The 142,022-nt window shown below is 41.4% G+C and overlaps 13 protein-coding genes across 14 annotated transcripts in view; 5 read left to right on the forward strand and 8 right to left on the reverse strand.

Moving 5' to 3' along the window:
• Window positions 1–257: 257 nt before the first annotated feature.
• Window positions 258–29,774, reverse strand: LOC306791142 (ras/Rap GTPase-activating protein SynGAP-like; the record flags this gene model as incomplete). Its single annotated transcript, XM_079287768.1, has 21 exons — window positions 258–317; window positions 5,397–5,469; window positions 7,798–8,009; window positions 9,491–9,652; window positions 9,775–9,984; window positions 10,051–10,095; window positions 10,168–10,416; window positions 12,341–12,919; window positions 13,573–13,777; window positions 14,862–15,052; window positions 15,692–15,893; window positions 17,030–17,266; window positions 17,598–17,742; window positions 18,430–18,574; window positions 18,670–19,005; window positions 19,099–19,338; window positions 19,474–19,572; window positions 19,962–20,115; window positions 23,734–23,855; window positions 24,133–24,221; window positions 29,675–29,774. 21 exons carry the CDS (start codon window positions 29,772–29,774, stop codon window positions 258–260), a joined length of 3,855 nt encoding a protein of 1,284 aa, XP_079143894.1.
• An 8,670-nt stretch (window positions 29,775–38,444) lies between these two features.
• vps72a (vacuolar protein sorting 72 homolog a) lies at window positions 38,445–43,361 on the reverse strand. Its single transcript, XM_079287441.1, has 6 exons — window positions 43,004–43,361; window positions 41,383–41,535; window positions 41,025–41,145; window positions 40,645–40,821; window positions 40,299–40,443; window positions 38,445–40,128 (listed from the first exon to the last, which is right to left on the reverse strand). Exons 1-6 carry the CDS (start codon window positions 43,118–43,120, stop codon window positions 39,738–39,740), a joined length of 1,104 nt encoding a protein of 367 aa, XP_079143567.1. The 5' UTR covers window positions 43,121–43,361; the 3' UTR covers window positions 38,445–39,737.
• A 1,314-nt stretch (window positions 43,362–44,675) lies between these two features.
• LOC306791429 (leucine-rich repeat and immunoglobulin-like domain-containing nogo receptor-interacting protein 1) lies at window positions 44,676–46,499 on the reverse strand (the record flags this gene model as incomplete). Its single annotated transcript, XM_079288147.1, has 1 exon — window positions 44,676–46,499. The coding sequence occupies one exon, from the start codon at window positions 46,497–46,499 to the stop codon at window positions 44,676–44,678; it is 1,824 nt and encodes a 607-aa protein (XP_079144273.1).
• Window positions 46,500–51,874: 5,375 nt separating this feature from the next.
• Window positions 51,875–58,034, forward strand: ctss1 (cathepsin S, ortholog 1). The gene is made up of 8 exons (XM_079287539.1): window positions 51,875–51,939; window positions 53,028–53,148; window positions 53,289–53,411; window positions 55,606–55,758; window positions 55,855–56,079; window positions 56,648–56,813; window positions 57,467–57,572; window positions 57,680–58,034. The coding sequence occupies exons 2-8, from the start codon at window positions 53,029–53,031 to the stop codon at window positions 57,777–57,779; spliced, it is 993 nt and encodes a 330-aa protein (XP_079143665.1). The 5' UTR covers window positions 51,875–51,939; window position 53,028; the 3' UTR covers window positions 57,780–58,034.
• A 1,462-nt stretch (window positions 58,035–59,496) lies between these two features.
• LOC306791586 (cathepsin S-like) lies at window positions 59,497–61,269 on the forward strand (the record flags this gene model as incomplete). The annotated part of the gene is made up of 7 exons (XM_079288382.1): window positions 59,497–59,622; window positions 59,864–59,986; window positions 60,101–60,250; window positions 60,347–60,571; window positions 60,673–60,838; window positions 60,962–61,064; window positions 61,170–61,269. The coding sequence occupies 7 exons, from the start codon at window positions 59,497–59,499 to the stop codon at window positions 61,267–61,269; spliced, it is 993 nt and encodes a 330-aa protein (XP_079144508.1).
• Window positions 61,270–65,928: 4,659 nt separating this feature from the next.
• On the forward strand, window positions 65,929–67,652 carry LOC306791306 (cathepsin S-like; the record flags this gene model as incomplete). The annotated part of the gene is made up of 7 exons (XM_079287958.1): window positions 65,929–66,054; window positions 66,259–66,381; window positions 66,495–66,644; window positions 66,741–66,965; window positions 67,058–67,223; window positions 67,345–67,447; window positions 67,553–67,652. The coding sequence occupies 7 exons, from the start codon at window positions 65,929–65,931 to the stop codon at window positions 67,650–67,652; spliced, it is 993 nt and encodes a 330-aa protein (XP_079144084.1).
• Window positions 67,653–68,161: 509 nt separating this feature from the next.
• On the reverse strand, window positions 68,162–80,973 carry LOC306791711 (synaptic vesicle glycoprotein 2A-like; the record flags this gene model as incomplete). The annotated part of the gene is made up of 12 exons (XM_079288574.1): window positions 68,162–72,536; window positions 73,294–73,453; window positions 73,570–73,776; window positions 75,944–76,077; window positions 76,173–76,337; window positions 76,435–76,523; window positions 77,215–77,322; window positions 78,186–78,275; window positions 78,440–78,573; window positions 79,075–79,226; window positions 79,916–80,096; window positions 80,361–80,973. The coding sequence occupies 12 exons, from the start codon at window positions 80,971–80,973 to the stop codon at window positions 72,353–72,355; spliced, it is 2,217 nt and encodes a 738-aa protein (XP_079144700.1). The 3' UTR covers window positions 68,162–72,352.
• A 4,948-nt stretch (window positions 80,974–85,921) lies between these two features.
• Window positions 85,922–89,380, reverse strand: sf3b4 (splicing factor 3b, subunit 4). The gene is made up of 6 exons (XM_079288515.1): window positions 89,301–89,380; window positions 88,194–88,322; window positions 87,519–88,058; window positions 86,716–86,859; window positions 86,433–86,594; window positions 85,922–86,235 (listed from the first exon to the last, which is right to left on the reverse strand). Exons 1-6 carry the CDS (start codon window positions 89,332–89,334, stop codon window positions 86,084–86,086), a joined length of 1,161 nt encoding a protein of 386 aa, XP_079144641.1. The 5' UTR covers window positions 89,335–89,380; the 3' UTR covers window positions 85,922–86,083.
• A 728-nt stretch (window positions 89,381–90,108) lies between these two features.
• lix1l (limb and CNS expressed 1 like) lies at window positions 90,109–97,908 on the reverse strand. Its single transcript, XM_079287900.1, has 6 exons — window positions 97,397–97,908; window positions 95,169–95,332; window positions 94,733–94,873; window positions 94,290–94,385; window positions 93,794–93,871; window positions 90,109–93,157 (listed from the first exon to the last, which is right to left on the reverse strand). The coding sequence occupies exons 1-6, from the start codon at window positions 97,728–97,730 to the stop codon at window positions 92,906–92,908; spliced, it is 1,065 nt and encodes a 354-aa protein (XP_079144026.1). The 5' UTR covers window positions 97,731–97,908; the 3' UTR covers window positions 90,109–92,905.
• Window positions 97,909–104,977: 7,069 nt separating this feature from the next.
• LOC306791868 (type-4 ice-structuring protein-like) lies at window positions 104,978–107,225 on the forward strand. The gene is made up of 4 exons (XM_079288776.1): window positions 104,978–104,987; window positions 106,362–106,430; window positions 106,549–106,672; window positions 106,999–107,225. Exons 2-4 carry the CDS (start codon window positions 106,382–106,384, stop codon window positions 107,189–107,191), a joined length of 366 nt encoding a protein of 121 aa, XP_079144902.1. The 5' UTR covers window positions 104,978–104,987; window positions 106,362–106,381; the 3' UTR covers window positions 107,192–107,225.
• Window positions 107,226–107,533: 308 nt separating this feature from the next.
• Window positions 107,534–113,401, reverse strand: LOC306791392 (polyadenylate-binding protein 1A-like). The gene is made up of 14 exons (XM_079288081.1): window positions 112,661–113,401; window positions 111,818–112,011; window positions 111,221–111,336; window positions 110,819–110,958; window positions 110,585–110,679; window positions 110,369–110,506; window positions 109,903–109,998; window positions 109,424–109,790; window positions 109,198–109,308; window positions 108,941–109,083; window positions 108,757–108,841; window positions 108,435–108,565; window positions 108,145–108,244; window positions 107,534–107,912 (listed from the first exon to the last, which is right to left on the reverse strand). Exons 1-13 carry the CDS (start codon window positions 112,851–112,853, stop codon window positions 108,152–108,154), a joined length of 1,902 nt encoding a protein of 633 aa, XP_079144207.1. The 5' UTR covers window positions 112,854–113,401; the 3' UTR covers window positions 107,534–107,912; window positions 108,145–108,151.
• A 1,153-nt stretch (window positions 113,402–114,554) lies between these two features.
• LOC306791638 (14-3-3 protein zeta/delta-like) lies at window positions 114,555–123,050 on the reverse strand. Of its 2 annotated transcripts, none has more exons than XM_079288455.1 (6): window positions 122,911–123,050; window positions 120,448–120,740; window positions 120,158–120,281; window positions 118,930–119,093; window positions 116,387–116,482; window positions 114,555–116,085 (listed from the first exon to the last, which is right to left on the reverse strand). In XM_079288455.1, exons 2-6 carry the CDS (start codon window positions 120,733–120,735, stop codon window positions 115,930–115,932), a joined length of 828 nt encoding a protein of 275 aa, XP_079144581.1. In that variant the 5' UTR covers window positions 120,736–120,740; window positions 122,911–123,050; the 3' UTR covers window positions 114,555–115,929. The 2 variants fall into 2 exon arrangements, with proteins under 2 accessions (XP_079144581.1, XP_079144582.1); XM_079288456.1 differs by lacking the exon at window positions 122,911–123,050 and adding an exon at window positions 122,171–122,278.
• Window positions 123,051–136,314: 13,264 nt separating this feature from the next.
• Window positions 136,315–142,022, forward strand: part of grhl2b (grainyhead-like transcription factor 2b) — a 17,072-nt gene continuing 11,364 nt past the window's right edge. Inside the window, exons 1-4 of the mRNA XM_079287945.1 lie at window positions 136,315–136,404; window positions 138,100–138,289; window positions 138,872–138,939; window positions 141,068–141,434. Coding sequence (XP_079144071.1) covers window positions 136,385–136,404; window positions 138,100–138,289; window positions 138,872–138,939; window positions 141,068–141,434 — 645 coding nt within the window. The 5' untranslated portion in view covers window positions 136,315–136,384. The remainder of the gene's footprint in view (window positions 136,405–138,099; window positions 138,290–138,871; window positions 138,940–141,067; window positions 141,435–142,022) is intronic.

The raw sequence follows: 142,022 nt of genomic DNA on the forward strand, positions 1-142,022 counted from the left end.
TTCATTTGGGCCGAGAATCTAAACGCATCTTTCCCTTTTAATGTAACAAATAATACAAGAGAAAGCGTAAATGAAACCATTTATATGGATGAGAAGTGGGCCAAGAACCAACCAAAATATAAGCGGTGTAGTTGCATTAGCACAGACGCCGCATACGGTGGTCTTCTTTAATTGTATTTGGCTTTACTGGCCAATTGGCAAAGATTGTGTTTCAAAATGTTTGTGCATTTGGCATTGAAGATATCAAAAGTTCTTGCTCACAAAACCTCTGTGTTCCTGAGAGTCTGACGAATACCTGGAACACAATCAATCTCATCCTGTAATTAAAAGGAGATGTGCATGAATACGATGGTAATGGAACTTAATTGCAATAGTAAACAGGACAAACTTTAGAAATGGCAAAAAGTTATACATAGGAAATTCTAAAATAGTAATGAACCAGCAACCAGAAAAAAACATTAAAATGATAACACTTTTGTTAGCATTGTCTCTGAAACAAAGGGAGGCTTTCTAGCCACATGAAAAAAAATATCCTCAAGTTGTGGTATAAAGATTTCAGAGGTAGCAAACTGTACCACTGCAGCTAACACAATGAAAGTTTCAAGAATAAATGGGCATATCAGCAATTTTTGTCTTATAAACATCTGCCAGTTTATGGGTTGCAGCTTCTCATAAAATGAAAACAGATGTGCAGTATAACATTTCAAAATGCTGTATTGCTATGCAGCCAAATAAATAAAACACATTTCAAAAGGTAACTTAAAACTGCAATCCAGTATTGTTGAAAGCACCACTGCTATTTTGGTGACACAAACATAGGCGAGGTACTTTAAGAACGTCTCGTATTTTTCCACAGGACAGAAATGTGCTATGCTGGGAATTTCTTCAGCTCTCATCCCATGAATGCAGACTCACCATAGCACTATAGCTCTGGATTGCAGCATTAAGAGTTCATAATATAATTATCCATTTTTACCACAAGTTAAACATGCCTGAAGGCCTACCCTTGATTTGAATACATTTTACATATAAGAATAGATATACAATAAGCTATTTTATACATTTCTGGTAACATAAACATAAACCTTTGTATATTTTTAAAGGCAAGAGGTTAAGCTAAATTATATCAACCATGAATTTTTGTAATATAAATGATTCTGACTGCCATACACCTGTTGACCAACACACTGCTTATTAATTCATCACCAGACTACAAAATAGGACATTTAATATACAAAGTTTACAAGGTTTTTTTTTTGTATTGGCATTGTTATTTTGGGCCCTGTGGCACAGACTGTAAGGTAGTCAAATTGTATGCACATATACTACATATCCCTGCTTGGAAACTCTTTTCTTTTTGTCTTCGCCGTCGCTCCCGTTTTTGTTTTCTGGTCATTTCTCTCAGTACTTTGATGTTGTATATGCAAAAGGCTGAACGCCACTCTCTTTTGGGAAAAACAAATGGAAGAGTCAGCAGGTTGGATATAAAAAGATGCGTTCCAATAAGAAAGCCATGTCAAAGGTTTTCTTTTTTTGTACATTAGAATAATATCTGACAACAAATCAACTTACTCTTCCTCGCATTTAAAAAGCACATGCAGAACTGTTGCACATCTATGCTTCAGAAACATTTAACACAACAGATGAGTAATTCACTACTTGCTATAACATGATTTGTTTTCAGTTGCACATAATGTATATAATCATAGTTATTAAAAAAAATGAGTCAAACAGCACTTTTCAAGCCAATGTTACAAAGTGCTGTGCAACAAAACGTGAAAAGGCAAAAAAGATAATTAGTGAAAATGGCAGACATGAAAGCCACGATTGTTTTCTCTGATCAGCTGGAGCCTTGCTGTTGCTGCTTGAGAAACTGTATCATCTTTCAGATTTTTCTGATAACATAACTTTTCTCTGAAGACGATGTTCAATAGATATAGTATCGTTTGTTTTTCCTAAAAAGGGGGAGGGGCAACTCCAGTGAAGTAGTAGTGCACTTCCATTAACTTAAAATACCCTGCATTTCCCATAATGCAACCAACAGCATCTTTTTATTGCCTGGTTAATGCACACGCCTGTCAAACTCCACTGGCCCAGTTTGTGATGCAGACATTGTGTTATACATTTGGAGCCTCCAAGCCCAAGCTGAGATGTTATTGTCTCAGACTTGACAGGCTCCTCCAGAGCCACAGAAGACATTATAAAACGGTTTTCAAAATCGGTCGAGTGCCCCTTAAAATCAATGTTTTCTTACATTTTCAGTAAATTTTTCTTTCATGTCAGGTCATTTATGAAGCACTTTGTATCACTGTTTTGAAATGTCATATATAGTCGTTATGATTAATACTATTATTACAAAATAACACATTATTTCAGATTATTTATGGAAAGTATTTCCATTTTTTTTAAAAAGGTTTAGTAGCTTTAAGAAATACTTCCTCTATACACTGAAAGATAGACTAGTTCTGGCTTTACACTGTGTGCCGAAGGAAAATGTTACCGACGAGAAGGTTTAGATTGTATTTAAAGCAGTTAGTTGATTGTAAGATACATTTGGCATCTATTCAGATTGATGGCTGTACTAGAAAGGATGCAAAAAACGATAACCACCTTTTGTCAGTGAAAAGAGTTTTGCAGTGAGAATATGTTACTAAATGATTTATTCAGAATCAAATAGTAATATAGGTCTTTGCTTGGGCCCTTCTTCTGAGGACCATAGACTGATCAATTGATTTAACAACATGCGTGTTGCTTGTCACAGGTCACCATGAGGGGATATTGTGCTTTTTCTAAATTTTGTCTGCAGCCACTGAAGTGAGAAGCAAGTGTGCCGCTTGTAGCGGGTAGAATCATGAATCCATCTTCATCCCCAGTGCTTTACGCATCTCTTCTCATTTGTCCTGTTAAATAAAGAAACTCATTGGGTACAGTATTGGCATTGTTGTGGCACTGGCTTATATATTTCAGTCATTATGTGCAGACAATTCACTGCACACGTTGGTCCTCACGCTAAACTGATTGTCAAGTTCTGGTACAGGCAAAGTTTGAATATGTGCGAAGTTGTTGTTTTTTTTAAGAACGCTGGGAGATGAAGCCTCCAGTGGTCCTGCTGGATCCACTGCAGAGCTTCTCTTCAGGGTTTTTTTTGTAGGATCTGAATCTTCTTACACTTGAGTGACCTTCAGGAGCTCTGGTCACTTTGGTATTCGCAGTCAGGATCCTGGATGGCCATACCCCTGGTTGATAGACGGAAGGGAGAGAAAACAGATGAAATAACTACTTACTCTGTTTACAGCTTAATTAAGTTTAAAGGAATAGTTTGACATTTTGAAAAAATTAGTTTATTTTCTTTCTTTACGAGAGCTCGATGAGAAGATCACCCTCCAAAATGCTACTCATGTCTGTAACAGCTTCGCAGAATGACTGGAAACGGGTAGAAAAATGGCCAGTGGCACCACCTGGCCATTCTGCTCTGAAGATTTGTTGTTCTTTAACCCTGAATAATTCTCCACTTTGAGTGCTTAATTGTCACCAAAGAAGACAGCAGTGTTGTAATTTTGTATCTTCAATAAACAGAATGGAGGCAAGACGAGACAATTTAGTGATGGTTTACAGGAAAATATGCGGAAATACGTATTGGGTGACAGGTCTGTCAATCACAAGCTAGTGCATCTTACACAGTCAGTCGTTGATATGAAGATTGTTTTACTGGTTAAAAGAAGGGAAGCAGTGGCATAAACTCATGCTGAGCCAGGACAAGGAAGTGTGTAAATGTCTGTAGAGTTCCAAGTTACGTGAACATATAAGCATGAGTTATATAAGTTACAGCTAACTACTAGACACACCAGGACTAACTGACTTTTGACTTTTTTTGTTTCCATTAAGACAAGAAGAACTCAATGCATTACATTAGCCGAATTTACAGGAGGGGACAAATAATTAAGAGTTTGTTGTAAACAGCGTTTTATAAAGTTTCCCATAAACTCAACAAAACTCCGCATTATTTTAAGGGAGTTTGGTACTTTCTCTCTGGGTGTATTGTTGTTACTGCACTCTTTAGAATGTGCCCCACACACATCGAATCAACTGCATAGCAATAATGATGATAAAAATATGAATAATAAAGTAAAGTACCAATTAAACACTGGTGCCATCAGTTTGAGAATTCTCAGCTGACCTGCAGCTCTCCATTTCGCCCAGAGCAGTTGTCTTAACATCACTATTAAATTAAATGTAATGGCTGCAGTAGTCATATAATTGAATTGAATTGAATTTAGGTAGTAGTGTCCAGGCAGAACAGCAGAGACCACCGAAAGAAAATGTGGACCTCAGCCCCAGATGGTCTGGGCTTAGTCAATCAGTGGAAACCTCAGGAAATTACTGCTCCTGTGTCCAGTCTTTGTGCTAAGCTAACCGGCCGCAAGGTTCCAACTCCATATTTAACATACAGACACGAGACTTGTATTGATCTTCTCATTCAAGTCTTGGCAAGAGAGCAAATTATACGTATTTCCTAAAATGCTGAATTGTTCCTTTAAATCTTAATCTGGTTTTCTGTCCATGGGAAAGAACTGTTCACACTCACTTAAGAGTAATAAACAAAACTCTTAATCCTAAGGACAAGCATTTCTCAACACTTACTTTCACTGTGAAGCCATTAACTGAAACACTCAAGACCATGAGTGTTGCTTTTACAGCTGTGACTGGAGTTTCAGCCAAAGAGGACGGCTTGCAGACTAATCCTGCTTTACTACACTCTAAATTGGGCTGCAGAGCTGGGCTCTATTCTCATCACGCATTCCTATTTGTTCAAGAAGTCTGTTGTAAAAACAATTACAATCTCACAGCAGGCCCAGTGGAGTACATTCCTTTTTTTTTTCTTTCTTCTGACGACAGCAAATGTTTATTTCGGCGTAAAAGCGACACACACACACATACAGCTTCTTCACCTGCGTCACATTCCAGCCCACATGGTGCATTCACGACACTGAGCCCTGCAGAATTACTATGACGCGCTGGTGAGTCACAGTCAAGGTTTTCTGACGATGGATGCGTTCTGTGGTAAATGATCAGGTTCAGTGCTGAAGACTTGGTATTCCTTCAGACCTTGAGTAACCTCTGCACATACATTTAAGCTCCATCAAGCACTTTGAGGATGAGCACTGTATTTTCCCCCTCCGCGTGCAGAATAAATGGTGAAATGTTTTTTTTTCCCAGATGTGACAAACATACTTTTGAAAGATGGGAATAGGTGAAGTGTATGACAGCTGCAAACTTTTCCCCTGCACTGGCTTTGGCAAATGCGCTGAATGTGATGTAAAAATGATGCAAGCTGTTTGAGGACATGACTGGTTTAGCAAATCGGAACGATAAAAGATGTAGACACAGGCACAAACCTGGTCTGTGAGGATTCGAGGCTTAATATCAGGAATGGCACCCACTCTCAGCTCATCTTCCACAGCCATGAGTCTGACAACAGGGAAATAGAAACAAACATACCGGTTGATAAAAATAGAGTTATGAATCCGGTGTTCTTCAAATTTACTGAAGGACTATGTGGCCATATGATGATATTAAGGTCTTGACATTTTTCTGGGTGCATTCAGCCAATCCTCGGAGCTTCCTGAAGCTGAATCGGAACTGTGGTCAGAATGATTTTGGCAGTTCAAATTCAGCTGTTCAGATACACATCTTGTGAAATGAGTGCGTGCAGGATAGAACTGGTTCTCAATTGACTTAAATAAAAAGGTAAAAAATTAAATGAAATAGTTCAGAGTGCACCCATCTGCTGTATCTGTAGTCAGAGGAAACTGTTTAATTCAACTCAAGGAGGTTTTTCTACCAAATGAGATGAGATGCGAGCGCTGTATACTCAAATTATACAAAACTTTCAGAAATAAACTGGATGTTGTGCACTAAGCATTTCATTGGATAGGAATCCGACTTTGTTCCATCAAACATTTCCTACAAGTGCATGTAGCTACAGTCAGAATTTGCCTGTTTCTTTCTTCTGTCCTTGTAATCAAGTTGTTGAAATAAAATGAAAACCAACCTCGTGAAGTGTTTCATAGTAAAGTATGAGCCTAATGGGTATGATTTTCGGTGTCAGTTGTGATATTTAAATGAGCTACATTTAAAGGAATGGTTCTACATTTTGGGAAATACACAGATTTGCTTTCTCTCTGAGAGCAGGATGAGACGATCGATACCACTTTTGCCTGTGCGTTAAAGGTACCCTGTGGAGCTTTTGACCAGTACTACCAGTGCTAGGGAAAAATGAGTCCTTTGTGTGTCTCAATTCAGAGCTCTACAGGGTTAGTTAGCAATGTGGTGAAAAGTTTCAGAAAATGCAAATCAAAGTGTGTTTCCATTCTCTACTGCAATGCGGGCGCCAGTCAAACCTCAAACAATAGAAAACAATGTAGAAAATATGGTATTTATGTTTGTTTCATGTATTCATTTGAGGAACGTTACTTTCTCGTCATAGCGCCACACATGTTTTGGTCTGGCGCCATTTTTCATCTCTTCAGTGGAGCGGAATCTTCAGTGGACTCCTAAAGTCATGTGCATCATGATTTATGTGCCAAGTCTGTTTCCATTGCACTATGTTGCACTTTGCAACGACAGGCCAAATATTCCTCAGCAAAGTGTAAGACGTTGGTTTTTTTGCGGTGTTTACATTTTTTTCAAAATGTTCTGCGTTTCCAAAGATGCGCATAAAAACGGCTGTCTATAAATGCACATAAATGCCCCTAAATGCATGGACTTAGATAACACGATGCAAGGTGTTATGTGAATATATACTTCATTTGTTGACGAACACAAACTCCATGACGTACCTTTATGTCTGGAGCTAAAGTCAGAGGAAGATATCAGAGCGGTATCGTCTCACCCAACATGCAGCAAGTAAGAAAACAAGCGTATTGCCCAAAATGTTGAACTATTTCTTTAAATATGGATACGTATGACATCATGAAAGTTCTATTTGACTGGCAATTTTTACTTTAAAGGCAAAATGAGTAGGATTTTCTTAAAAGACAATATATAGACTCCTACAAAGGTAAACACTCTCAATCACTTATGACCCACTAGTCTGCAGAGACCGTGCCCCTCTGCATGCATTCTCTCCGTTCTTTTAGTTCTGCTGTGTTCCGGACATTTCTTGGCGTCAGCCTTTTGGTAACTGTGTGTGTGCGTAGCCTCCAGCCACACAGCGCAGGGAATGACAGCTGGACTCCATAAGGACATAGCGACCAGGTGTCCGATTGGAAGCTGCCAAAATGATGGACGCAGCACCAAAGAAAACGCACATATAGCAAGTCCAAAACACCAAGCAGGCAAAGCTCAAAGTCAGGTACACTGCTCTCGAATTGCTGCTAAATGTGATACACCCGGCTGTGTCCTAGGCAACAGCGGTCAGGGGAAGATGGGCCAACTTTGAATGTTGTGTTTATAAACTGCAACAAACAAATCCTACTCATTCTGCCATTAATCATATTTTGTGAAGCTCTTAAAGTTAAGAAGAAATTCTTAAAAAGATTTGATACATCTTCCCTCACTAAGCACAGTGTTTGTCTGAGTACTTATACAGCAGACCAATAAAGCCAGTCGCCACATTATTGTTGTAGCCCTCAAACATCCACAACTTGCTACACTTCAATCTTTTAACTTTCCTGAAATATATATCGTTTACTGGATTTATGACCTTGGTAGAAATGTGTGTCACTAGAGAAAGCCAGGCAGTAATTGGCGCCGCCTTATTTCTGCCAGCTCTAGTTCAAGCTGAACACTAATCACCTGTTGATGATGCCTTTGATTTGAGAGTCCTTCTCCACTTGTTGCTGCTGTAGACGGCGCTCACTGTCGTCCAGGCGGTTCTGATACTGCATTAGGATCTTGCTCGTCTGCTGTTCCTGCGACACGAGTCTGTGCTCATATTCTTCAAGCTTGCGATGGGACATCTTCAGCCGCTCCTTCAAGGCATATATCTCGTCTTCGTACTCTTTGACCTAGAATAAAAATAAAGTCACTTCACCTGTGTCGTCACTCGTATTCAGGAGTCCTCCTGAATGACGAGGGATGTTATCAATATAGACACGGCTCTGTGGCGCGCCTCTCTTTATGTTAAGCTGCAAGTGGGAAAGACCAGACAAACCTGCAGCGGAACTGTGGTTGGCTTAAATATGTAAATTTACATTTGCATGTCTAATAAAGGCAAGAGTGTGGGAGTTGTTCATCACAAAACATGCACAACAGCCACCATTATGCAACTCATGTGTGATTTAGTTACAGCTCTGATTTATACTTGCAATATGGCAGAAAAGGTTGAAACAGTGTCAACCCCGGTGCAGGGGATGTACATGTAGAAATTGCTATTAGAAAAAGCTAATGTTTTTCTCTCAAGGGTTTGAATGATGAGCTACTTCTCAATGTAATGTTATGAGATCTTGTCTGTGATTTTTCTGATGTACTGTTTGTTTTGTACTCATCCCAAATGAATTACACTTGTATATTATTATTAGGGGTGTAACGGTACGCATATTCGTATTGAACCGTTCGGTACGAGGCTCACGGTTCGGTACGCATGACGAACCGAATACGTTTGAATTTAAAAAAAAATAAAAATTTAAAAAAGATTATTTTAAAAACCTTTATTTAACCAGGTAGTCCCATTGAGATTAAAAATCTCCTTTGCAAGATGTAAGTAACAATACAAGATGTAAGCAAGATGTAAGTAACAATACTACATAACATTAAGGAGCAGTTTTTGTTTTTTATGCTTATGTGTTGCTAAGAAGACACCCCAGAAGATGAGTCAAAGAATAACTTTATGATGTTAGCTGTAATGAATAAATATATTTTAAAATCAAGTACATTTCTCTGCATTTATAGTTTTCTACTGTACCGAAACGTAGCGAACCGTGGCTCCACTGTATCGTACCGAACCCAACCGTGAGTTTTGTGAACCGTTATACCCCTAATAATTATGTAATCTTTTTATGAAGGATTTCGTCTTTATGAGCTTCTTTCCTAATTATATATACACACAGACTCTAGAAGACATATTTGTCAAGCTCCAACCAATCCTGAACTACATAATATAAACATTTATCTCGGTATGGCATTATGTCTCTGTGCATTTAAAAAAATGTTCAAGCCACTCGTTCTACATTAAATTATGTATATGTTTTCATGCTGATCCTCTCGGTCTTTGGTGGCATGTTTATGATTCTTGACTGATTCAGAGATGTTATCATGTAGTGTGACCTGATTGGTCTACGTGGGCCTATTAAGACATTCTCTCCCAATGTTTTGTAAAGTAACCTGATGAAGGTTTCCATGGACTGAAACGTTGTCATTAAATATCTCTGAATACAAGTGAAGGAGTTTTTTGTTATATACTGTCATTTATATTTTCAAAACTAATATTTAGTATTCATAGGAAGCGAGTGAGTCATTAAAAAAAGGGAGTAAAATAAATAGTGCTGACCCTCTCCAGTCGTGACTCATCCATGCTCTTGGAGTACTCTTTCAGCTGACCCTCACGGTCTGGCCGCAGGCTCTCGATGTCAGCAGAGAGATGTGGCATGTTGGACACCCAAGCGACTGTCCGTTCATTGAGGGCCGGGGTGGTCAAGGTCGACTGAGAACCCTGAAACAACAACACACGTCATGCTTTAAACCTTCATCTTAGAAATGCCTTGAACACATGTCAATATAATCATAGAATAATGTAAAGTGAGACACTGTGGTTGAGACGGTCGTTAGATTGACCTGTTTATTGCCTGGTTTGAGCAGATGCTGCTGTGGCGGCTGCAGTTGTGTCTGTTGAGACTTCTTGGTGCTTTTCGTGGGCGTGTCTGTTGACTCCTCTGCAGCTGCTTGAGGGCCCTGGTTCTCTTTGGCGGAGCTCGTCTGGTATGGGAGTCCGGGAGCTGGACTGTCTGTCACCGACAGCTGCGCTTCTTGTTGATGCGGTTGATGCTGCGGATGTTGTTGCTGTAGTTGTTGTTGCTGTAGTTGTTGCTGTAGTTGTTGCTGTAGTTGTTGCTGTAGTTGTTGCTGTTGCTGCTGTTGCTGTTGCTGTTGCTGCTGTTGCTGTTGCTGCTGTTGCTGTTGTTGCTGATGCTGATGTTGCTGTGGCTGCTGAGAATGGCGTGATTTCGGATGACTGCCGCTGAAGTTTGTGTCAGAAGAGTCAAGGAGGAGGTTCCGGCTCTGTGGGCGAACTTTTGGAGGTGTGGCGGTGGCTGGAGTGTTAATAGACCGCTGCGACTTGAGGTGTTGTGGCGGAGCCATGGACGAGTGGCGTATAGGGTGAACTGTAGTAGGTGGTGTGGCTAAGGAGGCGGGGGTGCCCGTCCCAGTGCCTGACTGAGATACAACTCCCATCAGGTGTTGTTGCTGAAGAGACTCCTGTGAAGAGACAATAGGGTGACGGAAAAAAAATGTCAGAAATGTCTAGGAAGGTGGGTGGCTGGATGGATGGACAGGTAACGCATTGTTCCCACACACCATCTGTATTGATAAACAGGAGACCTGTGATGTTTGTTCCATTAAGGCCCACACAGCAGGACAGAAATAGCGCAGGACTACATGACAATATCACTAAACATTATCATTTGCACACATCATCAAATCACAGCCAGAAAGGTCAGTTTATATTAATTAAAAGCTGTTCCAAAAAACAGAGGAATCCTACTGAACATGTGACATTTCATTTTTTGGTTAGAATTTGGGCTTCCATGTGTTTTTAAACAAATTATTCATATAATTATTATATGTATAAAATTATTTTTCTCAAAAGTTAATCAGCTTTGCTGGAAATGTTCAAACTCCAGTATGGACTCTCAAGCTATAAGATCTAAGTCTGATCTACAGTACACAGAGGGTTAAAATATGTATAATGCAGACTATTATGAGAAGTATCAACAGTTATGATCTGCCCTGAGTTCAGCAGAGCAGCCCAGTGAATGATCCTGCTTCAGTGTGTTGTCTGTAGCATATGAAGTGACCCTCAAAAGACCTTACATGACTGTTAGATTAGCATATTCTGCTGCTCACGAGAGAGACATTCCTACTGTTTGGATTCGAGCTTTGTTCTGCAACCTGTCGATAAAGTCTGAACACGGTGAAAACAAAAGTTCCAGCAGGATCCAATGAACTGCAGGGCTGAATCTGAATCACTCAGACAGTTTCGTTGCTCAATAAAAAGGTGTTAAAATCACACGAAGAATAATTGACAAGACTAAGTATGTTGGGCAATTTGGCTTGAAATAAAAAAACTGAGAAAATGAATTCCTGGCTGTGACTGTCATCACATTTGTAGATCCAGTAGTGATAACGATAATACTGCATGTGTATTGAAAGATTGCTAAAATGGACATAAACCAGAAGATCCACTGATTTACGAGACTAGAGGTTCAAGCTTTAAAACCATCAAGTTTTAGCAATTGATTCGATGGAAGTGCCTTGTGGTTTTAACGCCTTGAAACTTTATTCTAGTCTTATATGAGGGATATAAAGTTTAATAAAATCAGGCACGCCATTTTATGAACCTTATTTGTCCACTCAAAATGATAGTAGCAAGCCAGGAGTTTCGAGCGGCTTTAATATACAGAGGTGTTTCCATTAGTTAGCCTACCCTTATTGAAATAAATGTGGGACAATATAACAGAACCCGTCAGTATAATAACTCCAATTAAGTGGCAAATGAGTGTAGACTGTGACAGGTCTGACAGGCAGGAAAGCACCATAGCACCATCCAGTGTCAAGCAACGAACACATGTAACAGGTGGTCAAGTTTGAAGATTTTAAATATGAGCAGACTTATTTTAAACATCACGATCGAGAGGTCACACTGAAACGGATACAAGTGAACAATGGAAATGACTATCAGTGAGCATTGGGAGTTAAGAAAAAGAGCGAAAACATGCCTTGAAAACACAACACCATTCTGGATGTTCAGCTACAGGCGAGCGACAAATTTAACTTCACAATGTACGATGACTGTTTCAGTCACCTCTTTGCCTATAAAATGAGGAGTTATGCAAGATGTGTTTGCATAATTAATAACAGCCTTCATTATAGGTGGTTACAGGTCACATCCATACATATAATTGTAGACACCAAACAGTTAAGATTTCTGCACGCTATGGGAGTCATCTGTACAGACAAAATGGTAAAGTTATATTTATTATTATTTTCTATATTTATTGCTTAAGATTTGCAGATTTGTGAAAAATAAGAAGTGAACCGTGTTTAAACAATACAACATGTGCATATCATTACAAACTGTCTGAGTGTAAAATGTGTGTGAAGATAAGGGAGCGATTCCTACCTGCACCTGCAGTGACAGTTGGTGCCAGGCGAAGTCATTGCCCTGATTCTGCCGGGTGAAATCATCGCTGTAACTGTGCGAGTGGACAATGCTGGGCTGCACCAGACTGCTTTGTGACCGCAGGGCGGACAAGTCCTCACTGCGGGAGAAAGCACTGTTGCCAAAGGCCGGTGCATAGTCGTGGTGGCCATTCTCTGGCTCTGGGGCGAGGAGGAGAGGAGGGGGGTGAGGCTGAGACTGAGCCGGGGAGTTCTGGGCGGCCAGATGGAATAGCGGGTTCTGGAAAGACAGGGGGAAGTGCATGGCCGCTGCCGCCTGCTGCTGCTGTTGAGAGATGGATTCGGTGGGCCCCCCGATGTGGCCCATCTGGCTCAGCCTCAAACCAGACCCTGCAGAGCCCGCTGGCATATGCCCTCCCATACGAGGAGGACCACAGAGGTTCCCGAAGCTGTGGCCCAGGCCGGCAATCGAGGCTTGAGAGGAGGTGAGCATGTCTCCCACAGAGTTGAGGTTGGAAATGCTGTTCATGCGGGAATCCTGAAGGTCCATCATGGACACACTTTTATTCACACTATGGACCTGAGAAAAACAACACAAATGTTTTTTTGTAGCTGGACTTTGGACTGGATTCTCACAGCAAGGAAACTACTGTACTCTTATTTTAAAATGTGTATATTTTCTGTTTTAACTTTGATTTGAAACACATTTCGCGGTCATATATGGTTACATTGATGCTTTTCGACTGCTAACTGTGTTTGTGCCACACAAACGTTTTACTCTCCTGTTTTATTTTTATGTTTTTGAAATAAAAAAGTCTTGGCTTGTTTTTCTTTTCTTTTTTTGTTGTGCAGTTGAAAAAGGCTTTGCCAATAACCTGCCTTTCCAAATCTTTTACTTAAAAACGAATTAATTTGTCTTACATTTGTAAAAACCGGAATGATTAACGTAATGTTTGGCCTTTAAATGTTAGATTTTTGGGAAAATCTTACATTGCAACCAAATTCTATGTTATTAAATCAAAAGTCTTGAGATTTGAAAACGGCTTTAATGATTAACACAACACTAAAAACCTGTTATTAACATCTGAAGTTCAAGTATAATCCACTCTTAAAAGAAAAAGTTATTAAAATACCCCAAAACTGTCATCATTACTGACAAACAAAGAAAGCAATCAAGCCTAAGCGCTCGCCTCATTTTTAATAACAGTGTGATACCTGCCCTTGACATTGTACCTTTGGATCAGGTTCGGTGATGTCCGAGCTGCTTGTGCAGTATGCGGGGCTGGATCGAGCCAGCGGCGGGCGGGTCACGTAGAACACTTCCCTCGACGAGCGGAGGTCTCGTTCCGCATGGCGCCTCATGTTCAGGTTAGACGAGAGGGATTCTACAGCTGAGACTCCGGTCGTAGGGGATGGCAGGCGAGAGATGTCTATTGAACTGCAGATACACAACAGAGACACATGTTGCAAATGGCTCCGATGGGTTTATTAACAGCGTCTCTCATAGATATTTTATACTTGATTCTATTTAGCATTATCCCATTAAATGTGAAACAGCATGGGCCGTTTGTGGGCAGTTTAATCAAAGAGTGGCTTTTGTAGAATAATCTTCAGAGACCTGAAAGGATAAAGTAGTATTTCACAAGAAAAATCTGAAATATAAACACATTATTCTGTATTAGAATGTGTTTTTTTCTCATTTAAAAAATGATCATAATCCATTATATTAATCTGGCTACACTTTGTAAGGGTCTGACCCTGTTTTACATAAACATTACACGGTCAGAAAATGCACTCATTAGCTGTAGATTGTTAATTGTTTGAAGCTGTAAATGTTCAAATAAAATAAAAAACGAATTGGTTAGTTTGGTAGCTAAGGATGAACAGGGGTAAATATATAGATAAATGAATAATGAAACGTGAAGAAACCAAAGAATTCTGTCGAGTATTTGGTCCTCTGCACCTGTCTTTAAGATTTTCTCGTTGTGCAAGAACTAAAGTTGTGTAATTGTTGCATGTTGGATGGTGTTGAAAGCCAGCGAGGAGAAGGCACTCTTAAAAACAGTCATGCTGTAACGAGAGCAACCGTCTCGACAATAGTAGAGTGCCGACATGAATTCAAACGCAGAGGAAACAGGTTTGGGTAAGAGAGTCTGGGAACAGATGGTGCTGGCAACTACTGATTGATAAACTACTTAAAAAGCCTGAAGAGGTGCATTAGCATTACAGGCGTTTAGAAATATGCTAGTGTTTTGTTTTTAGCTACTGAATCCTCATTTATTATGTTTTCTTGTCCTTTATATGTGCTACTGATAATTATACCCATAAACTGTAATGATTCTGTTTATGTCCATTCACACTGTCTGGATAAAGTCACAGCAGGGATCAATGCTCTGTTCAAATGTAAAACCATTAGCATTGCCCATCTTGGGTCAGTCCTCTTTGAGGACATGCAAATCTAGTTCCATGTGTAGAAGTGATAAAACCAACAACACATGAGGAAGGAAGCCGTGAGAGAATACCTGTTTAAGTCACGCATCATAAGGCTTTGGAAGTCAGAGGACATTAGACGATTGAAAGATGGGCGCGAGAAGAGTCTGTCCTTCGGTCTGTCCGGCTGGTGATTTGTAGGCATGTGGAGCTGCGGGTTCCTCAGGGCGACGCTGATGTCATTCAGCAGCCTCGGTAGGGGTCCGAGTTTGAGAATGGCATCCTTCAACATGGAAAATCAAGAAAATCCAATGCTCACATGCCTTCTACCAGGTGTTCCCACCCATCATGATGTAGGTGAAACTGATTACCTCATGTACTGATGACCAACTTTATTTCAAAGTCATTATAAATATTTAATTTTGGGGTAAAGAAAGCGTGGTACTCATTAACGGCATCTAAATAAGTATCGGGAGAGAGACTAGATTATTCAGCATTTTATGCAGCTCAGTAGAAAACTGGCACAGTACTTGCCCCAGGTGTTGGAAGCCTCTGCTTCATACAGTATGATTCACTTGTTCATTCATAAAATTAAAATGTCATCCAGCAAACATAGAGATTATCTTTCAAGGAACACAGAATACTGATATTAAAAAGCACATACTTTTAAGACAATTTAGGGCTGAGCATAACATATGTACCGTATTCCTTTCATTATGTTTCAACTACAGTACAATTCCAATAAATTAACAGTGCAAGCACTGTAGTTAAATATTAAAGTACTAATTCCACCACAGTTTTAATGGAGTTCAAATAATATTGATCCTGTCGGACAGATAGAGAACCGCAGAGCTTCTCCAGTTAAAGAAAGAAATCACATTGAAATGTTTCATTTAATGTTCCGGCGGGTTATTCCACCTACCTTGCTAAGCTGACCCATGACTTCCCACAGTAAGCTGTGGAGCATGGACAGTTCTCTTCCGAGGTCAATGTAGCCCTCAAACCCTCCAGCGTTTCCTCCGCCCTCCATGTTGGAAATCTCATAGAGAAACTGCTGCATGGAGCCCCACTCCATCTCCAGAAACTCGTTCATGAAATACAAGTATTCCTCCTTGGGTCCAAATCTGCAGAGACAATAAGGACAGGATACATGAAGACAGGGCCCAAGATGGAAACGTACTCCAAATTGCACCGCGGAAGGATCTAACATTTACAATTAAGGGGCGTGTAGAAGTTCAGTTGAATAACATCTTGTATATTGTGTCATATATATTATGACTTAAAAAAAGACATGTGGACAGTTAACAGTCAGTATGTTTACATCGGCATTTTGAGGCATTGGTTTTGGTTATAGTTGAGAACATAGACCAACATTACATTGTTTATAATCTTTCTCTCTCAACCGCAACTGCTGTACCTCACCGAAACTCAGCCGCCGCTACGCAGGCAGGCAGATTGGCGATTGCACCCTTGTTTTTGGCACGATTGTACGTGGTGTCTAATACGATGACTTCAAGATGATTATCTGCATTCAATGCCACTTGTTTTTGACTTTGAATGAAGTGTGTTTTACGTTTCCTTACAGGCTCTTGGAGTCTTGAAAGTGGGACATGCCAATTATGGGTTGTATTCATTCAATCACACAATACAACAGTAGCTGTGCAGACACACTCGGCAGAGATCTGCGCTCTACGCAGTGCACCTTTATAGTGGTTTCTCTTTGGTTGTTGTAAAGCTTAAGCCTTGTGAATGACTTGATTGTATGCTAAGTAAAAAGGGAAATTATTTTATTTTTTTCTTTATTTTTCATTTAATTTGATACCTTTTTGTTATTCATCCTTTATCATGTGCATTCTATTTGGGAAATTGTTAAGGACATAAATAAACTACTACTACAACTACATCAGTTATATTATTTGAGGATGTCTGATCATTTGTATCCAATGCTCCTGAAATGTAGAGTCTGTTCAATTATTACTAAACTTTTGACATCTTAATTGTACAGTAAGTGCACCTGCATATTTAAAGGCAGAAGAGTTGTTTTAATATTCAAAGAACTGAAGGTAGGAACAAATGTGTTGCCGCTAAAAGCCTTGGAGCTCAGTGTGGGTGAGTAATAGTTTGTACCCTCGCAAAAGTCAAAACTGCGAGCCTGTATTTCCATAATGGGACTCTGTGTCCGTGTCATGTAACCCATCTCGCACAAGCGCCAGCGTCTAGAAATCCAAGTGAACTGAATCGAATGAATGTCGGGACTCACTTGCTGAAGCTGGCCAGGTTCTGCATCACCTTGGCAATAAGCGTGAGCGTGCGGGACGTGCGCTCAGCGGGGTACTCCTGCATTAGGTTGAACAGGGAGGGGGACATGATGGCTGGGCACATGAAGCGAAGAAATAGGGAGGAGCTGATGAGGCTGTCGGCAAGATCCTCTCTTCCACGCTCAGCACATCTGGCTCTCCACGACGCAAACACTTCCTTCAGCTCTCGGGGAAATATGCTGAAAGAAGATTATTTTATTCCCCCATTGTCAGGGTGAATGGCATTGATAATATTACTGATTATAGCACTGAAAAAAACCTTCAAATTGTAAATAATCATGTTCAATTTCAGTTATTACCGCTTAAATATGCATAAAGATAGTTTTCATATTGTTCTCACTATGGAGGCCATGAGTTTTGTGGCTGGTTAGCAAAAATTGTAAATGTAAAGTTTTGAAACAGAAAGCTAGATCTTAAACGCTGTAACTATACTATAAATGTTTTTCAATTTCATCTCTGGAATGATTACATCATTATATATACAGAAGAGATAACTGTGGGGAAGCCAACCAGAGGGAGTTGATGATCTTGCAGAGTAACAGCTCACAACACATTCGAAGGTTAGCTTGATGGTCAGCGAGGACTGACGGCGGGACACGCATGGGATCCACCTCACAGTTCTCCTCAGACTCGTATAAGGCCCGAATGAAGTCACCTGTAGGTTGTAGATCACACTCTCGTTATCTTTCCCCAGAAGGCAAACATTTTGCACCGGAACATTTCTGCCATAAACTACTGTGACAGATGGATGAATGCTGTACCTCTCAAAGAGAATAAAGATGATGATGAGAGTATATGAGAAGATGAGTTCATATGTGAATTACCAATGTGTTAAACAAGGCTGTGTGGAGGAAATTAATATTTGAACTTAGAAAGATAAAATATACATTTGTAATAATTGGGATGAAACATGAAAAATGACTGGTACATCTCTTCCTTTGTATTATGTACAGTATACTGCATTCAAGAAAAACCTTTAACAGTGAATCCAACTATTCTTACTACTTTTCTTTCATTGTATGAGAGAATAAAAGAAGAAATTAGCAATTATGTTGTGCCACTAAAATGTTATTGAAGCACAATTCCTATTTGTTGATGTGACATTTAGACGGGACTTCATAAGACGACAAAACATAACAGCAATTTGGAAAATGTCACAAATGAATCACGAATGTAGATCAAACGAGCGCAACATTAAACAATGTCATGGTCATTTTCTGCTAAATGACAGATGTTTATGATGGAATTAAGTGTTGTCTGGCACACTTTGAGCTTAAAATACTCCTTTCATCCGATTACATACACAGTGATATGGAGTTGGGTTAATCGACAGCAGCCTCACCTATAGCATCCTTGAGGTATCTGTGACCTATCAGTTTGAGGTACTCTTCCACAGCCTTCGTAGCAAGCGTGTTCTCACGAAAGATCAAGTGCTCACGGTCCATGAACCGATCCACCTCACACATCGCCATGTCCGACAGGAACTCCTGAGAAGACCGACAGATCATACAGATAACAGCAACGGTTTATGCAAAAGAACAAGCTGCACATGGATTCAGGTTACATTTGACCCCTTGTATACCTTTGTCTTCCCTGTGCTTTGCAGGATGTGCACCAGAGCGAACGCCACCTCCTCCTTGCTTTTCACGCTCAACAGCGGCTCCAGAACTGCGCACAGTGTTCTGTAGTTGTTGGTAATGTACTCCGCAAACTCCTTGTACAGCTCCATAGGAAGGATGTTCATAGTCTGGTAACGAGACTTGACACGCAGTGAGGCGTTGATCACTTTGGTACTTCCAACACCACCGCTTTTGTTCAAGACACTGGACTGTATCACCGGGTACCACTGCTCCACAAACTGCCGGCCCGTGATGCTGGAGATGGGGATGCTGACAAGGCCAAGATATGTGCTTTTCTCCTAGATTACCAAGAAAAACAACATTTATTCTAGATATTTGGAGCACAATCAAATGTTTTTTTGACTCTGTTAAATCAATACAGAAGACATTACCTTCCGTCTTTTTTTGTCAGTTTCCTTGTAGAGGTGCAATCGAAGGCTACGAATGGTAGGCAAATTGTTGAATTCAAAATGCTCGCCCCAGAACACGGTGTCGGTCCGGGGTTTGCTGGTGGTGCGTGCGTACAGCATGTCATCCAGACACAGTTCACAATAGTAGCGTTTCTTAGCCGGAAGGTCTCGAGCTTCAATGATCCACAACTTGAGCACATTCTCAACCCGTCTGCTGTTGTCCTGGGAGGGAAACGAGGAGTTCTGTTACTGCATTACAACAGTCCTTATTAACATCTGTCCTTAATATTACACTTTGGATCTGGTCATTTTGACATTTCAAGGCAATATAAAATGACACAAATCTATTGTATCTACCTTGTTAGGTTTGACAGCTCGTTGCAGATTTTCAATCCACTTGTCTCTTTCAGAAGCAGAACGGCAGGCAAAACATTTTGTCCCTGAATTGGTGGTCACCTTCAGACAAAAATAACGTCTTATTATATTCATGATTGTAAAATATCTCATTATGGCTTCAATGGATAATAACTTTCCCTATCGATGAATCTGATGATTGTTTTCCCCCCATTAATTAGTTGGTTTAAAGCTAACGTAGCTAACGTCTTTAAATTGTCCATAACTCTAGAATTATTCATTTACAGTCAATAAAACACTATTTGTCAAATTTCGTAGAGAGCTGAGAAGTGGCTTTATAGTTTAACCCGATTTGACATCTTTACATGCTAAGAACATTTTTCAACTCAGTTGGTTGGTTGGTTATTAAATAAGTCTACAATTAGTTTTAAAAAACAAGTCCATTAGAAAGCAGGTAAAGCCAGGAAGAAGGAAATGGTTATACAACACACCTCAAAGCAGTACTCTTGTCCTAAAATGCTCGAGTGGACAGGTTTGATTATGGCATCTTCATCCAAAACTAGGTCCAAAGCCTCCGCAGCACTGCTAGGAGAAAGTAGGGATTCGTGGGAGTGGGATTCTTTGAAGCTCTGCATCAAGCGTGTCCTGGTGAGAGAAGAATTCTGATTTGATTCTATATCATCATATCATGTGTTATGGTCTTTAGATTAACAATCCAGAAAGGGTTTTATACAACAAAAATGAGTCACTGCAGCTCAGAGGTCGTCCTTCCTGCAATTTCAATATCATTTTTGAGTTTTGATCCTTTTAAAATGAGTTTATGGAAAAGCTAAGACGACCAGGTTTTCAGTTCTGGCGTTTGTTTTCTATTGACTCAACTCAAGTGACTCATACTGCATGTTTGGGAAATTGGCGCACAGCATCTCAGTTTGTGGTGTCGTCTGGAAATACAAATCTTTAATTTTCTACAACAGCACGAGAATTAAAAAATGCTAAAAGTCATGTTGGTATTGACTACTGTGTAAATGGAAATGAATGGAAGCTGTTCCGTGGGGCTAAGTCTGCAGAAATACTGTAAGGCAGTTATAAAAAGGTGCAGTTGATTAGACCTGATCGCTGGGTAACCTTTAGAAGAGGGCAGCTCTATCAGGAAAAAGAAAAGCGGTAGTGGAAGCAAAAAGGTGAGTAAACTGTCTCTCAGGCGAAGCAATGTCAGTGGGGCCAATTCAAAAAAAGAAATAAAAAAATGTAGTGAGGAAAGCACTTTATTCTGAGCGTAAAATGAAAAGATGATTTTGCTAGTGGCAGCTGTGAAGCTAGAGCCGGCAGGTGATTGGCTTAGCTTAGCATAAAGGCTGGGAACAGGGGCAGCTAACCTGGTTTGTCCAAAAATGATTCCTTGAACACTTTCTGAAACTAGCTTTAAATGAGAATGAGCTGAAAACGTGGAGTTTATCTACACTGAAACGCTGGAGAGCTTGGGAAAGTTAAAGCAATAGCGCAACATTTTAGGATGATTTTTTTTTAGGGTTGATTTTCAAAGAGAGTTGGACGAGAAGATCGATACCACTCTCATATTCGCCGCCATTTAGCATAGCTTAGCATAAAGACTGGAAACAGGGAAACTATGGTAACAAAAAATGCCCACCAACACCTAATGTTAACATACAAAAACCTGTGTGTAAAAACAAGCTGTTGTTTTACTAGTTTTTAAACTTAAGAGATGTTGGTAGGCAGATTTTATTCCCTTTGAACAAAACCAGGTTAGCGGTTTATGTTTACCGTGTTTCCAGTCTTTATGCTAAGCTAAGCTAAGCTGATTGTTTTTTCATACATTCATGAGAGCGTTATCAATATTCTCATTTTAGCAAAAAAGTGAAGAAGTGTATCTCCCTTTTCACTGGACAGAGCCAGTCTTAGCAGTTTCTCCCCGTACTCCAATGTGGAGTGTATCTGTACTGAGAAGCTGCAGCTAGTATGCTGCATTATTAACACTGGCTTCGAACATGGAGCGAAACGGAAGGAAAAGAAAAAGCAGAGGCTTCGAAGAAACACCTGATAATTATGCAGCAAATGAGGAGCACTAATTTAAGCCCAGATTTAATGTTAGTCAGAGGTGCAGTGAATCGTCTCGTTGGAGGAGCAGTGCCATCGCAGAATGCAGTATATGAGAAAGGCTTTCTTAAACCAACTTGGCAGCAGAGGTAGAGCAGCTGCGTTGGAAAGCTAGTGTGTGAAGTTGGACGCCGAGAATATATAGCAAAGTCTACTTCACACCGTGAGTGGATTAAGAGTGTGGGCAGAAGTGAAACCGGGCTGTGAAGGCAGCCGTCTGAGGCAGTGGTCGGAGCTGGTTAACGGCCGTGGTTCGAGGGAGAAAGTGCCTTTATCCCCACCACCTTCTTAAGTGCTGCCTCCACAGAATACATTTATAATAGGGAGATTCATTTTATCATTTGAACTGGGCTTCTGCATTGGAAACTCACCTTGCATTTTACGAAAAGATATTTTTACATCCTGTGCTAAACAAGACATTTCACATCTCTGAGTATGGACATCCAGACCTGCCCTGAAAATGCCAATTATGCATCTCCTGTGGCAGGAGGAAAGTGCACTGTCAGCATTACATTTTGACTTTCTGCCTCTCCCGCTCGCCATCTTTACATTTCCCATATGTGCGTCGTGACTGGATTGTGTGTACTGCATAAAATCTTTGGTCACAGTGCAGGCCCGAACCCTCCGGGATGTGACCTCAAGTCAGAGGTCAAGACAGAGCTGTCACGTCAGCCTCCGGAGTTACAAGCTACTGCATCCCGATGATTGGAAAACAGAAGTCAAACTGATTAATGCAGGCCTGATGTACTTCTAACAATGTTACTTGAATGTCCAACAGATCTTGAGAATAAGATATTTTTCAAATAACAGTTTTTATGTTTTTTCCCTTTTATGCACTGATGAAAAGAGTAACACCTGCATAAAGCGCAAATACATTTAATTAAGACAAGGTTTGTATATCGATATATACTAAAAGCCGATAGGCTTCATGATGACAGATGTAACCCTCCAACCTACCCAGGGTAGCCGACAGCTCTAGAAAAAGCTCAGACAATCTGTCAATGTATAACTACATGCAATGTCCTTCATTCTGCAGGGTTTTGCTTTTGTTCGAGTGGTTCATAAGAAGCCACACTTCAAGTTATGAGTGCCGGGCAGCATGGTAAAAAACATATGATGCGAACATAATTTTCATAAACAGTTCCTTTCGTAACAATGGCCACATTCTACTTCAATGCAGTGCACTGTAATTAATTACACGCACTATAGTACAGCACTATGATAATATCACACAATCAGCTAAAGTGAGAGGTTTCCATTTAGAAGCAATTCTAGTAGGGAGTCACACCTAACCCACTAAAGTAACACTCAATACACAAAGCGGCACGTCAAACATCCAAGAAAGAAAAGCTTTGATTGTTAAGTAGCCCCCAAAGCTTAAAGCAACTATTGATCTCAGTGCATAAAAACACTTCTTTAAGTTATACATACTGTGTATATCGTCTTTGTGACGGTTGTGGGGCAGAATTGTGGCTCACAGTAAAAAAGGGACATCCTCGTGGTTAAAACACATACAGCCACAGTATTCCTCTGTGTCACACCCTTCTTTTTCTCCTCATGTTCCATGTGAGGCTCTACACTATCAACTATCACATGAAGGCAAAAATAGGAAAATGTCTGCGGTTCTCTCTGCATGGAGTTACAGTACGCTCCTTGGCTTTGTGCGGGTTTTCACCGGGTGCTCCAGCTTCCTCCCACAGTGCAAGAATATGATCCCGAGGAACACAGTATCCATGCTGCAATCACTTTTTATCTTTCTTTTTTTGCACGATCACGTCGTTGTGGCATGATCCTGACTCAACACAGAAGGTAACATACATGTAACAGTCGTGCATGAAGTCTGCTGGTTATAGATTATTGCTTTATCAGAAATCGACATATTTTAACAGCTCTTGCTAATGACATGACGTTTTGGTGGAGAGGATAATTAATTTGCAATAACAAGGCAACACTTGCTAACATGACAGCACATCTATGTCAAATTAATTGTGAAGAGTAAATGACTTATCAGACCTGTGATAAACTGGGAGACCTGGCCACTGTATCATCCTGACTTTCGCATGCTACGACCCCCATGTGACACTGAATTAGACAACAGTTGGTTTTACCTTGAATGGTACCATGCTCCATACAGTAAAGGTAACTTGCCTCTCTTGGTCAGCACTTCGAAAGCGGGGCAAAATCATTTGTCTGAAGCTGCTGGTCCGGTCCAGTTTGGGCTGACTTTTGGCCCTCTTGATGGAGCCCTTCAGCTTTCGATTGAGAAAACTCTGAAGTTTCAATAGGGTAAAATAGAAAATAATATAGTGTAAAAACACTGACCCAATAAAAAAATATCCAAAGTGTAATAGCAGGATTAGCTAGAAACGTAATGTATGGAAAGCACCTATAAAAGTGTAGACTCTCCCCTCAAGCATCCCATTCGCTTTACTTCCCCAGAGGGAATTTACAAAAACAGACTGCGCCCAAAAAAAGCTTGCGTGTACGTGTTTCCCATGTGAGCAGAAAGCTTCTATAGCATCAGGAGAGTGTGATTGCTGTACTCACCGGCTGTCTGAAGGGCTGTGGGGTGGCATTGGGAGGGGTCTCCATGCTTGACTGTCTTACAGAGGCAAAACTTGCCCTGCGGGATTGGTCTTTGAGAGAAAAAAAAGAGATAAATAAATCAGAACATAGACGTGAAATATTTATACTTATTCAACAAATGCAGGTGTTCAACATAAAAGCACAAGTTCCTAAACGTGGGCTATTATTCTAATGAATATGAAATGTTTTTTTTTGTTTTGCTACTGGGACTGAACATCAGGCAGAACATCAAAATGCATTACGCGACATTAAAGAGGATTAGGATATTAGGATTTTGATGATGAACTGTGCAAACCCCGTCTGTGAGTCAGACTACTGACTGCCGAGTTGAGGCCATCTAAATGCATCATGTTGCTGTAGGGCTGTTGCTGAGTCAATTTCCATCAATTTTTGCTGGAAATTTATACTAACTTGAATTGTTATATTCTTTTCCCCGTAAACTATCGATATTTATTGATGGTACAGTTACATTAACACTTTTAAGAGGTCGTAACCCACTTAACTCAATTTCCAATCATTTAAAAAGGGACATTTTATTACACGTTGAAAAGTTATTACACTATCTTATTCATAGCGTGTGTCTTTACCTTGCAGCTTCTTTGGTCACATACAGAAAGAGAAACAGCAAAACTGCCAAACTCACAAATAAGCTATCAACACACCAAAAATGCAGGATAGGAGGTGTGAATGAAGCTCACCAACAAGGACAGACAGCTACAGCCTCCAGAAGAAACACAAAGAACAACACCGTGACAGTTATAGAGGCTTTTCATCACTCCTCCATTGGAAAGCTTCCTGTATCCAAAGCCAGTGCAAAAACACGAACGTGATGTGAGAACAACATTGGACCCCTAGTGGGAAAAATTAACAATGAGTCATCTTGAACTTTATAGTCTTCGTCTGACTTCGGACTTGCGCAAACTCGAACATGATGATGGATCTATAAAAGTATAGACAGCTGACTGTAGGGAATAAGATCCGATGCTTTCTCTATTGCAGTGTGTTGGTTAAGAAAGATGAGGCCACTGCACAGAAGCATCCTTAGGACTCCAAAATCCTCTTCTCTCCATATGAACAGATGAAACTGAGCTTTCTATTTTTATGGGACATTTTGTGTAAAATTCTTCTTTCTCTTGAACATTTTACCATTTCCTAGCCTGGTTCTGGACCTCTGATTAGCCACCCATATATAATTAAAATAGGTTCTATACCCAGTGATGGGTGTTGGATAAAACAATCAACCAATCACTGTTTGGAAGGCAAAATAAAAAAGGGGGATGTCTTCTTCCAATATCGCTGGCATTGAAAAATAGTGCACAAAGATGCAATAAAGGCACACTCGGCCGGCCCGGCTAGGTCAACAAAGCGAGGAGATGCTCGGGTAGCAACACACACAGAGGGAGAGCGACTTTATTCTCTGCTCATGTCGACATTGCTCCATTATATCCTCACGTAGATAATAGCCGTTTGCTGCTATATGGTAATGCTCTCAATCCTATATATTGTATCTTTAAGGGTTTGTTATGACAGCAATACAAGGGGGGGGATGAAGTATGTCTAAAGATAAAATGTCACTCTTACATGTAGCCAAAGGGGATTTCGGGGGGGCTTTTTTGCCCTGGTTGTACAACAAAGCCACGTCATATTATATATTCATACATCGTTAGGATTAAATGCATTTTATAAGCTGGGTGTGTAATCAAGACCACTCATCATATATTCGATCCTTTGGAAGTGTGGCATAAAATGTTAGATTCATCCACAAGTGGGTCTTAAAGCTAAAACCGTGATTTTGTTTCATGTTGACAGTTATTCTGCTCTGCTATTTTTATCTGGTGATTGATCCGTTGGAGCAATATATATATATATATACACATATATAGATCTTTTTTCTAATTCCCCATTACCCAAAGGAGCTGTTTCTTCCCTTTGCAACAGAGGAACAAGATACTCTGTCATCCTATGATTTCCTCGCTGCCGAAGCCTCTAAATAGGCGGCTCTCCAGGTTCTATTCTGAGTCCAAGCTAATTGTTTGGTATCCATGGAAATAACTCCAAGGGCTTATACTTGAACTGTGGAAGATATTGGCACAAAACTGCACAATAAAGATGATGAAAGACACAAAGTAGCATGCTGCACAACACTGAAGTGCGTGAACTGATCAGACCTATTGTCCCTCTGCTGAGAGAAATGTCAGTTCCTTTTGTGGGGCTGAATCCTGACGCTTCTTACTGAAGGACCCGTGCCGAGGAATATTTAGCATATTTCCGATTTCTAACAACACTGCCACCTGCTACATGTGGTGGTTTAAGTAAACGTGACATATTATAGCACATGGATGTGCTCACATGGGCTATTCTGAATGCAGATTGCTGTCAGGACGGAGTGTGTGGGTGGCAACAGCCTCTAGCTAACTGTGATACAGAGGGAGAAAGAAAACAGAGACGAAGACTGTGAGTGGGTGTTGGAGAAACATATCCAACCTTTAGTATATATATCTATATCTCTCTAAAATATATATTACGTTACATTTGGAAATTTGATTATTTTTGATCATTTGAATAAAATCATGACCTTTCTCACAAGCTGCCCTACCCAGGACAAACTGCTAAATTATATTTTAATAACCATGAAATCTCACAGGAGCCACACATTTACCAAAGGATCGACTTAATGACCTCCGCCAGATCGAGATCAACACCAATACTGACCTTATTGGCCAGATGGCAAAAAGCTATGACGACACCAATCAACAATTTTCTTTGGCAATTTCATAGAACAATTCAGTGTTTTCTGCTATCAGTGATATTAATTTAGTCCAAGCGGGCTGCAACTATAACCCTCCCTGGCATCACGTTACCAGTTACATAAGAAGACAACACAAAACACCCTGCTCCATAGCCCCATTAGTGGACAACCAAAGTCCACAGTCATGGTAGCAGCTCTGTTAGCCTGGTTTGGGCTGAATGCTAATCCCAGAATGCTAACAATGACAACCTGCGTACCCCAAATCCATACTAGTTCTATGCAGCTTTTTAGTATAGAGCTCGTTCACACGAGAAAAGTGACAAAATGAAGGACAGTCTGGACACTGGACAAAGTGCTGACTAAATACAGTCGATTTTTGGGTCTGCTGTTGATGGAAACTATTCCCACAATGCAATGAACAAAGGAAATGGAGCAGCTGCTAGCAACTGGGGAAAAATGTTATTAAGTTTGCGTGGTGGTGAAAGAGTTCCAGAAAGATGTTGGTAAACCAACAAACAAGATATAACTCTTAAAGACACTTTTTGTCTGTGATGTGACGGTTTGTACCGTAGATGTCAAGGTGGGAAGTTGTTTCATACGGAGAAGTGTTTTTTTAACTGGAGCTGGATAGAAATACTGATATGTATTTAAACACCTAAAATCAAGTCACGTCATGAGTAAAATCACTAACCTTTTGTTTTGGACGTAAATGATGTTGATATGGATGCTTTTACTGAGGCCACTCTGCATCCCAAAACACATTCATCCTGAGAGATAAATGATCAGCAGCATTTTCCCTCGTAATGAGAATCTGCGTTGTTTATGCTACCAAATGAGGCGGCGTGCTCTCAGACAGGTGTTTAGTTTCCCTGTTCCCTGCATCGAGGGTGGAAGCAGAGCCCTCCGGGAAAAGTGAGCGAGCTTAATTTTAGAGACTATCCAGTGCTGATGGTGCAGCAGTCCACTTTGTCTTGGAGTGACAGTGTTTCCAGTTACAGATCACTCTCACACAATCTTGTTATGTCTGGTCTGGAGCATCTGACAACGAGGAGCCTCTGGTGACTCACAGGCGGGCCTGCTGGGGCAGATATCACATTCATGTCATATGGAAGCCTCCTTAATTGGCATATTCCGACGAGTAAATACTGTTCATGTCACCAACAACATGTTAATTACGGCTCTGAATTTATTATTTTTCGTACAGCTCCAATATGTTCAAAACACAAGTCCATATGCCAAGGTATCCTGACTAAATCTTGTTTTAATGCCTTCGTGATCCGCCCATCATAAAACAGTTGTTGGGGGAAATTGTTAAAATGTCAAATGAATGCAAGTTTACCACATTTGGACAAATAAGTGGCATCCATATATCACAGCAGTTCAGCCTTTTTAAGTTCAAAGTTACTAGTGTAGGCTATGTATCTATTTATGTTTATGCTAAGAACAGTTGAGCAAAACAAAAAGGTACAGGTGACACTCCTGCCGGTGTTCAGAACCACTCCGGAGCTATGTTTAGAAACAGCGCTGTAATCAAGTAAATGTAAAATGCACAGAAGAGGTAGAGCTGCAGGATTTCAAAGCAGAGGTGGGTGGAGGGGTCGAGGAAGCAGGGGCTGTGTGTGGGCGTGAGGGAGCCACGGGGAAGAACCTTAGACCGGCTTGATATTTTTGTAGGAGCAGAAAGAAAGTGACTTCCAACGTCCTGCAATGTAACCACAATGTTTCAAGGCTGAGAGGCAGACATGTTGAAATGTAAATACCCTTCAAGCGCAGGAAGGCATAAGAACAGGAACCTGAAATAATATGAAGTTGCTCTCCATCACGTGTTTTCAGCATTGCTGTCCCTCTGCCTGTGTGTGAGAGCGAGCCAAGTGTGGCCTAGTTACCATAGGAACATGTTCGCAGCTTGTGCACAGCTCTCCATCAAACTACCTTCAATTCCACGACTGTATTTAGAGACATTAGTGCTGTGCTTGTAAATTAGCAGAGCCAGCATTAGACAGCTGAAAATTGTGAAAATGAAAGTAGAGCTCAAGCATAAATTTGAGGCTCTTAACTCAGACTGCTCTGAGACGCTTCTGTATCTTCTCATCACAATTAAAACAAGGTGATTCTCAACTCAGAGTCCCGCCCTACAAAATTAACGGCCTCTTGTTTGTTTCTCTCCAAGACTTCAGAACATCACTGCGCAGGTCTTGATGTTTGAAATGAAACAGCAGCTTTACACGCAGCGCTAACTAACAGACAAATGATTTCTCTTCCTGTCCCTGGAGGCAGCAGAAATGGCTGCTTTCATCTGGGGAAGTAAAGAGAGCGCAGAGAGGAGGAAGACTGGAGTGTATCAAAGCCAGAGTGAAAGGCAAATGGCGCGATCAAACCTAGAGAATGTCAAAATAAAACTCTGGGAGTGTGACAAAGCAGGGCTCAGAGGATTGAGCAGTAAAAAAAATAAAATCCTCAATATATTGATACTTTTGTAAAGCTTTATAGGGCTGAAAAAGGACTGAGAAGCAATGGCAGAGGAAAAGGAGCAGAGTGTCGCAGCTGAGGCTGGAGTGTATGTTTAACCTTCCATTTATTTACCTTTGGCAACAGTGGTGTCGATGGATGTCAAGAGACAACGGCGTGTTGAAGGGGAACATATAAAAACATATATAACAGGAAAAAAATCTCATTGGACCACGACAGACAAGAGGCTGTAAAAGTGAGGTACAGTTGACAGAAGGGAAGAGGAGACTTCTGAAACGGACTCACTTGGGGTTAAAACTCCAGGTCCGCCACCGCAAACCTCCGCTTGACCAACCAACCCAAACTGACTCTGATGCGGCAGCCACGTCTTTGAAGATGTGTCCATGCAGCTATAGTCGCACAGACACAAGTTGTTTCTTTAGTTTTTAAGATTCATAGGCCGTCACAACAATGGCAGGAAAATGAACGTTATTGTGCATGGAAATAAAAAACAATAAAAAGGAAAGTAACACTAATATAGACAAATATGATGAAAACAAAATCATTTTAGTTCAAATGTACATTATAAAACTCGCGTTTATTACAAGCAAGGTTCAACTTATCACAGCTGCCCTTTATAGCAATGTAGACTAAATGTCATGATGCCGCCTAACCACAAGCTGTTTCTATGATTAATTGATAAGCACTCCTACCGACACATCAGTGTTTAATGTGCCTTGTTCTCTGGAATTAAAATAAAAAACTACCGTTACATATTGTTTTCTTCCGTTTGTCAACTGGGCCTTTTGGGTGCCCAACTAGTGGCAACGTAGGAAGACATTAAGAGGAGGTGAATAGGAGGAGAGGTTTGTTAGGCAGTTCTGCAAGAGAAGACAAGAGCATAATGTGTCATTGACTGTGCTGAGGGAGGCTCGGGGTGGAGAAGAATTACCAGAGTGGTAAAATATCTTGTGTTTTCTCTGTTGGGTTGCTCAAAAAAAAATGGAGGACGACAAAGAAATGAATGGCCTGAGGCAAACGAAAACAATTTGAGGAGATTGCCGGACAGGAGCTCGCTGACAGGAGTACCTACTTTTTTTTAGAGAACATTCTGACAAACAGACTGACAAAGCCTTTCTGTCCTTGGCAGCGAGAGAGAGCCCCCTCCATGCGTTGCATTGAAGATGGCTGAAGAGCAGCAGAATTATGACGGAAACGTGGTGTTGGAGTAGATTCCGATCTTTGCCGGCTGACAACTGTGGCAGAGAGGCAAGGAGTCCAGATCCTCAACAGTTCACGAGGACCAGAGAAAGATTAATAGATGTCCACGACTCTCGCCTCTCTATTTCAGCTAAAGTAATAAAGTAATTCCACAAAGAGATGTATGAGATAGGTCATTATCTTAAAGGCACCTCATACGGAGGAGGACGAGGAAATCCTGCGAGGGGAATGAGTCAGAGTGAGCCGGACGTATCTCGTTCTATCAAGTGTGCAGCCTCAGACATTTCATTAACTGAAGCTCTTCTCTCTCCACTGCATTGTTTTTTTTAAGCTATATATGTAAGAGCCCACCATGCAATATGATGGACTGTGAAGATAGTGCCCTCCAATCATACTTGTGATACATTACAGTGTCCAAACATCAAATAGAACTGTTTTTGCCCACTGCGGTGGAGGAAAAAATGAATCAATAAAATCACAAAAAGTGTATCTTACCTTTTCATCTATTCATCCGCAACACACACAGAAACCTCAGTGCAGTGTCCAGTGAAAGTGAGACTCCTTTTGACAAAGAGAACACTCATTAGAGAAAGGTAAAATAACCCTGCCAAATCCTATTAGGTCATTTCAACTTTGTTCCTACTTAAACATGCATGTTTTGGCACTGGTAGTGCCCACATATATTAGGAAAAACACCATGTTGAAAATCTGATTCATAAGATGTTTATTTTCGTAATTGCTACCACGCTAGCGAGCGCCATGTTGGAGTGACATCGCTGCATTCGTAACAGGGTTGGTTCGCCTCCAGCGGTAGACAGATGGGCAACACTTCTGGTTGAATAACGTTTTGTGCGTTACATTAGTTCGTAATGGCATTTTTTTAAATTAATTTAAGAAATGTTCAGAAGAACAGACGTCCAACAGCAGTTCTGTTGGACTCTTTTGCAGTTGGTTTTAACCTTGGAAACCTATTTTTTACATCCAGGAGCCTTACAATAGCAGCCTCCCCTTTGTCTTCTTCAGTCCTGAAGCTCCTCAGTCTCCGTCTTTCACCGTCTCTACCGTTGTATTTGTTGAACTCGGCCAAGCCAACCAAGCTTGTGTCGTAACAGGAAAACTGCAACATGGCGGCGCTCTTGCCACTAAAGCCACGGAGCTTCATTTTTCTTTTAAAATGCTTACATTAGTCACGTGTGTTGTATAATTATTATAACTCCATTTACTAAATCAGCTTAACTTGGTTGACTGCTTCATGTCCACTTTAAGTAAAATGAAAGATGTTGCATTTTGTGCCACGATATTATAGGTAATGCGATATCCAATATTATGTAAATGCATCTTGCGGCGCTGACACTTAATGAAAGCAGCTTTAAGACAATTTTCAGATGCTGCATTAAAACATGCAGTTAGAAATGCAACTTTTAAATGCAAATTCATGAAACTTGTGTGGCTTCATATGCCAGAAAACTGCATTCATAAACATGAATTGACTAAAACATATTTAGTTGCACAAAATGCATGTTATGTACTATTTAAATTTAGCCTGTGATACTTAAGGCCTCATATCCTGCAAAGGACATGGTGCATATAATCCTAACTTTATATGTGGAAACCCTCCATCAATTGTCTTGTCAAACACTCATCTGGGCGATGCTCGAGGAGGGGAGCCTTGCTGTACAGCGAACAAATCACAACAGTGGCTCATTTTGCTTCAGTGCCAAATTCCCTTAACAACCTACACCTTTGTAGGAGAACGTCTCCAACATAAACTGGTAAAATGGTTCCTAAAAAATTTAAGACAACTTTCACAAGGACCCGGTGTTCGGATACAATTATTAGGCACATCTTAAATGTTCTACCTTTGTACTCATCTCCAACTTTGGCTGAATTTACTCACTGTGTCGCCGGAGGTCATCTGGCCTACAATGCATCACCTTAACAACAGGTTCAGCAAGACCCTGCCCCCCCCCCCCCCCCACACACCCACACCCACACCCACACCTGAGCAACTCTGGTGAGTACGAACAGCTGGTACAGACCCTCCTGCCTGTGTTGCAGAATAATATGCAGGCTGTAAGGTGGACGACCAGCTTCAACAGCACGATTAGGGAGCCTCTCCAGAGGCCAGCTGCCACCAACATTTGGTGAACACTTCACTGTGAGACGGGGTAGATATCGCTTTACCTTCCGCCCACGCATGCATACAACACTTACCCAAAATCACAGGACTTCCTGGTGACGAAATCTTGACAGCTTAGTTACATCTGTGGTTGCAGACGGAATCCGGTGGGTTTCCAGGGCACTTGGGAAGGGGCTGAGGTTCCAGGTTTACTTACTTCTCGGGACAAAGGTAGAATCAGTTTGTGCAAACCTGAGAGACCGTTTCCAAATAAAAGGCCAGTGTTGTCCACTTTGAGAGACAGTCGTGTTTCAATCATCAGGCCAATTGCATGTGTTCAATGTGGGCAGCTCCTCCTGTTCTCACCTATATGCTGCAGTGTGTCCATACATGCCTTTGTGAAGGGTGAATGCTGTTGAGGAAAAAGGTGAAGCTGGCTGTCACAGGGGTCCCGTCACCTTTAGCTCAGTCCATCACGGAAGCCAAAGCTCGCCTGTCAGCAGTGGCTCTGTTGTGCAGCTCAGCAGCTCTCCTCTGCTTCTCCTCCCTCTCTTCTTCCTCTGCTCCCTGTCCTCCAACTCTATTGCAATCCAGGAACTGAGATGTGATCTCAATGCAGTTTCCTCGGCAATGAAGAGAATCTCCTCTGAACACGGGTTTTGTCATCTTAGTTGTTTGTTCTGGGCACATGTGAATTCAAACAGCCCCCCTGCGTCGCTTTATGATGAGGGAACGATAAGAAGTCCTATTAGCGCGTTTGCTCTGAAGATCCACGGAGCCAATTAGTTCATCACATGTCACTTAGGCTATATTTACATTGAAAAACACCGCAGAGATTCACGAACCAACACACGGGTGCTGCATGGTTACAACTACTGCACGTGAATCCCCCCGATTACCGATATCAAAATGAGGATAATTATCAAGGCGACGCTGTGGGCTACGCCAACTCAAGAGCAGCGCGCGGACCTGCTGCAAATTGGGCGCACTAAATCACAAAAAGCACAAAAAGAAACATCCCAGAGGCTTTTTTTGCAGGCGGTATCCCGATGATATGCTGCAGCATCTGATTCATGCACATTTTTTTTTTTGACGCGCTCCTCGCTTCTTAGCTCGGGTGATTTTTATCTTGGTAAGCGGCTCTAGTTCACCCTGCGTGGCATAACGACGTCCCCAAAATCCAGCCGTTCATAACGAGGAGGGGGGTGTGGGGGGGGGGGGGGAATCCGGTGGTAAATTCACGCAGTTTGTCCTTTGCGCTCTTGCAGTCCGTCACACCTAATTTTGATTGAACGGCAGTGCGTGAAAAAAAAAAGAAAAGGTGGCCGGTAAACGTTGAAGTCGATCCCTTGAGGGCGGAGATAGCGCGTGAGATAGACAGAAACCAACGCCTCCAAATGCAGCTCGAGTCCGCCCTGCGCTGTTCCGTCTCAGAGTTTGTTACACACGAAAATAAAACTAAATGATAACGGCCGGCCGCCCACTGCGCTGCAAATCACGATGGGAGTACAACAAAGGTCATCCAAGTTACTTCTTGAATATGTGTCGTGGGCTGAATGTCTCACACAGTCTTATTTATAGTAGGGTTGCTGCACTGCTGATAAGGCTCAAGCTTGCACACCTGAAATATTTCCATACAATTATTTTTTTGATGCTTTTAAAGCTTGAGGAACCGTCAAGACGTACAAATATTATTTCATGTAAAGGTTTTATTAAGACAGTGGTATGTGAAGCTGCATGGTGTATCTGTTAACCAGAGGACCCAAAGGCTCAGAGTTTAGAAATAGTTTTTGGATTTGATACGAAAAAGCACATGATAATAGACATGTTGTGCCCATTGTGGCCCTAATACCATCAACATCTAGTTGCTTACATGATGTATGTTCCAAAAATGTATGTAATATTTCAGCATAGGAATAATGCCCCTAACTCATTACTATTGCCAAGGATAGATGTATCACATGGGCCATTAAAGTTCATTCAAATCAGCCACAGAGACAGATTCAGATGTTTTCAAGTCTATAGTAATACAATACTCACATGCCTGTGTGTAACATTGAGAGAATTAGTGATCGTCAGAACCGTTTCTCTGGTCCATATACTCATAAAGAATAATTAAATTCAAAGCAGCAGAGGCAGAGATATACCCAGACTTTTAGTGGGCGTTCAGACTGATATCAAACCTGCCTTTCAACTAAATGCTGCGTTGGTGGGGGATGTTGCTTCAGGTACAGTGAGACATGACATTCGATCAAGTCCAGTTTGAGTAACAGACCAGTTAGTCCCTAGTGTGCGTCAAGGTCCAAAAACAGTGGATGTTATAAGTTTCCCATAAGTCAACTCAATAGCATCTATTCTTCAACTGCCCCTGTCTGGTAAAAGCCCGTCTTTCCCGATGACAAGTAAACTGATCCTCATGTAAGCAGCGGCGTGTCTGTCCTTTTAGCTTCGGCTGGATTTAAAAATGAGTTTTTGCACACAAGGAAGACTGTGGGTTGAGTTGCTTCACAGATGTTTACATATGTGTGGAGGAGGAATAGAAGCAAAACCCAATAACTCTTATAGTGTACATATGGGCATGTGACAGAGTTGGAAAAAATGTGAACCTGTCCTTTAAGGTGCTCGGTGTTGGATTTTTTCAGTCTGTGGGTGACTCTTTTGTGTTTTAATATTCTCTAATCCCTTTAATTAACTGAAAAAAATGCCTAACAGTCCAAAAAACACTGTCCATATAGGTGCAAAAGTGTGGAGGCACCAGCAATTGTTATGCTTCAAAGCATTTTGTATTTTGATACCTGCAATGTAAACATGTTACATGAATGTGTTTTGCTAATTGTTATATCCTGAATGTGTCATCGATCATTTCGTGGGCATATATAAAGACTGTGTTACATAAATCCCGGTTAAAGACGGTGTAACCCGGTTGTTTCTTCGTCCGTCTCACAGACATGACGCTGGTGGATATGAAACGGTTAGAAAACTGAGATGTGATTAAAGATAATCTTTTTACCTAAATGTGAATACACCTCTAAATGAATCATTTAAAGGTTGGATCTGTTAAAAGTGCACAAACAACAATGCATTACGCTTACTTACTCACTATGATCCACTTTACAACAGTATAGGATGCAAGACGAGATTGGATGGGGAGAAGCAAACATCAGCTGATGTCAAAGACTAACTTTGGGACACTGGAAAGCACATGCAGTCTTCACAAATACACCAAAAAAAAAAAAAACATGAACTGGAAATGAAACATCCCACTCTCACACAGAAACACATACATCTCCATGGCAACTGATAAAGAGTAGCAGCTCTGCAAAAAAAGAAGCGATTGACAAAGCATGAAGAAGAACTTGGATGGTCAGCAAGAAACAAATCGATTGGGGGGGGGGGGACAAAGGGGTGTAAGCAGAACAACAAAGGCCGTCATAGAACATGAGTAACGTGATACTCGTGTAAACCGTTTGAATCTACAAAGAGTAGAAACTAAAATGATCTCAACCCAATTTTACTTGAAGAAAATTGAGGTTATTTATGTATTTTTGGGGTGTGGGGGGGTAGTTACAGGCTATACGCTTCATGCGAGTGTGGTTCAAACTGTACATTTGCTCAATCCAAATGCTGCAGAATTAAAAACAAGCGGAATTATTTGAGTAAAATAAGAAGGAATGAAAGTTGAGCGGATGTTGCAGATAGAAGAGAGCGAGAGAGAGAGGGAGGGAGGGAGAGAGGGAGGGAGGGCAACAGAAGAGGGGAGAGGACAAGGGAAGGAGTGAAGCTCGGAGAACAGCACAGTCCACCACCTACACTCGTCTCCATGGCAACTACCATACTAGAACCAGTGATAATGCGGTTCCCTCTCCGCCGATGCTGAAAACTGTTCAATTGGTGGCGTATGCACCGTGCAGTATGTGGGAGACAAAGCTCTCAGTATTCTGATGTTGCAGATATGATATGACAAATGCTTTCAATGCAACGCATCTAAAAGAATAAACTAGCAGCTAAATATCTTCTCTTATTATATTTTACATCCTGTTACATCCGTCGATCCACCAGAGACTCTGGCTTTAGCCCGACATTGAATTCATCATCATCGCTTTCAGGGATAACTTGTTCTTTTTGAATTAAATGTGTTTTCGTTCTTCGCCAAGGCAAGTGGCACAGTGTGTGGGCAGCAGTTGCCTTCAAAGAACAAGTATAGAGGTTGATAGAATTAAAAAGGCATGATGAAAATAAATGCCTTTTTCTCCAATCTGGCTCCTGCTTGTTGCTGCTGGTGGAAAGTCACACCATGACAAAACCTTCAGACGTGGCTTTGTGCAACATCTTCTTTGTAATCTTGTGTCCTTAAAAAGTCAAGTTGCACTCTGCTGAACACAGTTTGACCTGGGGCGTAAATGCGACAACAAGATGGGCACACGATGCGTGCTAAATTACATATCTTACTTACATATCTTACAGCTGGTGAGATCATTCAAGACAATGTGTCTTTGCTACATGGCTGGCTGCTTAGCTCGACGCTCCGCTCAACATTATCAGGACATTAGAGGAACAGCAGGAGGAGATCCGCTTGAATGCAACATGATCCTTTTGGCAGCAACATGAAATCTAAAATGTAGGAGCTTTCCTTCAAATGGTAAAAAATTCCTGCCCGAACCATCTGCTGAAGACTAAACTCGGTCGACTCGGCAAGACTCGTACCTGAAACTCCAAAAGGAACTCGCGGTCAGCTTCACCAGTCAGCCATGACACCGTCAGCCTCACCAATCACGTCTCCGGCTGAAGTGTGAAAGTCACAACTGCTGCTGAAACAACAACCTGATCATAGAAATAATGTGAAAGCTACTCATTGTGTTTGAGGAGCGTGATTCTGGGTGAAACCTGGGTGACTAAACATCTACATTATGTTTGCTCCCCTGTGGGGTTTTTTGTTATGTAACACAGAGTGGTCGAGATGGCCGAAAGCTACGGGACGCTGTGCAGGGGAGAGCTTCTTGTTCAGTGTGAGGGGTCAAAGGTGACACGCTAGACAAAAAGCTCAGCGGAGTTCAAAGGAACCCTGTAGCTCTGCGATTGTGCCCCGAGAGAATAAATAGAGAAAAATAGGAGTTTTCTTCGCTGTGACATTCAAGACTGGCTCTGAAAACAATTTTCTGTTATTTACCAGGAACAGAAATAACACCTTTTCTAATACTCACGGGCGACTCAAACTTATTCAAAATGCTTGTAAAGTCGACTGTCTGGCTCATTCAGACACTGTAATGTGATTTATGTGACGGATTAAAGCATTGAACTTTGATGAAACAGATGTTTGCTATCAATAACAAACCATACAAGGTATTTTATATTTGAATGCTTGTTCTGTTAAAATGTAGCAATGAACGACAGCAGGGAGGAATTACAGCTTTGAATGCTTTGATCAACTGTAAATGAAACTTTTGGGTCATCTCAAGTGATTTCAGTAATGACATTCGACTGAATGCTAGATTAAGGTTTTGAAAAACAAATAGGAAATGTTGTCATTTGTCTTCTGGGTTTAGTTTTAATGAACTCAGGATGGACTTGAAGTTGTGAAGGCATCACAGATGGAATTCATTGTAATATGATGGATGTGTTGTTACAGGCTGTAAATCATGACTACAGATTTTAAAATATTGAGCTGCAAATATGTATTTATTGAGAAATATGAACATCTGTAGAAAATAAATATATTGACAGTAAAAAAAAGGCATTTTATTAAGAAAATGACGTGCAGATGGAGAACTACTTTTCTTCCAAAGCCAATCTGTACTTTCATCTACTCGTGTGGTTTCCGTTGAGAACGTGTCTGTTGAGAACGGGCCGAACGCTCGGCCTGTGGTGTCACTAGTTGCAGCTTTCTCGTGAATCGCTCAAACAAACAACCTCACACTCCACACTGCACCTCCTTGTGTCTTGAACAATACACCTGCCATGACATAGTTAGCCTCACAGCCCAAGTCGCGGCTACTCACGGCTAGAAACACAAAAATAATGGTATTGTTGCAGGTAATTCAGATTCAACTCACAAAATAGAACAATTGTAATATAATGCATTGTGTGCATGGTGCTGATAATGCCTCTTTCACTCTTCACTTGAAGTAAAAATGTAAAATGGAGGACTTTTACTGTGCCAATACTTTTTTTTTACTGTCCAAATAGGCGTATTAGTCACTTGTTTTGATATCCTGGATTTAATTATATGGTATTTCTATGTTAGTATCAAGTCATACACCGGGGAAATACAGATTTACTCACCCGTGTGAACGGGGGACTTCACACGGGTGAAATACAATCTGATTCTGCTTCCAGTGGGCTGTATGTTGACTCCAGGGAACAGAAGACCAGTTCGGTTGTAACATTGTATCCGCTCTCCGTTAACCATTTAACGTCAGTATATCTGGCACCCATGTGACTTTATCCGGCTTTGTGCACCACACAGCAGCGGAAGGAAGTGCAGTGAATGTAAGTCATGCAGACAACATGCTGGAATCCGCACAGGCCTGAAGCCCCGCCCCTACTGCTGCAGACACTGCAGTCATTTTACAATACACCCGCAAAGTGTGAAGGTGTGAAGGATGAACGGTTGTCGAGATATGCGAAGGACATATCCACATACGGCCAGACAGAGACTCCTGTAAGGGTCTTTATGCACAACATTCATTTCTTTAAACAGACGCATGTAAGACGTTTTTTGCAATTTCTAAATAATGTACCAACGTGTTTGGTTGTGGTAACGTTATTACGTTTTTTTACTTCTTGTAATTTCATACTGTCAAGTCAACAGCAGTACAAAAACAAAATCTGTAACACATTAATCACAGAGACTAATATATCCCAAAAACTCTAATCTCTGGTGCCATAGGAAGTTTTTATGGATGGAGATGAAACTAGATGTGGACAGCTGAGTGAAGAAGAGGTATTTAAGCCGTGGTGGTGTAGAGACTGCTTGTGTTTTTATAGGCACTGACTTGCTTCATGAATCTTTTTTTTTTTTTTTTAACTAATCTATGTTGCCATAGCGCTCTGCTTGAGAGACATTTTCTGGCGGGAAGCCTTGGTTGCAGAGGAGTCGAGTCCCGTCACCCCACCCGAAGTGTTTGGAAATCCGTGAGCGGCCACGTATTTGCGGTATGCTTCTCGGATGATGCGGAAGGCCCGTGTGTTAGCGTAAGGTATGTCAGTGACCGGGTCTCTGTACAGCGCAGCCTTGTGGGTGACGGGACAAACCTCCTGGACCGGCAGCGGAGGACTCGACTGGGCGCCGTGTGGAAAGGACGCCTCGAAAGCTTCGTCCTCGCTGAATGTTATATAGGTACGAGAGCACAGGCCTCCGGCAGCCTGCTGGGACGGTGTAGATGGGTTCTGTGGTGCCGTCTGAGGGACGTCCTGATCCAACCTTTAAGAACAGGAAATCATTACATAAGGCTACATGCTGTTGATTTAACAGTGTCACACTTCAATAAATACTGGAAGTCAATGCAGTTGAAGCAGACTATTCTAGCTGACAAAAACCTAAAAAGACATTTTTCCCGAAGCCAATTAAGCCTAGCAGTAGAGCACACGTACCCTTCAACATCCACGTTTTCTTCTTTCAGGACTGAGTGAGAGACGAGTGGCATCAGGACCGAATGGTAACGGATGGTTGGACCCTCAAAACGACGTTTCTTGTGGACGTGTTTCTTCTTGTCCGCCTCCAGACGTTCATAGTTCTCTACACACAGAAATTTAAATGAATAAGAGCGTCCGTATTTCCAACACAAATTCCACTGATGAAGTCCGATACACTGTTTGTTCATGTTAGTCATCGCTGTAACACACTACTAGTGAATCTACTGAAGCTTTGGCAAAAGTACTTGACACAACATTCTACTAAACACAGAACACTTGAGTCACATGACTAACGTGTTCTTACCTAAAGATCGAATGTTGATCTCGGCTGTTATTTTGGCTTCAGCCAGCAGTTCGTCTTGAGTAAGGGGCCGGTCCCGGTGAGCCCCTCTCCGTCGTCGGGGGGCGTCCTGGCGCTCTTGCAAGCGCAGGTTGGTCTTTCGTGTGTGTTCACTGGTGGACTGTCGCACAGACTTCCGAGCTAAAAAGAGATTAAAAGCATAAAGTAAAAAATAAAAACCTTAAGAGGAAGAATCCTCTCTAACTGACCCTCTGATGCAGTCGTAATGTAATCATCATGTGATGGTGTTTATGTTTTAAACTGTTCAAGTGTTTTTGGATCATTTATGGAGCGGCATCTGAAAACGGTGAGTAAGCATTTTGGGAGACCTGTAGCAATCTTACTCTCTGCAAAATCTTGGAATTCTGGTGGAATCCTCCTTTTGAGCTCCACTTTAACTTTCTCCGTCTTCTTCTGTTCCTCGGAGGGTTTTTTGGGTTTGGGTTTTGCCACCTTTATTGGTTCCTTGGATTAAACAAAGACAAAGAAATCTATTTCATTCATGTATGAATTTTTGTGTTCATGTAGTGAATCTGTCAATAAAAACACTCGTAAGTCACAAGAGCAGTTCATTTTATGCTGCAGTCATTTATTAAAAAAAGCTTCTAAAACATGAATGTACGCTGATAAATATGATTTAATTTACTTTTAATGCAGTAACTTGATTTAGAGTCTGAAGGCTGCTGAAGTAATTGTCACTACCTTATATGCTTTAGTGACCACTCGACTTTTCCTCCGAGGTGCATCGTCGTCCTTGTCGCTGTCCGGCTCGTCGCCCTCATCGATGTCGAAGTCGCTGTCCACCTCGTCCTCCGTGTCTGAATGTTCTCCGTGATACTCATCATCTCCCACTTCCTGAAAGGAAACAAGAAGGCCATTCTTTAGCAAAAAGCAACAACATTCAGAATACAACATAGAACTTGTTCAGTAGGTTTTCTATAAGTTGTATTTAGACTATTTTGTAAAGTTCAAACAGATAGCATGCCACCATTTTGGAGCTAAAACAGACTAGTGTATCATAGTGTAGCCGAGTTAAGTTCAGTGATGTGCGCTAAGCAAGGTTGGGTGTATGAGATTTCATGAGGGAGAATCTCTCTTTATCGAGCTATTCTTGTGAACCTCAGCTGAGATGTAAGTCACAGCTGCCCCTGCCAGAAAATTACCTCGACTGTAAATTGAGGATACAACTCAGAAAGTAGCTGCAATATCAAACATCGTTTAATGTTCTGACACACAACACAGGCCTTTCTCTCTCTTTAAGTGATGACGCATAAAAGGCTGGCACTCTCCTCCGGCCTTCACAGTTTGTCAGCTGTTAAGATAGACTGGGACAGGAAATTATCGAGTCGTGGTCACAGTTTCAGGTGAATCACATTGGCACGGTGGTTCTGATAACCAGAGCGGCTGCAGGCCTTAATTGAAGGCACATTATGCAGATGCATCCTTTGGTGTGTCCTTTCTATGTTAGTTAATATATACTGCATCTTTGAGCTTGTATGCATTTTACTCCTCTTACTATTACTAGAAACACATGCCAATGAATATTGGTCTCACGCTCCAAAATCTGCAGTCTGAGCAATTCATGAAAAGCCCATGTGGAAGTCCACAACCTTCTTAAATATTTGCTGTGGCATTAACTGCAGGGACGATGGCCTGAGCACAGTTAAAATGGCATCACTTTTAACACTACAGAGACTTCGAGGTGTTAATGCATACACTGAGCATTGACTCAACTTTACGGTGTGCGCTATGGTCAAAATGTATTGCAATGCAACTGTATAGTATATACTAAGGGGATTTTGTTGTTGTTTTTTCAACCTCATTCATATCAATGAGAGAATACTAAATATGGAGAATGTAAATACAAGACACCCCAATCAAATGATCTGCTACTTGACCTGATTACTTCTAATACATTCAACATATTGGAGTCAAATTCATGTTGAGTACTGTGACCGAGACAGACTTGTTTCCAATGTAAATAATGTATTACTGGGTGCTATGATTTGTAGCATAACAACTATATCTTGCGCAGGTATTCTGCAAGATAACGAATTGTCCTGCGGCACCTTTTTGTGGCCTCTTGACTAATTGTGGTGACTTATTTAAGGGGAAACGTCAAATATGTCCTTTTGTATGAATGCTTAATACAAATAAAATCAATTAAGTTTTCGATTCTCGTCAGTTAAAATCGAATATGATGTCTTCCTTTTGGGGAAATCGTTTAACGAACATTAAATCAGAGTATTCGTCCGAGACCAACACAAGCTAGCGGAGGGCTATCGTATCAGTTCACTGATACTCTGTCCGTTTGGTTACTCACATCGCTGAAGCCGCCATACGTAGTCTTGTAGAATTCATCCTCTTCTTCAGCATCCAATACCTTTGACATGCGGTTACCCGCAGTCTTTCTGGGCTCCCGGTCCACTGCCAGAGTCATGGCTGTGATATCTAAACAATGCTAACAAATGTTAGCTAGTGTGGTGCGAGCTTAACAGATATAGGTTATTTCGGGGCTCCTCTTTCAACTCTCGCTTCACTAACTTTATTATCTGTTCATATCCATATTTATTTAAGTTATGAATACTCCTTAAATTCACGCTTCTATGCAAAAAGAGTGTTTCCTATTAGCTTACTGCAATAATACAAGCTAAGTACAAAGCTAACCCATAAGACTTGCCGCTGTCTTCTTGTCTTACATCCGGTGCAACTGATGTACTTCCGGGGTCGAGAATTTCCAAATTATTTTCAAAATAAAACTGCTCAAATATTCATAGTTATTTATGCGTGTTGACTTGATGAAATAAACGATTTGTACACAACTGTGTATACAATTGGACTTGAAATAGCTTCACATCGTATTATTTATTTAAAAAGGCATAGGATGCACAACTGTTTTGCTTATGTTCGTCATGTTTTTCAATGGGCTACAACTGCATTGTGTTGTGTTGCATAGTGTAAATAAATGATCCTTGAATCTTTAAATTATTAATTTGGTCATCGGCTTGTTTCAAAGGAAATTAATGTTTCGAAGATACAACATCTTATATGTGTGCTCACTGTCTACCATTATGCTATACTTTAACTTAAATATCCATTTTTTGTGCTTGTCTTTAACATATAGCTATTGATATTATTAATTTAGTGTTAAAATCATTTATTTAAGGATCCACAGAGCAAACACAATGCTTACTAAAACAGATGTTTCTATGTATATTTTGGACCAACAACCACTGAAAAAGCACAACAAACAAAACTAAATTACATTTTTGAAAGCACAATACTTTTTGTATGCTACTTTTAGAAAGAAAACCAATGAAGAGCTTTATTTGGGAATTTAATGAAAACACACATTCTACACGAAATAATGAGTACAGCAGTAAGTGACAATACTAGTATTCGAGCAGACAATATCTAATAGAAATAGGTAGAAATGGCATGCTATATGCAAATATTGTGTACATTAACCTTAATATAAGGTTAACATGGTTAACATCTGAGGTACTTATTTCAATTAAAAAATCTACTATTTCAAACTAAATGTACAAAACCAACAAGTTCTTAAATTGCTTCCATACACGTTAACAAAGGCATAAACAACACGCAATTAACTGAATCATTTACATATCTTCATGTTACATGCATAATTAAATATTGCTTACTGTAGTTGCTTTGCATTCAGGCTTTGTTATAGTGGAGCTTGACAGGCATTAAAAAAAAGCTCATCAATTATGTCCCCCGCTAGTTTAGATGTTCCTAAAATGTAATTAAGTCATATGTCCAGAAGGGCTTATACCAGCACAATTCACTGTATGTCTTGTCTTTACTTTTGCATGATATGGGTTCTAGCTAACATGCTTACATTTATATCAATGAATCAACAGTCAGCTTCTGTTGGGAACAAGTTGACACGCTCCAAAATTAAATTAATTCTGTCTATGTAAATTTAAATAAAAGTTTTACATTTGAATGCACCAAGTCACATCACGTGAAAGTCATATTAGTTTCATGGTGAACCTGCTTGGCTCCATATAGTTGCCTTTCCCTCCGTTACTACTTGACACGGAGCTTCGCGGGACGTATGCTATCGTGGCTGTGTGCTTTAATTGGCCTTTACTCTTACTCCAGAAGAACATGAAGATGAAACATACGCTGACAGAGCTGAAAAATGACAGAAGCCCAATGGTTGCAGCTACCAGTAATGTCTTGACATCAAATGGGATATTCTGATTTCCATTCACACCTGGAGAGGCAGACGGAAAGGCAAACCAACCTTTAAGACGAAAGTGTTTTTTAGAAGATGATGGAAAGGCTCGGACATGAAGGCTGACGGGCAGGCTGTCATTTCCTGCCGCGTTAGATGCCACACAGAGATAAGCACCACTGTCTTGAGGTTGAGCGTAGCGAACCTCCAGCGTACCATTAGAGAGAACTCGTATTCTACCAATGGGAGATAGAGGTTTTAGCTGTGGGCTTATCCAGGTGACAGATGGCAGAGGGTCACCTTCTGCAATGCAATAAACCACCACCGTGTCACCTTGATCTACTCTCACTTCTCGAGGTTTGCGGTTCAGAATATGAGGCTGCCGACATGTGAGCAGGCCTGGCAGCTCAGCTTCAGTAAAGTCTAGAAAATACCATCCCTGCAATTGAACTGAGGTAGTACAAGTCGGTGGATTTCCACCAAAGTCCAGATATAGTCGCCTTGGCACCACCCACAGCAGACGGCAGTCGCATGCTAGTGGATTGTTATCAAGTCCCAGAGTTTTTAGGGTGTCCACTGAATGGAAAGCTCCCACCTCGAGTGTGGTGAGAAGATTTCTAGATACATTCAGCAATTTGAAATGAGCCAAACCCTTAAATGCTCCGATTTCGATACGTAGCAATGAGCCGCCTACCAGATGGAGCTCTTGGAGCCGGAGCAAGTCTCCAAACAGGTTCCCATGAATGTCGGTGATTGGGTTAAAAGAAAGGTCAAGGTATACAAGATATACAAGATGATGTAAAGGGATGTAGGGGACCGCTCTGAGCTTACAGTGTTTAATGGTTAGGGATGTAAGATTTAGGCCAAAGAGACTGTTTCCTGACAGGGTCTCCAGCCAGCGGCAACGAGTAATCACAAGTTCCTTGAGACGCTCTAGTTGACGGAACGAGTAGTTTTGCAGCGTGGCGAGGCCCAGTTGGTGAAAATGAAGACTTCTTAACCCACTGAGCTGTGTGAGCGCCTCTGTCGGCACAGCAGTGAGGTTGCAGCCGTCAAGGTGCAACTCTTGCAGACTGGTTAAGCCAGTGAAAGCTTGATGAGAAATAAAAACAATGTCATTGTCTGACGCTTCAATAAACTGCAGGGCAGTTAGATCATGGAACGTGAAATCTAGAAAAACAAGGATCTCATTGCTGCTTATGTCCAGTAACTTTAGTTTCTGCAAACCGGCAAACACTCCGACAGGAATAATCTTCAGGTGGTTACGAGCAAGACGCAGAGTTGTCAGTCTTTCCAAGCCGAGAAATGCTTCCACTTCAATTGTTGCCATAATATTGTCACTCAAATCCAAATCTAAAAGTTGTGGCAAACTCTGCACGCGCACCAGAGTCTTGATCTTATTCTGCGTTAGGTTTAGTAGTTTCGTGTTTTGTGGGAGAATGTCGGGCACTGTGGTAAGTTGGCCATCGGAGCAGTTCACCTGCTGCAGCACGGCGTTGCAGCGGCAGGACTGTGGACACGGCCGGCGTGTTTCAGATGACAATGCCACCCTCGCTGCCAACAGGTAGAGAGCTCCCCAGAACAGCCATTGGTGGACGGCAATCCCCTCAAACATCTGGTTGCCTTCCTGCTTATGAGAGACACAGCTGAGAAAGGAGTAAGAAAGGGGATATTTACTGACATCATATCAGTAGAAATTAGGGGAAATATGACTTTCTGCAACACATAAATACAAGACAGCTGCGTTAAGGTGTGGCTTTCTATTCTCTTGGATAACAGGAAGTAGGTTTTCTTGTTTGCTTTCTTGCTAAGTCACCGCCTCCATTCACTGACTGACATCAAAGGCAGCTGAAAGCGTTCCAAAGCTAGTAAGAGGGACTTTGAGCTCATTATGTTCACATTCTGTTCCCAAATGTCAAGGATGAACCTCCATGCTGAGGTTAATATTCTCTGCAGTGATAAGATACACTTAAAAGATGGTGTTGGCACCACAGAGGGCCACACATCGACAGTCAATTTCAAAAAACATATGCAAAACAAGAACAGGTTGTCGAAAGGCTGCTCACTGTTTTTGTTTTATTAACGCTGTTTGAAAGCATAAATGGGGAGAAAGTGTAAACCTGCACTATATGAGGCACAACATTGAGGACATGACTGCTCAATTATCTGCGCTCAATTACTGTAATAATCTCTCTCAAGGCACATTAATGTCAGAGTGACACATACCCCGTGGCATTTATTACATTCAACATTTTATATTTAGTTTATTTAGATACTGTGGTAACTGTGAAAGTAGATTGCAAGCTGAAAAGACCATTTATGCTTTTGACATTTTGTAGAATCTATTTAACAGGATTATAATGTACGGCAATGAAACATGGATTTGATTCAACTTTATTACCCCATCACCAAATACGAAACCAAATCCTATAAAGGGATTATCATAATCAAGAGATGATATTTCTCTCTTCTTTTCTATTTATTTTTTACCTTTTGCATATTTTCCTTTAAGATGCAACATATGAGATAAATTAAATTTAGTAGTTTCATTTCAGGAGGGGAAGAAGTGTATACCCGACTGATACAAATATGATCACCGTTGGTCTATTTAGAACTTATAAAAGTCTGAATTCACATATTTCTTGTCCTATAATATGGCCACTCTAAAGCTTAGAACAAATTTTCTTTTTTCCAAGCACCACACAACAATGTTTGGCTGCAGCAAAAAGCAGAACATTCATTTATGAGGCATTGTCTTAATGCTCAGATCCATAATTATGTGACAAAGATGTACACGAGACTGGGGGGTTGCAAATACAGATCATCAAAGGATCTCTCTTTATGTGAACCATTGCTAAATGTACCACTAGGGGGCAGAAAAAGCCAAATATATATTTCTGTGCAGGTTGTCCAGGGTCTATAACACTGCTTGAAGGTTAATTGTAACTGCAGAACAATTGCCCAGTTAGTCAAAGTGCTATCAGTAATCACATAATAACTCCAAAATGCAACAATTCATATTGTACAAGTCATATGAACGTGTCAACAGACATCATTACTTTTAACTTGGAAACAAGAATACTAGGTAGTAAACCGACTGTCAGCCTGTAAAAATGACTAACAGATCAGCTCATCAAAAAACGCGTGACTTGCTAAAAAAAACACACGTTTAAATTGCCAGCAGAGTGCTGGGGGAAAAAGGTGTGATGCCACCCTCAGATCTCCGCACATGTTGTTGTGTTGAACGATGCAACACTATATAACATGTGAGAAGAGAGACAGAGAGAGAGAGACTGCAGTAGGACTGATGTAGCTAATATTTGCAACAATGTTTGCAGAAAGGTGTGTTTCTCAATGTAAAATATGAAAGAAAGCATGTCCACTAAAGGAGTTCAAAAGTGAATTTAAATCGATTTCTGATCAACTTTGCAAAAATGTTATGCTTGTATTTCAAAGAGTTCCGAAATAATTTTACATCAAAATAATTGGATTTGTATTAAAAACTTGTGGTCTGCTTGGAAACTCCACCTCGTCTAATATTCAAGGAGCGCATCAGGGAGAAAACCATCTCTGTGTTTACCTTCATGTTTTTAAGGTGGTCATTTTATCCCGACACGGTATGGAGCTGGGGAATACTGTATAGTCTGACTGCTGGTGATGACAGCAGCTCCTCAGAGCACTGAGAGATGGAGGCTGACTCCTCCTGAACTCCTCTGGGAGCGTACATGCTCGAGAGTGAAAACAGTGTACAAAGGTGAAATCACAGTAATTTGCCGGGGCCTGTGGCTTCCAAGAGCTCAAATACAGTGGATGGTATTATAAAAGGCTCAGAATAATAGTGATTGTGTGGAAAGAAGCAAAAGAAAATCAAGTATTGTAACTCACCGTTTCTTCAGTCTGGAGGGCTTGTCATTGTGATAGCTCCATTTTCACAATTATGTTGTTAAAAAAAATGTAAGATTTCATTTGGAAGTGGGTTTTTTCTGAAATTGTCACTGGATAAACTGTTGACACAGACAGATCATTCAAAAGAGCAGAGTACATCTTCAAAACCTTCTGTTGCTCAGAAATAAATCCAGATGAAACCTGCAATGTGAGAGAAATAGACAGACATGTCATAACAAGATAGCTTCATCCTCCCATTCTGAAACATTCAACTCCTGAAGAAGCGTGTTGCTGCAGAATCGGTTTCCCTGTTGCTTCGCTGCCCTCATGGCAACAACAACCTGGCTCTGGTGCTTGGTGCATGCTGGGGGATTATATACACTAGCTCCTGGGCTGCATCCAAAACGCTGCACTGGATGACAGGAGGCAAGCACACAGGTCAGCCAAATGCAGAGATTTAGGCGCAAACACCAGATGGGAATGAATTTGAGCCACTCAGAAATAAAGGAATGTCTTCTCTGCTCTCTGGTCGGCCATTTCAAAGTTTGATGAAGACACATCAACTGTCCTGGAGAGTAGTGTTGGGTTAAGATGCCCGCATCTTGTTAGTATTTAGATCTTTAAAACACTGCAAACACTCAATCATAACGACACTTTTGGTGCAAACTAAGCTCTAACAATGTTCAGTCACAGCTTAAGCTACTGAGACTAAATATTTCCTGAATCAAATGTGCCATTGGGAACAAGTTGCAGTATCCTACCTCATTGTAAACATTCAAGAAAACGTCATCTCAACGCTGACCGTGGCACAAAAGGACGAGGTGGGTTTTGTAGCACGCAATAGTGAATGGTGTATAACCCTCAATACTGATGTTTCGTTGTATAATATTGTTTCATGAACGCAAACATGGCAACTCACCCAACTCCTAACTTTGGGGGTGTTCACATCAGACTCTCAGCTCTGCTTGTTCAGTCTGAAACTAAAAATGTCCTATTAAAAGTAAATAAGACAACATATAAAAGAAACACAAGGCAATGTATAAAAAAATGGATTTCAAAAAGGTAACATTAACTTGAGGCCAAAAATAAGCGAAAATGTTTTGCATCCTAAATGAGTGAGGTGAACTTAAACAGTTAAGGATGTAATAGGTACGGGTTACAGTCGTCTTAGTATGATTGCTTTAAAAGACTTCATGTGTTGTGTGTAAGTATACAAACTGAAAACAGGGAGGCAGAGAAATATGGATACAAGGAGCTATGATATGACGTACATTGAGTCTGTGAATGTGTGTCTGCCGGTCTGACATGAAATCTAAAAAATATTTAAATCAGATTAAACCCTGATGTGGACTCGCAGAAGATGCTGGTTACTGGACAAAGTATCAAGATCATTTTAAACCACACAGGGTGAGATAATGTAGTTAGATTTCACTACAACTCTCTAACAACGTCCAACAATCGTGATATTTCCAAATATTCACTGTAAATGAGTACAATCCGTGTCAATATATATATATCCTTGTGTTTTTCAGTTGTCCCATTTGTCGTGATCCCATTATCTTATAATAACATATTAGCTGACTCAATTCATATAATAATAATAAGAATATTTGACAAGTTTCAATAAAAAGTGGTGTGCAGTAACATGCATTTAAATATGCCAGATCTGATTTCAGGTCTCCAAAATATTTGAATAATTGACTGTGAGCCTCATGAACAACAGGAGTTAATTCATTTGGGTAACATGTTATTGTTGTAATTTCTGATCTTGCTAATTTTCCTTCAATGTTGTCTACTTTTGTTTTTACTTGCTTGTCTGTCTGTCCTACTTTATCTTGTTGCGTAAAGCACTGTGGGCTGCATGATTGTATGAAAGGTGCTCTATGAATAAAGTTGAGTTGTTGATTTGTTTACTTCGTGAACACTCACTCCCAATTCAATGACAGTTTTAAAAAAAGAGATTAAAACAAGCAATGAGATTGGCCTGCCTCTCTGCTCAGCTGCAGGACTATGGTGTGTGTGTGCGTGTGTGTGTGTGTGTGTGTGTGTGTGTGTGTGTGTGTGCGTGTGCGTGTGCGTGTGTGTGTGGACACAAAAGGTGCTTGATCACCACAGAAGAAGAGCTGCTGCTGAGTCAGGCACTTACCATCTGGTACCTCGGGGAACCTGCGGTCATCAGCGAATCTCTGCCCAACCCCGGAAGAGAAAATCAGTGATGAACGCCAGTTACAGCCTCGGCCAAATCGAAGCTCCTAATTGCATAATATCCCCTTGCATATTTATCATTATTTATTTCCGTCATTGCTGCTCCCTGTAGCGGTGACTGCTGTGATGTCTCTTTTTTATTCGATAGGGTGTAGTGGAGAGATGACTGAAAAGGAGGGGAGGGAGAAATGGGGGATCCTCAGCCAGGGACATTGCAAATTACAAGGTCAGCATCTTAATTATTTACATATTGTAAATAATAACATGAAATAATATGATTTTGCAAGAACTGGCATGTTACAGGACTGCAGCAATTTGCATACAAAAATGAAATATGATCTGATATTAATAAATGTCATTTTGTATATTTTGTTGTTGTTTATTTGGTTGCTGCAATGTCAGTGTACATATGAAGCACTGGGAAAAAGGTGTGTTTCTTTTCCTCAGAAAGTTCAAACTACCTGCAGCTCTAATGATGAACTCTGTTAGAATGTGTATCATTAGCAGTACAACTGGATTTTAGTTTCTTTCTTTTGCCCTCAGTCCATGTTGTCAAACATAATTCAGCTCAGTCTTAAAGTGATTAAATATGAAATGGTGATGGATGGTCTTTTTAAACATTTCTTACACACTTAAACTATCACGAAATAATGCCAAATAATTTCTTCTTCCATCCACAGATTTGTTTTTCAAATGTTTTTCTCTCCAAGGAGTTTCATGTACATGTATTTCTGTCACCTCACTGGAGCGGTCTTTGGGGCCACGACAGCGTGTTATAAATTAGATTCACATGACAAGCCACAGAGCAGATGCGCTGAAAAACAGGGTTAAAAAAAACAACAACAATGTCGTGCGTGTGAGGAAACTATACTTCCTCTTTTATGTGTGACAGTTCTCTGGTTCGATGAAATCGGTTGCACTTTCTTGCCGGGACGAAATAACCCCGTTGATTATTCTGCAACAAGGTAAATGCTGTTCTTAGTTATGCAATTACACTTTGACTGATAGCCTGACTACAGATCAGAAGCTGTATGGTGTGTGTTTAAATGGTGCGGGTAAATAGACCATAAGAGGTTTCAACTTTTCCTCTTTGAGGTGAAGAAATCTTTAAAACAGTCTGCAATGCTAGAAAACAGCCTGCTGCATTTCCTGCTTTCACATCAAAGTTACAGGCCTCACTTTGCTCTCAATCATGACTGTGCTATATCTTGATTGCAGTTTATTATGTCGTTCAAGTTTAGACGAACACTGTGCACATAACAACAATTCAAATAGTTTTTAGTTCAGGTTCATGTGTATATGTGCATATTTTCTACTACAGAAATATATCAGACAGAAGATGATCAGCTTGTCCATACTGCTCCGGGGTATTATTTGCAAGAATTGGGCCTAATTAGAGCTCAACTCAACATTTGTTTCTTAATTATTTAATTCATCATGTATAGAATTAGCTACCACTGAGGACACTGAGGCCTTGTTCTCAGTTTTTTGTGGGATTCATCAATATTCTACATTTGAAAACAAACACTTGGTGGATATTTTATAGGCTGATGCCAGGATATATTTTTTAGTATATAAACGTTTCATATATATTTGAATTTGACCAAATAAAGCTACTACTAGATTCAGTATTTTCGAGGCCAGTGTGCAAATGGCTTTAAAAACACAGTTTAGACATTTAGTCATGCTGTGGGAAAAAACATTCACAGTAATTCAACAATGAATTAAAATAAACAAATAATGCAACGCAAAGTGGAGACTATGTGTCTTGACAAACTGTTGAAAGTGTGGGAGACTCATTACCTCAGTTTTTCCCTGATCGTGTAGTCCGTAAAATGTTGTGAAATCCTGGGAAATGCTCATCACAGTCTCCCAGAACTCAAGGGTCATATTGCTTGTTTTGTCCAACCAACAGTCAAAAGGTCAAAGATATTTAGTTTAATATGACAAACGATAAGAATACTTTTTTAGGCGACTTGTCGTGTCAGCTAAGAATCGCATAAGGATCATATCTGCGCATGTAATCTGACTAGATTCGTCATTTCCTCTGCAGGATGCACGTTTCGTGTGCTGTGTTGCTTTTAGCCGTCCAGGTCCTCGGCAACTCTCCGGTTGTCTTAAACAAAGTTTGGGAAGAGTGGCAAATCAAACATCGCAAGGTTTATGATAATCAGGTAGGATTGTGAGAACCGAATTTCTCCGTCTCCATCATCATATACACACACACACACACACACACACCTACACACACACACACACACACACACATATATCATCAGATCATCAGATCATTCAGTCAGAGTTTTTGTTTCAGACTGAGATCGTTTTCAGGAGAGCAGTGTGGGAGAAGAACATGCAGTTGGTGTTGAGACACAACCAGCAGGCCTCAGCAAGCAAACACAGCTTCACAATGGGACTCAATCATCTGTCTGACATGGTAGGAATACGTTGGTGATTTCAGTCTCCTGCTCTATAAGAGCAGGTTGTGGAAACTGTCTAGTGTTGGATTCCTAACGAGAAGTTTTAAATCTTAGCCTGAATGTAATTCATCAGTATTATTTAAACTGCAAAGGGTTGTATCAAAGCATGAGTGAAGGTTTAGACATACAGATCATTTGCTTATTGAGATAAATCCAAAGCTAATAACCCCAAAAAATGTAGATGTTCATTTAGATACTTATTTGCTTGCATCATATTCATTACAAATAACTAATTATGACTAATAATAACCCAGGAAGGTGTTTCTACTGTTGCTTGGCTGTGGGTTGCAGTGGGTGTGAACTTAATAATTCATGAAAGAAAACAAGGAATACATATTTACCTGGTTAGAAGATTTTCAGTCACCAAGCTAATCTTGACTCACATCTGTTGGTGGAAAACGTCAAACAATATGTTACTTGTTACTTTGCTGTGTGTTATTTATTTATGTTTTGAGTGCTCATTGAGACTTATTTAGTTTGTTTCTTTCTTGTTTAGTTTTTGGCTTTTTTCTTTTTGTTTGTTGCTTTCTTCTTGTTATTTTTTCGTCATTTGTTTGTTGCTTTTCATCAGTGTGTTTGTTGTCGGTTTTGTTTGCTTGTATTTGTTTCTTTCTTTGGTTGTTGTTAATTTAGTTTCTTTATTTCTTTCTTGTTTCCATTTGAATTCGTTTTTTATTCAACTCTTTCCTTCGGTCCTTCTTTGCATACTTGCGTCCTCCTGACTTCCATCCTTACCTCCTTTTTTCCTTTACTTACATCAACTATGATCATCAACTATGATCAACCCAACAAAGTGGATAACTGTCTGATAACATGGATTGCTGTTTGTACAGTAATCAGAGTCTTATTTTACAGAACCGTAAGTTTGTTGGCTGGCTGCTAAATTAAGCACTGACGAGTGAAGGGTATCTGTATATGGAGGTATATCCATCCGCCTCCTTTATTGTCAATATAATCACCTATCAGCCAAAAGGCCTTTGAAGTACATATTGTGTCACAGAACTGGCTCCTCTCCCTCCTAGGATCTGTGTAGACATATGCTTGACATTATAATCTTCAGTGCATTCGCTCATTGACCTCTGATAATGCAAAACAGGTCACCAACACTTAAATCTGCCGTTAAACAGCCCTCTCTTTGGCTTAAATGAAACCCTGACCTATAGAGCAGCTCTAATCGTCCCTATCTGATTAATCCAATCCAGTATGGCCGGTCCAATCTGGACAATTTTAAAGTAGAGCACATCTGGGAAGGCGAATAAAGTTGGATGAAACTATCTAATGTGTAACTGGTGCAAAGGTTGTGTCTTGTTGTCAGTTCTAGTGTTCAAAGAAACACAAACTTTTGAAGCAAACAAGAAACAATTAAATGATGATTCTGAAAAAAATATATATCATGTCATAATATTTAACTTTACATTACATTTAACTTTAATTTTTGTAATTACAAAGAGTATGGACTGCAAGGAAATTAGTGTACTTTAGTAAATTATAAAGTACAGTAGAACAGGAACTGGTGCAAAACACCAGTGTTAATGAAGGTTTAGTGAGTCAAAAGCTCTCAAAACAGAGAAGGGTATTAATGGGGCTGAGTTAGAAGATATTGTAAGAAGGAGGGTTTTTCTTCTTCTGAAGACGACAGGAAGAGGACAGCTGTGGCGGGTGTGACGTGTTGTCTCGGACACACTTGTGCTTTTGGATTCCTGTCAGAGATCCAAAAGGACAGCGAGTTATAGTTGCTTTGGAAACAAATGGGAGGACAGCTAAAGTCAAATCTGACACCAACACTGCAGGACTGTCAGTAAATACGGGGAATAAGTGAGAAGCTGGACCTGGTGTGACGTTATAACGAGTAAAATAAAAATGATGTTGTTTGTGGTCTATATTCAGTTCTCTTTCTCCTAAAAGCAGAAGTTCAAACTTAACAATAGGAACTTGCGGTTCATTTCATGGTTGCTTGCTGGTGGACACCATGTGCGAAATAAAAACTTAAATACTTAAGTTTAATTCCCCAAATAGGGCCATAGTCTAGTGGAATCTGCTGTAACAATATTAAATGTGTTAAAAGTGATCAAGAGCACTGCTGTGAAGACGTATCAAAGCTTTGACATTGTAAGATTTGCATTTCTTATATTTATCTTCTTTTCTATTAAGACAGCTGAGGAAGTCAACGAGAAGCTAAACGGCCTGAAGCTGGAGGAGCATAGTCATTTCAGAAATGTTACTTTTAAGGATGGGAGTGGCTTATTGACACCTCAGAGTGTAGACTGGAGGAAGAACGGCCTCGTCAGTCCAGTCCAAAACCAGGTAAGCCATGATTTGAGATCAGCTGTTTTTAAATGAAGGAAATGAAAACACTCTGTGAAGAACCTGTGGTAATAAACATCATTCCTCTTTTTCAAGGGGTTGTGCGGGTCCTGCTGGGCCTTCAGCTCTTTAGGAGCTCTTGAGGGACAGATGACGAAGCGGACAGGTGTCCTCGTCCCCCTGAGTCCACAGAATCTGGTGGACTGCAGCAGCAACGATGGGAATCACGGCTGCAGAGGCGGATACATCTCTAAATCCTTCAGCTACATCATCCGCAACCGAGGCGTAGACTCAGAGAGCTTTTACCCCTACGAACACCAGGTCGTCCTGCTGTAACAGCATCGTTATTGAATCAGCTATTATCGAAAAGATTGACCTAACGTACAAATGTGCAACTGCTGATGCTGCTTTTTGTTTGTTTGTCTGTTTTCTTGATTCTTTCTTTCATTTCTTCGTCTTTCAAGATTTTAGTTTGGATGTTCAGTATAGTTTAGAATGTCTGATAGACAATTTTAAGACAAAGCATCATGCCATGCGTGATTTCCTAAATCCTTATGAAGTTCATTGTATGTAATAATGAAACATAAATTATTATTATATTTTAGACCTGGAATTGTGTTTTGACAGACGTGGCAAATACTGAGAAACACAGCTCTGTTTCTAGCTGAAGTGATGTGAGAATATTAATTCATACATACATATTCATATTTACACTGTATATATGCAGTGTGATTGCATGAATGATGTACATAATATACTGTATAACATTATGATTCTGTGAATATTCAACTATATAACAAGCAGGATACATAACTTCTATGAAAAATAAAATAATATTAACCAATTTGTTTAGTGATACATAATATATGTTGTGATTTTCTATTTGTAGGACGGTAAATGTCGGTATTCGGTCAAGGGAAAGGCCGGCTACTGCTCTGATTTACACATCCTCCCACGAGGAGACGAGAAGACCCTGCAGGCTGTGGTGGCATCAGTGGGGCCGGTCGCTGTGGCCGTGAACGCCATGCTGCAATCTTTTCATCTCTACAGAGGAGGTGAGGCTTCTGCATTTGAGCATTCAATGCAAGCAGACTGATGAGTGATGAGTTAGTTACTGTAGCTCTGAACCCTGAGTCCGAGTCACACCCGAGAGAACGGAAAACGTTGGTTGTGGTGCATGAAATCAGTTGCATTACATATATCTGTGTGAATTTAATGGGTAACATGACATTATGTTTTATACTTTGGTTGCCAAAAACAAGTCAGGCTTTGCAGTCATTTTCTGTTCCATTTATTTTAACATTCAAAAAAAATATGATTTGCAAAAGATACGACTATATTTGTCTTTTAACAGTTCATTTTCAGTTTTGTTATGTGTTAACTGTATTTTGTCTAATAGACAGAAAGCTGTCAAAGTGATCAACAAGGTAAGAAGAGGAGGGATTTACAGCATGAAGTCTCAGTTAAATTAGTTTAGTTGATAGTAGAGCCACTAAATAATGTGATGAAATGGTCCCCATTCCCAAAATCCTAAATTTAGATAACGTCTACACACAAGGGATGAACGATGTTACCAGTAATACTGTGGGGGTTTCTTCACCGCCAAAGAAGATATCAGCAGTATTTATACTGTCAGGTGATTCATAAAATATTTTTGTATTGTTTTACCTGTATTTTTCAACTACTGATAACCTTATGGATCTTCCAGGTTTATACAACGTACCAAACTGCAACCCAAAGCTCATAAATCATGCTGTCCTGGTTGTGGGCTACGGCACAGACGGAGGACAAGACTTCTGGCTCGTGAAAAACAGGTGAATTGGTCTTTTCTGGGCACAAAGTAAAATGTGTTTACCTCACATGTGTAAAGAAGTGTTTGACCGATGTTCAATATTAAAGGCAAGTGCTTTTGTGATTTCAGTTGGGGCACTGCGTGGGGAGAAAAGGGCTTCATTCGAATTGCCCGAAACAAGAATAATCTCTGTGGCATTGCCAGCTTTGCAGTCTACCCTACGCTGTGAAAAAGTGACCCGTCACCTGAATCATCTTGGTAGAATTAAGGTTCTAATTAAGGTTCTTCTTTAGTATCAGAAACCTGATGATTGTTGAGACCAGTCCTTCATGTTGCCCTCAAAGTGTTTTGCTAAATTACTGTATCTCCTTTAGTAGCCTCTCTCAATGATGTTTTGATTTTTTTGTTTTATAGAATACTTAATACATTTTTGAGTTTCCCTCACTTCAATTAGATCTCGTCTTTTATTTGTCCTTCTGTTTTATCGATGTGTTTATTTAAATGTCAGCCTTAACATTTACCAGTTGGATTTGCTTTCAGTGTGTTCAATATTGTACGATTGAATAAAGTTATTAAATATAATCATAGGTGAGAAGTCACCAGCCTGTGTCTAATTGAGCTTCTCTCCTTTGGTATTCCTCCTAAATCCTCACTAGCTTCTCCAAGGAGAACAGTCATTTATTGAGCTTAGTCATAAAGATATTCAGACACTTTGTACTCACATGTGTTGTTGTTTTGGTCACATTGCAAACTAAACAGAAAAATATATACATTATTTTATTTAAATTAGCTAATCAATCTAGTGAAAGTATTGATAGCGAGGAGGGAGAGCAACAACATTAGGCATACATATGCTTTGTGTTGTGTAACAGCTTTTACCAGTACTTAGCACCAGCAGCACCAGCAGCAGTGACAGTATAACTAAAGGTAAACAATCACGTTTTTGTGTCGCTTGTCCCCGGAAAAGTAGATTTTCTCGTGCTGCGTATTCTTCTCCTCGCTAAATCGTAATGGGCTCATTACTGCCCCCCTGAGGCCAGAGGACGAAACACACATATTTCTCAGATATTTCCCCCAGGAGTTGGTGAAGACCAATATCAGAGCAAATAAAAGAGTGAATAGTGGACTTACATTTACCAGAAGGCCGTAAAGAGGACTCCAGATGAATAATGTTGCTCCTCAACAGCTGGATGTGTAAATTAAAGCTGTTTTACTATGAATTCGCCTTATCATCTTGAGAGGCAATGATACAGTCGATGTTGTGTTTACAACTTGTCTCTGCTGCCCCCAAGTGGCAAATATAGTTATTAGAGGTTTAATTATTTGCTGGTGTGCAGTGAGCATAGTGATGCATAAATATCTGAGCTTCAGCCTGGATTTCCACCTGGTTATCTCCTCTGGTTGGTCATATTTTATGGTATTTGTCATTAAATGAGAAAAACTAAGAATACTTTTCAGTGCTCACTTTGGTTACTGAGTTTTTTCCCCCTCTAATAATGGCATAGTATACAGGTAAGAATAGTGGTTCACCTGTATAGCATCCTCTACCAATCAATTTGTCAAATTAAATGAACTCGGAACATCTGGAATTTATTGGAAAGAGCCAATATATAATTTGATCATGTACATGCATTTCTTCATCCATCAACTTTTGCACTTTTGCAACATAAAAACACTCACAATAAGCCTTCACTGATTTCCATGCATGCAGAAATATATTTAACAACCACACTGACTTCAGTCAGTTTAGGTTTAGTTTAGGTTTTATTTGCTACTGACATTTATCTGCTACTCAATGTCAATTGGTATCAGCTGGCAGTGTTTCAAGCAGCTGCAGCTGGCCAATCAAAGTCTGAGCCAGACCAGAAGGCTGATGTAGGACACCCTATAAGAACCTTTTGTGTTTGCTGTTTTAGTGACAAGGTATTCTTCTCCTGGATCCAGAGATGTTTGGAAGCCTGCTTCTCATCGTTGTCTGTGGCTTTGCAGCAGCCGCTGCCATCATCAATTCTGAACGGGATCGACACTGGCTGCTATGGAAGAAGATTCATAATAAAGTCTATTCTCACCAGGTAACGCTAAGGTCTTAAAAACAATGAAACGAGTGGCCTGTAAATCACAACTCAATCTGATTTTGATTCGTTGTCTCTTCCTTGATGATTAATGGAACACGTTTTTTTTAAATTTTTTTTTTTATTTATTTTTATTTTTTTTTTTTTTTAAACACTCATTATACAGTCTGTCTTCACCTCTTTGTATCTGCTAAGGGTGATTCAGGCATCACATGTGGTTAATATTAATGGTGTGTTCCAGATTGAGGAGTCTGGTCGCAGGTGGATATGGGAAGAGAACTTGGAAATGATTGGAGTCCATAACCTTGAAGCCTCTCTGGGCGTGCACACCTATGAGCTGGCAATGAACCACCTGGGAGATCTGGTTAGTGGACGACACTCATATTTACGACACACATTGGTTTAACATGATACTGTGTTGCCTCAAACAGTGCATGTGGAAGCAAAGGGAATTTAAATCTTTTTTTTCATTATGTAGACAACTGAGGAGATCACTGGCATGCTGCTGGGCACCACTGTGCCTTCTGACCTGGAGAGGGGTCCTTCAAACTTTGTTAGGCTCAACACCTCTCTACCAGCGTCACTGGACTGGAGGAATAAAGGCCTGGTAACTGAGGTCAAAATGCAGGTGAGGTATACCACCAAGTATCAGTACACGTTACATTAGAACGTGGTTTTCTTTGACGAAGAGATGGTCTACATGTGCAACTTTTCTATCTTCTAGGGTTCTTGTGGCTCTTGTTGGGCCTTCAGTGCAGTTGGAGCTCTGGAAGGGCAACTCAAGCAGTCTACAGGCGTCCTGGTATCCCTCAGTCCTCAGAACCTGGTGGATTGTTCTGTGAAAGGCGGCAACGAAGGGTGTAAAGGTGGCTTCGCGGCAAAGGCCTTCCAGTACGTCATTGCAAACCAAGGCATAGATTCTGACGCAGGCTACCCCTACGTCGCCATGGTGAGCTTCAAAGACGGTGCATGTTAACATTTCAGGTCTACTGTGGTTGAACCTTGACTATTAACTCCCCCCCCCCCCCCTGCAAATCATTGTCTTCTCAGCGTGGTCCATGCAAATATAACTCTCAGCACCGGGCTGCTAATTGCTCGGACTACGCCTTCATACCGGAGGGGGATGAGGTTGCATTGAAGGAAGCTCTGGCTAGCATCGGCCCCATCTCTGTCGCTATTGATGCCTCCAAGTCAAAGTTTGCCTTCTACCGTCATGGTGAGTAGTGGCTTCATACCTCTTAAAATAATGCACAAGTTTATTTCTAAATGGGATCATATGTGTTCTGTAAACTAAAGCTCAGGTTTGTTTCCACACCTGTTTTTGTGTGTGGTCCTACAGGTGTGTACAGGGACCACGCATGCACCCACAAGGTGAACCATGGAGTGCTGGTTGTGGGCTACGGCACTGAGAGACAGTACGACTACTGGCTGGTCAAAAACAGGTGTTGGAAGATTTTAGTGTTCAATGTGAATTTGATTACAGGAATGATTGTCTTTCACGGCTTCGTATTTTGGGTTTTCTGATTTTAATTATTCTTGCGTTGCAGTTGGGGTGTGAAGTACGGGGATGAAGGCTACATCAAGATGGCTCGAAACAGACACAACCAGTGCGGCATCGCTGGCTATGCTTGTTACCCCATCATGTGATCAGCAGATTAACATTTTTTGGATGGCCATTTCTCAGCAGTATTTGGGACATTATTTTGAATAAAGTGTTTGATGCTTTACTTCTGGATTTGTGGTTTTTATAACTTAATGACTGCAACTGATTGTTCACAACCTTTTTTCAGTATTATAAATGTGTGGTGAGCAACATGCCTCCCTGAGAGGAAACCACAAGCATCCCCAGCTGCATGTTTGACTTAATCTGTACATAAGCGAAGCCAAATATCAGTAAAACATTATTTTCACTAAGCATCAAGACAAGAAAAAAAGGAGACTACATGATCATTTATTTTAATTTACATGTGACTCATCTGAAGCCAAAACAAATAATGGTTGCTAATGACTCTTAATTCAAAGCAAAGTCTAGGAAGGATCTTTTTACAGACCAGGAGGAACAATTAAACCTAGTTGTCAATGCACATATGGGAATTTATATATATATATATAAAGGGGACCAGGAAAAAAATAATCATCCTGAACTAAGAATTGTCTTTCCTTTAGGTTTTTGTTTTTCCTTAACTTCATCCTGCTGAAGCCCCCTAAAAATCTTCTTCAGCCCCCCAAATAATTTGACATTATTGGCTTTACAAAAAAAGAGAGAAAAAAAAATTGTTTTTGGTAATTTCATTAAATTAAACTATAGTTTCTCACATGGACAACTTATTTATAACTAACATGCTACTTATGTGCGTTCTGGTTTGTATGTTTTCTCCCCCTTCAAATTACAATCCAATAGCCTATCATACGATATAAACCCCGGGCACTAGGACCTTGGGGAGGCTGCTGCGCTGAAAGTAATGTCCAGTCAACGACTGCCAGGATTATAGCCAAGGAGTTTAGCTCAAAGTAAATGATGCACTGAGTGAAATTGTAAGTACAGGTAGTTACAGAATGTGGATATCTGTAGTTAACGATTGTTACCTGCTTAAATTTAGGTTTACTGGAGGCAAATGAAAGGGAATATTGTAGTGGGCTGTTAACACTAAGCTAGCTAGCTATTTTGTTAGAAACTGTCTCCAGTGAGCAAGTGTGAACGAACGAATTGGAAATACAAGAAATAACTATCGACATCTCTCTTCTTTGCATTAATGTATCTAGTATTTCGAAACAATATCAGTCCCTATAGAATGTTGTTCAATTTAGGGAATGAAAGGGAATATTGCTGGTAAACTAAATGTCAGTGTCCGTAACGCTATTGTACCGGTATATCATCCAATTCATTGACCAGATGGATGCAAGAAGATTCCTTCCATTTCAGCCCACCATACAATATTCATCATTCGATAATTAAGATGTACTTGAAATGTGCTTTTTTATTTTTGTTATTCATGTTTTTTTCCATTGAATGCTATATTTGACACTGAACTATTTCTTCTTTATCTCAGTGATAGTGTCCAATTGAGCATTCACTAGCTTAGGCCCCCACCTTGGCCGGAGCGAGCCTTCGTCAGTTGTTTGGGGTGTTGAGGAATGGTCGATGGAGATTTGGCCTGATGCGGTTTGGGGGAGGCTTAGCTGAGGATCCACTGCGGCTCCCGGGCCTTCCAGACCCCCCGATCTCCATGGGATAGGAGCATGATGACTATGGGGGGAGATAACCATTAACAAGAGGGAGGGAGGGTGGGGTGCAGAAAACGCGAGTGTGCCGAGGCTTAGAGTGGGTAGGTAGTTATAGGAGTGTGGCCGGAAGTGGGCGAGTGGCTGAGGTGTGGTCCTGCTCCTGAAATTCAGCTAAGTTTTATCTCCAATTCACTAGCTTAGGCCCCCACCTCGGCCGGAGCGAGCCTTCGTCGGTTGTTTGGGTTGAGGAATGGTTGATGGAGATTTGGCCTGATGCGGTTTGGGGGAGGCTTAGCTGAGGATCCACTGCGGCTCACGGGCCTTGCAGAACCCCAAAATAAGCCTGTGCGCTGGTCGGCAAGATCGAGTGGGGATTTGTGGGTTTAAAGACGGCGTTGGATATGGCCGAACCGATGTTGGACGGGTGTCTGCGGGAGGGCTGAACTCCTGGAATGGGAAATGAGAAAGCCATGGCATTGCAGTGGCCCGGACGTCAGCTGCATCGAGGACGTGCCCTTGGCGGACAGGTGTCGCAGCGTCATTTGATGATTGGGTAACCGACTGCTAGGTTGTCCGGAGTTTAAGGGATGGACTTGCTGGGCCATCCGCGGCCCCACGTGACTATTGGTCCGATTTCGTAGCATGAGGGGAAACGACTTGGCATCTGCTTGCAAGATCCGAGGCTGGTCTACGGCAAACGTCATCCGTCATGAAAAACCCCCCAAAAGACGGCAGAGGGAGTGGCATCGTTGTTGGCCAATTGTGTGGGTCCATCGCTGGAAGTGGGCGGGGTGGGGGCACTGGCATCCCGGTGCCCGGTATCCCGGCTACGGCAAGTTGCTGTGGTTGCTGGAAGTAGGTAGCCGGGGGGTGCTGGCGTCCTGCGTTCCGTTGTTGCTTTGCCTTCCGTGCTTGCTGCGTCCCGTTGCCTCTCTCTCTCCTTTCTCTTTCTTCTTCTCTTCTTTTTCTCTTCCTTCTCTCTTCTTCTCTTCTTTCTCTCTTGCTTTTCCTTCCTTTCTTCTCATTTATTTTTCCTCTTTTCTCTCTCTTCTCTCTCTTTCTTTCTTTTTCTTCTCTTCTCTAATTTTCTGTCTTTTCTTTTCTTTCTCTCTCTTTCTTTCTCTCTCTCTTCTTTTCTTTTCTCTTCCTTTCTCTCTCTTTCTTCTTTCCTCTTCTTTTCCTCTCTCTCTCTGCGATTCGTTGTTGCTTGCTGCAGTTCGTTGTTGCTTGCTGCGTTCAGTGGTTGCGTTGTTGCGTTCAGTGGTTGCGTTGCGCTTAGAGAGGGGGACAGAGGAAAGAAGACCTGGCAACCCGGTGCTAGGAATCTGCGTAGTGGAAAGAGCACGCGTAGTAGGAAAAGCGGGATGGGGGGGGGGGAACGGAGGAGAGGGAACCTGGCAACCCGGTGCCTGGGTACGGACAGAATAAAGGTGGTGTAAGAGAACAGTGAAGGGACAGCTTAGAGGGGGGGACAGCTTAGAAAGGGGGACAGAGGAAAGAAGACCTGGCAACCCGGTGCCTAGGTACGGGCAGAAGAAAGGTGGTGTAAGAGAACAGTGAAGGGACAGCTTAGAGGGGGGGACAGCTTAGAAAGGGGGACGGAGGAAAGACGACCTGGCAACCCGGAACTTTGTGGGTTGGGGGGCGGAGTTTCGGGGTGCGTGGTGGCGTCACGGTCGTTGGCCTTACCCCGGTGTGTTGTGGATGTAGGTACGTTTTTTTTGGGGTTTTTTTCCGAACGTGACTTTGGGAAAGTTGTGAGGAGTTGGCACGGTTTGCTTTGTTGTTTCGATGCTCTTAGCAGGCGGACTGTAGTCCAGTTGGAGATATCAGCTGGTGCGTCTTCGATGGGGGACCTGGCTGGAGCGTGGAGGGGTGGCGGCGTCTTTGAGCGCTGCGTGCCGGGTAGCCAGAGTCGTCGGAGCTGGGTCTGGAGCGAGCGAAGGAGAGAGCTGGATTTACGTTTCCGTTGTCTACGTCTGGAGGTAGCGGGTCTCCCTCTGCCACCGAGATGTGAGTTAAAGGAGGACGGCCGTAAGTCCGACTCTTCGTATTGTCAGATGCTGGCGGGTGGATGCAGCTGGTCGGCGAGGTGGAGATCGCGGGTTTGGCTGCCCGGACCCTCTCGATGGCGGTTGGCGGCGTCCTCTGCGTGGTGTTCCGGTTGCGAGTGCAGGAAACGCGAGTGTGCCGAGGCTTAGAGTGGGTAGGTAGTTATAGGAGTGTGGCCGGAAGTGGGCGAGTGGCTGAGGTGTGGTCCTGCTCCTGAAATTCAGCTAGGTTTTATCTCCAATAAAATATCACTGGGATGTAAAAACTACACGGACAACAAAATAGATGTAAATGTTGATCAAAATCGTATTCCCTTCTGCTCATAATAAAACAAGTAAACAACTCAAAAGTTGACACTGTCAGGTCCATTCTCCACCCATTGTGTGCGGTCCCTTTAAGAATAGGATTTGGGAGTAACGCGGACATGAAAGCTAGTTTATCCGTCTTTCCTTCACAAGCAGGAAAATTATTTCTCTCTGTATTTGAGAAAAGTTCATATTTGTGTTGTCAAATTTCACGATGACCCTGAAATTCTGTCTCTTGTGTTATCATGTACTGAATGCAAGCAAAACTACAGAGCAGAATCACACTCTTTCTGATTGAACCAATCTATGAACTGTCTGAAACAATGGATATCCGCGCGGCCCCAATGCACGCAAACATGCCACTCGCCATGGGGCTAAACCCCCCTTTCTTTGAATCCTAGAAACGCCCCTGTCTTCATCCATCAACTTTTGCACTTTTGCAACATAAAAACACTCACAATAAGCCTTCACTGATTTCCATGCATGCAGAAATATATTTAACAACCACACTGACTTCAGTCAGTTTAGGTTTAGTTTAGGTTTTATTTGCTACTGACATTTATCTGCTACGCAATGTCAATTGGTATCAGCTGGCAGTGTTTCAAGCAGCTGCAGCTGGCCAATCAAAGTCTGAGCCAGACCAGAAGGCTGATGTAGGACACCCTATAAGAACCTTTTGTGTTTGCTGTTTCAGTGACAAGTTATTCTTCTCCTGGATCCAGAGATGTTTGGAAGCCTGCTTCTCACCGTTGTCTGTGGCTTTGCAGCAGCCGCTGCCATCATCAATTCTGAACGGGATCGACACTGGCTGCTATGGAAGAAGATTCATAATAAAGTCTATTCTCACCAGGTAACGCTGAGGTCTTAAAAACAATGAAATGAGTAGTCTGTAAATCACAACAGAATCAGATTTTTGATTTGTTGTCTCTTCCTTGATGATTAATGGAATACTTTTCTGTTTTTAACACTCATTATACCGTCTGTCTTCACCTCTTGGTATCTGCTTAGGGTGACTCAGGCATCACATGTGGTTAATATTAATGGTGTGTTCCAGATTGAGGAGTCTGGTCGCAGGTGGATATGGGAAGAGAACTTGGAAATGATTGGAGTCCATAACCTTGAAGCCTCTCTGGGCTTGCACACCTATGAGCTGGCAATGAACCACCTGGGAGATCTGGTTAGTGGACGACACTCATATTTATGACACACATTTGTTTAACATGATACTGTGTTGCCTCAAACGATGCATGTGGACGCAAAGGGAATTTAAATCTTCTTTTTATTATGTAGACAACTGAGGAGATCACTGGCATGCTGCTGGGCACCACTGTGCCTTCTGACCTGGAGAGGGGTCCTTCAAACTTTGTTAGGCTCAACACCTCTCTACCAGCGTCACTGGACTGGAGGAATAAAGGCCTGGTAACTGAGGTCAAAATGCAGGTGAGGTATACCACCAAGTATCAGTACACGTTACATTAGAATGTAGTTGTCTTTGAAGAAGAGATGGTCTACATGTGCAACTTTTCTATCTTCTAGGGTTCTTGTGGCTCTTGTTGGGCCTTCAGTGCAGTTGGAGCTCTGGAAGGGCAACTCAAGAAGTCTACAGGCGTCCTGGTATCCCTCAGTCCTCAGAACCTGGTGGATTGTTCTGTGAAAGGCGGCAACGAAGGGTGTAAAGGTGGCTTCATGTCAAATGCCTTCCAGTACGTCATTACAAACCAAGGCATAGATTCTGACGCAGGCTACCCCTACGTCGCCATGGTGAGCTTCAAAGCCGGTGCATGTTAACATTTCAGGTCTACTGTGGTTGAACCTTTACTATTAACCCCCCCTGAAAATCATTGTCTTCTCAGCGTGGTCCATGCAAATATAACTCTCAGCACCGGGCTGCTAATTGCTCGGACTACGCCTTCATACCGGAGGGGGATGAGGTTGCGTTGAAGGAAGCTCTGGCTAGCATCGGCCCCATCTCTGTCGCTATTGATGCCTCCAAGTCAAAGTTTGCCTTCTACCGTCATGGTGAGTAGTGGCTTCATACCTCTTAAAATAATGCACAAGTTTATTTCTAAATGGGATCATATGTGTTCTGTAAACTAAAGCTCAATTTTGTTTCCACCTGTTTTTGTGTGTGGTCCTACAGGTGTGTACAGGGACCACGCATGCACCCACAAGGTGAACCATGGAGTGCTGGTTGTGGGCTACGGCACTGAGAGACAGAACGACTACTGGCTGGTCAAAAACAGGTGTTGGAAGATTTTAGTGTTCAATGTGAATTTGATTACAGGAATGATTGTCTTTCATGGATTCGTATTTTGGGTTTTCTGATTTTAATTATTCTTGCGTTGCAGTTGGGGTGTGAAGTACGGGGATGAAGGCTACATCAAGATGGCTCGAAACAGACACAACCAGTGCGGCATCGCTGGCTATGCTTGTTACCCCATCATGTGATCAGCAGATTAACATTTTTTGGATGGCCATTTCTCAGCAGTATTTGGGACATTATTTTAAATAAAGTGTTTGATGCTTTGCTTCTGGATTTGTAGTATTCACTTAATGACTGCAACTGATTGTTCACAACCTTTTTCAGTGTTATAAATGTGTGGTGAGCAACATGCCTCCCTGAGAGGAAACTACAAGCATCCCCAGCTGCATGTTTGACTTAATTTATACATAAGTGAAGCCAAATGTCAGTAAAAAAATATATATTTTCACTAAGAATCAAGATTGTCCAAACGGGAGACTTCTTGATCATTTATTTTAATTTACATGTTACTCATCTGAAGCCAATACCAATAATGGTTGCTATTGACCCTTAATTCAAAGCAAAGTCTAGGAAGGATCTTTTTACAGACCAGGAGGAACAATTAAACATAGTTAATGTACATATGGGAATTTATATTTTTTATATATAAAGGGGACTTAGAAAAAAAACTCATCCTGAACTAAATGGGAGGCAGAGAACTAAGAATTGTCTGGCCTTTAGTCATCCTGCAGCCTCTTCGGACAAATACTGTTGCAAAGTAAGTTACAGTTAAACACTCAGAATTGACTTCATGCTGTGTAATGCAAACCATGACATTGGTTTTCTTAAGTTTTATTTCCATAATTTATCATTTGCTTCATAGAACTGGATAAATCCCAGCATAATGAACTCTCACATAAAATAAATACAGCACCTTTTCAGCATCACTAAAATATTCTCAATAACAAAAAAATACTGAATTTACCAAGAGTTCCAGTCTTCATTTACAAAACAGACAACACGCAATAGATTTGTCATATTGAACTTTTTTTGGGAATAGTTTTCCTTGATCTTTTGTTCCACAAATTCCAAACTTGCACGTACACGACTACAGTTTCTACACAAAGTACATTGATTTTTTTTTAAACTCATTTAGAGTAGAACTTTTATCATTTAAACAGGTCGGTGTCAAACTAAAAAAGGTAAACACAAATTCCTTCAGTCCACGTTGTGAAGGATTCTTGCAGTTCTTTGCCGATGAGGGATTTGTTTTCTGGCATGGGTCGGCCATTTTCTTTCCAGTATTCAGAACTGATCGATGTGCTCTTAGAGTAGAGACCGAAACCATGCCATTAAAAAGTCCTCCATCCCGTTATCAGACCGCCACCGCTAAGGGAGGTCTTCAGGCTGGTGTTCGCTAACACATCCTGTATCACTGCCGTCATTATGGATAAAACTCAAACCAGTGACCCTTCAGATAGTTTTTACATATAGAATGCAAATTCTAGACACTAACATTAAGTGGTACACTTTTACATTTTGAACAGGAGCTTCAATTTGATAAGAGGGAGCTCTTGAGGCGATAAACTGTGGTCCCTTTGGATTGAACACGGATGTCCTGTTTCCTCAGAATTGGGGAAAGCCTCCACACTATTGCTCACACTTCCCTCTTTTAAAACAGACTCACATGGACAAACAATATCAAATTTTACTTTTTGTACTTCATTTATGCACATTTCCGTCTCTCAAGCATATTGCCCTTTCCCGGCCATTTCTTGTACCTCTGACGAGATGAAATGCACAATTACCTCTAAAATTTAGGTGTGTGTGTATATATATATATATATGTAAACGAGGAACACAGTTACTAGCTTACTTTCAGAAAACATACTCAAGTTTCATCAATTTTAACCCCACTTTGATTAAGAACAATCACTGCAAGCAACAAATCTGTCATCATACAACAATGAAAACACTAGTTCTTGCTTTAGACAAAAACAGCTGGCATACAGGACGTCCAAGAAGTCAGACAACACGATACAAACATGCGTCACGATTGGTTGAATACAGAAGGATTAGAGGGCGAAGTTGTCTTTGTGAAATTAAGATGTGATCCTTTTCCATATTTCTAGTCAGAGAACAACCCGCAAGTTATCTCTGATGGGATTTTGTTTTAAAGACGGAATTGTATCAGCAAAAGAGCACCCGAGTCTATCATGAAGAACAGCACATTATATTATACACTGCATATATTGTTTTCTTTTCTTCTCTTTGTGTAAATATATTTCCGTGGTCCCCAACTGAGCTGTATTCATCACAGGGTTGAAAACATCGCAACAGAAAAAAGTAGAAAAATATGTGACAGACGATTTAGAGTCAGTTTACACACACACACACACACACGAACAACACATCTGAACAGTCTCTCCAACATGAACAAGACGGGACACATTTGTCATTAAATACGCACAGGAAAGATTTGATCCTCAGAATGCAATCTGGATTGGACAGCGTTAAAGAAAAAGTTCTCATTTGCTTTTTTTGTTAAAGTTAAACTAAAGAGGTCAAAACTCCAGCAGCACTTGTAGAATACAGAACAACTTTACTGTTTAGACCAACATGTTTCGCCTTCTGGCCTTCATCAAGATCAAAGTCATACTGCTTTCATGCCTGTGTGCTAAACGGGAAGGTTAGCTTAGCATACAGACTGGAAATAGAGGGAAACAGTTCGCCTGGCTCAATCCAAGGGTAACGAAATCCACCTACTAACACCTCTAAAGGTCACTAATATATCTTTTTTTTAATCCTTACAAAAGCAACGGTTTTGTTGCCTTTGAACAGATCCAGGCTGGCAAACTCCTCCTTTTCCAGTCGTTATGCTAAGCTAAGCTAACCACCTCCTGGCTTCAACTCCATACTTAACGCACAGACATGAGAGTGGTATCAATCTTCTCATCTGACTCTCTGCAACAAAGTAAATAAGCGTACTTATCAAAATGTCAAATTATTCTTTTAAAGTCTCAATCCCACACACACAGACAAGTACAGTTCAAGAAGTAAGACAAACTCCCATAGCCGAGATAATATCCGCTATCTTTCTGAAGTGTGTGTTTTTTCACCCACAGACAACACCAAAGCCTCTAACATCCTGAACACACACAAATACACACACACACATAATCCAGAGGATGTCTTTAGGTCAAACAACACACTCTACTGGGCAGCAGCAGCACCCACATACGCACTCACTGATTGTCGGCACACATATTGATACACACCTTTGGAGAAATGATACCGAAGTATATGTATAAATAATGGTAGCTTTCCTTTAGAGAGTGGTTGCATCCAATTTAGAGCAAAGTCAAAATCGGCAATTTTCTTGTGTACTTTTCGATTCAGCAACATCACACAGGAACACAGTGAGGGACAACTTTTCACTTTCTCTGGCACAAATCAAACAATTTTAAGAAATGATACTGCATTTTGTGTATGTTTTGAGGCCAAACAGGAAAAGACAAAACAACCAAATGACATCGATAAAAGAATAATGTCCAGGTCAACTTAATAAATAACTTCTAGAGCTTCCACTCTGTGAACACAAAGCAAAGTGCTGAGAAAGAGATGTGGCTGCAAGCTCTGCAAAAAGATTGTACGTTTTTGTCAAACTCCTGTTTACGGTGTCAAGAATGAACTTTTCACACTTATTCAAATGACTTGTTTTCACACACTGACACTATGCATACGAGATGGATTAATCAGAAATATCACAAAACCATCCTGCATGCACAATAATTTGGTACTGTGGCGCTAAAACATAATACAAGCTGGAAACGTGGCCGAAACATTTCACCAGACCTGAGCTACATCATCTTTTTTTTAATTGTGTGACCGTTGTTCTGTACATTCTGCTGTTGGATCAGCAAGATATGCTCTACGTGGCTACACTGATATGCATGAAGTGGACACTTTCTCTTGTCTCACATAACAAAGACACACATGCACACTCACACGACAAATTTAGGCAAATATTACACAACAGTATCTGCCCTCACACTACGCACTTGACCAAAATCCGTCCCACAGATGTCCCTGTGTTGCAGACATCACACTGCCACAGCCGTATATGGATCAACACCAGCGAGGGGAAACATTAGTTTAACACTGAACACTAAGGAGCTGGATCAAACTATTCCCATTTACAAGAGAGAATCCTGTGAAATGCATCTTCACCTGTCTATGTGTTGAGGCGTTCAGTAGAGGAGTAGACTGGATTTATGCGGGGACAAAGACATAATGCATTATCCGTTTTCGGCAAAGCAGAGACATCCGCCTGAATGTAAATGTAAAAGGTATACTGTACACTCAGCAAATGAAAACGCAGGACTGAAAGCCAGTGACTGAGGCCAGACGAGAAAGAAAAACACTGCATTCATATTTAAAAACCAACCATACATTGACTAAATCTTTTCACCATCTCCCATGAATGGCATATTTTGCGTTCTCATCTCTTCATTTGCAATATCGGTCTTCTCAATTGTGTTTAATGTTGTAGATTTGTGGGCCGGTGAGAGAAAACTCCCAGAAATTTACATTTTATCCTCACTGCACGCACACCACAATTTGTACTGCATCACCTTGCGCATGTTACACTTACAAGAAAAAAAAGATGTTTTTAGAACCTGACAGTGCAGCTGAAAGTTCAGATGTGATCATGACACAGGAATTTATTTCTACATCTGTGTGCTCCTCTCTTAAATCACCGTACAGACTCTGAACGATGCAATCCATATTTCAAAGGATTCTGGGCTTTACAATGGGGATGGCAGTCTGCTCTGTTGGAGCTGAAGCTCTCAAGGATGTTCGGGCTCTTGGTTGTCAAACACACACACTCCAGCTGCGCTCCGTTTTACTGCAACACTTGGCCTCGTGTTTCAGGCAACTTTGTCGCAAGGAAACTACCTGCAGCGAGTGCGCCTGCAGCAAATATGATGGGCACAGCTTTGGTGATGCCGACGAATGACTGGAAGATGCTGATGCCCAGGACGGCCGCCACCTTACAGAGGGCATTCAGGAAGCCAAACGCTGTGGTCCTGAAGACAAGAGAAGAGGGAGAAAAGAGTTTCAGCAACTGATACAAAGAGGAGTTTTAACTTTACTGATCATTAGTTCACAACTTCAGTGTGCCAGGTTATGGTATTTGAACATTAAGTTTTGTTTTACTAGATTTTCTCTGTAAACATTTGAAGTAAAAGTGACTCCACAACACATAAGGTTCTGTCAGTTAAATGTGCAGCTGGAGCCAGTTAGCTTAGCTTAGCATAAAGCCTGGGAACAAGGGGAAACAACTTGCCTGGCTGTGTCCAAATGTATTAAAATCCACCTACAAGCACCTCCAAAGCTCTTTAATCAAAGTTAGGCTCTATTTACCACTCCGGTGTTGAGTGGATTAAACAAACATTCACTAAGGGGTTAATTAGTGGCAGATGTTTTTACCTTTGCGTTCAGTTGGGGCTCTGATTAAAAAATAACAGAACATACAACAATATTTGCGCTTCCAAAAATCGAAGTCAGCAGAAAAGGCAACACTCCAGAGTTTGACAGCAATAAGCACATCATGTGACCACCAATCAACAGAAACAATTGCACCTGTACACCTGCAAGAAGATCCTCCACTCCCCCCAAAATGAATCAATGGAAATATAAAATAAAAAAACAATAAATATTGTCAGGAAAACAAACAAAGCGTAACTAATAAAAAAATGTATTTATTTATTTGCATTTCCCCCTCTTACATCACAAGTTCATAATTCAACAGAAAGTACACATCTGAAAAACATCCCGTGTTACCTTTTATCCGAGGGGTAGAGCTCCACCGTTATCACATCCAGGGCGTTCCACGAGGCGATGCTGATGCCACCAAACAGGCACAAGAGGGCGATCATCCCCGACTCACTGTTGCCGAACATCAGGAAGAAACAGCTGATACAAGATATGACACTGGACCCCGCTGATCAGAGGGGGAGAGAGAGAGAGAGAGAGAGAGAGAGAGGAATCAGAATTACATTGAGTTAAATAGCCCCTATGGCCATAAGTGGATTATCTGCATTGGTTAGATTTACTTACCCAGCATCCTTAAACGCCCAATTTTGTCCATTAATAGAGCTGACACGATGTTGCCAGGCAACACCGCCAACGTGCCGAGGAAGTTGACAAAGTAAATCATGTAGGCATTGTTGAAGTCATCGCTGAAGTCGAGCATGCAGCCCTCCTTGTTGTGGAGGAACGTGCTGTTGACCAGTTTACAGTTGACAAACCTGTACTTGAACAAATCTGATGAAAGGGAAAAAGTCTGTGTTTTCTGAATGTAAAGAAACACACTCATTTCAATCCTCTCAGGCATTGCAGGCATAGTTCCAGAGTTTGTTAGGGCTGTATGCAGGAGAGACACCTCAAGGATGGTAAATCTTACTTTCCAGGTAAAATCTACGTTTTTACTTACAGTTTATCATCTAAAAGATGCTAGAAGTGATTATTAACCAAAAAAGCGGCAGTGCTCTTTATAGCAGAGATTGTAGTACAGATACAACATAATGTATCATATCAGGTCTTTATCAATGAAACTTAACATGACTTTACGTATATTCACATGATATTTATAATTGTTGTGGTTATACTGTCATCCTTATGGAAAGCACATTTGTTGGGGATGAAGAGCATCTGACTTCATCGTTGCTCCCTGAAACCAAATCTTACACACTTGCGGACTGAATGATCTCTGAGCCAAAGGACCGCCACCACACAACCAATCCTCTGCCAGCAGCTGTTTTTAATCAAAATCTCTTTTAGGCAGAGATCAAACATAAAAAAACAGCATCCATCACTGTTGACTTTTAAAAAATGAATAACGGTGGGAAAAAACAGAAGAGGTTGGCCTGTTACCTTATTCTCTGTTTATACTTTGATGCCTGCAGCCGCAAAAACTGCTGGATTGGATTTTCTGATGACACTGCTGAAACTGCTTCCATACCAGCAACCAATAACCGTTTCATTCAGGGGAGTCAGGGAGACATAAAAGTGCTGAATGATCGTATATATGACCAAATGACATAAACATAAAAGAATGCATCGTTGGCTTCGGGGATGAGGAGATAGTGCTGCTGTAAAAGCTGCTGAGGCGGTTTCTGTTGGGATTCAAGAGCTTCTCTGTTTTCTCAGGCAGAAATTAACACATTGATCGAAAGCCGAAATCAAAACCATACAGCAAATGCCCCAAACACTTTTGTGTGCATTTTTGTGTGCAGTTACACACCTATACACAAAGCATTCACATATAAATGAGCGATAGTTAGTGTAAAACAAGTTGTGGGTGGTACTTGCTTCGGTAGAAGCTGATAATCACGAACAAAAACATCTCAAGAACAACAGCAAACATACAAAACAAAAGTCACGTTGAAATAGAGAAGAAGAACAAAGAAGAATAAAGAAAAATACAAGCTGGCATGTCAAGTTGTGTCTCGGAAGAAGCTTTGGTTCTGATTGTCCAACAAGCACATTGTTACATCTGTGTTTTCGTCATCATGAAGCACTGTTTCACAGCTAATTGCGCCACTCTGTCTGGATTTGTTTATGTTGCTAGGACAACAGTCCTCTTCAGCGTAACCCAGGGATACTAGGGGCAGAATGTTTCCATGGTTGCAGTCCTGCCGAACTTCTGTGTTTTATCTTTTCTATATTTTTACTTCAGGCAGCAATAAAAACTACTTAAAATTCATATTTATTCTGAAATTATTACAGATGTGTTTTCATGAGCAGCTGTGTAATAAAAGTGGGCAATAAAAAGATCATTAAAAACTGTTTACCTAAAGTGTTTTACTGCAATAATCAATATTTGTACCCTAACAATGTATCATATGACTATATGTAATGATCACCTGACTGCTTTTCCCCTCAGCTCTACAGAGCGTTTTAATCTATTTGAACTCATTGCTGTGGTTTCACATCACTTTACTGTTTTGGTTCAGTCTCACTGATCTCGTCAGCTGTTTTCAGCAAAACAAATCTGTTAGACACACAGTTCGCTACCTGCCCAGCACCCAAAGGCAGGCAGACACAGTTAGTGACTCGTGTGTGAACATAGTGAAGCATTTCGCAGCTAGAGAGCCAGATACTTCACTCAGGGGCTGGTGGGCACCAAAACAGAGCTGAAAGGAGAATATTAGACTCAAATTTGGATGGTTGGCCAAAAATAAGACTTCAAATAAATGCTAATGTTTCTCTTTGTTTGCTGGATATGTAAATAGATTAATCATTATGGCTGGTTTATAATATCTTTGGGTTTTGGACTGTTAAAACAAAACAAGTGATTTAAAGATGTGCTTTTAATAAGCACGTTTCATCCTTTCTCGACATTTTATCGACAAAATGATTGAAAAAGAAAAGAATTGACCTCTGTGCATATCAACACTGAACACACCGGTGAATTTCTGACGATGTTTACCTGTGTTGTAGAACAAACTTGCAACGAAGGTGCAGTTTCTGAAGATGGTGTGTATGGAGGTGATGTCCTCAAAGTAGCACTCCTCAAACACTGAGTCTTCAAACACCATGGACTTCATCTTCAGGTTGAGGAACCTGGTAAACAGGTCACAGGTTTTCAGCAAAACGTTTTGTTCTGTAGTTGTATTAAAACTGCCTCACCAAAAAACAGCAGCTCACAAAACACTTACTTGTCATTGAAGTAGTGTCCTTGCAGATGCACTTGGTTTTCCAGCGTGAAGTTGAAAGTGACATGCTCCACTCGTTCCTTGGTGAAGGTCTTTGTGCGTGAATCGTATTCCTGCTTCTGGATGTACTTGATCATGTCTGGGAACCACACCGTCAGACCGTAATAGCTGCAAAACGTTTTTAGAGTCAGGACAGATGAAATAAGCCTTTTAAAAGTGAGCGTGATTCCCCATATAGCAAATGTTTTATGAGTCTTTAGTTTACCTGAAAGACATGGAAAACCAAACAGCCATGAGCATGAACGTCGTCCGTTTATATTCTGGGCTGAAGCAGGCAAGAATGTTATTCCGTATCTGCAACATGTGAACGAGAAAACCGTGATTGACACCAGATTTAGACTTCTCACGAGATTCTTCTCAGTTAACTTTCCTGATTAAATTATGTTATTTTGACACACATTGCAATTTAGTGACTCCAGCGGACATTTCTGAGCAGTAACAAATTGCTGGAATGTAGTGCTGGAATAAAGTTTATGAATAGGAGGTAAAACTTGAATGTTTCCCCAAAAATGTCCTCCTTCCACAGATCTTTGTATGGACCCTCCTTGGCTTCCACTTGAAACTACATTGTTACAGCTTCCACATTAAGAGTGAAGACTATTTGCAGTCGGCATTTAGCAGGTGGTGCAGAGGCAGATTCAGAAGAAAATGGAGGGTGTAGGAGAGCAGCAGAACGTAGGCTGAATGCAAATTGAAATCCGGCACAAAGGTGGTCAAGTTTCTGCTTGAAGCAGTGGTGCAGCAACAAGACGGCATTTTTAACTTCTTGGACGTTACGCCTCCATCCACATGGTTCATTCAACCTATGCAGCTCCACTGAGGTCTTTTACAGTTTACGCTGTTAAAGACCACAGCCCCAAACTCTGGTACAATAACTAACACATTTATTTTTAAATGAGCAGCAATCTCAGATTTCATGCTTTTAAAACTTGGTCACAGTTTGGGTCCAGAACTGCCTGCATAACATCAAATCTCCTCCACTCACCTGTTGGGAGAGGCTCATAATCTTCATCCTGTAGCGTTGCCAGACCGGAGTGTCGGTGCCAATGTCCACCAACTCATCCATCTGCTTCACCGTCTTAATTGTGGTGACCTTGGATGAAAGAGATGAAAGCCCTTTAGCCAGATGTCAAGAAATGAATTTTGGTTGTATTTGTATTTTTTCTGAAAGGACTTCCTAAAACTCTTCCTCCTGTTGGTGTGTCATAGAGGAACGTCAGGCATGATAACACAGTGAGAGGTAAAGGATGAAGCAAACTATTACAAATAATATTGTTACTTTTCTCCTAAAATTAGAATGCATTACCACTCTTGAAAGCCACAACTTGATTGACATTTAATGTTAGTTTAAAGCCTGGGGACAATGTTATAATCAGCTGGTTCTACTTTCACAACTTGTTTGACAAAAATACCTCTTTAGGAAAATACTACATGTTGTACCTTTAACCACGTATTGTTGTTGTTTCTTTATTATGCCGACACACTGAAAAATATGGAGGAAATGTGGAAGCAGATGTTGTTTGGCCCTTATCTATAAGAGGGGTAACGATTTCAGAGTAAAAGGGAAACAATGTTTTGGGTTTTATGGTGTTAACCTGGAGATTCGGCCAGGACCCGTTTTTAGCATTTCATTCCCTCTCTCTCTCTCTCTCTCTCTCGCTCTCTGTCTCTCTGTCTCTCTATCTCTCTCTCTCTCTCTCTCTCTCTCTCTCTCTCTCTCTCTCTCTCTCTCTCTCTCTCTCTCTCTCTCTCTCGCTCTCTGTCTCTCTCTCTCTCTCTCTCTCTCTCTCTCTCTCTCTCTCTCTCTCTCACTCTCTGTCTCTCTCGCTCTCTCTCTCTCTCTCCCTCCTCCTCCTCCTCCTCCTCCATTATCTCTCATGCTGTCGGCTATCTAGTAAAGGCAGCTAATCTAAACGATATGATTTAATAAAACTATATTTTCTCAGAGATACTCACTGAAAACACCTTCTCCGGGTGTCCCTTTGCTCGCATGTTAGTGTCGTGGACTTGCTTGAGAATCATCCAGCCTTCATCATGTTTGCCATTCTGTGAGAAAGAAAAGTAAACGTCATACCTTTCTATGATATTAGTATGTATAGATCTTCATTCATTTCAAATCTTTACTCAACATATTCCACGTTTGTAATGACTCATACATGAGTAGAACAGCTAACACAGTCCGACTGTTGTCAACAAGCACATCTGCTTACCTCTAAGTAGAAGCGTGGGCTCTCTGGCATGGCGCTGAGGGCAGCGATGGCTGCAACAGAGGGAAAAGCGCACACTAACACAAACACACGCCAGCTATGGAACTGATACGCCGAGCCCATCTGGAAGCTCCATCCTGAGAAGACAAAAACAACCGACACAAAGAAATGAGCTCACACCTTATGCTTTCGCTTTTCCCTACAAATGTGAGTCAAGACAGTAACGGATAAGGTCAGACAATCAATCTTCATAGAGCACAGGCTGGAATATATTTAATTTGATGTGACACTGTATGAACCATGTTCTTATTTTTCCTCCCTCAGGGGAAGTCAGAGTTCAGCCACAGTGCACTTTTCTTCAGCGCTGAACACTGCAAAAATATTTAATATAAAGGATTCATTGGACATTTTGGGAAATGCGCTTATTCGCTTTCTGGGGGAGAGTTTCATAAGAGGATTGATACCACGCTCGTGACTGTACTTTAAATATAAAGCTACAGTCTGAAGACTTTATTATTATTTTGGGATTTTCCACGAAAATGTTAAACTGTTCAAAATGAAGACGATCAGCTAGCTTGGACAGTGCAGAGGTAGAAAACCATAACTTCATAAATGCAGGGATTGGTCACTGTACTCACCATAATGTGGAATTATAGCCCAGGCCATGGCAGATGCATATATTCCCCCAATCATCCAGAACATGCAGAGCCAACTGAGGTGCTCGCCACGCTTCTCTTGGGACAGAAATTCTGAATAGTAGGAAAACACGATGGGGATGGAGCCACCAATCCTGCAAAGATCAGAAACCAACTGAGTCCTTGTGTTTTCTAAAGTTGAAGCACACAGAGTTTAGGTTGCCAGATGAAAAGCATTTTGTACTAAGAACCAAGAGCTAAGTTAATGTATTTATTGTTAAGTATCCTGAAACACCACATATTTCGTGAGTATTACAATAAATATATAATATCGTTAAATTGGTAATACTCTTTGTCAGCCACTTGTTTGGTTTGAACAACTGCATTGAGGATTATTTGCTTGCATTAGTCCATCATAGTGGTGCAAAACTTACTCAAAGCAGCTCTTAGAGAAAGTGGCCACACATTAAAATGACTTTAGCATCTCAATTTGGCATTTCACGAAACCAAGTTGAATTATTAATGGTAGAAAAGACTCTATTCAGACTCTATTCTACTGCTGTTCAACTCAAAATGGTGCAGTCAGACATATAACATCGTTCACTTAAAGCTTACAGTTTACTTAAATCACTCCTCTATATACATACATTATTGAAAGTTATGATTTATGTAATTAGTTTATATTCTGAAAAGATGAACTGTTGTTAAAAGTGTATTTATTTTTGTTTCCCTTTGTCCTGGATTGTAACTGTAGACCTTCACTCCCTGTAAATTAAAACATATCCAACAGTGAAGCACATCAGATCAGAATAAGAAAAAATATTTTACACCATTTTCCACTTACCCAACACCTGAGAGGAGTCGGCAAAACAGAAAGGTGCCGTAGCCCTGGACGAAGGAGGAGAAGAAGGAGAAGATACTATTGATGGAGAGAGAGATGAGAAGAGACTGTCGACGGCCTATCCGGTCAGCCAGAGCCCCCCAGAGGAAAGCACCAACCATCATCCCAAAATATACAATCAGACCTGTGGAGAGAGCAAAGGAAATCAAACTGTTAAGATGATGGGCTTTTCGGCTTCACGCTTACTCTGCTGACAGCTGGACTTACAACAGGTTTTCTAATAGTCGATAAATCTCGTGAAATCACCAAACCAATAATAAGTCTGTTTGTCTCTCAGCCCCAAGCCACTGAAGATATAAACCTGGAAAAACAGGTTGCAAACAGGTTGCAAATACACAGCCAAACCAGAACCTGTACAACAGAAGGAGACACTGTAAAAGAGTCTTACCCAGCATGCTTTTGTTAGGTTCAGACAGGCACATGTCCCTCTCAGCGCTGGGCAGGACAAACCCGACCACGAAGATCTCAACACCGTCTGCCATGAGAGCCAGCCCCAGCACAAAGTACAGGGTCCACTGGAACCTCCCATGGCCACACTCCTGTAAAATGGTCTCGTACTGTTGAGCCAGCTCTTCCTGGTCCTTCCTCCTCTCGGCCTCGGACACTCCGACGTCTGTGAACTGCTGAGCGCCGGCCCTCACCGAGCCCGGACCTCCAGCCAGGCTGCCCTTGCCTGACTCGGCCCGGGGAATTCCTTGGTACTCGCCCTCGTAGATCTCATCATCTTCATCGTGGCCCTCCGTGGAGTCACTGTGGCCGCCCTCATCCTCGTTGGCCGCCTGGCTGTCTCCACGGTAATAGCCCCCGTCCTGGCTTCCCTGCGTGGGGTAATCATCGTCATCACCATCCTCTTCAAACCGGTTGTAGGAGCGCTTGCTGTACTCATCGGTCACACGATCCACTGAACGGCCGACCTTCTTAGATGCTTGCCGCTTGACTTCTTTGGCAATGTCTTTGGCGCCTTTTATGAAGGCAGTCCGGTTTTGGTAGCCTTCCTCCATTTTAAAAGAGGTTCAGAAGATGCAAACGTGTTCAAAGATGGAGAGGCCACCTGAAGCTTCAGTATGTTCAGGGTACACCTCACGAGCTGAAGAGTGGTCGACTGACAGCAGGCTCTTCTTACGTCTGTGGAGGAAATGGAAATAGAAAATGATCAGTCTTATGTCATTTGTTATTTCTGCATTGAGTGGAGAGAGGCATTTTACAGGAGCTTCAAAAGCATCAGTGCACATTTCTGGTGACCTATTACATCGGATGGATTCCTGAATGGACCCTGAGCCCTTAGGCCTCCGGGCCTGTGCCTCTGTCTGACTGATGAAATTAAATTACTTTCTTAGGAAAGTCAGTCAATACACAGAGACACGAAATGACTCCAAAGAGACTGACATGTACTACAAAGTGACAACAAATAGAGGCAAAACGGCTACAAAGAGGTGCAAAATTGAGCTAAGAGACACAAAATAACTACAAAGAAATAAAGACGGAGATGCAAAACTACCACAAAGACAATAAAACAAAAACGATGCATTGACAATGTGTCTCTTATTATAGGTGTCTCCTAGGTCTCTTATTTAGGAGGGTGTCTCTTTCTTCGTGGCGATCATTCTTCTTTTTTTCATTGAGCTAACCAAACCACCGAACCAGCCTTTAATGACGTCTGTCCAGAATACACCTGTTGCTTTTCCATATCTGCCCAGCATGTGTTCTCTGCTGAGTCACAGACGCGCCTGAGCAGTAGTTCCAGGGCGAGACATCGAGACCATGAATGGTGAGAGTGATATTTAATGGATGTTTCTTGGTGCAGAATTTCATGGTGAAGAGCTATAATATACGTGACCATGACTCAACTGTAATGTGAGTAATACTCCAAAAGGATCAATGAAGGCCGTACAGATCACTGTTTATGAGGAAATCCTGTAGTACGTATTATAATCTCGTCATTAGTTCCTTTAAGACTGCTCACAAAGTCCTGCACTGAAATATATTGTTTTTCAATCATATTAAGCGATTAAAAAATGCATTAACGGTATTGAAGAATACTGTATACGTTTCTTAATTCAAAAACTGAAAGAGTGCAGAGGAGCCGTGTTCCAAAACAAATGAGGCTTGAAATTAAGAAAAAGAAGCCGTAAAGCTGATGTCCATTTCAACTGTTTGCTGCAGTATCACACGAAAAAGGCACCGACTCGTGACGATACCCACATCCACATGCTGTTTTATTAGGATGCTGTGAGGTCGCCGTGCAATAAAACAAAATGTCACTTTGATTTTGCGGTGCAGTGAAACGACAGAATGAGAGACATCACTGCGACGCTCCCTTTGACCGCTGTTTCGGGAACGAGGTCTGACGGGTAATAATGGGCTGTCGGGGCTATACATGTCTGCCAGGTAGAACAGGACCCGAGAAAGGGTTTCATAAACGCTGAGGTCGGGGGTCAGCCATAAAAATAAACCTGTGAAATTTTAGGGTATTACATTTGTTTTCGTTTTCATCGTCTGTAAATTGTGAGAGTCGAAATGCTACTTCAAAGCCTCCTCCACTCTCCAACAGCAAAATACTATGAAATACTAAATCACATCATGTTCTTTTATTTTTGGGGAGTAAAAACAGTGAAAATAAAGATAACTTTCAGCCAGAAAATATTAGCACAAGCTTTTAAAACACACCATGTGCAATTACAGAAGGACAAAACTGCTCTGTAGGTTGCTCAAATTTCCAAATTAACATGAACAAATACAGAGTACATGAAGTCCATGTCCGCAGTGACAGCTGCAGCCCTGAGTTGTGCAGACGAATTGTTTATCTTTTGATGCCTTTGTTTCATCATAATATGAAACCAAATCCTTGTTTGTTAAGTGGTGCAGTAAAGACCAAAATCACGCTATAGTGCTGTAAAGGGGGGAACATAAGAGTAGGTTCAAAAAGACTCCTATTTTATCACGTTGTTGTATCATGGTTTTATATTCAGAATTATCTAAAAATATACAGTCTACCTGTGCCAGCATCCATATTCTGGCCAATGCACAATACGTTTAAATTTGTTTATTTAAAATGAGATTTTCACATCTTCACCAGTCACAGATCCTTCACTGTCAGCTTGATGAGCAGATTTACTGGTACAGATCAAAGGAACCCCACAGGCCTGGTCAGCCAGGCTAAACTGTCGGACACTAACCCAATAATGCCTCGGACTCAAGCAGTTACAGGCCTGTAGTCAGGACGGTGATTGCACAACACAGAAAGCAAAGCACGTTCATTTCAGAGGACTAAATGCTATAAAATAATCAGTCTCTGTAGGAGTATTGTAGAAATGAACCTCAATAAACTCAATAATGTGCTTTAAGGTCAGCAATGACTATTAGATAGATGGATGGATGAATGGATGGGTAGATAGGACAGACAGACAGGCCGCTATACTGAATCCTTAATGCAACAAGTAACCTACAAATTCATTAAATAATTTCCATTTTTACGTCTTTTCCTACAGAAACTAGAGTGTAAAGGGGGTCGCAAGTCAGACTCAAACAAAGGCTTTAAACCCACTTTTCTCATTTTGTCCCTGCTGTCAAGTTGGCAGCATCTCTACAGGCCCCTGCAGCCTGCAACACACAGCCCTGTCAGTAAAGAGCAGGATGAGGATGAGGAAGATGGATATTACACTGCTCTCTGGTTTGAGCAACCCTTTTATTTTTTTGGTCTTAATTTCCTCCCCCATTCAAAAATAAATCGGCCTCAGGTTACCATTTCCTTTGCCAGGCCAAGCAAGCAAAGCAAGGGGGGGGGATATCAAGTGGCGTGGCTAATAATATGGACAACTGAAGATAACATATAACCCCGTAGAAATAACACCAACCGTTCTCCTAATGGTAGTGTCTCACACAGGCTGATTTATAAAAGAGTTATCATATTTTATTTGCTTACATGATTGATATGTTTCAAGAGCAGCAATTGCCTGAAAGCGGCAGCAAGAATGTGAATTCAAGAATCTGATTAAATATGTGCAAATTTAAGCTTCCAATTTAGTCAAAATCATTGATGTTAAGGAAAAAAAAGGCCTTGTCGCTAACAGGCCAATTTGCACAGCCCACAAACATACATCTGTCATAATAGCAGCCGATTGTCTGCTCGCTGGCATCCTGACATCTGTGCCAATTCTCGGAAATCTCACTGCCAGCAGTTTGTCACGATTTGGATTAGATTATCGGCCCTCCACTCGATTCACAAAATCGATCTTAATTGCTGTGGAAAGCAAACGGTTGGCGAACACGCCCGTCGTCTCTCACTCAAGATGTCTTCATGCAATAATATAAATTCATATTTCAGACTTGAAAAACGAAATACGTCGCTATGTATTATTCACGTTGTATTCAAGCTCACCTTTATTCCTGCGATGTGGTCCCTCTTCAGCCCGGAGATTGTGATGAGGAGGATGAGGATGATGATGCGTACGAGGCTGTTGGTGTGAACCGAGTGATGATGCTGTGCGGCGAGGAGAGAAGCCCACGCCATCTACACACACACACACACACACACACACACACACACTGCGACGTGCAGGGGTCCCCTCCCCCATGCAAACCCTCACGAGCACAGTAACGCATTCGTATCTGGAGGTTTTTTTGCGCACATTTTCTCATTTAAGCCCGTTCTATTTACGCTTTTTTTTCTTATCTAATTTTATGTTTGTGCATACCGTGTCAGGAAACACTGAACTCATTGGTGTACATGTATAGGCTACCCTAGCACGCATGCGCACATGAACACCTTATTTTCATACATCTGTTGTTTTTTTCAAACAGATTGTCTGTATAAATGAATATCAAATCATGTGCACAGACAACACACACGTGCAAGCACACCTGACTCCTGTTGCCATGCCAACCACTTGCCATGTTCTAGATCCCGGCCACTGCATCAGACACAGAGCTCTCTGCACAGACAGCTGGATGCCATCACATGTGCCATTCACATAAAACGTCTCTATGGATGTAAGAAATATAATAGTCGTTGTTCGTATTTGTCACATGCATCAGGCTGTGTTTAAGGGCAATGTGTGGGAGAACTGTCTAAATACCATAAGTCATAGTCTTAAAAAGATACCTCTCATTAGGATTTGGTGGAACATTTTAAGTAGTTTTAAACTTACCGTAAAAACACTATTTTGTATATATATATATATGAATATATATATATATATATATGAATATATATATATATATATATGAATATATATATATATATATATGAATATATATAGGACTGCATTCATGTAACTTAAATAGGGTACAGTGAGAAAAACTACAAATGTTGAAAGTACACATTATGCAGAATGGCTCATTTCAGTGTTATACATATGTTGAAGATATATTGCTAATTTAACATGCAAGCAACATTTTTTGTAATATCTGATCTACGTGGGAGTACATAACTACTTTATGTATCGTTGGGTACTCTTAACATAAAGGACAACTACTACCCATTCAATTTGACATAAATATTAGAAGTAGGCCTACTTTTGTGATGCCCCTATATTCCGGCCCTTATAACCATGATAGGACCAAACTCCCCCTTCATAAGACAAAAGAAATGTCTAAATGTATTGGCCTTTTTCCAATAGCAGGCATTTAAACTTACAGTATAATACGACAGCCGGGACCAAAACTTAAAGTATAATACGACAGCCGGGACCAAAACTTACAGTATAATACGACAGCCGGGACCAAACAACATTACCGACGTCTCCATTTAACTGAAGTGTCCCAACAAAACCTGCCCGTGAGTCAGCAGCCAGGGAAAAGGAGTATCAAAAAAAGAAATACCATTAACAATGTTAATCACACCTTTACTTTCCCGTTTGTGACATATCAAAATGTCTGCCGTGAAAAGGGTCCATGACCATGGGATTTATAAGAAACACAGAAATCGGTTTAAGTAATATTAGCGAGTGAGAAAATTGTACTAAAAACTTTATTCGGCGAAGGTCTTCATCTGTACAATGACCGGAAAAAAAATACAAACGGGGTTAAATTATTTTCACTATTACAAACTTGAGTAGATCATAAGACGTTTAAAAAAAAAAATGAGAGCCCGTTTCTGCAGCTTGAGACGGATTATGGTGGCATTGGTGCTCTCATAGGAACGCGTTGTGGGACACCGGGGGGCCTTGGAGGCATTGGAGGTCCTCTCTGGAAGCCAAAAGGTGGACGAGGAGGGAGGCCAGCGCCGTAGCCAGGGGGAGGCATGGGAGGAGGCCCTCTCATACCTGGGAAACAGAGAGGGCAAGAGGGTCATTACCTGATATATCTTTACCGTGGACTATTGACCAAAGGTGACCACAGTAAACAATGTTTCAGCATCCTAAACAACAATCATACGCGTTCAGCGTTATTGTGAATCACTGCTGTTCACACAACGAATTACTGTACATTATCTATTACATACTCCAGCTCCAGTGCTTACCCATGGGAGGTCCATACGGTGCTCTGTGTGGCATACCCATAGGCGGGTGTGGGGGCATGCCAGGTGGTAGCGGTGCCCGTGACTGATTTGATCCTGGGGGAGCAGGAGGTGGAGGCACCATGCCAGGAGGACCAGGGGGAGGCATGGGCATCTGAGACATACCTGTGGAACAGAAACCATAACGTCTACAGGCGTGTTCCAGCAAGGAACTACTTCCATTAACACCCATGACAGTATTGTCAGTATATTATTGCACAACATTTGAATCTTTAACGACTTTTACCTGGATGCATGTTGCCAGGGAAGGGTGGTGGTCCGGGTGGAGGCCCGCCGCCCTGTTGGCCTACCCCCGCATTAAGAGGCATGGACATTGAAGGGGGCATCGATCCAGGAGGAGGAACCGGAGGGAAACCTGGAGGTGGCATGCCTGCACAGAAAATAAGTTGCATTTACAACTTATTATTGCATATTCCTCTGATACACAATGAATTGGTTAAATACTATCGTCATCTTGGCCAATGTTGTCATTTTTAAATGTCATTAGTATCTCATAAAAGGGGCTCATTTGTCAGCTGTCATGTCTTTTAGTTACAGACTTCACACAAGATTAAATCAAATTGATTTAATTATCACCTACTCATCGGTCAGAGAAGCACACCTACAGAGTTCTACTTTCATCTCGTCGCTGGTAATGAAACCGGTTATCTGCTCTCATGGCAGTCACCACAATCAACTACTCAATCTATAGCAATCAATCAGAGGCATCTGCTGTATAATGAATATGACAACACCACCTGTTACAGCTTTGGGGAAAAAAATTAATATGTAAGAAAGTTTGCAGATGTTTAATAGACTTTTTTAAGCCAACAGAGCCAGTGGTGCGATCGCCAGTTTGCTCGTGTACCAAACTACATTATATTCTCTTTGAGGCGCATGACCTGAAGTGATCATCTTTTAAGTTATTACTAATGGGATATTTTCCTCATCTGCTGGCTGAAAATGTTCTGCACTGCACTTCCAACGGAGGTTAAACGATGAACTATTGAAAAGAGAACACCACAATTAACCACAATTTTTCAGTCATACCGATGGGCATCCCGCTTCCCATTGCCGTTAGAACCGGCGTCGGAGCACTCGCCGGTGGTGGAGCATCTGCAAACAGCTGATGTGGCCTGTCTGCCTGTGAAAGAGGGTTTTGTGCAGCCAGGAGGCGCTCTGCGGCCGAGCCATGCCGTTCTCCTTTGGAGTCCTTCTTGAAGGCGTAGGACACCGTGATGGGCCTGTTACAGAGGTACTGGCCGTTCATGGCCTCAATCGCGGCATCTGATGCATCGAAGCTCGCAAAATTGATGAAAGCATAACCCTTGGAGTTGCCGGTGTCTGGGTCTCGCATGATCTTCGGCGTCTGGAGGATCACGCCAAAGGCACTGAATGTGTCGTAGAGCAGTTTCTCATCAATCTCTGGATCCAGATTACCAATAAAGATGTTTGCACCCACATCCAGGTTTTTGTTGTGCGCAGAGGCCTTATTAACTCGAATGGGTTTGCCATAGAGCTTTATCATATTCATGATTTTGATGGCATAGTCAGCATCTTCTTCACTAAGGAACTCCACAAAGCCATAACCTGGAAACCGAAAGAGAAAATTAGCACCGTGATTTATATTTATCTGCCAATGTAATTTTAATGGAAATGGTAATGTTTCTTGAGTGACCACGACTATCTTCACAACCACCAGAGAACACCAGCTGTGATACTCACCTTGATGTTGACCAGTGACCCTGTCTTTTGGCATGTGCGTGTTGACCACAGGACCAGCCTGAAGGAAAAGCTCCCATAGTAATGGCTCTGACACTTTCTCATCCAAGCCGCCAACATAGACAGTGGCGTCTGAAAAAAACAAAAAAGAAGTTACATTAAACCTCACATTGAATTATCTTAGATCTCCAGATTAGACCAAATTTAACATGGATTAGCGTTGTATTGGTAACCTGTGATGGAGACGTTTCATTCGCGTTCACATTTAATTGAGTTAATGATGAAGTAAAGCCCTTAAACACACACACACTATTCAACTTTATTATATGAATTCACAAATAAAAGGGTGCCACAAATAAACTCATTATGCCTGTAAGAGCAACTGTTAAAGGACATTTTGTGGCTTTTCAATCCAAAAATATAGTTGAAATAAAAATAAATAAATAACTTTCAATGCAGAATTAGCAGCTCCAATATTTTTTCTATGATGCCTAAATAAGGTGACTTTCATAAAAATAAATGTTGTATTAGAGGCAAATAATAAAGCCTTTTTAGCTTTTATTTACAGCTCTAAACAATAAATAATGATCTAACCTACCTGTTATTAATGTCGTAAAAATAATAATAATGTATACAGACCCTATGCCTTGCTTATCAAACACTGGGTAAAAGCGACATCCCAAATACAAGTGTAAAGATAACAAAGTGTGATCATGTGTTTAGCTCCTCAACATGACTAAAGCTAGGTTGCTAAGCTAACTTTAGCCGTTAGCCAACAGGAGGTACCTCTGCTTACAATATGCTCACAGCTGTCACACTTCCATTTAATCAAACATCAACGGTACACGTTATCTCTTATACAGAAAACGAGTATAATACACCAAAGTAAAGTTAAATAGAACTTCAATGAATGGCGCAATTAGCGGCAAACCAAGCTAACAACTAAGCGCTCCCATGTGATCGACCGGTTGTTCACCACGAACTATTAGTTTAACCGTCGTCTGGTGGCGCTCATAAAAACAAGGAGAGCAGTTTGAAGTGTGACCCACAAGCGGACTCATAAATGACTTGAAGGAAAGGCTGAAAAAGGGTTTACAATGATGTAGTTACCTTGGTTTCTCTCTGAAATTGGTCCCGCTGCCATGTTGAATGAACAACGCCAGACGAGCGTCCCTCGCTGAGGCCCCGCCTCTTCCTGTACGTGTGGCGGAGGCGGAAGTAGTACATTATAAATAAATAATATAACATATTTCTGCAATCGTTTTTAAGAATCTCGTTCTAACTGTATAAGCTATATAATATATAATTTAAAGTATAAAAAAATAAAGTGACTACACACTTAAAGACCTTGGTTGTAATATAAAAGGCTAATACCCTCTAATACCCACAGTGAGTCACTTTTACATCAAACCAAATATTCTTTGTTATTTTTAACTGAACATACGAAAAATAACATATGTTTCAACTGCATTTCCGCAACAAAGGCTAACATAATCCATACATGTGGACAAGTTCACAATTACTGCAAACTAGCTTCAGCTAGATGCCCCATACTGTATTCATTATTTCAGTTGCAGTATCGTACAAATATTTGAAAAAGGAACCAGGAATTCAGCATTCATAATATTCAAAAAGCTTGCATTGTCTGGAACAATTGAAAAGATCCTCTTAAACTTTTTTTTTCCTAGCCTTTTATGAAGTATTTCAAATTACCTTCATAACAAACACATGTCGAGTCCAAATATGTATGAAAGCACACTATACATACAATGTGTAAATGTAATCTTTGTGTAAAGCTACTTTTTCATTGGTGTAAATGACACTTACACCAATAAACCAATACAAACAATTATCTATTTAGAGTTACTTGGTCCCAGTTGTGTACGATAGCGATATGACCAACTAATAAACATTTGTATGAACCATTTTATTACATCATATAAATCTACTAAAAGTATAAACATGGAATACAAAATGTTCACAGAAAATACATATAATAAGGGCCCTCAGAAACACTGTTATAAAACAATACTGTATAGAATACAAAACACATAAAAACATAAACTTAATCAACATATCATGCATCAAAGCCAAAAAATGAAAAGCCAAAGGTATTTTTAATAGAAGGGATAGCAAAAAGAAAATAGTTTAAAAAGCCTTAATTTATAATAATCACAAAGAACAGTCAAAGGCCTTTGTAAGAAGAGAACTCTGAGATGAATGGCTTGTGGTAAAAAAATAATAATCACACACATAATAAGCATCTAACGTAGAAGACAAATGCAAAAAAAACATTAAAAAAAACACAAAACACAATTCAAGATCTCCAGCCCCATAATTGTATTTCAGCTTTTCAAATCTAACCAAATTGGATCATGGGACGATAAAAACACTGATGGGTGTAGAAAACGTATCTGCAGATGAGATTCTGGGAGCAGGAGCAGATAAATGGGTTCAAGCTGCAGAATTGTGAGGTCAAAGTGTTCATTGTATTCAATAAAAAGTCAATTTTAAATTTTCAGTATTTACTTCAGAGAGCTGCATGGTATTTTCAAAGAAAACAAAATTACTAAAACATTTTGTGCTGCACACATATTCCGCAAGCTGAGTACCAAACAAACAATATATATGATTACAAATGTATACCAAAAGGTAGTAGGATTTAACAAATCCTCCATAATCTAATATCATGTAACATATTTCAGGAATAGATCGACATTTTGACAAAAATGCTTACGAACCTTCTGGTGGAGAGTTAGCTGAAAACATCCTGCTGTTATGCTAAGATCAGCTAAAATAAGCTAGCTGGCTGCAGCATTATACGCAAAGCACAGATATGAGAATGGTATCAATCTTCTCGTCTAACTCTCCGCCAAAAATTGAATCAGCTAATTTCCCCAAATGTCCAACTATTCGTTAAAGGTAACTTTACTGTAACAGTAATATAGCATGTAATACATCATTTTAACTTTACAAGAAATTACTAAAAACATTGTAAAGCAGAGTTTTAAAGACCTCATGTAATTAATTCATCTTTTGAGTTTTGAGTCTTAACATCCAACCAACATCATGAAGGCACAATGATCCCAGGGAAGAGACACCCAGGGCAATGACATAATAAAATTGGATCTGGCTTTAATCATACTTCTTTTCTGCTGCTTTGTTTTCTAGTTGCCGTCTCCCCAAATTTAGTGTAATCAGTTTCTGCTGTTGACAATCCAGCATTCAGCGGTGAGAATGAGCCCTCCTGCTGCATAACTCAGTTTCCACATTTCCATCCAACCAGAGCCACGCACTATCAATTAAACTCTCACTTCCATTATATGGGGTCCTCAAAAGGCTACTCGCTGAAATGCCTTCATCCGTACATAATGTATTCAATACATTTTAGATACATAGAGAAATATAAAGATATCACATTTACAGTATAAACGAAATCAAGTCCTTCAACATAATACACTTTTTAAAAGGTCATAAGTGCGAGTGACATACATTGTGTTCAGCCTGTGGATATACACCAGCACTGCTAACAGATTCTCCTTCCCATATGTGAAAAAAAAACATAAACCACAAGTGCTGGTAGTGTTTTGTATGGACCACAATGACTCACACGTGACGAATCTGCTTGTTTAAAACAAAAGATTCCTCAACTACTTTTTTGGCCTGTACATTTTACCCCCAGTCCCCTCTATTCTTAAAAACTATTTGAACTCTTCTAAATGAAGCACATGACCAACACAACCTGTATCACAAGACTAACTCTTTAGTCTGAATGTTAAACAGCATCGCTTTGCAAATCCTTTAGTTGATAGCACACTGAAAATATACATTCAGCTAGTGTCGTGGTCACCAAGCATACAATGCACATTGAAATAGTCAAATGCCTTCAAAAAGAACAAAAATAAATCATAGTGATGTTTCAATATCAGATTTTTCAAAAAACCTGAGCTGCTGTCAGTCACCTGCTGACATTTTAGCAAAGTACCCACAAATGATTACATAAGCCAATAATAATGTTTTAAATGCTTACTTGAATTTCTGGTATTATTTGAGAATGCAATTTCCACATATTTCCACTGTGTTCTCATTACAACAGGGAGAGTTTCCACATGAAAGAAGGGTTATATGGTGGGATCTCAAATCCCGCTGCAGATTTAGCTGTTTTTGTGGTGATTTTACAAATATTCTGATTATTAATGGACACGAGGTACTTGCCAGTAAGGTTTTAAGACCCATATATTTTACCTCCTTTACCTGCCAGAGTCCAAAATACTATACACAAGTAAACACACCCAAAACATGAAAGAAACAAACTACATTGATCAAATGTGTTTGATTTGAAGGGTCATATTAACTGATGTCCCCTACATTCACTGATGAAAGGCAGGCTGCGTGTTTCTGTCGGTCTACTTTGAGTAAATACAGTATGGAACAATGAAACACCTACAAACCCCAGTCAGGTGGAATGCAAAGCAAGTTTACAGGTTGTTAAAAAAAAAGCACTGTTATCCTGTAATCACTATAGGCACAAAGAGGTAACGCCTATAGCGGCATGTGTTGGTGTTATGGACGGATGTCAAGACCTGATTACCTGTTCCTCATATAGAAAACCACAAGATACAAAACCTAAAAGCGCCTTTATATCTATGAAGTGAACAATACTGTTACCAGGAATCCGAGTGTGTGAAGGCATGTTTCCACGATGGACGGCAGGTTTAGTGCGAGGGCAGCGTGGCCGTGTTGGCTGCATTGAGTTGGCCCACAGCTAACATCAGGATGTCTTTCTTCTCTTTGTAAAACCGCAGTTCTCTGCCCGCCAGCCTGGCGTCCTCCAGCTCTCGCTCCGTCGACGCCACCTCCTGCGAAATAGTGCTCGCTACACTCTGTTCTCGGTTCACCCAGTCGGCGGCCATCTGAGTGCGCATGTCATCATCCAGAGCCCGGTGGGAATAGTGAGCCAGCACTTCCTGCAAATGACATAAAGAGAGAGAAAGCTAAGTGGTCTTGCCAACTCAAGAATCTATTTAGACTTTTGCACATCTTTGGCCATGGCTACAGGATATCAAGCTAAAAACGTACTTCCAATTCGATGCAAGAGATACTGATCTCAGATCAGTATCTAAGGCACAATGAATCCCCAAGTTGTTCCAGCTGCCAACTCAGTTTTTTAGCACCACAGCAATCCTTGGCCTCATGTTACCTCACATAAAACTGATCCCACTGAATTCCACAGTGTATACCGATTTTAAATGCGATAAAAAGAGAGCGCTGGTTTTGTATTTCTACTCGATATCGGCAGATAGCCTGAGTTGAGGTATAAGAATTTTTCAAAAGACTGTACAACACGAGGATAAGCTTTAACGCACCTACAGATTATTCTTTTAATCAATGTTTTTGGTAGCCTGTGTTAGTATTTATAACGCTTCGTCTGCCGTGACATTATTTTCCAGCTCCCCTCTGCTCTCTAGCAATGCCCCCCAAATGTTAAATCTGTCAAGCCATGTCGGGAAATATTAATATTTGACACAGAGTTCGTTTGTTTAGGAAACTTGATGAAAAGTGATGAAAGCTACTACTGCCAGCGGTGAGATGAGTGACAGTACCTGTCGGGAACACTGTCGTTCTCTCATGGCTTTGAGACTCCCGTTCCAGTGCAGCAGCTGGAACACGGTCATCAGCTCCTGAAACACAAACACAGCCGAGCCAGCAGGAATAAAGAAATGCACTCGCTTCAGGACACTCACAAAGTAGCAATTCCATTTTACAAACCAAGCATGCTTCCTTCTGATTCCCTATTTCTATTTATACATGAGGTTAAGATGTTCTGGCTTCGAGCTCCATGCTTTTAGTAAAAGAGAAACAGGTCACATGTTGGCTTAAACTACTGCGTGTTACCCCAATGGAGTAGCTAGCTCTTGGTAAGCTAGAGGCATACAAACTATAAGTCTCTATAAAACATTATGTATACATCAGCTCAACACATGCAAAACATTTTAACACAGCATCTGGGCTCAAACCTTGCCAGCGCTATTTTCTCTCCACCCTAGTGCGTCTCAGAAGCAGAAAACGGTACTTAACACGACGCCGAATTGTACGCACCTGAAACTCCAGCATGGATTTTCCTTTGTTGGACTCAAGCATGAAGCGAAAAGCCCCAATTCCTGTGTTGGGATTGTCAGCCTCTTCTCTGTTTCCCTGGAAAGAACCACTAGTTAATGTCAGCGCGCTGTGTTGGCCCAAACAACAGCTTGACAAATACTGTAAATATAATGCAGGTAAAATAATGAATAATGAAGAGAGGATCTCTAAAATGTGTGTCGCAAAAGATTTTAGGAAACAATTGACAGCAGAGTAACCGTCAAAGCATCAATTATTGGTATCAGGTATCTACCGTTATGCAAATACCCATTTGCATGTTGCCAACTGCATTACATTTACACACTAGTAATATAAGTAATATAGTACTTGTATTTCTATCCTTTCATTATTATTTATATATCACCACGACATGGAAGGAAGCACACAACCTCTAGGTGACTTACATTGAAGGAGGCCAGGGCCTCACTGACGCTCTTCTCAATGAAGTCGTCTGTGATGCGTCGAGAGGGGTGTTCATTGAAAACAGAGTTCATCAGAGCAATCTTGGCAGCGCTGCGTCTGGCCTCTGCCTTGGTGGGACAGAACTATCAAACAGTGAAAGAAAACGTGCATTAGTGGCCCCGTAGAATCAGAAACACAGATATGCAGCCGAAAAAGATAAAGCCAGCCAGTGTTCATGTGGAGTTTGAGGTCTCGCATCCATGTTTGTTATGTTGTGGTTACAAAGATGTTGGAATTGTGTAAGCTTGTAACATGGCACTTGAGTGACATTTGTCGTACTGTATCAAGTGTTTCTCCAACACGCAATTATCATTTAACGAAACGCCATCTCTGGGATGTTCGTATCACAATCATGCTAAGAAAAGGCAGACAAGGTACCTGGAAACTTCCAAAGCAGCTGCCCCCGGGAAGACTGACATAGCAAACATATGGAGCGCTGCTGGATGGAACCATTTCATAGACAACCAGAGCTCCGTTCCGCAGGTCGGCCCCTCTGGTCAGCTTCATCTGCCAGAACTCCTGTAAGGCTTCCACCACGTTTACTGGAGGGCACAGAGATAAAAAAAAAAAAGAAGCCTCGTCACAGTGTGGTATATCAACAACACTCTCCATTTGTCCCTGACTGAGCTCTGGAACTTCCTCTCTAAACACAAAGATGGAAAGGGTGGGAGGAAGGTCATCTCAAGGAAGTCAGAGGTTTTTCCTGAAAATATTTAGCTGGCTGCTAAGAGGATATTCTGCACCGCCTCAGTGTCCGCCAAAAGGAAACAACAACAAAGAGAAGCAGTAAAAATGAGTCAGAAATGATTCTTTGGGTTTGAATCTGCAGGGAGATGTGAGTGCAGCCAATGTTATTCTGAGCTGGTTGACTTCTTTTCGCCCTCAGCTCTTACCTGCTCACTTACAGAGCCTGGAGAACGATCAGTGCGTTTTAGGGCTGCAGCTTTGCGACAAATGAGGCCTCTGTAAAGAAGCTGAGATATATTCTGACATCAGATATATAAATCCTTGGACTGCAATCCAAATAATTGAGTTATTGCTCTTACTGTTTGAAAAAGGGTTCACTGTAAACTGTTCTCTTGTTTGAAGCCAATAAACGTAATAATACTTACACAACAAATGTATAGGAATCCATTGTGTACTCTGTTTAAAACAGTATAAAACATATTTGTTTTCATAAATACACGGTGCTACATGTATGATGAGCCATGGGACGTCCAGAAAATGCATTTCATTTTACTGAAATGTAGAGTAGTTGCTCTAAATCAAGGGCCACCTAACTCAGGCTCAACACACCAAATTCAGACCCAGACCAAGTTATTTTTGAGCATCTGAACGGTTCAGGAAAGGGATAAAATAGAAAGACAGGAAATAGCGGGAGATAGCGGAGGAACACATGCGGCAATGGTGCTGGCCCAGACTCAAACCTGGCCCGGTGTCAATCGGCACATATTTGACAAATGGGAGAAAGGAAAAGTACAGTTATAAAATATGACAGAATGTGTTAATAGTCTTGGGTTTTATTGCAAATTAAAGCATTTGAATTCCCTGGTAATAATAACATGATTATAACTATACCACAGAAAAAAAAGGTGGAAAACACAAAATAAAATATAATGTTGGGGAAATAATGAGTGCCGAATTCCCAAATATGGCTTTTCTGTATAAATGAGATCATTTACCAAAAAAGTTTTCTTCCATAGAATAAAATCACAAAATTGGAGCGACATTAAGATACAAATATCAGCAGTCTTTGTGGTGCTGCCAATGTTGTTGGTGTTAAGTAGCCTAAATGGGATAGAGGAGGGAAGAAGCTGTGATTCAGGAGCACAGAGGGACAATCTTTTAGAAATGAATCCTATTAGCGGACAAACACTTGTTTTAGCTCAACAGCCAACATTATAGCAGCTTTTGGTGTAATGTTAGTTTCATGCATAGTTCTGTCCAATGTGCTGTAGTGATACATATATATATGTGAGCATAAGTATAATCTTAAGTACGGAACAGCAACTTATGCTTCTTTCTCTAAAAAGTTAGTTGTGCAAATTACATCCATCTGGCGATCCTTACTAAGAGGAATAGTCAGGATAATAGGCAACAAATTTCAGATTAAAAAAAGATGGATAAACCCACAACATCTTTGCTACTGACAATAAGTAAGGTGATAAACAATTACATTACAGGACCAGAGATGTACTGTGTCCAATGTGAAACAAGTTACTAGAATAAAAGCGTATTGTTCGTAGATGTAATCCCCCAGGATGTGGCACTTAATCCTTTCATGAAGTTGTTGAAGACAATGTGTGTTAATATCAAAGGAAAACTTTGATTCCAGAAAGAAACATTATTGTGATATTGCATCCGATGAAAATCACCAGAATACACGGTAGAACAATATAAAGTCGGTTTATTTGACACAATGTAGCCAAGCATGCTATTTACAGGAATACAACGTTAGCGTGGGGGGGTTTCTCTTGCTAATCCACTTCCAAGCGGATGGCGCAGCTAAAAGTGTCTGTTTCTGCTCCTCCGACTCCAAACTGAACCACACATTAGCACAACTACCTCCACATTAAACAGAGCAGTATATCACCACTGGACGTTACCTCTGCCGTAACCTTGCGTGTGTTTGGCGAAGCTGCGGACCACCGCCTCCACCGCCTCCTTCAGCACCGCCGGGTTCCCCGGGTTACAGTGCCCGGTGGCCCCCAGCCCCGCTCCGATGCCGCCGTACAGGCTGTGGAGCTGCAGCGGAGGCAGCGGTGGAGGAGGCCCGGACGAAGCGGCCAGAGAGGCCGGGGAGGGCAACAGCGGCGCGATGGGGACCGTAACCCCGGGCCGGAGAGAGGAGCGCAGGGTCCCGCTCGGTCCGGAACCGAATCCAATGCCTGGCTGTAGCCTCTGAGGGCGGATACTGTCCGGCATCACGCTAGATTCCATTGTCCAAACGTAACGTCTGCGTAAAGTCCTGGTCTGGATTCAATTTGTACCGATCAACCCGACGGGTTCAGGGTCAAAAGATGGTATCTGAGGGCTTGATGAACAGAGTATTCGCAGGGTTTTGTCAATCACAGTCGAAAGAAGTACTCAGCCGATGTTCATTCGACACATATCACCGCTGCTGTGCATCCTCACTCTCTGGATTTGGCTGCGGGATTGTCAGTCAACTGATGCCTTCATGGATCCCTCGTACTCTACAGACTCTGAGTTAAAGAACCATGACTGTATTTTTGCATGTCAAACCAGTGATGTCCGTGGTTTTAGTGCTTTATCTACCTCTAATAAATCGTTAATAAATAATAAATAATAAATCGTCTAATACATTTGTGATTTTGTGTTATACGATACATAAACAAAATGTATTTGAGTATAAATGACGATTGTAACCTTGACCGTGGCACTGGTTTTCTATTTTATCAGGTTTATCAGAAAAGTGTTAATTCAACTTGGTTGTGTGTGATTGCATTACATCACATGGTCGGTGTGTCTTATTTTCTATGCACCAGCATTTACAAACATGAGGATGACATGCTGTTAGAAAGTCAGTTGGTGATGGAAGATGTGGTGCCGGAAAAAAACATATAAATAAGTAAATTACACGACATAGCAGAATATTACAGTGTGCCGCTTCTCACTAGAGATTTCTGAAAGACGCTTGTTAATCTCATTTGTAGAACCAGGACGTCAATATTTGATTGATTATAAACTTTGTCAGATGCATTTAAATTCTATTGAAGTTTACTTAATGCTAATAAAAACTGACAATGCAATTGTTTACTCAATTCCCCTTTAATGAATGAATGCATTTTATTTATATAGCGCTTTTCACAGACAATAGCATCACAAAGTGCTTAACAGAGTAGACATTTAAAAGCATAAAAAACACAATGTGACCCTAGGGTCAATAAATTATATACACAGAGAAAAGTAAAAAATAAAAAATAAAAATGTAAAACATATTTTAAGAGCAGGTCTAGGACATGGATTTACTTTTACACAAACGCCAGCCTAAACAGGTGGGTTTTGAGCTGGCTTTTAAAAGTATCCACAGTTTAAATGGCCAAGTGGCACAGAAGGAAAACAGATGCTGTTGTGTAATGCTTTAAAACAATTCCTTAAAATAGCAAACTCCTAAATATCACATTTTGATGACTTGTGCATTTTTTCCCCCACTATGGTATGCTTGTTCAAATTATGTGCATACCGTTGTCATAATTACGATATTTTCTATCGCACCTGAATGCAGCAGTGGAAAGTCAAAGAAATATCAAGGCAAGAAATCTGAGCCTCTCTGTTCTCTGGCACCAGCAGAGCAGAGCCCGAAGCGTGTGACTAAAACTTAGAGGCCGAGCAACTCAATTTATTCGATAAGAGGGTGAAAACAATGATGATCCTTCTTTGAAACAGACAATAACAATTTGAAGTAACTTGGTCGAGTTTTGAGTTAGTGGACCACTAAAGACTTGAAGAGGAAATGGGACATCCTCATCCACATTTTCATTCTTTCTGTGGTCTGGTTTAAGGCCAGAGGAGTGTGGAGGAGGATCTCTTTTTATCAGAGCTGAATCTACAAAAACAAAGTTTCAACAAATTCGACTGAGGGACTGCGGGAATTCCACAAACATCTAACATTTGAGCTGTGGCCTGCTTACATTGTTTACTGGAGCACACACACACACACAACAGTCACATATCAGAATTGTAATGAGTGTTTGGCTCACTGGAGGGCGTGCTCTCATTTCATTACATCAGTTAATAACCTCAACTATGCAGCTCAGTGACGTTTGGTCACTGAAGTTGTTCTCCAGTCGGTTTCTAGTGCTTAGTTTTACGTGTATTCGCTGCATTTACTTTTTTTCCCACTTCTTGTTATCTTTTCCTTCTCTCACTGTCGCTCAAATAACAGTAATTATAACTAGCAGCCAGTCTAAACATGTTGTTTTCATAACAGGAAGCTTCAATGCATTTTTTTCTGCCGTTTTTATTTTATACTTTAAACTACCGTACTCCCTGAGTCACAAATATTGTACTTTTTACTTTACATTTACTTGGCAGTTAAATATTCTAGTTAATGTCTGTGAGTTGTTGGCATTCACCCAAAAGTCATGTTCCCCTTTAAACCTGGTTTCAGTTACATAACAGTTTGAAGCCCAAATCAGTAAAATGTTCCAATAGTTCTCAAAAAAACACAAGATTCCAAGAAGAAAAATAAATTGTTGGCCTCATGACCAATCACATTTATCTTGTGAACCTTTGAAAGAGGCCCTGACCTCTAGATTGGGAAACACTGGACGTAATACTTGTTAACTGTTTGTGAAGTAGTTCAAACTAGATCCACCTCCACCAGCAACAACAGTGAAGTGCTGCTTACACATTGATGCAATATAATCATGACATATAACATACCAGTCATAAGGGTAATTTCAATACAATTTTACCTGTAATACTGTATATTACCTAGTTCAATTAACTCCATTTCTACCAGTCAAAACATCCAAATGTTTTGTAACAATAATAATAATCCAATTATATCATATATATATATATGGGTTTTTTTGTGCTACACTTTATAACACAGCAAAACTACAGACGATACTCATCTTTATGTTTTCTCGTTTTGTTCTACCAAACTGTTCACCTCTTCCTGCTGCAACGTTTATGTGTAGTGCGCCGTGTCCATGTCATCCTTGCATGCCTTGCATACCAGTTCCTTTTTTTTCATTTTAAGAGGATGGCTTCGAGAGACGTAAAGAACCTAAGCTGTTTTCACCAGGCGAGTCCAGGCCAGTGGTGAACAGACTCAGGACAGAGAGAACACGTGCACATCTGGTTTTGATCTAAGCTTTTGTAGTCTGACTTTTAAAACTCCAGGGCTTTCCCACTGGGTGAAAAGAGAGTCATAGGATTCTCGCTCAAGTTTTATTCAACAGCTTGTGTTGTTTACGTTAACCGCTCACATATTTCCTCCGTATTCCCATTTACCCCTGCTTTGAATTGTTTATGACTGACTGAGGAGGAGTGGGGCTGAGTGTTAATGACTTTACAGCAGCCATAAAGATAGACTGCAACACCGTGTTGGATGTAAACCAAAGGTAGAAGGGTTACATCCACATGTATGAGTGTCATACTTCTCCCCAAAGAACAGCTGACTGAGACATTTTTAAAGACCATATTGGTGTTGTTTTCTTTTTAGAGAATATTTTTCAATCCTGTGATCCATTAAATTGACAAAAAAATAAAAGTTTTGTATTTATTCTAAAACAAGAGAGTAAACTGTTAATTCAACACGCAGACATGAATTCTAATAATTAAAGTTCAAGATGTATATAGTAAGTAAGTAAAAACAGTCCAAAGCCATAGCAGTGCTATGCTAGCAACAGCATGCTAACATGCTGATGTTTAGCAGGTATAATGTTAACCATGTTCACCATCTTAGTTTAGTTACCATGCTAACATCTGCTAATTAACACAAAGCACAGCTGATGCTGATGGGAATGTCTTTAGTTTTACATGTATTTAATGGACAAATTGAAATGTTGAGTCATGAGATAACAAAAGTGATTATTCTGAATTTATCCTGAATGGGGCATTAATGTATGTAAATTCCATGGCAATCCATGTAATAGCTGCTTAGACACATCACTAAAAACCACAAACGTCTACCTGCTCGTGGTGCTGTAGATGACAAGTTAAGAGATCATTAAAGTCATTGCTCTCAACGTACACACAAAGAAATAGACGAACAAACAAAAACAAGGACAACAAATTAGAATAAAACAACACCAATGGCAGGGCGACAGGCCGGTAGTCAATTGATCCTGTGATGGAGGATTTCTTGGGGACCGGGATGATCGTGGAGCGTTTGTAACACCAGCTCTCAGCAAGTGACTCTGCTTCTGTCACCAATTACAAACCTAAAACACCCCACTCTAGGAATGACCTCCGCCTGGCAGACGAGCTGAATGAGTTCTACTGTAGATTTGAAAGACAATGGGACAGCCCTGACTCCATCCCCCACAGCTCCATCAACCAGCCCCAGACCACCAGCCCCCCCCCCCCCCCCAGCTCAGCAGGGGCCCATTCCTCTGTATCACCCCAAGAGACGACTCTCTCTATTCTTTTTTACAGGCTTACAGGCTTTTTTAAAAACAGAACCCCCGCAAAGCAGCCGGCCCAGACTCTGTCTCCCCCTCCACCCTGAAGCATTGTGCTGATCAGCCGTCTCCGGTACTTACAGACATCTTCAACACCTCCCTGGAGACATGCCACGTACCAGCCTGCTTCAAGGCCTCCACCATCATCCCCATCCCCAAAAAAACTAGGATCACAAGACTTAGTGACTACAGGCCCGTCGCCCTGACCTCTGTGGTCATGAAGTCTTTTGAACGCCTGGTCCAGTCCCACCTAAAAACCCTCACTGACCCACTCCTGGACCCCCTGCAGTTCACCTACAGAGCCAACAAGTCTGTAGATGACGCAGTCAACATGGCCCTTCACTTCATCCTCCAGCATCTGGACTCCCATGCCAGGATCCTGTTTGTGGACTTCAGCTCTGCCTTGAACACCATCATGCCATCTCTGCTACATGACAAGCTCTCTCAGCTACACGTGCCCGACTCCACCTGCAAGTGGATCACAGACTTCCTGTCTGACAGGAAGCAGCACGTGAAGCTGGGAAAGCACATCTTATCCTCCCGGCCCTTCAGCACCTGTTCCCCCCAAGGCTGCGTTCTTTCCCCTCTGCTCTTCTCCCTGTACACAAAGAGCTCCACCTCCAGTCACCAGTCCATCAAGCTCCTGAAGTTTGCGGATGACACCACCCTCATTGGACTCATCTTTGGTGGGGATGAGTCTGCCTTCAGGTGACCTGGTGCGGTCTGAACAACTTAGAGCTCAACGCTCTAAAGACAGTGGAGATGGTCGTGGATTTCAGGAAGAACGTAGCCCCACCAGCCCCTATCACTGTGTGTGACTCCCCCGTCGACGCGGTGGAGTCCTTCTGTTTCCTGGGCTCCACCATAACCCAGGACCTCAAGTGGGAGCTTAACATCAGCTCCAGCACCAAGAAGGCTCAGCAGAGGATGTACTTCCTGAGGCAGCTGAAGAAATTCAACCACCAAAGACAATGAAGGTGCACTTCTACACAGCCATCATTGAGTCCATCCTCTGCTCCTCCATCACGGTCTGGTACGCTGCAGCCACTGCCAAGGACAAGGGCAGGCGCATAATTTGCTCTACCGAGAGGGTGATTGGCTGCAATCTGCCGTCCCTCCAGGACTTGTTCGCTTCAAGGACCCTGAAGCGAGCAAGAAAGATTGTAGCCGATCCCTCTCACCCTGGACCCAAACTGTTCGTACCCCTTCCATCTGGCAGGAGGCTGCGGTCCATCAGGACCAAGACCTCACGACACAGGGACAGTTTCTTCCCAACCGCAGTCGGGCTCATTAACAAAGACCCCCACTGACTCTGTCATCCCCAGGACAAATTCCTGGTCACTCCACTGCACATCCCTGTTTCTTTATTTAAACACACTCGACACTTTTAACATTTCACTTGTTTACAGTTTGTTGTGCACTTTATTTTATATTATTTTATATTCTATTGTACATTTTAATGTTTCTATTTCTTGCACTGTGTTGGTTGTTGTTGATTGTTTCATGTTGTTGTTTAATTTTATTGTTTATTGTTAAATGTTATGCACCACCCACCATGACAAATTCCTTGTATGTGCAACATACCGTGGCAATAAACGGTTCTGATTCTGATTCTGATTGAAGCAGGAGGGGACTTCACACAGCTCCAGTGATTGGTTGAAGATCTGCATGAAGATAGGGGCCAGCTGGTCAGCACAGACTCAGGAGGCTGACACACCGTCTGGGCCATGGTGCCTTCCTGATCTACTGTCTGTGAAAGAGCAGACTCACATTCTCTTCGCAGATCGTCAGTGCTGGTGGGGGGTCGGTTGGGAGAGGTGAGGAGGTCGTAGGGGGTGTGGGTGGTTGTTTGATGTCAGAGCAGTTGGGGGGTTGTGAAAGTGGGCTTATCTCCGCTGTCACAAGGACAGATTCAGAAAAACATTCCTGCCCACTGCCATTAGACTTTATAATAAATTCAATTCAATATCTGCTCTGGTATTTTATTTTACTGTAGATATTGTGCATTCCATATGTTATATTTTACTCTGTAAATTGCTGCTGCTACAAACGAATTTCCCCCTGGGGATTAATAAAGTTTACATCTATCTATCTATCTTATCAAACCTGCAGTAGAACACATTCAGGTCGTCAGCCAGTTGGTGATTCTCCACACTGTGGGGGGATGGTCTCCTGTAGTTGGGGAGGTCCTGCACGCCTCACCACACTGACGCAGTTTGTTGGCTGAAAACGTGTTTTCCAACTTTTCAGTGTAGCTCCTCTATCCTGCCCTGATCTCCTTTGTCAATGTGTTTCTGGCCACGATGTATATATATATATATGAAGAATGCTTTCCTGTGAATATAATTATTTTTTGGTTGTAATACAAATATTATCATTATTATAATTATTTAATGTCTGTTTTCATTAGGGCAGCGACACAACAGCATTTGTAGCCAGTTTGCGACATCTAGACAGACTTCGATACAAATACACAAAATTCAACATTACAACAAAACAGATAACTGAATCAATCAAATGAAGCCAATTCATCAAACAGATCATAATCGCAACATTCATCATAATCACAATAAACTTTATTTATAGGGCACTCGAAACAAGTTACAAAGTGCTTATTATAAAAGCACTCTCTGAAATAATATTAAAGTATTTTACAGCCACAATAGTACAATGAAATGCAAAGTAAAACAACAATAAAACAAGACATTCTGTCAGTTATCTTCTCTGTTATATCTGTTGAAGCTCATGTGTCATCAAACGTTCGGGCCTGGCTGATGCTGTTAACGGTGATTAAGTCGTTTATTTAATCACTATGATAAGATGTCCACTCGCACTGTTGGACTTTGGTTTAGTTTGCCTAGTGGCAAACAGAGTTTGCAAGAGTCAGTGCTGTGATTCCGTTACCGGCACAAACATCCAATGTTTGTTGTCTTTCCTTGTCCAATCAGATTTACATCACGTCACAGCTGCATCATCATGCAGCACAATAAAAAAGTATGAGAATCCCACAGGAAAGCACCATCCGTTCCAACTTCTCCTGCAGGTGAGTCGAGATGTGTTTTGTTCTGGGCTGAAACTGCATCTGAAACAATGAGACAATTCCAATAACTCTCCTGGAATGTAAGATTAATTGTTACTAAACTAAAAGACTGAAAGGCAACTTTTGAGGGTAAAATGCACTCCTTTAAAGATTTAATGAGGGAACTGATGTTGCATAATGGCAAATTTGTATATATTCAGATTTAAAGTCTATGGTCTGAAAAAGGCTATAAAAATGACGCGAATTTGTTTTTAAAATGTATTTTAATCTTAATGAAAGTTTAAAAGTATTTAAAGCAGCATAGTGATAGACAGTATAGTCTGATTAACAGTAAACCAATGTAAGTGCTTAGTTCTTTATTATATGTTATCAGTAAATCATAAAATATAGTTTTAATTCCAAAGAGGAGAAGATATGCCCTCATCCACGGTTGGTCCAATTCCAGGAACTTAAAGGGGAACTATTTAAAAAAAAAAAAAAAAGTCTTTCACAAATACACAAATTTACAGCGCTAAAACTCAGATGTGTCTATTAAGACACATTAGACTTGACATTAATTATATCAAGTATAAAGTGTGATGTGCTCCATAGACAATGAAAGATGTTATGACACTGAGAGCACTGAGAGTATATGGTACATTTCTGTTTCACAACTAAGAACACTACAATAGAATAAAGCTCATTTGCGTCTCCCATTCAATGTCTACAGAGCAGCTGCAGATTTAATACTTGATGGAGAGTTTGAGACTGACTTCTCTGGTTTCTGGCTTTGAGAGTATAACTCATGGAAATACCATTTTGGAATTCTTATTTCATGAAAATAAGCTTTCTCTTCTACAAAATATCTTATTCTAAATTCATGAAACAGTTGTCGAGAACTTTTCTGCTCTTGATTCAGAGCAATGAAATATAGATGTTCATTTTGTGAGCTGGAAACACATGACTGTGATAACTTATTCCAAAGTCAAGGTTCCCGCTCCAGTTATTGATGCGATGTCTCTGATAAGCGTGGGGGTTTGGACAAACACACGGTGACTACAAATATTTATTTTATTACCTCATCGCGAGAAAGCCAGGCTGGCATTCCTAGAAAAAGTGAGCACTTTCATCAGTGAGTCATCTGATCGAACAACAAGAGAGCTTTCTATTCAACTTCTGAAAAACAACTTCATGAAACATCTTAATGGCCCATTTTGGATTTCAAAAGGAACATTGTCAGGAAGGTTAACTCCAAGCTAAATGGTGTAAAAAAAGATGGTGCTTTTTTTAAGTCAGCACAGGTATGGTTATATTGCAACAGAGCAAAAATGACACGGAGGAACATGCAGCGTATTAACATCAGGTTATATCATCATGCATAAATGTTTGCTTTTGTAGGTCTCCTCCACTCAGCAGCCATGAAATTCTCCCTCATTGCCACCATTGTTCTGCTTGCTCTGGCACAAGGTAAGACCTTCACATTTACTTTATCTTCTCTAAATGAGAAGAGTGCAAGTATTTTGTTTATTGTAGTTGTGAAAAACATACTTTGACTTTTTTTTTTTTAATCTTTGGAAACCTACAGGAAGCTTTGCACAAGATGCTAGCGATCTTGAAAAGCTCGGTCAGTTATTTGAGAATATGAAGACCAAGTTGACGCAGGACATGACTGAGCTAATCCGCAACCAGGACCTGGCAAACCAAGCTCAGTGAGTACAGCGAACCCGGGAAACCTCCCGTCTCACCACATATAGTCAAGGTTTAGGGTAACATTCAAGATAAGAACTTCGGTTAATGACTTGAATACTTCTTCCACGGCTGTTTAATGGTTGTCAATAATCATCTACGGCTTACTTTACTGCAATAAAATTTAAACACCAAAAAAGAAAATACCAATATACTTATTTCATCATTTGGGGAACATAATTTCATTTAGCGATAAAAAAAAGAAATAAAGATTTGAACCAGGACATGCTAGCAACAGAGACCGCTCTGGATTTTCATATATGATGGTTAACCATGTTCTACCCCACAGGACCCAGATTCAGCCTTTAGTTGCTCAGATTCAGCAGCAGCTGAAGACCATTGCCATCAAAGTCGAGGAGCAGATCAGGCCCCTGACCGCCAACATGCAGGAACAGCTCAAGCCCCAGATCGATAGCTTCCAGCAGCAGATGGAGGCCATCTTCCAGAAGCTGACAGAGCAGACCATGGCCCTTGGAAACTAAACAAACCATCCTTCCAAAAGACGCAAATGTGCTCCCACACCACCCTCTTGCATCTAACGGATGCCCTGAAGGTGCAGCCTAAGATGCGTTTAATGCGATTGCTGACATTATCATCTCTGTCCCAAAGCACGATTAAAACTTGAAACAACTTCACGGTGTACATTGCATTTGTGTATGACGGGTGTTCTTTTGTTGGCCACTTTATCATTGGAGTTTTGAATGGGTTTGATTTGACCAACACATTTGGAGACTCTTACCACGATCATGTTACTATCAGTCATAGGAACAGGCTTATTGCCACTATTTGTAATTTCACAAACAGCCAACAGACACAGATTACTTTGTAAGTTTTATTCAAGCAAGCAAAGGTGAAGGGAAAGTTCACAATAAACAGGCTTCTCCAACCCAAACATTCCAAAAAGGGAAAACAATGGCAGAAAAGGAACGCTTTCAATCTTATTTTATCATGGAATTCTTCTCTAAAACCTCTCATAAACTGGTGATTTTTTATTTTAAGTTTTTCTCTTTTTTGTGTATTTTCTCTTTTTAACTCAGCCAACAAGGCCTGGTGTTTCTGTTCATTAGAGGCCTGGCTGGAGACTTGTTTCCATAGTTATTTTTTTAATATATCATTTGACTTCTTTTTACTTTGTTTTATGCATTTTAATATTTTTTCACTGTTAAGATCCATCGGTGAAGCTAGTATCACGGTTCTCCACTCCTGTGAAAACACAAAAGACAATCTGTGATGCTAATTACTACTGTACATGTTTATGTGCTTCGCTTACAACACGCATCAGCAGTCATATTGAGAGCCATATGGAGGTAATCTCTAATTTAGCATCATTAAATACACAACTAGTACGATATGTGTGGCAGTGTCACGTGAAGCCATAATCTCCTGTCAACACCGTCCTTTCCTTGTTAAAGCAGCTCTGGGAAACGAGTCGTACCTTGGGTTCAGACACTCGGGACACCAGCTGAATTCGTCACAGTCTTCTGGACGGCCTCCTTTGCCTGGTGGGCTTGAAGCACAGCCACTGCCTCGTCCACCTGCAAAGATTGAGTTGTTGAATGTTTGCAACGCCACAACATCGCGGTGGGATCTTTAAAGTGCTCTGCTGCCACAAGATCCACCTTTCCTGCACATCAAGCTAACGAGCATACTTTCACTTAAACTGCAAATGTTTCCTGGGACATTTCTCTTAAGAACAGAAAGTAGTCTCTGAACTTAAGTTCTTACCTTTGAGCGGAGAGACTCTGGGGACTCCAGCATGTGGAGAAGCTCCGAGTTGTCAATTTCCAGCAGCATGCCAGTGATCTTCCCCGTCAGGCTTGGGTGCATGTTCTGGATCAGTGGGAAAAGACGTTCACCTAGAGGAGTGAGACAACACCATGTTAATACATGCGTTATACAATATACAGCACAGACGGTCAAGTGGTGGTGTGGTTTCCTTAGCTGGAGATAGAGGTGGAGTAAAAGTCTCAAGTTGAAATGATATTGCACATAGTGGGTGCAGTGAAAGTCGGGGGGGGGGGGATGAAGAGCTGTTGCTGAAGCTTACCCAGCATCTGCTTCTGTTCCTGTGGTGGAGCAGTTGCCAGCATGGAGGAGGTCAGAGGCTCCTGTCCCTGAACATGGACAGCAGGCTGTGGGGAAAGGGACGCAGGACATTATAAGTCAAACGTTTTCCCCACATGGAGGGCAGAACAGGTCAGCAGCATTTGGTCTAACAAAGAGATTTGTACCTGCTGCATGGGGACTTGTGGCTGAGCAGGTATGTGCTGCTGGGGATTGCGGACTCCCGCGGCATATTTGTACTGAGGGACTCCGCGCACAGGAACGCCTGCTGTTGCAGCTGCGATGGCTGGTCGGGGGCCCATGGTCTGAGCTGTGGCAAGAACAGGGGGACAGAAAGATTAACACAAAGAAATAAGCAGCAGACATACAGTCGAACTGTATTTGATGTGTTGGACAGACTATTGATTGAGTACGGGTGACTGACCGACACGCTGGGTGGACATCATGCGGGGCACCTGGGAGGTCGGCCGCATGGCACCGAAGGTCTGAGGGCGCGGTGCTGAGGGACGCATAGCACCCGGCATGTTCTGGAAGTCTATGAACACACAACAACATAGTGGCTTTGTGTACAAATGACTACTTTTTGTTTCAGTGCTTTAAAATGACAAAACAATGATGGAAGGACAGCTTAAGAAAGGCTAGATACTCACGTTGTGGCCTGACACCTTGGGTGGCCCAGCGTGGGCTCGGGCGGAGCTGGGCCATCTGCCCAGCAGCTTGGTAGTACGCGGCGCGGTTCTGGGCCTGAGGTATGGCTGCCATGAAGTAGCCAGAGGGCGGGGCAGCCTGGTAGGGATTGATGACCGGGTTGGGCACCGCACGCACGCTGGCCATGCGCTGCATGTACTGGTTGGTCAGGTGGGCCTGGCGCTCCTCCTTCCGCTGGGCCAGGGCCACGTACAGCGGCTTGGTCGCTACGATGCGCCCGTTCATTTCCGTCACCGCTTTCGTGGCCTCCTCCGGGGACGAGAAGCAGACAAAGCCGAAGCCTTTGCTGCGCCCCCCCTCCATCATGACCTGAGAGAGTCAAATGTAACCGATGAATGAATCTGGGCACCGGTAAATGAAAGCGGTTCCTACAAGTCATCGATAAAATTACAGAAAGCAAAGAAAACAGCTGATGTCCTACCTTGGCACTGGTTATGGTGCCGAATGGTGTGAACTCCTTTCGCAGACGTTCATCGTCAATCCCGTCATCAAGGTTCTTCACGTACAAGTTGACACCCTGAAAATAAGACAAAACTAATCTTAACTTTTCTTTGAAAACATTACATATTGGGTAAAAATAATCCAATGCCAAAGGACTGAAAAAAGTCCCATAACTATGTATTTAATGCATTTGTCTGTAATACATATTCATCCCCAGAGATCACGGTGAAGAAAGGTGGGGCCCATGAACTACAGAGTCACTGTCGCAGCCATTTTGGCCAGTGCAACCTATTGAGGAGGGAGCACCGAATTTGACAAAGCTGCAGCCGGTCAACCTGCTTGACCGGACGGCATCACCGAAGGGATCGATTAGAAGCAACTATTAAACTATGACGCTTCACTTTGGGCGCAAGAAGTTACGTTGAATCTGACAAGAGGAAGCGGACCTGGTAGCGAGTCATGCGGTCTTGTTTCATTTGCTCAAATTTGCGCTTGAGCTCCGTCTGTCGCTCCACCTTCTTCTGGGCGCGGCCGACGTAGATTAGCTTGCCGTTGAACTCCTTCCCGTTCAGCTCATCCACTGCCTGAAGGAAAGGGGAAAACAAAGTCAACTCGGAGGCCGTAGTGGTGGACGTCGCCAGGCGGTCGGGACAAACTCTTACCTTCTGGGCGTCCTCGTGCCTTTCAAAGCTGACGAACCCGAAGCCTCGAGACTTTCCGCCGTCATCCGACATGACGCGGATACTCATCGCGTTTCCTAAACAGAGACATGCATTTCGGAACTATATTTTACCCAATTGTTTTAATGCAGATGATCAAACCATTGCGTCTCTATGCACAGGAGCAGACTTAAGTCGTTTCATAGAGCTGTTTGGAGATTGGACACACTGACTGACCATATTTACTGAAGACGTCCCTCAGCTTCTCTTCATCTATGTCTTCGCCGAAGTTTTTGACGTAGACATTTGTGAACTCTTTGGCTCGGGCACCCAGCTCCGCCTCGCGCTCTTTGCGAGATTTGAAGCGACCCACGAATCTGCATTGAAATGGACATTAAGCTAATTATTAATTCGACATTAACTATGTTAATTATAGGAATGATGAAATGTTCTGCTCATCGCAAGTGAAAAGCAGACCACGTGTGTTCATCAAGCTCATTATTACACACTTATCACACATTATGTGCTCAAGCATCATTGTGCAACCTTCGAATCAGAACATGCGCAGCGTTAGTTGAACAAAAAGTATTTTTCCGCTTCACATATTAAGTTTGAAACAAGTTAAAAACATTCACTTACACTTTGCGGTCATTGAGCAGCATGCCATTCATTTTCTCAATGGCTCGTTCGGCTGCCTCCTGAGTCTCAAAATGCACAAAGCCGTAGCCTTTAGAGCCATTCTCGTCACAAACCACCTGAGAGGAAGAAACGCATGCTGCTTTAAAGACACACACAATGCAGTACATTGAACCTCAAACTGACTTATTCGTCTCCTCTCTGAAACAGACTTTCTATTGTGTCCTTGTGTTGGGAAACGAGTCCAGAATTACTTTAAAACTGTGTGATTGTTAAAACCCTTTCTCCCATTGCCATGTATTATGTCTACTGAATGTAATAACAAAGACAAACTGTTGGGGGACAATTTCACACGATGTAATGTCTCTAGTATAAATTACCATCGGACATTTACGAAGCTCACACATGCAAATGATGGCTGCACTCACAATGCTGTACCACAATGGTGGACCATCCCCGATTCTGGTTAGATACAAGAAACTGGGGCTAGATCCACACTACTAGGTTTCTGTTTTGAAGCGCATATCTTTAATAAAACCCTGGCTTTGAAAGGAAATTTATTGGTGTGGATTGAGCCTGAGTGGGGAAACTAGTCTTTACCTTGCACGACAGGATGTTTCCAAACGCAGAGAAGGTGTCGTACAGAGCCTTGTTGTCGATAGACTTGTCAAGATTCTTAATGAAGATGTTTCCCACGCCGCTCTTTCTCAGTGATGGATCCCGCTGCGACCACATGATGCGCACAGGCCGCCCCTTGATCACGTCAAAGTTCATGGTGTCCAGTGCACGCTCGGCTGAGGGAAGAAACACGGGAGCAGGGTTTAGATTATTTATGACGGACAGTCTTGACTGTGTTCTAGAGCTTACGGTTTGTAGGGAAACTGAATAAAACTGTGAGCTTTAGGGCACAGTTTTACCACCATGATGCTGCATGCAAGTATCCACGCTTGTATGCATCCAAGAAAATCAAAAAGGCAAATGCAGACCTGTGCTCTCATCATGGGAATGCAGAAAATGTAGATATTTGGCTTCTATACAGTATGCAGGGCTGACATATTCTAACATTTTTATAAAACAGGTATACTATTTATTTTTAATCTGCAAATAAAGATGGCTGTTCAGATCATTCTAGGGAGATTCAATCAAAATGTGTTGTGTCAGCGGTTTAGGGAGAACAGTTGGGGTGTTGTCCCGACAGAGCAGAGATAAAGAGGCATTGAGCATTCAGCTGGCCGATAGATAGCGGTCCACTGCTACGTTACTAGGGTGGGCAGGGCGGACGTGGTGCTTTGCTGCTACGCCACTGCTGGGGAGGTTCAACTGAGGAGACCGTACCGACAACATGTCGGCCGCAGTCACGTGTAGTAGAAAAAGGGGGCTAGCTTTCACTTGTCACATACTGTCATTGTAAAAAAAAAAAGAGAGATTTAATAAAGTACCTACCGTCCGCTGGCTGTTGGAAGTTGACATAAGCGTATCCGAGGGAACGCCGGGTAATCATGTCCCTACAGACCCGGATCGATAGGATAGCTCCGGCTGGGCTGAATTTCTCGTACAGCATGGCCTCGGTCACATCTTGATGCAGATCCCCGACGTACAGGGAAGCCATGGGGTAACTGGGAGCACTGGGATTCATTATCGAGGCTAGTAAAGCACCTCGAGCGAAGCCGGATTTTCTTGACGGGAAAAAAAAGTTTTTCCGGCTACAGTACGAATGGTTAGCTCACGGTCACGAACGTCACGTCAGTTTGGGGGCAGAATGCTGATGGTTAACGTTAACAACCGTTGGCTTGTCAGATGAAGGGTTTTGAGTAAAAAAATGTATGAGATAAATATGCTAAAATGACAAAATGTCGACTTCTAATGGGGTTAAAACTGGCATTTAAATGTGACACACAATGATAAAAGCAAATTAACGTTACTTAGCTTCAGTTCTGAACCAGTAACACGTCGACTGAAAAATAAATGCCGTTGGATTTGTTAGGCAGCCCGTTCTTATACGTTACCGTCCAGTCCGCGAATGTCTAACGTTACTCCAGCTTCACCGTTGTTACAAAAAGAAAAAGGAAAAAAAAAAGGGATTTTTTGGGTTTTTTATGTTTTGAGGTTTTTTTTGTATTTTTATTTTTTTATAGAATGTGTGAGCGGGCTCAGGAGCACACACGCACTCACACAGCACCAACAGCCGGGATTGAGGGTGGGTGAGCACCAGGAAGTTGACGTTTATATACTAGTGGGCGCGTCACCCAAATGGACCAATAATCCTTCGGTGTAGTTGGAAAAAAAAAAAGTCGATAAAGGGGCGTTGACCACAACCGTACGCATGACGATGAAATCATGTAAAAAACCCATCGTTAAAGACTGAAATTGACTCATTGGGTTGACCACAATAGTCGACTGTTTGGTGATTCTGTGTGGGGACGATGTGAATTCCTCCGCAGTGCTTCGGGGAGATCCCCGCTACCGGTGCTCGGAACGTCATGGGCTTGTCATGGCGTAGAGGCACGAGGGTTTACTGCACACACCGCATGATATGCCTCGTGTCACTTAGCAAATATGATACGCAGGTGTGAGTCACATACAAACCCATCACGCTATAAATGTACCTTTTAAAAAAAAAAAATAGGAGCATATGCTGTGTGGTGTATCTCTTAAGGGCCTTATCAGCTGCTATCTGAGGGAAACTTCTCTAGATTGTCTTTAAAGGCCATTGATCAGGGCGAAACAGTTTACTGAAACTGTTTAGGGTAGAATGTGATGTGATCGGCTTACTATCGTTCCTAAATATAAGTTTACAGCAGTGTGCTTATGATCCACCTGGCTGTGAAGACAGATTAGAGTTTGACATTTATGCAAATACCAAACAAAGACTCATCACTCATGTGAGTTTGACTTGTTTTGTCTTGTGTGTCTAGACTAATGTCTAGGTTTGTGTAGCGAAATCAGATGTAAATGAAAGGTATTGAAAATTGAGTTTTTACTTAAGTAAGCTAAAGTATTTTATCACGTCATGGGTCTTTCCGCAGTACAGCAAAGTGCCACGTGAGTATTTGTCTTAAATATTAGAACATACCAAAGTGTAGGACTTCCAACATTAGAAATTAACAAAAGTTGTTCAATGAATGCTGCCCTTGGCTGTGTGCTGGAGGAAACTCACTAGCAGTCATTTACCGAAATACAAGTCCTCACTTCTTAGCTTGAACATGTGAACACTCTCAGATCACTGAGAATGTCTCGATGTGAGCAGAGTGAGGTCCGACACAGCGTCTCTTATGAGTTACCGCATTGCAAAAATGTCATTCCACATGTGCAGAGAGCAAACACGAGCACAGCACACTTGATTTTAATGTTTTATTTCCACTTGCATGAAAAGCACATAACCAAATAACGTACTAAAAAGTGTTCTGAATCCTGCATCCCATCTTTTAAAATCAAGATACTGTAATTTGAAGAAACTGGCACTACTGACGACTAAACTGTCATAACACAGCTTTCTACCAAGTTACGTTGATAATCAGTTTACATTTAGCATTGTTTTAGTTCGTCTTTTCACAATGTACTTTCAAGAAAGGTAAATGTTACTGTAAACCACCTAGTTCAAGCTAAATCCTTAGCATAACCTGCCAGTTTCAAAGCACGGCTAACCCTCAAACCATACTAATGAGAACCACATACATTCCAGGAACCAAATCAGGAGTCAAAGGGAAGAAAATACACAGAAAGAAAATACAAAACACCTGAATAGAAAAATAGTAGAAAGCCACAGACAAGCACATGGCGAAAGTATCCTCTGCACTGCTGAAAAGACAAAATATCAAAAGTTACAGTATCGAGCCATTTTGTCAAGTTGTTCACTTTATCTCAGGCCGTCTATACCTTGTCATGTGTTGTGGAAAATTGCAGGAAATTATAGTCAACACATTTCACTGAGTGTGAAAAGATGTCTGTTAAATGGAATGAAATCCTCTCAACAAAACCATCAACCCAAGTTTTACCACTTTCCATAAGTGGCCATTCATACAAAAAAAAAGAAAAAACCTTTCCTACATCCAAATGCACACAGAACCCACTGAGCCGTGACACACGTACCACCCATAAAAACACTAGCTGCTACACTGGACGTGACAGGATGGATACAAGTAACACATCTTTACCAAAGTCAATTCTGCCATCTACAGGATCAATGCCAGTGTGATTAAGCCCACAGTTTACACAATTCAGACCAATTCATTTTTTTTTTTACAGTTTACGTGCTTCATTCAGGATTTTGTAGACCCAAGTGTCAAAGATTGTAAATCTTGAGTTCAAGTAAAAATGTATAAATTATCAAAATTCAAGGTTTTTTTTGTTTGACTTTTTTGTTTGCTACAGTGAATAAGGTTAAAGAACATGGGGCTGGTTTGGATCTAAAAGGAGGGATTTCATCTGGACAAGAAACAAAATGAAAGAGAAACATCCACTGGTTGACACAATGAGTAATGTTCAAACAGATCTATTCCATTCTTTTCTCTGTGGAGGTGCTCATACAACACACACCCACGCACGCACACAAACGTATCTGCACACACATACTGTACTTTACACATTGTGAGTAGAGTGTAAACATACATATCTGTATGTGCACACACACATACACAACTTAGGCTGGTGAGAGGTAAAAAATGTGTGTTTTTCTTGTTTTTTTTGTTTTTTCCCACCGAAATTCATTTCCTCTAAACTACCGCCTCCGGCTCCGGTTCTTTTTCCTTTTCCTTTTCCGGCTTCTGTACCGGCTCCGGCTTCTGTACCGGCTCCGGCTTCTGTACCGGCTCTGGCTCCTGCTCCGGCTCATCTCCCTCACAGTCAGCATGGGCGTCTGACATCCACAGCTGAAACAAAGCAAAGGACACTGATTATTGCACACAAACTGGGAATCCCCAGAGGATGTGACAGCGGTTCGCCATCCTCTTTTACCTGTGATGAAAATAGTTTTAAAGTCAGCTCCATGGGAAGAAATCAAGAATGTCTGTAGGCCTATAGACAGACTTAGAGCTTTGATTAATCAATGTAGATAGTCAATAACTTCCAAACAGAACGGGATATTTGTGTGATTTAAACAGCCATCTATGCAGATTACGCTACACTAAACGCGACAAATATTATATTGGGACATAAAGACGAGACACTCACTGTCAGATTGTCACGGAGCAGTTGCATGATCAAGGTGCTGTCTTTGTAGGACTCCTGGCTGAGGCTGTCCAGCATGGAAACGGCATCATCTAAGGCCTGGAAAAGATGCACACAGCCATCAGGGCTTCCAAAAACAGATTGTACATTCACTGACATGAGATCGATTGAAGTAAATACTGTCAGGGGAGAAAGTGACAAATCCAATAATAGGTCCCAATATAAGATTTGGGTCATAAGAACTGTTGGAGCACAGGTTTGAACTGTCAAACGGTATCACAAAAGTGTCAAGAACTCTAATTAAAAAGACTATACATTAAAAACATAGTAAACTTTGAAGGACCAATTTACAGTATTTTGTATCCATGTGCGATTTCCAAGTTACGCTCTGGAGTTCTGAGAAATTTTGCGCAGTTTAAAAACAAAATATGTAGTTACAATTAATCAAAATTGTATCTAAATCGCAATATGATCAATTTTAAAATCGCAGGAGGCAAAATGTGTGTCCAAATATCATTGAAAATGAAATCTTGCAGAGGTGTCCTGACCTCCACATCATATTCTACAGGCTGGTCTGATTGTGATTATCCCAATCTTTTAATATCAACTACACACCCAAAGCTATACTCTGTCTAAAGTATGCCCATTTAACTGAATTGTAACCATGCACTTCACTCAGCAATGTACTCTTCCTTCACACATATACAGATCATTTACCCGCATCCCGTTAAATAGGATGCAACTAAAATTAAAGCTGCGCGCAGCGATGAACGGGCCCTCGCCACGTCAGCGTCGGCGGGACTCCGGCCTATGCGTCCGCGAGCGAGACGTGTTTAATCCCGCGTGGACCGCCTGGTGCCGGAATTGACGCTTTGCAAACAGTCGACGCTTCCTGCGTCCTCTGCCTGGCGCTACAGAACGCGTGCGTCATGTTGCTCTGTGTCAAGCGTGAACCGCGTAGTGTAAAAGTCACGTAAATGGGATGCAGTTTGTCAGAAAACGCAGATTTCCTTTGCACATATGGCGCTGTGAGTACTAGTGAAAATAAGCTTGTAGACATCCTCAGGCCGTGAGTGGTATCAAGCATGAGAAGTTTGGGACCGTTTGGAACAAGTGCAGCTGAGTTAAATCAGCTTTTTTCATGAGGAATCACATAAAGTAATCGCTAAAGTATAGCAACAAGAAATAGGCCGAAATCGATGGAAAAATTACACATAAATCAAAATTCCCGACTTCCGGTCGGGTTTAGAGCATGGTCCCAAGAGACTTATATTTAAGTCTCCATAGAATACATCTGCCTACTAACTTTCATACATGTAGCTCACACGTAGCGCTGGGGCTGCTCTTTCTAAATATTGTAGGGGGCGCTATAGAGGCAATTTAAAACGGCCAAGCCAAAAAACCATATACACTATGTCTTCCTGTGACCTACGACACATGTACAAAGTTTCATGAGTTTGAGCATCCCAATACACTAAACCATCAGCTTCCTGTTTCATGAATTCGATGCGTCGCCACGGCAACAGCGTTCAACGAAAGCGCACAATATTCATGATGATGCATCATCAATGTCTTAAGGCTATCCTTACCAAATTTGAAACTCATCAGGTCACCTGGCTAGGAGCTATAAAGAAAAGTATAAAATATGACATTTCCTTTAGCCAGTAGGCGCGCTATGATTTATTGAATTTTTTTCAAAATTCGAAATATGTTCAAGCTTGATGTATCATCATGCATAAGAAGTTTTGTGCGGATTGGACAATGTACCTTGGAGTTATAAGAACTTATAAGAATTTATTTTTTCCAAAACAGTGAGGCAAAATGGCCGCCACGCCACGTCAAGGTTCTTCGATGAAAGCGTGAGATTTTGATAACTTTTAATCACAAAGGTCTTAAGAACATCCTGAGCAAAGGAGAACTTGATCGCATAAATTCTCTAGGAGTTCGTTAAAATGCGAAGGCTGAAATCTGCAAAAAGTGGCAAAAATGCCAACTTTGCGGGTTTGCTGTAGCGCCCCCTAGTGGTCGAATGAAAAACAATTCTCAGGGTATGTTACAGCATGCGATGTGCACATATGCTGCAAGTTTTGGAATTTTAGTACAAACGGTTGAGAAGTTGTGTATTGATATTTAGCCACGCCCCTAAGAAGTTTATTGGTCCATTTCTTCTAAACGCTAAGAGGTATCAGAAAGCTTTGAGTAACTTTTGATGAGGTAGAGCCAATAATGATCTACAGAAAATTTGATAGTAATCAGACCCAGCATCTAGGAGGAGATAGCAAAAATGGGTTTCACACTAAATTCAAAATGGCGGAAAATCTAAGTAGGCAGAGCTTAGGGGTCTGAGAGGCTTTTTATTAGATCTAGCGGATTGGGACATGTGGGTCAAATTTCAAGTCAATCGGACATACTGGGCGAGGGGCCTCGCCGGTACGATTTGTAGGGGGTGCTAGAGAGCCATTTTTTTAATAGGGCCTTCGCCAGGCCGACGTTGTCGGCGGCTCGGCCCTAATAAAACAGTGCTGTGAGAAGAGGACAGTTGGTACCGTCTTGGCCAGCTGACAGGCTTTTTCAGGCGAGTTGACGATCTCGTAGTAGAAGACGGAGAAGTTGAGAGCGAGGCCTAAGCGGATGGGATGCGTGGCCGGCATTCCTTTGTTGCTGATATCCAAGGCACGCTGGTAGGCTTGTTGTGAATTATTGATGATTCCTGCACATACAAAGACAGACCAATAAGGAAGCAGAGTTTTTATATGGGGAAGAAAAAGTACACTTACCTGTGAGTATAATGTAAAATATAACATAGTAAGGCTGCAAAAACACATTCAACAGCCTGCCTACAGCGTTACACCTATCAACGTGACATCAAAGTCTTGCTTGTGCCTGAACTGGCTAGTGGGGCTGCAGTTAGTGATTATTTTATCGGTTATTCAGTCAGTCCATTCCCTAAACTCCAAGTTGATGTCATTTCTTTTTGTTTTGTCCAACCAACAATTTAAAGCCCAGTTATATTCAGTTAACTTTCAACGAAAGAAGCAACGCCTCCAAGCAAGCTGGAACCCATGAACATTTTGGCATTTTTTACTACAAAACAATACCTTGAAACTTCCCGTGTAATCTTTGTCAACTCAATCAATTCATTGTTCCAAATCTTTGCACTGTTTGCAAAGACTCATTTTGGGCTTTGGCCAGCATTTTACATTAAAGATCGATAAGTAATGTTAGACAATAAAACCCCCATCACCAGACGATCAACAGGACTCGATTAAGACGACAACATCTCCCTCAAAATGAATGAAATATCAGGAGTTAGGGTTGTTCCCGATACTAACACTGGAAAGGCCTCTGACACAGCCTAAAATGCTGGATTAGGGATCAGTGAGTACTATGCACCAATCTGACATCACATTATATCATTTACAATGCACAGGAACACCACCACCTGTCACAAAAATCTGTACATACTGCCCGATCAGTGCTGCACTCCTGTGGTTAAACACTACTTAGGGGGGGGGGGGGGGGGGGGGGGGGGGGGTCTTGCCACAAACACCTGAAGCGAGCCTTGTTTCATCTTAAGAGGATTTTAAGCACCTTTCACCGTAGAAATAATGCTGGCTCACACAGCAATGTGTGTTGAGCAACAGCAGGCAACATTTAAATTGTTGTGCGATTGAAGTGTCTTGCGTACTGCTCGTGCACACCGAGCATAATAATCTCCCGAGTGATTTCTTTCATCGTTAAAAAAACAGAAATCAAAAGGTCTGCTTGACTTACCCTCCTTATCGTCTTCACTAGCAACCTCAGCCAGGTAGCGGAAGTAGTCTCCTGTCATCTTCAGGTAGAACACTTGGCTGTCGTCATTCTCAGCTTTGGGGATTAGATATTTTTCGAGCAGGTCCTGCAAGTGATGGTATGCTATGTTAGTGTTGAAAAGTGTGTAACTCAACACACAAGCAGTAACACATCAGTTCGTAACCTTTACAACAGTATTTGGAGACGTGTGTTAAAACGGTGCAAGCTGAACCTTTTGGAAAAGCATAGTACGCAAAGTGTCTGCTTCTTACCAGCACTTCTTTGCAGATTTTTTTCAGCTCCAACTCGATCTTCTCTTTGTACGCCTTGGCCAGCGCAGACTTCCCGCAGTCTTCAGACTTCTGTTCCATGCTGGACACCACCCTCCACGAGGACCTCCTGGCCCCCACCACGTTCTTGTAGGCCACAGAGAACAGGTTGCGGTCCTCGTTGGAAAGCACCGCGTCCCCCTCTATGATGGCCTTCATGGCTACGGCCATGTCATCGTAGCGCTCGGCCTGCTCGGCCAGCCTGGCATTCTGTAGCTGCTCTGTCATCATGGCTCCTGTGTGGGTTGAGGGAGGAAGGAAGGACAGAGGAGAGGAGGGGGGGACAAAACAAGAGGGGACAGGAGACGGATTAGGGAGACAGAGGAGAGAGTGTTGGGGAGGGCAGGAACAGGGAAAGAAAGAGGGGAGCAACATGGTGGGAGAGGGGGAGGGATTTAATAGTTTAACTTGAATGAAGGAGGACGACAGAGCCCGTACACATAGTCCTTCCTTGCGTAACATGAGTTTCTGGTACGCATGTAAACATTTGTTTGAATACACAAAAAACAGCAATTGGTCCACAGGAAGTAAATGCTTTGACTACTCTAGTTGGAGAATATTACATATAAAAAAAGTCCAATGTCGCGCAAAACATATGGTCCATTGGTCAGTGTCACATTATTCATAAAATGATTCACCGTTATCAGTGTTTCAGCCTCTAACAATGATTGCTTGGCCGTATTTTCAATAGTAAGTGTCTTGGGTGTGTGCACAGCAGCTTTTTAGTTTTTGGATGTCAACCAGTTTGGCTCGTCTGCACTCAGTCTGGCACACACTCTGATTCATACTGGTGACCAAACTGACTTTGCATCCTAGTCATTAGAAAGCCGACAGGAGAATGCGGCTATGTGAACTGAGGTTTCACAGGAAGAGACTTCCTCCAAAGTGTTGATTCATCATGCTATTTTGCTAATTTCTATCTTGAAATGAGCAAAATAGCATGATGAATCAACACTTTGGTCATAGTAGGGCCACAATATTGAAAACAAAGTTCCATTAGGGTTGCAGCAAACAATCCTTTTCATTATGGATAAAAGCATCTGCTAAATGACTGTAATGTAATGTAATTATCTATTCTTTCAGGTTGTTTTATTTAGTTTTAAGTTGTCTAGATTACCAGTTTGGGCCGTGAAAAGTAAAAATACTGAATAAAAATGACAATTTAGAGAACGAATTCCATCTCAATTTCCTAGACATGCAATTTGAACTGACCTCTGTAAATTGCATGTTATTTTTCCAAGCAACAGGCCAAAACCCCAAAATATTCTGTTAACCATCCTGTATGACACAGAAAAGCAGGAAATGCTCACATTACTGGGGCTGAAACCAGTGCACGTTTAGCATGTCTGCTTTACAAATGAGCTCATCCAAACCCTTGCAGATATATTTACTGCCTATCAATTCATAAATGACTCACCTAAACATTTCAGATGTATGTTACATCATTTAAAAAAATAAGTTAGTTATCTCCTGGGTTAAATGCAGGACAGAAAGTATGATATAAAGCAGCCTTGTTCTGCTCAGAACCCTGACACAATTCACTTGCGAGGCTACTTCTTTGCAAAGACATTTTACATCCTCCCTGTTCGTCTCAGGATGGCTGCAGTATTGTTGCAGTGCGTAAACTATACATTAATATATTATACATGCATATGTATTAGCTCACCAGCTGCTTGGACAAAACGCACAACCACCAAGGACCAGCTTTTCAAAAAAAAATTAAAAATCTCACGACGACCGAGTCAGATTTGCCAACAAGCAGACACCTGCACCCTTCAGAGGAATGTCGGCCACCCAGTTTCACGTCACACATGCGCACGCACACGCGCAAACAAATACACACACACCTGCCCATCGAGCTCGCGCTGTGTGCGGCTAGGATACAGGCCTACTTATATGTGATTTGGCGTCAATAATTTCATTGCGCAACGTGATGAATGATTTACACCGCTGCGGGTGGACATATGATAACTATAAAATGGTGAGCGTGGACGTTTAAATTACGTTAAATGAGCCCAACGGTAGCTTGGTTCAGTCCAAAGTGAACGCCCTTTTTCCGCTTCCCGGAAAACGAGCCAGAGCTGTTGGTTTTTACGAGCATTAAGCATTCATTTTAGGTGGATTCATTTAGAAAAATCGGACGTGGTAACGTTACACCCGAACACTACCTTATAAACAGAGACTGTAAAAGGGAAATAAACGGGATAAAGTGAAGCAACGCTTCCCATTCAGCACGATAAGCGCCGAACAATGACTGAGCTGCAGCGCATCACTGGTTTCCTCTCACCGCCCCAGTTGCACCGATACAAGCGATATTTAAACGATTCCCCAACACCACGAGGAACACATGAAACGGTTGAACATCGAAAAGAACCACCGGCCATCACCCGGTAATCGTGAACTAACCTGTGAGTGTAGTTTAGACCGATGTTGCTCCTGATACCCCGGCAGCACAGCTGATGATCTCTCCCGCTCGTCCACGGGGTTTCCTCCAATCAAAGAAACAGCAGCAGGGTCGCATCGGGACGGATGACGTCAGACTCGGGTTGCTAGGGCAACACAATTCAGAGGCAAAATAAAAAGCCATGGTAACTGGACAGTTTTCTGCTCATTTTTTTGTTTTGTTTGTTTCCCCTAACGTTACGAGTAACTTGTTGGTATCTTAATTACAAATCGGAATCAAGTAAACACTACATGTTTACTTGTTATTCGGTTATTGTACACATCTGAAATGCAAAGTTGTACTTATGGTTGTATTGTACATACCCGCAAAGACTCATGGGACATGTAGTTAATACATTCTATCTCGGGTACGACGAGGAGTTCGAGTTTTTCTGTTTCAGGGTCTCAGAAAGAATCATGAAATAAGTCCTTCATAATATTAAGGTGAACGAATCCCCCCTCTTTCATTTGATCTGCCGAAACTGTGGGAAGCTGGATGATGTTAAGCGACAAGGCTTACATATGCCATTATTTTGAATTCAGTTTCCCTATCAAGTCAAAATACATTTAAAATGTCCATTTATTACCATTTGCCTTCACTGAGAGCTCCATACACACACACCATTGACACAGTAAAGTTTATCATAGTGAGATAAGATTTGATATAATAAATGAGCATTGCTATGTTAAATGACGTTTTGACCTATCATTAAGCTATTCAGGTATCAGGCTGTGCAGTCATAAGCCCTCTGACAGGTGACACCGTTTTAAACCCTGACTTCACATACCTTTAACTTTCGTTGAAACATTACCTTGCCCATGCAGCCAAAGACACAAGTAAAACAGGTTTTAAAGGGAACCTACATTCTAACCACCATTCCTGTTTTTCTAGTTGTTGTAGCAGGCATTAATCAGTCCCTCTGGTATCACACATGAATCATGTCCATTCACTTGTCTTACAAAGGGAAAATTAAATACTATTTTCTAACCTTCTTTACACAGCATAGCCTACAGTTTTTTTTAGTGTGTATGGCTGTTTGTATGAATAACCATGTGTTTGTTTAATTCACAAGTTTACAGATGGAAAAGAAGGCGGTGGATTGTGTGTGTGGGGAGACAGATGAATAATGTGGGCTGTGACTCATTGAGTCAAGCCGCTTCAACCATTTAAAAAACTCAGGCAGCATGGAAACTCAGAAAACAAAATCATTTTGTGGCCTTTTTAGAGACACTGTGAATAAAAGGCATGCTGGTAACACCAGTGAATGCAGAGCTGTGGTCATTTCGTTGTCTGTATGGAGAGATAATACATCTTTTTAGTCACTGAACTAAGCTAAACTGTCACAGCTGGAGAAATTGGACTTCAGGAAAAGAGTCAACGACATCATTTTCAGCTGGTCGAGGAGGGCAGAGCGGCGGAGTGTAATCCGTACACACAAGGAGGGCAGAGGACGCCACGGGGTTTACGCGGGTGAAAGACGGTACGACCTGACAACCCCAGACTGCAGGGCCAGAGCTTATGTAGTGACAGGAGACTCATTAGTGGGCCCTGAGTCTGGTGTGTCAGGCAGCAGGAGGTGATCGGCTGGAGTGTCCTCAGCTGTGCACACTCAAGGGTGTGGCCATGGGAGGCGTCTGGAGGCAGAGGACAAACAGAGAGCACATGGCACACAATAACAAACGGGGGAATGACAGAACACATGAGGAGAGGAGATCAGGGGAAACAGAGGTAACACCGAACAGGTCAGACAGGGATCCTGGATCCTGACAAATAGTGTGTAAACAAAGATTCATCATTATTGCACATGACAGCTGGTGTCCTATAAAGAATCACCATTTACACAATGTGAGCAGAGCAGCAGAGAAATACAGTAAGAGCCACCGGGCCAACAACAGCGTGAAGTGACTTTTAGTAAAACAAAACCCTCAGGCAGAACAGTTGACATTTTATGAAAAGAAACACCTTCTAGAGAAACACCGATATAAAACAACGTAAAATTTAATAAAATGCTATAATACATAATTGAAGCATTCATTTTCCAAGTGTACATATGTTGCTGATACGCTCCCATTAAATCGGATTAATTTACAACTCATGTAGCAGCTTGGAAACGGGGAGAAATCTCACATTTTTGTGACCCAACATAAAGTTCTTATTAGATGAAAGATTGCAGTATTATATGGCAGACAGCACTGTGGAATAATTCCATATTAAACAACTAATATGAGAATAAGATCCTTTTTTGATCAAATACTCAAAGTACACATTTGTTATATCATTCTCTTGATTGCAGAAAATATGAAAATCTGAATTATCCCACCCAAGCGAAATCCATGCTTTGTTTAAGGAAGCCGTTTGCCTTTTACCTCACGTGTCATGTTAACCCATCAAAAGGCTCAGATAGAGAGGTACGAGCGTTAGCAGCAAGACACATCAGGTCAGCGAGGCATCTGTTCAGAGGAACTGTGTGAATGAAGAGAGAAACCTTCACCACTTGGATTGAATCGGTCTTCAGTGGCCCTGAAATTAAAACGGGTGTTTAAGTTGAGTTCTGCATGTAATTAAACACAAGCGAGAAGAGGACTGGATGGGAGGAAGCACCGCGTTAAAGGTAACCCGGCCCGTTTAAAGCCTAAATGAAGTGAACTGCTTCATGTTAATTACACTTTCTTCCCATCCGCAGTCGGGTTCATCAACAACACTTCTACACTACACTTACATCTCACTTGTTTATAGTCCTGTTATCTGTTCGTTTGTGCACTTCATTTTATATTTCACTTTATTTTATATTTTTCTGTAAATCTTAATATGTTTCTATCTGCACTGTGTTGATTGTATGCACCTCCCCTCATGTCAAATTCCTTGTATGTTCACCATGGCAATAAACTGTTCTGACTGTGATTCTGATTCATGGATTTTCCTTTTGAGTAATAATTGATGCTAGATGCAGAAACCAGAGTAAGTATCAGTGAATGGTTGTTATTCTGTTGTGTATTTTTCTTCATTAAGTCCAGGTGTCTTTACCAGACAAAGGTAAACTAATAATTACTAATGTTAAGAAAAAGTCTCCAAGTCTCTTTTACTCAGGTATCGATGGCGGTAACACAGGAAGCAACATCCAGGATCTCCCAGACAACAGAGAAGATGTGTTCACTCTGGACCAGATGAGAAGGATGGAGGACCACAGGAAAAGATGAGAAGGATGGAGGACCACAGGACAAGATGAGACGGATGGAGGACCACAGGACCAGATGAAGAGCGGCGGTCGCCTTTCTTTCAGTGGGCTTAGTAAGTAATCCTTCACTAAGACCACAGAAGTATCAGTAGTAAGATTCCATCATTGGAGGCCAGATTCAACACAACAATGTAAAGGTCTTATAGTTGAGTTCAAAGTATTCATCTCTTGTGTTTGTGTCTCACAGGGCAGGACTCCTCTGTGCTTTTGGCTCACTCGTGGGGCAGCTGAGAGTGGACGTCATCCAACCATCATCCCAGGAAGACTCAGACCCACCACAGACCACTGAACCACTCTCAGCACCCCAGAGAGTCAGAGACCCAGTGAGTACGGTGACAATTAATATACAATAAATATTGTGAAATTATAATTTAATATCTTTTTGCTGTAGTTTATTTCAAAATGATCATATAGAACTTACCAACACTGGAGAGGCACAGATGATAACAAAATAAGGAACTCCATAGAAAATAACTTCAAGGTACATTTGTGTTTTTACTTTGCAACAAACCAAGGTAGAGGTAGAAGAGTACTGTCAGGTGCATACTGTTGGCCTAAATAGGTCATTGAACAATTTGAGTCATTGCACAATATCAAAATGAAATTGTGATATGACGAGGTCATCTTGTCATATCAGTTACTGATAGGTCTGTCGTTCAAGGCGTTTTGGCCTCTGGGTGTGCACCACGTCAATGACTGGATCAATCAACCCATCAATCAATTCAATCAACCCATCAATTAATTATCTTAACTGCGTAATCCCTTGTAATGTCATTTGTCACGGCTCATCATAAATTCAGGAGGAAGAGCAAAGGGAAGTCAAAGGAACACTGTTGTGCTATCAGGAACACAAATCAATCAAAGCATAGTTGTCAATATCTTAATGCCAATAACAGCATGTGTTGAGGCAATGACAAAGACAAAACTGCAAACAATGGAGAGATGATCAATACGTGGAATTGGAATCTATTGCTGAAGCAGTGGTTGGGTCAAAGACTTGAAGCTGGATTAGATATTTGGATCTGACTCCTTTGAAGTTAGACCCACAGGACCACAGAATTGGAGACACAAAACAATCTGTTCAGTCAGTGTTTTCTCCTCAGAATTAAATATGGCATCTCAGACATCACCAGTTGTTTGCGTGCTGCAAAATGCGACCAGACGCAGTACATCCTGGTATTTGTGGCAAACTGCATTTGATATACTATGTATTAGGATATACTAGATATTTTTCTGGCATATGAATAGAATAGAGGTATGGTTATTGGAACACACATACATAGACCTTCACTAAACCACTGAACTGATCAGTGTTTAGTAAAAGAATGCAACACAAATGAGCTTTTATGTTGGTGCTTTGGGAGTTGACCAACAAATCCACTAAAAGAGGAGATGCTGGTTTCCACAACTCTGCACTACAACACGCATGTGAGAGAAAATAAACCCAAGTCAGTGTGCAACAAAGTAAAGCACATGATGTGACAAAATTCTGTGTGATAAATTACAGCGAGCATAACATCATTAAAATCTACAATAGAAGCCAGTTTGGCTCTGTGTTCAATAGATCGTTCTGTTATGAGACACTTTGACCAACAACACACGTACCCATTTGAAAACATGACAACAATTGTACTGTATGACTGAGAAGCACACATTTTTATTACACCTTCAAATCGAACAATGGCGCACCTGCTACCATGCCAATGTCATGAGAAATGGTGATTTCCTGGCTGCAGGTGATACAACATGGCGCTTACTGGTGCATGCTGCTCTCTGGTGGACGAGTACATACTGTGTAACCACTTTACTCAAGAAAGGTAATTTCATGGGAGTTCTTTAATAGTTATTCAATCTAAGTCACACACAATGTAACTAGTGATTATGAACTGTTGTTGAGAGGCAAGTGAAGGTTCTGAGTTTCAGGTGATATGTCTCGGCTTCAGGGCTGGTGTTAACATTGAAAATGGGGTCAAGGAGAGTGATATTTTCTTAAAGACATTGACAAACCTACGCTCCGTCTCTTTCTGGGCAGGCTGAAATGGGGGAAACACACACTGCAATGAAGTAGAAGATGTAGGTCTAAGAGTATTATTGTAAGTTTATCCTAAAACAGGCAAATAAACCTATTTTTTTTCCTGAAGGACACCGCCGTCCTTCCTGGGAAGATGTTTATGGTCCTCTTCATTATCTCCTCTGCTCAGCCAAACACAACGTAGTTTATATACAGAGTGCCTCATGTTAACGCTGATCAGCATTTATAATAACTAGATAACAGCATTATATATCAGACAGACAGGAAAACAATGTGTTCAGTGCTCCCCTGTCATAGCATTTGAAACACTAAGAGACATATAATGTAGAATTTACCCATTTAAAATGCACAGTTGATGGTGAAATAGAACGTTACATACATAACGTTACAGAAAATAAACACATCACATATATAGCCTACATGTGCTAACGTTACAACAAACAGAGCTACAACATGACAATGAACAACAAAGCGTAAACAAACTATAAAAATAGTTTAGCCACAAATACATAGATAGAGCCGTGATAAAACTCCGTGTAAAGGTTGTTTGCTGTCGTCTGTGTGATGGGACGTCCGTAACTCAAAGGGAAAACAGGCTCTCCTTACTGGTATGGAAGGTGAGAAACAGCGCCCCCAAAATCACGCTGGTGGCCAAAAATATATGACACCCATAGTGATAAGAACAACCATAAAGAATGAATGGTAAAAGTTAAGAGATTTAAGGCATACTGTTTTCGGCCCCCGCGCCGCGGAAGACGGGGGTTCGATTCCCCGACGGGGAGTATAACTTATTTTCTTTTTGTTGTATTTTTAATACTTTTTTAATGTATTTTCCATGTTTTTGAAGTGAGTATCTGTTAAACCGGTGGTGAAGACTGACAGGAGATTAAAGCTGGAGTTACATACCTGCTTTAGCTGATTGTAGCTCGTTTCCAAGCTTCATCCTCGAAACAATGCCTCAACTCCGCCGACATGCTGCTCAGACGCTCTGCGTGTTTGGAAGCACATGCCTGTCTGAGCAGCTTTTCTCTGTGATGAAGATGAACAAAACCCCACACAGGAGTCGTCTCACAGACAGGGGCGGACTGGCCATCGGGGCTCCCGGGGGAATCCCCGGTAGGCCGAAGGGGTTTGGGCCGGTCTCTGACATCGCCGGCCCCGACTATATTATATGCTTCACAGAACACGTTCAATTGACTCTAATACCGAAAGTCAATAATCAGTGAAAACTGCATCAACAGTATAAACTGACATTATACTACTCCTTGCGATCCGAGGACGCCATAGCACGGCTGGACACGACGGTGCTTTTAAAAACTTTTCTCCATAACCGCGGTCTGCGCCGTGCGCTCGTGCCGGGCGACGGTCGGGGCGGGGCCGCGGAGGTGCGAATGGCTGCCATAGACCGGCGAAATACAGGGGCGGCTCGACTGGAAGGACTTCTTACTGGAACTGAAACGATGTACTGGGATTAAATTCTTTGTCAACAAAGAATTTGGTAAGTGACAAACTGCGTTTGTTTTTTTACATCTGCAGTAACGTTTTTATGAATAATATTTGATGGCTCGTGCTCTTGTGTGGTGGAATGCGTGGATCCGCTGCAGGTCTGCTGGATTGATGTGCTTTGTTGTCATATGAATATATGTGACTGGTTCTTATGACTTTGTGGCTGTCATTGTGTTAATTACGTTGATTTGACTATGCGAGTTACAAAGCGAGCTCAAACGTCTGGCACGACATGGGATAGGCTGAAGGCATCAGTATTTGAGGAGTACACAACCAAGACAACAGAACCCGGGCCGGAGGATGCTGAAGATGAGGCTGAAGATGAGGCAGAGATGGTTTACAAAAAGTGCTCATCTTGCAAGGACTGTCCAATCTGTTGCTACCGAGTTCTGAAGCAGTACAACCTCCTGACAGATGCATACCACATCATAGGCCTTGCATACAGGTTCCTGATTATCCTCTCTGTCACACAGGTAGCATGCGAGCGAAGCTTTTCGACGCTGAAATATATCAAAAACAGGCTCAGGAGCTCGCTCTCTCAACAGCACCTGGAGGCTTTTATGTTGATGGCTACTCAGACAGATGTTTTGCAGATGCTGGACAGTGAGAAAATCATAGACGGTGTTGCAGAAAAGAGTGAGCTGCTGCAAAAACCGTGCATTGAGTGGGCAGCGCGCCGTGTATTGAGTGGGCCGGTCTGACAGTAACTCCCGGGCCACTTTTTCCCCCCAGTCCGCCCCTGCTCACAGATGCACACCTTCACTCCATCTTGAGGGTTTCCACAGAACAGAACCTAACGCCAGACATTAATGAACTGGCAGCCAATAAAATATGCCAAACATCTCGCTCATGACATATGCATAAAATAATGTAGCCTATTTCTTTTTGCACTTTGTCCAATATCCCTTCTATCCTGTTTATTAAATGGTCACCCTGTTTGGCCCTCAACGTAGTCCTAATAGCAAGTAATAGTTTCATTGTTTGTTTGGAATTAGGAGATGGCACACTTATTTCCAACCTAATTCTTTGTTGAGTAAGTATGCAATTAAAAGGACATTTAGGAAAGAGATTATGTGCAAAAATAACACCTTTTTCATTTGATTGTTTTCCTTTTTGTTTGTTTTATGTAGAAAATAGTTGTCTACCTGTTGTACAGATCTGTATAATTGTATCAGTGTTGGATCTCTCTATATTGGAAGGCATTTTGTAACTTTGTCTGTTAGATTATTTACTATCTGTTGAACCTTCTGCACCACATTCTGTGTTACTGTTGTTTGTACTACAAAGCTAAACACCTCCGATCTATCGGTATAATAATGTGTAATATGCACTAACCCCAAACTCTTTGCATCGATTTTCGAGAGACAAGTGATTAAAAACTGCTGTTACCCCAGAGAAACACAAGGGGGCAGATACGTATGATGACAACTGTATAAAGGAGTATTGTGTGGGACACATCCGTTTGCTGTGCCTCCAGCATCCACAGCATGTAACAGTAATACCGACACAGTATAGTAATGGTTGTAATGTTTAAATCGCTGAATTATCAGTACAACAATCTCAAACAAATCAAATATGTACTGCAGGCATTGCCCAGTAAAATCAGTCTTGACAGCATTCATTGGTGTATATTTTTATTAACAGATGCAGCACACTTGTACAGACCATGATGTGATGATCAGAGAGTTTATCTTTTCGACCTGTGTTTTTGGTTGTGGGAACAGTGGAGCTGTTCAACCTCCGCTCTGTATTTGACTGTATGCAGCTAATATGGAAATTGACTGCAACTCCAGTTTTCACATGATGGAAAGAAAGACTTACATGCAACCCAAATAACATCAACATATAAATCAGTCTGAAAATAAAACGGAATGTAGTTGCATTAATGTACTTTTCTTTATTAAAAAGAAGTCAATGTGTGTTTCTTTTTATTCACCAACAAGTCATTTTGTTACTCATTCCTGGTGGAAATCTTCCAGACAGTTAGGTGTCATGACTTTACTGAAGAAATTTTATCATTGTGAGAAAAGCCTGCAGCCTGCCATTGTACCCCCTCCTCTTTCCTGCTTTTCCCCCCTTCATCATAAGAGAAGAGAGACAATCCTTTCAGTCTTTTGTGAAGAGGGGTGGGGGATATCTCTCACGAGAAAAGGATGTGATTATGCTTTCAGAAGGAGGCCAAAAAAGTAAAAAGAAAGAAGGGAGGGGGGCTATTTCCCCTCCTCCCTTCCCCACCCTGATGCTGTTGTGCAGGGACTTGCTAGCTTAGGTTTGGGGTGAGGTTGTGCAGCCTTAGGGCCTGTGTGAAAGCAAATCTTCCAGGTGTCAGCTTCTCAATAGCAGAGGAGAATTTCATATGGCTCTCCATTGTGTGTATGAATAAGCAGGGGTTTGCCGCAGACAGCCTGAGATTTTTTTTCCCCCCATTTGGGTCTTTTCTTCCCGCCACAAGGGTTTTCAGGTTCACTTTCGGCTCAGCCAAGTTGTTTTTGAAGGATTTCTTTTGTTGTAAATGATCTCTTACAGTGTCTGATTTATGTTTCTCACTGCACAACCGCATACATAACCAGGGTCAGCTATAGTTTTCAAGAGGATAAGCCAGGGTCAGGAAAGAGTTTTTAAAGATGCATTTCAGGGTAGAGAATCATGGTCTGGCAACCGACCTTCACTCAGAGAGGGAGAAACAGGGGCCGTCAGGGAGTCAGTGTGACCTCCTTGTTTCTCTGGAGGCTGTTGAGGGAAGAGGAAATTGGATTTCATCTTCCCCATTGGCAACTTCCTCTCCCTGCTCGCCCTCCCCCTTCATGCTTTCCCTTTTTTTTCCAAACCAACAGGTTTTGCCACAGTCCACTGCTGCTACCGCCGCCGCCGCCGCCACCGCCGCACCACCGTGACAAGTCACAATGTTGCCAGACCAGTCGGGCTATACACCAGCCGTGACCCAGTCACAACACATCCACATGCTGGCAACTTTCACTGCTGCCTTTAGAGGCCTCGTACCACGTGATTTAAATGACATGCAGTCTGAAGCACACACCTGGTTTGTGAAAGCATTTAACAGCAGTGTTTGTGGCAAAGAAAAATGAGATCAAATTAAATATTAAACCACCAATATCACACATCGCTTTACCTCTCTGAGGGGGGGGGGGGGGGGGAGTTCAAACCAAACTTAATGATACAAATTGAGTTGAATGTATCTGTTCACTGGTTTATTAAAACGGACAAACAGACATAAGCCGGTCAGACAGAAACTGATTGTGAAGGTGACAAACAGCAGCAGCTCTGAAGCGACTGTGGCCGTTAGTGAGTGGACTCAACAGCATTGGATCAATTGTCAGTTTAAACACACATGTCATGGCATTTATGATTTATGAGACTATTCTAAGTCATCTCACCTTCCTCCCCACCTCATCCTCCTCTTCCTCCATCCCACCATGTTTTCCTCACTGCTGTCCAAGGACGACACATCCCCCCCCCCCCCACACACACACACAACTCTCCGTCTCAGCTGTGAGTTTCTGTGCTCAAACAGGTAGACTCTGACACATAATCCTGGCCAAGTCCAGACAAGCTGCTTCTCCCCGTGAAAAAACTCCAGGTATGTAGGATACACCTTTCACCTCTCTCACAGAGTGGGACACACACGCACACACACACACACACACTCACGCACACACACAGAGGAAGGTATTCTGTGGCTCTTGGCCCATGACTTTCCTGTCTTGCTCATGCCTGCTTGTGGCAGCTTGTACAGTAGCCTTCACACTATTCCAGCTGTCATACATGGCCAAACATTCCAGCTGGGAGGAGTCCTGTAGGGAAAGGTACAGATAGGGAAAAAAAACAATACATAACCATTATCTTGATTAAGTCAAGTAAAACTTTTCTCACCACTTCTCAGTTAGATTTCTGAGTAGAGTTAATGATTCATATATGAACAGATTTTGAGACATCTGGGCAGAGGCATTTAAAGCCCCCCACCACACAGCCACGTTGTTTGCAGTTGTTTTGTGTCTCTTTGTGGTAGTTTTACATCTCTTTGTAATTGTTTTGCATGTTGTTCTGCCACTGTTTATAGTCGTTGTGAGTCTATTTAGAGTAGGTTGCAGCTTCTTTGTCGTCATTCTGTGTCTTTTTGTGGTAATTTCTGACTCTTTCCAGTCATTCTGTGTCTCTTTGTGGAAATTTCTGTCTCTTTCCAGTCGTTCTGTGTCTCTTTGTGGAAATGTTTTGTCTATTAATAGTCATTTTATGACAGCAGAACGCCAAGTTTCAAATTAGGCTTCAATTAACAAAACAGAAGATTTAGAGACAGAATAGAAACAAAACACCTGTTCCAGAAAGTAAACAAAACAAGACTTATATAAAATATATCATGTAGTGGTTCTGTCTCTTCATGGCAGTTTTTTGTCTCTTTGTACTTGTTTTTTGTGTATTTGTGGCGGTTTTGCGTAGTATGTAGTTGTGTTGCATCTTTGTGTACTCGTTTGATTGACTTTCCAACAAGAGATGTTTACATTCATTTCAAACAGACCTAAGTGCTCACAGGGCCTGTGCTCGGGAGCCCATTCAGTCATCCACAGATGTAAAAGTGTTGATAAAGTTAGATAGAAATATATGGGATACATCAGCTGTTCGTCATATTCCTCCTCTACTTTAAATGTATGTTTGTCTGTCTTACTCTGTTGTCATTCTGTTGTTAGTCTCTGTCTACAGTGTGTTGTTTGAAGAAAAGGACTCAGCCTGTATTTATCTAGCAGTTCCATTCAAAGACATACAGAACTCAGCAAAGGCCCAGGTGCTCTGTAAAACAGCGCACGCAAACACGTGCTCGCCCTTCACACACATGCAAACACACACATGCAACTCCACTGACGGTTTAACTGAATCTGAACAACAATTTTTAGATTTCCATGTGAGAGTGCCTGAAGGCATTCATAAGCAAACGGCTGTTTTTTTTTCATGCAAACACCTTCATAGGACATCACAGCAGTTTGTGAATTCCATCCCAACCGTTTCTGAAAAATATATACGAGAGAGTTTATCTTTTCTGTATTATGTGGAAGAAGTTCTGAGATCTTATACAGCTGTAAATGTTGTGGACCAAAAAGTGAATTGTTTCCCTCTGAAATGTAGCTGAACAGACCAGAGGCAGAGGAGTACTTGGCTTCTTTACAAGTACCACTACTACAATAAAAAAAAACACTCAAACTCCTACTTAAATAAAAGTACAGTAAAATCGTAATCTCTAAAAGATATTACTGTAAAATATTAATCAGAAAACTAACTGCTGTTGTAAAACAAACGTAGTAGAATTAAAAAGTACAATATTTGCCTCCAAAATGTTGTGAAGTATAGATTTATAAAATCATCCAGTTTTTAGTCTAGGTTCCAGTTCAGATTTTATTTTATTTGTTGTTTTGTTTACAATGTTTTCATAATTTCATTACGTATCTACCATTAAAGTGTCCTTATTGTGTGTGATTTGTGATTTATGTTTGACTTAACTGCTGTAACAATACAATTTCCAATGGGATTAATCTTTCTACAACAATAATTTGATTGTAACAACATAATAGGAGTATTTAGGGTCGGTAGCCCCGCCCCCCCCCCCCCCCCCCCCCCCCCCCCCCCCCCACACACACACGTTGTTTTGTTTTCTCTGGCAGGTTAATCCCAAATATAGGATCCCCTCATACAATGGCTTCATTAAGGGACAATAGCATTGTCTCAGTTAATGATAGGGCTCCTCCCTGCCTTCTATCTGCTCTGAGGTAACCTGAGACAGACAAGTCATTATGAAAGGTCAAATCAGGGACTGTGGGACTAAAAGAAAACCTGTGGATGTGTGAGCGACAGGCAGATGCCAACTATGACACTATTATTCTGCCATACAGCCAACAACGTTTCACCGAATTGTTTTTACGCTGTTTTCTGGAATACATTATTGCCAAAAAAGTTAGGTTAAAAGGTTAATCCTTAGTGGTTGTCTGAGTTTCCCTGCTCTCTCACTTTATGGTGCCTTCAATAGCGTCTTTTTGTGTGCTTGCAGGTGAGGTGGGCCTCTGCCCGCCTCTCTGACCCACCGGCCAATCGCAGCCCACTTCAATCTGCAGCAGCCAATCAGCGTCAGACTCGCCCTCACCTTCAGTTCTTTTTTTGCGGTGAAAAGAATTCCAGCTAAAGTTGACCCCGCTGCCATTAAAGCAAGCCGGGGCAAATATTACAATGCATGGCAGGATGTGTGGACATTTGTCACAATCTGCGTGCAAATTGAACATGAGACAAGCAGAGCGATTGGCTGCTTGGGGACAAAAGCGGCTTTACCTGCCAGGTGGAGCGGAGGAGAGACAGTGAGGAGAGAGAGAGAGAGAGAGAGAGAGAGAGAGAGAGAGAGAGAGAGAGAGAGAGAGAGAGAGAGAGAGAGAGAGAGAGAGAGAGAGAGAGAGAGAGAGAGAGAGAGAGAGAGAGAGAGAGAGAGAGAGAGAGAGAGAGAGAGAGAGAGAGAGAGAGAGAGAGAGAGAAAGGGGGGGGGGAGAGAAAAGAAGCGGGGCGAGAAAAGTCGACTTACCTGTAGCCCAACTTCTGGCAACTCACTCATTCTATTACCTGCTCCGACTTGAAAGTCCAGTTTCACAAGGAAGGATCGTAGAGGAAGCGAAATATGTCACAGGAGACAGACAAGTAAGTGATCGAGCCGGCGGTGAGGAACTCTGATCACTTCAACTTGAAGGGAAAAGTTTTATTTTTACCCGCTAATGAAAGAAAACCCTAATTTTTAGATTTGGAATTATGTGTCTCAGGATAAAAAAAAGAATGTCACTCTCTGGTTGTATTACTTTTGGATAGTTATGTCAAATATAAAGCTATTTTCTTTGGAGGAAACAAATAAACGCTGTGGATTTCATTAGAGCTGAATTCGCCATTTTTGACTCATAGACCAAAAAAAAAACTCGAAGTGCAAAGACTGCATTTTCTAAACACTTGTGTGTCTCTTACTGCAAATTAGAGTGTTAGCGCTACTTTTGCATCGCATTACATTTCTCACATTTGAATGTCTATAGTGCGCGATGATGGGTCTGCGGGAGGACAGTTTGGGCCTACTGTGTTGTTTTGTAGCACCAGAAACTTTATTTATATTAAAGAAGTATAACTTTTGTGCTGAAGCTGTTTCTACGAACACCAGAAGTCTCCAAATGTTACAGAGGTTCTGATATAGTTTTATTTTCCCTTAATAATATACCTCTAATTTTCTTTACAGTTATAAATGGTAATAACTGCATTAATAATAATAATCTACATTTATAAATATTACTAGATTGTCACTGAAATAGGCACTTGTTCAAAACGTGATCTTTTATTGTTGTTATTATTATGGTGTGTTTAATTAAAACAACTAAATGTCTCTTAGTGTAACTACAGTGATGCTGTTTCATGCATCCTGCATCAGCCACTATTATGATCCGCAGTGGTAATATTTAGTCAGATCCACCTGAGTAGAGTTGTTCAAATCATAAACATCCCCTTCTGTAGACGTCTTCGGCCTTTTTTAATACCTGCATCAGCTCTCTACCTGCAGACCTTGCTTGCCATGGATAAGTTGTTCAGCATTTGTTGGCCAATATCAATAAAAAAAACCTCTACCTGCCTTTTGTCCACCACCATTACATCTTTTTCCATAAAGGTTAGCATAAGTGTGACATCACAGATTAGAGGCGGGACAAATTTGTTTGTTTTATTTGGCAGGTAGATTCAGCAGACAGGAGTTCATTTTAATTGGATCAATCACAACAGTAATTGTACAAATTAGTTATTTCATGTTGCAAATGAGCTTCCAACACATACATTTCACAGCTAAGAATATTCCCTGATTAATATTTAAACAATGTTTGATTCAAGCAAACTGAATGATGAATGATGAGAAACAGAGCGAGTATGAGGCTTATACATGACTACTCCCAAGACTCTTCCAGAAGGTGTGACATACTGATACCGTTCATAGTACAACAAGTGCAAGTTGACACATTCAGAGCCCTCAAAAGTTCAGATGTGTTGTGACAACACTGTGTGTTTAACTGGTCTGTGATCCCGACTTAAGTGGGCCTTCAGAGTGGAGAGACAAGCCCACGTAAACACACAAGACAGGCACGAAAAGGGCTGTAGTGTGAACTTTTCATTAACAGTTCATCTATACATTTTTTTTAAATTACTTATTTTATTTAGAAACTGTCCAGAATACTGACAGATGACCCTTTTAAAAAAATTAGAAAGCAGAGGAAAGAAAGCACACGTTGGCATCACTATGTGAAGCTAAACCCAGCAGATTCATTTATCGAATCTACGTCCACTTGAATTCAAATGTTGATGCATGTCTCCCAGTAAGCGTCTGGTGGTGGTGGTCCCCAACGAGAGCTCCTACCCTGCAGTGCGGCGGTCCTACACCAGCGAGGACGAGGCATGGAAGTCGTACCTGGAGAACCCGCTGACGGCCGCCACCAAGGCCATGATGAGCATCAACGGGGACGAGGACAGCGCCAACGCCCTGGGCCTGCTCTACGACTACTACAAGGTCTGGATGGAGGATTTGATGCTTTTCTTTGTCTTGTATGATAACAAACTGGACATATTTTGGGTGTTGGAGTGGTGGTCAGTCTAAGGGAAGAGGGTATTCACTGAAGCAACATTTCTACGGCTTCATTTTTACTTTAAAGAAGCTCAGATTTATTTGAATAAGAAAGTCTGGATGCAGCAAGTTTTTACAACTATAATTATTCAGCTGATGATATGTTTCATCCTTCAGGGAAAAAGCAACAGGATAAATAAAAATCACAGAAAAAAAGTTTGATATTATATTAATTTACCATTTAATAGCATGTTCATGACTTGTATACATTTCCATATTACACTGACTGTTTAAAAGACGAGTTAATATGCTCCCAGCATGATATTTGGTCAGTGGGAGTCCAGCAAATGAATTCCCAGCGCTTTAATAAACCACAGTTCTAAAACCACTGATAATAACAGCACATTGCGGAGAGGTTTGAAGTGAACAGACAAGGGCAATCTTTCTACCGTTTTATCAAACGTGACAAATAACGGAAACACAAGTCTCCTCCGTCTGATTACACATCCTCCTTTTTTTTCCTTCCAGGTGCCGAAAGAAAAGAGGCTTCTGCCAGTTCCCAAACTCGCTGAAATTACAGAGGAGCAGCAGAAGAGGTCAGTGGCTTTGGGTCGTTCAGTGCCTCGCTCGAGGTTGCACATGTACAGACAGAAATACAAAAATGCTAAACATGTAGTTGCTAGCAGACATTTCCCAGTAATGTGTGGAATTAAATCCTGGAGCGCAGTGATTGTAGTATTTGACATGTATTTGACATGGCTGTAGTATTTGACAGCCGTGGTTAACACGGTTACATATAAAGCAGTTACAGGTAAATATATCTGGTTTGAGTTTTATTAAGAATTGTTATAAGATAAGAGTGATACGAAGCTAGCTCTTCTAGTATGTATGTGTGCACATATTACGGATGAGTCTTGTTTTATTTGAAGCACTGATACTGAATGTAAGAGGCTCAGGCTACGCTGAAACCTCCTGATTCCTGCAGAAAAAAAAGACACTGCAAAATATTTCATGACATAATGTGTCTCTGCTTTTGGAACGAAAACATTTTAGCCACAAAAAATATAGTATTTCATAATTAGAGAAACATTGAAACGGGAGAAATCCAGGTCTGTTTTCTGAACAGAAGGGTGAGGATGCATTGCTACATTTATTTGACCTGTTGCACTAGTTTGAGTGTGAACCTTTAAATAAGAGCTGCTGTAAAACAGGTTACAATTTTCAGACATGCCAATCTTAAGATAATTAAAGCTGCCCTGAGGAGGTTTCTTATAAATAAACAAATCGCCAAAACTCATTATTAAAAATCTGGGTGGGACTCTCTGGCACAGCACTTAACTGGTTTGAATCCTACTTGAAGGGCCGAGAATACTTTGTGTCTGTAGCTGATTACACATCGGAGCTGACTAAAATGACATGTGGTGTTCCCCAAGGTTCAATACTGGGGCCTCCTCTGTTCAACATCTACATGCTTCCACTAGCTCAGATTATGGAAAGCAACAAAGTGTGTTATCATAATTATGCAGACGACACACAAATCTACATAACTATGTCACCAGGGGACTATAATCCCATACAAGGGCTGGGTAACTGCATTGAACAAATCAACAACTGGATGTGCCAGAATTTTCTTCAATTAAACAAAGATAAAACAGAAGTAATTGTTTTTGGTACCAAGGACGAACAATTGAAAATCACCGCTGAGCTTCAGTCACTGATGTTAAAACCCACAAACCAAGCCAGAAATCTAGGTGTAGTTATGGATTCAGACCTCAACCTGAACAGCCATATCAAGACAATTACAAAATCAGCCTACTATCACCTGAAGAATATATCAAGGATTAGAGGACTTATGTCTCAACAGGATTTGGAAAAACTTGTCCACGCATTTATCTTCAGCAGACTGGACTACTGTAACGGTGTGTTTACAGGTCTCTGTAAAAAGTCCGTCAGAAAGCTGCAGCTGATTCAGAACGCTGCAGCTCGAGTTCTCACTAAGACCAGGAGGGTGGACCACATCACTCCAGTTCTGATGTCTTTGCACTGGCTTCCTGTCCAACAAAGAATTGACTTTAAAATCCTGCTGTTGGTTTACAAAGCACTGAATGGTTTGGGACCAAAATACATCTCTGATCTGCTGCTACCTTATGAACCATCCCGACCCCTCAGGTCGTCTGGGACCGGTTTACTTTCTGTTGCCAGAGTCAGAACTAAACATGGAGAAGCAGCGTTCAGTTTTTCTGCTCCACATATCTGGAACAAAGTCCCAGAAAGCTGCAGGTCTGCTGAGACCCTCAGCTCATTTAAATCAAGATTGAAGACCTTTCTGTTTGCTGCTGCCTTTAATTGAACCACATTCAATTCATATATTAATCAATTTCCTGCATTTCTGCATTTTAGTCCTGCATTTCATTTCTTACACTGTTTTTTAATTGTTTTTGAAATCTCCTTTTCTTTTGCCTTGTGTTTTGATGCTTTTAATGGTTTTATGTGAAGCACTTTGAATTGCCTTGTTGTTGAAATGTGCTATACAAATAAACTTGCCTTGCCTTGCCTTGCCTATTTTCACTACTCAGTCGTTCACATTGCTGTGCTCAGCGGTTTTCATAGCCTAACAAGGCATAAAATTCATCTGAAATTCAAAATACTGTACAGCCATTCAGTGAGGTTTGAAACATGCAGAAATACATCCTGAATGCTACTTCATCCATGTTTTCTGCACAGGTCCAACAGCGACAGCCAAAGCGAGGTGGAGACATTGGACAACCGAGTTCAGGTCCTCAAATCTGTTCCCGTCAACCTGTCGCTGAACACGGAGCACCAGGAGAACAAACGGGAGCGATTCAGCAGCTTGACCGAGGCGGTGTCAGGGGACGGAGGGTCGGCAGCTGTGGCGGCGGTGAAGGCCGAGGCGTACGCGCCCGTCTTCATGACGGCAACGGGGCTCCACTACTCGGTGGAGGGAGAGGAGTCGTCGAGGGTGATCTACGAACAGAGTCCGTATGAGGTGACCACCGTCAGTCACAGCTCGTATGCGAAAGAAGACCAGCGGAGTCCGCCGGACAGCCCGTATGAAGAGGAGAGAGACGAGGTGAGAGAAGACGTCGTGGTCTGAACAGATGCTGTTATTACAGGAAAGGGAAAATCACCTCAGAGTGGTGGACTGAACCGGTTAAAAATGATTGTACTCACTATTTTAACTGAGCATGACTCATGACATGTTTAACCCACGCCACAGGGTCTCAAGCCAAAAGGGTTGGGGACAACTGCCTTACAGCACAGTATAACTGTTTTCTTTCATTCCTCCAGATGACAAACTGTAGAAAACCTCAAATGTGAGAGCACAAGTAGATATTTTAGCATCAGTACATTTTAGCCTCTGTAGAGACCCCGGAAACAAGATCATTTACTAAACTTTACTACGCTAGTTTACGAGGTACTAGACAAAGACTCAGTTCTAACGTTTAATGTAAAATCCACAAACCACAGCTGAAAGAATGACCAGGTACACGCTGGGCGTTGGTGAAAGACACTATGGGAAATGGAGCAAGGCACAAGAAACAGAACAAAACATTACAGCAGCAGAAGACAGAGCGTCACATGCTGAAGATCTTAGAGAGAACACGCAAAGGCGCAGTTGTTGCGTAATGGTACGTGAAGAAAGATGGATGTTTAAATA

Source organism: Melanostigma gelatinosum, assembly GCF_949748355.1.
Source record: "Melanostigma gelatinosum genome assembly, chromosome: 17".
In the NCBI taxonomy this organism is placed as follows: Eukaryota; Metazoa; Chordata; class Actinopteri; order Perciformes; family Zoarcidae; genus Melanostigma; species Melanostigma gelatinosum.

What these genes read in the sequence shown, in the direction of transcription:
- vps72a (XM_079287441.1), bottom strand. Translation starts at nt 43,120, where the DNA reads ATGACTCTGGCAGTGGACCGGGAGCCCAGAAAGACTGCGGGTAACCGC. An exon ending in GATCAACATTCGATCTTTAG is followed by an intron (nt 40,444 to 40,644) that starts GTAAGAACACGT and finishes TTCTGTGTGTAG; the next exon opens with AGAACTATGAACGTCTGGAG. An exon ending in GAAAACGTGGATGTTGAAGG is followed by an intron (nt 40,129 to 40,298) that starts GTACGTGTGCTC and finishes CTGTTCTTAAAG; the next exon opens with GTTGGATCAGGACGTCCCTC.
- ctss1 (XM_079287539.1), top strand. Translation starts at nt 53,029, where the DNA reads ATGCACGTTTCGTGTGCTGTGTTGCTTTTAGCCGTCCAGGTCCTCGGC. An exon ending in TCAGTCCAGTCCAAAACCAG is followed by an intron (nt 55,759 to 55,854) that starts GTAAGCCATGAT and finishes CTCTTTTTCAAG; the next exon opens with GGGTTGTGCGGGTCCTGCTG. An exon ending in TTCTGGCTCGTGAAAAACAG is followed by an intron (nt 57,573 to 57,679) that starts GTGAATTGGTCT and finishes TTGTGATTTCAG; the next exon opens with TTGGGGCACTGCGTGGGGAG.
- sf3b4 (XM_079288515.1), bottom strand. Translation starts at nt 89,334, where the DNA reads ATGGCAGCGGGACCAATTTCAGAGAGAAACCAAG. An exon ending in GGGAAGCGGGATGCCCATCG is followed by an intron (nt 86,860 to 87,518) that starts GTATGACTGAAA and finishes TTTTCTGTGCAG; the next exon opens with GCATGCCACCTCCAGGTTTC. An exon ending in CCCTGGCAACATGCATCCAG is followed by an intron (nt 86,595 to 86,715) that starts GTAAAAGTCGTT and finishes TCTGTTCCACAG; the next exon opens with GTATGTCTCAGATGCCCATG.
- lix1l (XM_079287900.1), bottom strand. Translation starts at nt 97,730, where the DNA reads ATGGAATCTAGCGTGATGCCGGACAGTATCCGCCCTCAGAGGCTACAG. An exon ending in CACGCAAGGTTACGGCAGAG is followed by an intron (nt 95,333 to 97,396) that starts GTAACGTCCAGT and finishes TGTGCCCTCCAG; the next exon opens with TAAACGTGGTGGAAGCCTTA. An exon ending in AACGACAGTGTTCCCGACAG is followed by an intron (nt 93,158 to 93,793) that starts GTACTGTCACTC and finishes TGTCATTTGCAG; the next exon opens with GAAGTGCTGGCTCACTATTC.
- LOC306791868 (XM_079288776.1), top strand. Translation starts at nt 106,382, where the DNA reads ATGAAATTCTCCCTCATTGCCACCATTGTTCTGCTTGCTCTGGCACAA. An exon ending in TCTGCTTGCTCTGGCACAAG is followed by an intron (nt 106,431 to 106,548) that starts GTAAGACCTTCA and finishes GGAAACCTACAG; the next exon opens with GAAGCTTTGCACAAGATGCT. An exon ending in GACCTGGCAAACCAAGCTCA is followed by an intron (nt 106,673 to 106,998) that starts GTGAGTACAGCG and finishes TCTACCCCACAG; the next exon opens with GACCCAGATTCAGCCTTTAG.
- LOC306791392 (XM_079288081.1), bottom strand. Translation starts at nt 112,853, where the DNA reads ATGAATCCCAGTGCTCCCAGTTACCCCATGGCTTCCCTGTACGTCGGG. An exon ending in CACAAGTCCCCATGCAGCAG is followed by an intron (nt 108,842 to 108,940) that starts GTACAAATCTCT and finishes CTTTCCCCACAG; the next exon opens with CCTGCTGTCCATGTTCAGGG. An exon ending in GGAACAGAAGCAGATGCTGG is followed by an intron (nt 108,566 to 108,756) that starts GTAAGCTTCAGC and finishes TCACTCCTCTAG; the next exon opens with GTGAACGTCTTTTCCCACTG.
- LOC306791638 (XM_079288455.1), bottom strand. Translation starts at nt 120,735, where the DNA reads ATGATGACAGAGCAGCTACAGAATGCCAGGCTGGCCGAGCAGGCCGAG. An exon ending in AAATCTGCAAAGAAGTGCTG is followed by an intron (nt 120,282 to 120,447) that starts GTAAGAAGCAGA and finishes CATCACTTGCAG; the next exon opens with GACCTGCTCGAAAAATATCT. An exon ending in TGCTCCGTGACAATCTGACA is followed by an intron (nt 116,086 to 116,386) that starts GTGAGTGTCTCG and finishes GCTTTGTTTCAG; the next exon opens with CTGTGGATGTCAGACGCCCA.